The following is a 143,165-nucleotide window of genomic DNA, read 5'->3' as shown; positions in this document are numbered from 1 at the left end:
CTCCTAGGAGCTACTTGAGGCCGAGTTCTACTCTCTTAGGCCTCTACCATACTTCCGCAAAAAAAGCGTATGTGTCTCACGTTCCGTTTTTCGGGTCCGTGTTCCGGTTTTTATGGGCGTTTCTCCGGTACGTGTGACATCCGTGTGATGGCGTATGCTCGCCGTGTGTGCGTGTGGAATATCCGTGTATGTGTGAGATACGTACGTGTAATGTTCGTGTGGTGTCCATTTGAAATGATCCGTGTGTGTGTGGCAAAATGTCGTTGATGCATACCCGCTGACAGCCGACACAGACAGAGACGCGCGATGAGAATGAACTCAAGTGAACCTCACCCGACTTCATTGTCATACCGCGGCTCTGTCTATGTGTGGCGTCCTGATTAGCGGTCACCCGTGAAGGACTCACCGGTGACCGATAATCCCCTGAGTGACTGAAGTTAGCGGCGTGATTATTGCTGCCGTCACTCAGGCTACCCGCGGCCAGCTGGAGTCCTCCACCTGAGACCGCAACTCACCTGTGACTTTTTTGCAGATCGCGCAGCTCACTTCTGTCACTTGGACAACTTGCTGTCACAGTTGGAGGGTCACCTGAGTGACGTCATCGCTGATTGCGCGGCTCACCTTAGTTGCTGCGTGGACCTGACAGAGAGCGGACATGTTATGTGGCCACTCTTGTCAACTTCATGTAGCAGAGCTGAGAGCGTCGTGGGACCTCCGTGGATTACGCCGAACCTGGAGGGGTATTTGTGGCTTAATAAAGTGGTGAAAGAGGGTGTTTGTTTTTGTGTATTATTCCAAATAAAGGATTTTTTGGATGTGTGTGCTTATTTTCTTTAACGTACAGGTTAATCATGGACGGTATCTCGGGGAGACGCCTGTCATGATTAACCCATTATTACCTCGATTGCCACCGCACCAGGGCAATTCAGGATGAGCTGGGTAGAGTCCCAGAAATGTTGCATCTAATGGATGCGGCAATTCTGGGCGGCTGCTAGCTGATATTGTTAGGCTGGGTGGCTCCCTATAACGTGGAGCCCCCCATCCTGAGAATACCAGCCTTCAGCCGTGTGGCTTTACCCTGGCTGGTATCAAATTTGGGGGGGGCGTACGTCGTTTTTGTTTATTTATTTATTTATTTAATTTACTGCATGATATAGACCCACCCGCTGTTGGCTGTGATTGGTTGCAGTGAGACAGCTGTCACACAGCGTGGGGGCGTGTCTGACTACAACCAATCATAGGCGCCGGTGGGCGGAGGAAGCAGTGAATACGAGATTGAATAATAAGCGGCCGGCATTTTCAAAAAAGTAAAAGCCGCCGGAGGTTTTTAACAGCTGTGCAGCGCTGCGCCCGTTATCGGGGATTGGTGAGTATGCGAGAGGGGGAGAGACTGACATGGACAGAGAGAGGGACAGAGAGACAGAGCGACCATCTGACAGCGAAAAATACCGACCGACTGACAGAGGGAGATTGAACGACATCGCATACAGAATTCACCAAAAAAACGCACTTGGACGGTACGGGTAGAACACGGACATGCTATGTGTCACATACGTGCATACCCATTGACTTTAGCGGGTCCATGCCTGCGTGATGCCGGAGAAAAATGGACATGTTGAGCGTGTGGAAAAACGCACACACGTACAAACGACATGGACACACGTTCCGTGTGGCTTCACGTGTGTGTGCCTGTTACCATAGGGTAACATTGGTGTACGTGTCTCCGTACCGCCGGTACATGCAAAAACGTACCAAACATGTATTGGGGGCACGGATGTGTGTCGGAGGCCTTAGGAACAGCTAGAGACAGAGTGCTATACTCTTCTGGGAGGAGCTAAAGGTAGAGTTCCACTCTTCTGGGAGGAGCTTGAGGCAGAGATCCAACCTCCTGTGAGGATCAGGATTCAGAGCTCCACCCTCCTAGGAGCTGCTTGAGGCAGAGCTCAACCCTCTTAGGAACAGCTAGAGGTAGAGCTCTACCTTCCTGGGAGGAGCTAGATTCAGAGCCACATCCTCTTAGGAGGAGCCACCTTCTTAAAAGCAGCTAGAGGCAGTGCTCCACCCTCATGGGAGGAGCTACATTCAGAGCCCCACCTCTTAGGAGCAGCTAGAGGCAGCGCTCCACCTTCCTGGGAGGAGCTAGATTCAGAGCTCCACCTTCTTAAAAGCGCTAGAGGCAGAGCTCCACCTTCTTAAAAGCACTAGAGGCAGAGCTCCACCTTCTTAAAAGCGCTAGAGGCAGAGCTCCACCTTCTTAAAAGCGCTAGAGGCAGAGCTCCATCCTTATGGAAAGAGCAAGAGGCAGAGCTCCACCCTTCTGGGAGGAGCTACATTCATAGTGCCACCTCTTAGGAGCAGCTAAAGGCAGAACTCCACCCTCCTGGAAGGAGCTAGACTCAGAGCCCCACCTCTTAGGAGCAGCTAGAGGGAGAGCTCCACCTTCCTGGGAGGAGCTAGATTCAGAGCCACACCCTCTTAGGAGGAGCTAAATTCAAAGTCACACCTTCTTAGGAGCAGCTAGAGGCAGAGCAGCTCCACCTTCTTAAAAGTAGCTAGAGGCAGAGCTCCACCCTTATGGGAGGAGCAAGAGGCAGAGCTCCACCCTTCTGGGAGCAGCTACATTCAGAGTCCCACCTATTAGGAGCAGCTAAAGGCAGAGCTTCACCCTCCTGGAAGGAACTGGAAGCAGAACTCCACCCTCCTGGGAGGAGATAGATTCATAGTCCCACCCTCCTAGGAGGAGCTAGATTCAGAGCCCCACCTCTTAGGAGCAGCTAGATGCAGAGCTCCCCCTTCTGGGAGATGCTAAAGGCACAGCTCCACCCTCTCCTGTGAGGAGCTAGATTCAGAGCCCCCTCCTGGCAGAACATAGAGGCAGAGCTCCACCCCCTTCTCCTATTGCATAGAATCTCATCAGTAACAACTTCCCTCTCCTCTCTCAGTAATGGGGGAGACTGATGAATTCTGGCAGAGAAAGAAGCAGATCTCTCTGATAAGATATATTACAAAGTTGCTTATTTTCATGGGCACTATTGATTTATGAAATAAAATGTAAAACGACGGTTACACTTTAAGTTCTCATACACTCACCCGTATAATGTCTCCTTACAAATACAAAGCGTACACGCTGTAATAAAGCCCCATAGAGGTCTCTGTGGTCATATTATACCTCCATGTGACTCCACTGCAACCAGACGAGCTCACGGGGCCATCCACAGAGACTCAGCCATGTTTGCCATTTGCAGACGATACTGATCTGATCATTTTAATGTTGGTCTGAACCCGGCCCTATATAGTGGATATTATCTGTTGCATTTATTGTGAATTAAGCAGATGTAAAGCCTCATTCAAACATCCATTTTTGGGGGGTTTTTTGCTTTAAAGGAAAAATTGACCATTATTCATCACTGCGCTGGACCCAATTTTCATCCATTTTAGGCTGTTTTTGTCTTGTATTTCCCCCCAAAATTCTCCTACCCATTTAAGCAGTAAAAAAATGGACACAATCTGAGTATTCACTGCTTTCTTTTTCATTGTTGTGCTTACCTGGGTCATCAGTCATTATTGCTACCAGCTCCTCTGTTTTTTTTTGGTTTCTTACTGAAAATAGGAAATAGCAAAAAATCTTTAATCTCCAGATCATGGAAAGAAGGAAAAAAAGTGCCGAATAATGCAAAGTGATGGCGCATTGTGCAACCCCATTAAGCCCTATGGACGCCAAAGACACGGTCCCCACTCATCGCCTCCTTTGTATTAGGCCCCCTTCACACGTCCGTGAAAATACACGCACGTGTGTTACGTCCATTTTTCGGGTCCATTTTCCGTTTTTGTGTCCTTTTTTTTGGTCCGTGTGGCATCTGTGTGAACTGCGTATGCTAGCCGTGTGTGCGTGTGAAACTTAACTGATGTGTGTGTGTCTTGTCCGTGTGAAATGTCCGTGTGTGTGATGCTAAATGTCATTGATACATAACCGCTGACAGCAGACAGAGTCGCGCGCTGAGAATAAACTCGGCTGAACTTCACCCAACTTCATTGTCATACCGCGGCTCTGTCTGGGTGTTGTATCCTGATTAGCGGTCACCCGTGAAGCACTCACCGGTGACCGCTAATCCCCTGAGTGACTGAATTGAGCAGCGCGATTAGCGCTGCCTTCACTCCGGCTACCCGTGGCTAGCTGGATCCTCCCCACGTGACCGCAACTCACCTGTGACTTCATCGCTGTAATTCGGGAGACTTGCTGTCACAGTTGGAGGATCCAGCGGTGGCCGCGGGTAACCTCAGTGACATCATCGCTGTTCGCGCTACTCACCTCAGTTGCTGCGTGGAGGTGACAGGAGCGGTGGTGTATTCTGCTGCTCCTGTCACCTGCATGTAGCAGAGCTGGATGCGACGCTGGATGTCCATGGATTACGCCGGACATGGAGGGCTTTGTTGGGGTTAATAAATTGGTGACGAGGGAATTGGTTTGTGTTTTTTTTTTCTAATAAAGGATTTTTCTGGTGTGTGTGTTTTTTAACTGTAACCTACAGATTAATCATGGAAGGTATCTCGGGGAGACGCCTAACATGATTAATCTAGGATTTAGTGGCAGCTATGGGCTGCCATTAACTCCTTATTACCCCGATTGCCAACGCACCAGGGCCAATCGGGAAGAGCCGGGTACAGTTCCAGAACAGTCGCATCTAATGGATGCGGCCATTCTGGGCGGCTGCTGGCTGATATTCTTAGGCTGGGGGGCTCCCCATAACGTGGAGCTCCCCATCCTGAGAATACCAGCCTTCAGCCGTATGGCTTTATCTGGCTGATATAAAAATTGGGGGGGACCGCACGCCGGTTTTTTTAATTATTTTTTTTTTACAGCACAGTATAGACACGCCCACCAGCGGCTGTGATTGGCTGCACTGAGACAGCTGTCACTCAGCGTGGGGGCGTGTCTCACTGCAACCAATCATATGTGTCACGCTCCCCGGGTCCCGACGTCGTTCCTCACTCACTGCTCCGGTCCCCGGGTCCCCTGCCTCCAGCCACACATCCTCCTCGGCACCGCTCCCTGCTCTGGCCTCCGGCACCCGGGCGTCGCGCATGTGCATTAGGGCACGCGCGCGGTCACTGACCTCCTCTTAAAGGCCCTGCACTCCCTAACAGGATATTGCATCAGTCAGGGTCAGGTATATTAGGAGCTTCCTGCCTGGAGGGCGTCGCCTGTTCGTCGAGTTCTGCAAGCTAGAAGTCCAGGTCCCTTGTGCCTTACTCGTACTGTGAAGGCCTAGGCTATGAATCGTTTGTCCAGTATGATATTATATTATAATAAGATTAATCTGTATTTTCTATGTTTTATGTATTGCTTTTTACATATACCTGAATGAAATGTTGCAAGGATTGTAAACGTAAACCAACTATGCTTAGGGCTAAGTAATGAGTTTGCAGTCTCATAAATAAGTAAAGTGACATTCTTCAATGTCTTCTTCCAGTCTTGGAAAACCGGTTAGACTCATGATTAAGCAATATTCTTGAATAGACTTTCCTCTCTTCCCAGACACACCTGAATGCCTTAAAGGAATGTTGTTTTACAGGACTGTCCAAAAAGCTGTATAAAATGTTATGCTTTTGAATACACTGGCAGAAGACCCTCACTTCTCCCAAATAGAGACACGTTTCTCTGTGTGGTCATTTTCCTGATTCATATACATCTGCACAGTTCTGATTTGAAATCCAAATCCGTGACCCTGAGAGAGACCCGGAGGTCTCCCCCAACAGTTTGGCGCCCAACGTGGGGCCCCCATAAGGACACCCCGATACCTGGACACCCCGATACCTTGGACGTCACGGACCAGGACCTCCCTTCGCTCCAACAGGCCTGATCAACCTACAACCCCGGTGAGTGTTTGCATATTGTGTATTCACTGCCGATACGGTTGTTCTTGGAGAGGAGGGGGTGACAGGCCTTGTGTTACCATCGGAGTTAAAGGTACCCGATAGTGACTCGGCGGTGGTGCCCGCTGGGGGCCCAGTAGCTCGAATCCTACCCTGTGGTGTGGATTTCAATTGTCACAAGGGATCCGGAGGATGGATTGTAGGGAGTAAGAGGGCAGCAGTTGGATATAGCTGGATAGACTGACCCGATCCGTAGTTTGAGGATACGGGGGGGATACCCGTGATCGAAGATAGGGATTAGGACAATAAATTGGTACAGCTGACCAAGTCCGGAGGGCGGGACATTCTTGTATGTGACATTTTTGTACGTCCTCCTCCTTTCACGGGACACCTTTGTTTTTACTTAGCTGAGGGAGCTAGAGTAAGGGTGGAACGCCCAGTGCCGGCCGGACTGTAGCGTGCACCATATAGTCTTGAATTAGTGTAATCCAACTGCCGCCAAGACAGCAACAATGTTTAGGTGGAGAAAGAAGAAAGTTGAGAAGCCGGAAGGATCACAGAATGTTATAGAATTAGTGACAGACAGAGAGGGAAAGAAAGTTGTGCGCCATGCCTTAGAGATTTTTAAGGTGTTAGGTTTGCCTAGGAGCAGACGGCTACAGCCGTCACAATGGAATGCGGCGCTGAAGGGAAAGAAAGGAAAGTTGAAAAATAAAGGATTATGGGAGGATGCACAGGTGTTTGGTAAAGTAGCGCAGATGTTGCAGTCAGAAGGATATGTTGAAATAGAAGAAGAAGGTGAAGGAGGAGAAGCTGTGTTTTATTATATGTTACCTAAATCCGAGAGCAGGGTAAATGAACATGTGGGGTGTTTTGTTGCCACTGCTGCCCCGCTACGCCAGTCAACCTTAGGGTTGTTATTGGACATGGCTGTGCCCCAAGCAGGTCAAGACCCCATGAAACCTGCCACATCGACACCCCATATCCCAGCTCCTATATCTCCAGTAGCGTCCTCCATAGCTGGCCATGCCTCCCAGTTAGAGTCACTGCCCCATGCCTCCCCACCGGTAAACCCTCCCCCTGTTCCACCTCCCATAATAACCCCAACACCAGCCCCCACATATCCGTCGGTCCCGGTCGGAAAACCGCCCCCATATGACCCGGCTGGTTGGACATGTTTTCAATGTGGCTGTCAGAACCCAGGTTGGAGAGACCTTTGCTATAGTTGTGGGGCACACCGTCCACACCCTGGCCACAAACAGGTTCCTACATTCCCAGTTTTAACAGCAGAAGGCGGATATTATGTGCCCCCCCACAACAGAGGATGGTCGAGCAGACTCAGGAGTTGCGGCCCCTACCTCTGCCCTCGGCCCCTCCCGTCCCTGTAATGCCGTCACTCCCCCCACCAGCCAGTCTCACGCCACGCACCCCGCCCCCGGCTCCTTCCTCCTCGGCCACCATATACATACCTCCCAACTTTTAAAGAAGGAAAAGAGGGACAAAGCTTGCGGCGCGCATAGCGCGCCGCGGCAAATTTTTAGGCCACGCCCCCTAACCACACCCATTTCACAGTCACGCCCATATCCACTCCCCATCCACACCCATTCAGCACAAACACGCAGGCAGCCGGCGGGCCTCCAGCACGGACACGCAGGCAGCCAGCGGGCCTCCAGCACGGACACGCAGGCAGCCGGCGGGCCTCCAGCACGGACACGCAGGCAGCCGGCGGGCCTCCAGCACGGACACGCAGGCAGCCACAGTGAGGCGGCCGGTCGCCTTCACAGACAGGCGGCCGGCCGCCTTCACAGACAGGCGGCGGGCCGCCCGCACAGAGAGGCGGCCAGCCGCCCGCAGAGAGAGGCGGCCGGCCGCCCGCACAATGAGGCGGCGGGCCGCCCGCACAGACAGGCGGCAGGGGGGCGCCCGCACAGACAGGCGGCAGGGGGGCGCCCGCACAGACAGGCGGCAGGGGGGCGCCCGCACAGACAGGCGGCAGGGGGGCGCCCGCACAGACAGGCGGCAGGGGGGCGCCCGCACAGACAGGCGGCAGGGGGGCGCCCGCACAGACAGGCGGCAGGGGGGCGCCCGCACAGACAGGCGGCAGGGGGTGAGGGGGGAGGGAAATCAGCGCTGGGGAGATTAGTTTACTGTACCAGCAGCAGCACAGGCAGCGCTCCTCTCTATGCCACGTCTACTAGGATGGTAGGAGGGAAAAGCAGGGAGGCGGAGAGAGAGTGGGTGGGCGGAGCCCGGGAGCCGGCCGTCCCGCCCGTGGCAACGGGACAAACAACGTAAAGCGTGAAAGTCCCGCTGTATCCGGGACGGTTGGGAGGTATGCAGCATGTTAGAATGTGTACATAAGATCCCGCTGGTGGTGGCCGCAGCTTATAGGCCCCAAATCTGGTGACAGGTTCCCTTTAAAGTGAACCTGTCAGGTGCAATATGCACTCAGAGCCAGGAGCAGTTCTGGGTGTATATTGCTAATCCCTGCCTAACCGTCCCTGTATACACTAGCATAGATAAAGAGATCAAGAACAAATATTTTTAAAGATCTTATATCTTATGCTAATGAGCGCGGGGACTAGTCACAAGGGCGTTACTTCACTTGGCTAGTCGGCTCGCATAGCATGTTAGCATGTTATTACGCCCCTGTGTGAGTACTAACACGCTATATGAGCCGACTAGCCAAGTGAAGTAACGCCCTTGGGACTAGTCCCCGCGCTAATTAGCATAAGATATAAGCTCTTTAAAAATACTTTTTCTATAGATGCCTTTATCTATGCTAGTGTATACAGGGACAGTTAGGGAGGGATTAGCAATATACACCCAGAACTGCTCCTGGCTCTGAGTGCAGATTGCACCTGATAAGTTACCTTTAAAGGGAACCTGTCACCAGAAATTTAGCAAAAAAAATAAAAGATTCCCCTCTGCAGCTCCTGGGCTGCATTCTGGAAAGGTTCCTGTTGCTATTGTGCCCCCTTTGAGACCTAAAATAATACTTTATGAAGTCTTACCTTTTTGTATGCAAATCTGTTTTTATGGTCATGGGGGCGGGCTGCCTGGCGTCCGTTATTCCCCCTCCTGCCGTTGTACGCCGTCCCCCATTGGTCATTTCCATACATGAGGACGCCTTCCTCATGTAACTGTCCTCCTGAAGTTTTGTGCATGCCCAGTGCCACTCTCGCGGGAGTAAGCACTGTGCAAAGTGTGAACGCTTTTGAGGTGATTGCGCAGGCGCGAGATTATGGGCGGCGCTGTGATTGTCATCAGCAGCGTCATCCAAGTACCCACCCATAATCTCGTGCCCGCGCTTCTCACTCTGCCTCCACCGTTATGTGCAAGCACTGGCCATATGAACCACGTTACCTATTATCATGGGCGCGAGATTATGGGCGGCGCTGTGATTGTCATCAGCAAAGTCATCCAAGTACCCGCCCATAATCTCGTGCAAGCAGTAATAGGTAACATGGTTCATATGGCCAGCACTTGCGCATAACGGTGGAGTCAGAGGGAAAAGTGCGGGCAAGAGATTATGGGCGGGTACTTGGTTAACGCTGCTGATGACAATCACAGCGCCGCCCATAATTTCGTGCCTGCGCAATCACCTGAAAAAGCGTTCACATGCGCAAAACTTCGGGAGGACAGTTACATGAGGAAGGCGTCCTTGTGTATGTAAATGAGCAATGGGGGACGGCGTAAAGCGGCAGGAGGGGGAATAACGGACGCCAGACAGCCCGCCCCCGTGACCATAAAAACACATTTGCATACAAAAAGGTAAGACTTCATAAAGTATTTTTGTAGGTCTCAAAGTGGGCACAATAACAACAGGAACCTTTCCAGAATGCAGCCCAGGAGCTGCAGAGGGGAATCTTTTATTTTTATTGTGAAATTTCTGCTGACATGTTCCCTTTAACTGGTAGGGCAGCCAGGATAAAGCAGAGCTGAAGCTGTTGGGAAGCTAGGACCCAGCAGCTCTGCTCTACAGGCAGGAGACCACTGATCGGTAAGCTAATAGAAGCCTGCAGATGTCACTCTGCATAGGTTATTGTCACTGCTATCTGCAGGAGATAAGTGCTGATTGCACGGTCTCCTCAGCGTCCTGACTCCCCGCGTGTCTGCAGCAGTGAGAAGCCGCACACGGGGAATCAGAGAACAGCTGCAGACAAACGCAGGCTCCGGGACTGGGGGGGTCGGCTCTGGTGCAGGGGGGGGGGGGCTCTGCTGCAGGGGGTGATTCATACCTCAGCAGCAGTCACAGGAGTAGGTGCGCGCTCGGCTCTGTAATGAATAGTAGAAGGGAGAAACAGCGAGGCGGGGCTACAGTGGGTGGGTGGAGCCGTGACAAACAGCCTCACGGGCGGGACCCGGGATCAAAGGCTCAGAAGAGGGACTGTCCCGCTGTATCCGGGACGGTTGGGAGGTATGACCATATACCTTCCCCCAGGTGACCCTTCTTCCCCCGGGACACATAGTGAACACTACTCCGAGCGATCCCGGACCCGTCTAGAGGTCTTCAATTCACGATATGCCCAGATACTCACTACGCCCTCGGGGGCTCAGGTTTTGTTCAGGATAGGCACAGGAGATTTGTTGTCACAGGAGACAGGAATGTATGTTAACCCAGCTAATTCAAATTTGCATCATGTTGAGGGACTGGCACGGCAAATGGTTTTACAGGGTGGTCAGACTATTCAGGAAGAATCAGAGGATTATGTCGGACAATATGGTCGTGTTGAGCCTGGTCACATTGGGGTAACTCGAGGAGGTGCCCTCCTGGCAGATTATATTATTCATGCTGTAGGCTCCCGATTTGATCCTTTGCACCCCAAGAATTCTGACAATATTCTCAGGGATTGTATATACCGTTCAATTGTGTATGCCTCTGAGTTGAGTCCGACTATCTTGTTCAGACGAAGTGTCTCCTTCCCTTTGATATCTGATGGTTTGTTTGGGTTTCCTGTGGAAAGAGCTGTGAGGACTATTGTTGACAGTATAATGTTCACGGTCAAAAGCTCAAATGTACACCTTGAAGAAATAAGGTTGGTTTTGGATGGTGAACTTGCGGCACATCATGCAGTGGAAGCTGCCCAGCGTGAGGGCCCTGTATTCTTGCCTGCTGCTCCACAACTCCCGGTTACAACAGAATCAGAAGCTCGCTCTGAGTTTGATTCCGATCATGAATCAGATGATGAGCAGCCCTCCCCACCTCCTAAGTATGTTCCCTTCAACCCCACCCAGTCAGCAGCATTGGTCCATCGTCTGCCCGACCTAGAGACTAATCCAATGCATTTCTATAGGGAAATGCTCCAAATCTTCCAACTATACTCTGCGGCCCAGAAAGATCTAGTCAATCTTACTAAAGTTAAGGCGGGAGACAGCTTCTGGCCATTGATGGAACCCCACCTAGTGTTGCCCACGGGAACTGATGATACTAAATACCAGAGCGGCCAGCAGTACTGCGCCGTGCTTAAAAGGTGGGCCCAGGATCAACTTGCAGATCAGGCCACCAGTTTGAAAGATGTAGTGCAAGAAAAAGGTGAATCTGCAGAAAAATATTATGCTAGACTGCAGCGTGTCTTTCAAGACCTGGGATTCACGGCCACTAATAAGTCCCAGGCCTCCCTTCTCACTAATGCATTTATAGAAGGTCTCCAGTTAGATCTCAGAGACACTGTTATGACCACTAGACCAGAGATAGTGAACCTTCCAGCAAAAGATGCTATATTGGTGGTAAAAAGTTTCCAAAAAAGTCTGGCCAAACAGGCCCCTGCCCCTAAGTCAAAACGGAATGCCCCGGTTTTAGTGTACACGAACCCACCGGCCCAGACCATGCCACCCCATCAATCTCGATACCTTAATCAGCCCTACCCAAATTTTGGGTGGCAACCCGAATATTGTCCGCCAGCTCAGTATCCACACCAACAGCCCTACCTTCAAAACAGCCAGACCCAGTATAACCATAGACTAAATCCACGCCAGAACAGAGGCCAGCAGCGACAGGCCAACCAACAGTTGATCTGCTGGCGTTGTGGTCAGACCGGTCACTTCCAACGGGAATGTCATACCCCGCAGCCACAATGTCCCACGAGACACCCCCAGAATCAGCGCCAACATCCCGGAAATCCCCAATGAAGGCATGGTCAACCAGAGTCCACAGCAATGGTCAATGCAAACCAGGGATACTCTACATCTGTAATTTTAGAAGTAGCAGGGAACCCGGTCAAATTTATGGTGGACACTGGGGTGGCCAACTCTATTGTCAAAATCTCTGATATCCCTGCAGACCATGCCCTACCACTTTCAGGAGACATCCTCACCCTGGTAGGGGTAGATGGGGCTCCCACCGCCCATACCCTCACAATTCCCCTTCCAGTGGGCCCTTTTCCAGAAATATATAATCAGTTTGTCCTTTCAAACACTTGTCCGGTTAATCTCCTGGGGTCAGATCTTCTCAATAAGATGAGAGCCGCCATTAACTATGATGGGGAAGGAGGTATTACCCTTACCCTGAATAAACCAAATTCTCCCGAAGGTTGTGAAGAAGTCTGTTTATTACGGGCACTACCCACACTAATGCTTTCAGCTCCTTGTAACGTTGAAACTGAATACCCTGAACTCTCATCAGTCCCTGACATACTATGGTCAAAACGACCGGATGATGTGGGCAAACTCCCGGTTGATCCAGTTATGGTTTATTTAAAGCGAGGAGTCCCCCTCCCCAGAGTCCCACAATATCCCCTTAAAGGGAACCTGTCATCAGAAATTTCGCCCAAAAGCTAAAAGCTTCCCCCTCTGCAGCTCCTGGGCTGCATTCTAGGAAGGTCCCTGTTATTATTGTGCCCCATGTGAGACCAAAATAAAGCCTTTATAAAGTTCTACCTTTTTGTATGCAGCTTCTGTAAATCTGACACGGGGGCGGGCTCTCTGCCGTCCGTTATTCTGCCTCCTGGTCCTGTATGCCGCCCCCATCGCTCCTTTCCATATCTGATGCACCGCCCACTGCTCCAGCCATCCCCGCGCATGCCCAGTGCCAGTCTCACAGGACAGCAGTGTGACCGCTGGTGACGTGTGCGCAGGCAAGTGATTATGGGCGGGACTGTGACTGTTATCAGCAAGTACCCGCCCATAATCTCGTGAGCGTGCAAACCTCACCAGCGGTCACACTGAGCTCAGTGTAGATGCTAGACTGTATGGGCTGCTTCCAGGGATGACGTCCCTTTGTCATGTGATAGGGGCGTGTTCGAAATACTATCACATGACAAAGGGACGTCATCCCTGGAAGCAGCCCATACAGTCTAGCATCTACACTGAGCTCAGTGTGACCGCTGGAGAGGTTTGCGCGCTCACGAGATTATGGGCGGGTACTTGCTGATAACAGTCACAGTCCCGCCCATAATCACTTGCCTGCGCAGACGTCACCAGCGCTCACACTGCTCAGTCCTGTGAGACTGGCACTGTGATGCGCGGGGATGGCTGGAGCAGTGGGCGGTGCATCAGATATGGAAAGGAGCGATGGGGGCGGCATACAGGACCAGAAGGCAGAATAACGGACGGCAGAGAGCCCGCCCCCGTGACACATTTACAGAAGCTGCATACAAAAAGGTAGAACTTTATAAAGGCTTTTTTTTGGTCTCACATGGGGCACAATAATATCAGGGACCTTCCTAGAATGCAGCCCAGGAGCTGCAGAGGGGGAAGCTTTTAGCTTTTGGGCGAAATTTCTGATGACAGGTTCCCTTTAAATCAGCCCAAGAAGCTGGACTACAGGACCAGATTGTGATGAAAGAGTGTATTTATTGTGCTTGAAGAACCAACTCTCTTTACTCTGTAATCACACTATCACATCCTACACCCCTGATGGTAATACATACATACTACCCACAGGTCTTTTCCTGTTACCATTCTCATTTACTCATATGGACATCTACTATACCTCCTCCTCCCTCTCTCCATTAACCCTGTACAAACCAACGTTCCCCCGCTTTTCTCTTGGTTCTTCCTCCTTTTCTTTTCTTTTCTCTCACTCCTTGTTTTTTCATTTTCATGTCCTATTTTTCTAGTAAATCTCTGGGTCATTATGAAATCTGTTTGTCACAGAATAATGGATAAATTGCTACAGCTGTGAAATCAATATACGTATGAGGCTCTTTCTGTCTGACGGCTATCTACCTCTTCACAGACTATTCTATAAATCATTTCCCTCTCTCTCAAACTACTCTTATCCAATCTTTCACTTTCATTTTCACTATGCTTACAATTTCTATATGAACTTTTCCCACATATAGCGCTTGTGTCCATACTATCTTTCTCTACTCTGTTACCATATTATCACATCCTACACCCCTGATGACTATATACATATGCTATCAATCAGTCTCTCCCTGCCACCACACTCATTCACTGATATAGATATTTATCACACATCCTCTTTCCATTAACTCTATACTAACCAACTTCTTTTCCCTTTGGCTCCTCTTCTCTTTCTTCATCTTTACTAGTGATGAGCGAGTACTAAAATGCTCGGGAGCTCGAGGCTCGGGCCGAGCATCTCAAAATACTCGTGTACTCGGCCCGAGCACCGAGCCCAATGTTATCCTATGGGAGACCCGAGTATTTTTATGAAATGACCCCCGGCAGCATGTAGAAACCATAAAACTGTAAATTAAAAAAAAAAACGTGCGTGTGTGTGTAAGCGTGCATATATATATACACGCGGAGTGGAGTGCGGGAGGGGCCGTAGCCGAGCGGGGAAGTGTCGGGCTAAAGGCACGGTCACGCTGTGCGGGCTGGCCAATCACTGCAATTCCACAACAGGGCTGTGGCATTGCAGTGGTCTGCCAGCCAATCCCTGCATAAGGGATGGCTGTAAAAAGAGCGCCAACATGAAGACCACGAGTACAGCACGAGTATCGCGAAATTACTCGGTCCCCGCCGAGTAGCCCGAGTACAGTGATACTCGTGCGAGTGTGGCGCCCCTGACCTGGTCAGGCACCACTGAGTACTGCACCCATGCTGGGGACAGTACAATACAGGTAATCCAGATGGCTGACAGGGGTGTGGAACACAGGCGCATAGTGACCAGGTCTCACACATGTACCCATGAGAGGACCCCTGGGGATCCCAGGAGGGGGCAAGCCTTCACCTTCACTGGAATAGTGGAGGGGGTAGAGCCTCCATCTCCTCTCAAGGGGTGTGGTGGAGAGTCTGGTTGCTAGGTGGCGTAGGCAAGAACAGGAGAGGAGGAGCAGTGAGCCAGTGCAGTGTAGAGTCCAGGGAGCTCAAGTGAGGAGCAGATCCCTGGAGCTGTGCAATCTGACAGCGTCCGCGCAGTGGCTATTGACGGGGGAGAACGGTCAACTAGGAGTGCTGCCTGAAAGCCAGCTTCAGCTAGGGAGTGCAACGGAGTGGGAAGTAAGGAGACTGCTAGAGAGCACCAGGCCCAACCGGGCGGCAGATCCCGAAGCGGGGATAGATTCAACTTTCTTCTGCTAAACCTGCCGGTGTGGGGCTCTTAAAGCCCACACCACAACACTACAAAAGCCGCAGCCACGTAACCACAAGTTAGGGCCCATAGGTCATAGGAGGCAAGAGGCTGGAGTGGCCTGGTCCGGGGAACAAGCACACGGCAAAACAAGAAGGGGAGAGAGGCTTGGAGCATCTTCCCTGGGTGACCCCCATAGGGACTCAAAGTCGGGGTTACCCCAAACCACCAAGGGCTAAGGAAGGCGAGTCAATAGTCACCCTCATAAAGTCAGCCTGAAGGATACCTGGTTCCACCTGGTTCGTCCCAGCTACGCCCGGGTTACTCACCCTGCCATCAAATGTGAGTAAAAACCCTGAAGGACACTCTGCCTGTGTGGTCATTCTGCGACTTGTAGTACTACGCATCTACACCGGGCCCTGGGGCTTGCCTCACTCTCAGGAGGCTACTACATCTGACTGCACATATCATCAGCCCCAGGCACCCCTAACCTGCAGTGGCGGTCCCCACTGACCGCAATACTGAGAGTGGCGTCACGATCAAAACAAGAAGATTTCCTACCAGTGACGGAGATCCAGCAACGTGGAGTCCCTGAAGGTATGCACCGACACAACACCTGCGGGGCTTCACATCTGGCGTCACGAACAGGATAAGGACTAGACCTGTTCAGACAGGTGACCATGTGCCTGGGCGGTCCGCTTGAAAAATTGGAAGCGCCGCCATATTGCCACCATGAAAAGCGCGCTGAAAAACAACAGCAGCCCGCGCTGGAAGAAGTTACCGCCCACGAAGAGGTGTGGCTACCCAGAGATCCCCTGCAGAGTTCTGACCTTGCCGGCTATGAGAGCGGAAGCGTCCAGAAACGGCGAGAGAGAAGGGAAGCCACAAACCTGCTGCTGCGGATAGCAGAAATGGAATCCAGACGCGGATACCCAGAACCAGGCTCTGCTGCCTGGTGGTGCCGGGAGCTTGCCCTCTTCTGTGATCAGCTGGAGGCCAGGATTATGCGACGGCTCTATGAGAAACGCAAGGAGCTTCTAGAGAAGGCTGCAGCGGTTCGGACCTATGAGGAGAGAGCCGCGCGGAGCCTGCCGGATCGAGCGGCGACGACGATTCAGACCCCGATGGGTGAGTCCGGTGTTGCCCCGGCTAGAACAAGAGCCCCGACCCTAGCTGCTACGACCGCGGTCCCAGAGGAGGCGCCCAGTGCGGCGACGCTGAGTGAGGCCGCAGCCACGCTAGGTGCGGCCCGCCAAGCCCAGGCCGCTGCAGCGATGCCCCGCCTGTCCCGCAGGGCTCCGACCACCACGGCAGTGCTCATCCGTGCTGCAGGTGTGACGCTGACCCAGGCTGCCACCCTGCTGAACCCGGTCCGCCAAGACCCCAACGCAGCAGCGACGCTCGTCCGCGCCGCAAGTGATATGCTGAACCAGGCCGCAGCCCCGCCGGGTGCGGCCCGCCAAGCTCCGATCACTGCAGCGACGCCCGGCTCAGCCTGCACGGACCCCATCGAGGCTGCGACGCCAAGTGAGACCGCGGCTGCAGTGTCCAGTCCGGCCCGCCAGGAACCGGCCGCGACAGAAACGCCAATTCAGGCCGCCGCCATACAGGGCGCGGCTCGCCAAGACCAGGCCGCCGCCATACAAGGCGCGGCCCGCCAAGACAAGACAGACGTACCATTTACCCCGGCCTGCAAGGCCAGAGCTGACGCCGCTCCCCAGTCCACGGAGGTCCCTGACAGGAAGCCCATGATAGGAGAGGAGCCCGACTACTGGCGGCTGAAGGCTGACATGGAGGCCAAGTTCCCCCAGTGGTTGGTGGATCTGTACCTGCGCCCTCCACGCACCTCCAAGGAGATTCAGGCAATCCCTGCAGCCGCGCCAAAGAGTCCCCCACCTGGGCCTGCCGAAGAGCATCCCTCCCCGGCGCTGCCACCGACAGAGTGCCAAGAAGAACTAAGGGGGAGAGGAGGCCAGGAAGCAGAAGGGCTGACTCCGACGCCAACCGCAGCAGACCCCTACCCAGAGCCGGAGATGCTGCCCTATTCCCGCTGGGAGGAGGAAGACTTGACACCGTCAGCAGATGAAGATCAACCCAAAGACCTCACCTGGGAGCCCACAGGCATGAATCCAGCCCGCAAGACACGGCGCAGCAGAACACAGGTTGCTCCAGCACCACAATCCCCAGAGCAGAGAGAAGTCACGGTCAGAGACCTGGAGGAGAAAAGGTGCCTAAGAAGGTCCAAAGCCCAGGCCAGAGGACCCCTGTGTTATGGCGTAGTGGAAGATTTCAATCTGAGAAGTGGTTATGGATTCATTGTAGCCCCTGGCATCAAGGAGGGGATATTTGTTAACAGGAGAGATGTAAGCGCTCATCTGCCTAGAGGACACCCTGGCAGAAATCTAAAGATGGGAGACTCAGTTCAGTTCACCATGCATCAAGGCGAAAGGGGATTGTATGCCCTGGACGTAGCGCTATGTCCCAGCAAACCTTACAGCCATCCCATGCTACAAGAAAGACAAGAAAGAAAAGACAGAGATAAAGAACCAGATGTAGAAACAGACGAAGACCAAGAAAGGAAAGATAAAGAACCTACAGATGAAACAACCACAGACAAAGATCCTACAGATGAAACAACCACGGACGACGACGGAGAGCAAGAAAGTCACAGGTGCCGGTGCCCTACATGCCCACGCCCTGGTGAAATGGAGGAGTAAAGTAAAGAAATACAGCAAGTTATCAGTTGAAGTTTTGACAAGTTTTGTTTGCAACGTTTAAGAAATGCGCCCACAAAAACTATTGTGAGAAATAAACTTTAAGGCTATGAACTTGCTATAGCCACAAACTCTCGCAGTGTAAATAGTTACACCAGTGGCACCACCACCAGGGCCAGCCTGTTTAGGGGCTTGGCTCGTCTGCAACCAGGGGGGCCCGTCCGTAGAAAAGGGCCTTGGCTCACCTGCGACCAGAGAGCACGCCTGTTTATGGGGCCTTGGCTCACCACCACAAAGAGGGTACCTGGTCAGCACCAACTGTGGAGGCCGCCTCTGCATCCTGCCAGAAGAGGCTGAAGGCGCGGATCCACCAGGCCAGGTATACCCTGAAACCACCAGCCCATGAAAGCCGCCTCTACATCCTGCCAGAAGTGGCTGAAGTCGCGGCCAACGGGAGAGGAAGATTGGAGGAAAGGTCTGGGGAAACGGATGGCCCAGACCTGGTTACCAACAGGACCGGTGACCTGCCTCCTGAGAGGGTTTTGGGTGGGTTAACGGACTTGTGGGTGGAGGGTGGTGATGTACGATAACTGGTGATCTTAAAATGTTTTACCATGTTTTAATGTTTTATGCATTTTAAAATGTTGTCTTGCAGCCCGAGGACGTGCTGGTGATAACTAAGGGGGAATGTGGCGCCCCTGACCTGGTCAGGCACCACTGAGTACTGCACCCATGCTGGGGACAGTACAATACAGGTAATCCAGATGGCTGACAGGGGTGTGGAACACAGGCGCATAGTGACCAGGTCTCACACATGTACCCATGAGAGGACCCCTGGGGATCCCAGGAGGGGGCAAGCCTTCACCTTCACTGGAATAGTGGAGGGGGTAGAGCCTCCATCTCCTCTCAAGGGGTGTGGTGGAGAGTCTGGTTGCTAGGTGGCGTAGGCAAGAACAGGAGAGGAGGAGCAGTGAGCCAGTGCAGTGTAGAGTCCAGGGAGCTCAAGTGAGGAGCAGATCCCTGGAGCTGTGCAATCTGACAGCGTCCGCGCAGTGGCTATTGACGGGGGAGAACGGTCAACTAGGAGTGCTGCCTGAAAGCCAGCTTCAGCTAGGGAGTGCAACGGAGTGGGAAGTAAGGAGACTGCTAGAGAGCACCAGGCCCAACCGGGCGGCAGATCCCGAAGCGGGGATAGATTCAACTTTCTTCTGCTAAACCTGCCGGTGTGGGGCTCTTAAAGCCCACACCACAACACTACAAAAGCCGCAGCCACGTAACCACAAGTTAGGGCCCATAGGTCATAGGAGGCAAGAGGCTGGAGTGGCCTGGTCCGGGGAACAAGCACACGGCAAAACAAGAAGGGGAGAGAGGCTTGGAGCATCTTCCCTGGGTGACCCCCATAGGGACTCAAAGTCGGGGTTACCCCAAACCACCAAGGGCTAAGGAAGGCGAGTCAATAGTCACCCTCATAAAGTCAGCCTGAAGGATACCTGGTTCCACCTGGTTCGTCCCAGCTACGCCCGGGTTACTCACCCTGCCATCAAATGTGAGTAAAAACCCTGAAGGACACTCTGCCTGTGTGGTCATTCTGCGACTTGTAGTACTATGCATCTACACCGGGCCCTGGGGCTTGCCTCACTCTCAGGAGGCTACTACATCTGACTGCACATATCATCAGCCCCAGGCACCCCTAACCTGCAGTGGCGGTCCCCACTGACCGCAATACTGAGAGTGGCGTCACGATCAAAACAAGAAGATTTCCTACCAGTGACGGAGATCCAGCAACGTGGAGTCCCTGAAGGTATGCACCGACACAACACCTGCGGGGCTTCACACGAGTACAGAGTAGTAACAAGCATACTCGCTCATCACTAATCTTTACTCCTTTTCTCTTCATTTCATGTTTTATTTTCAAAAAAAGTCTGAGTCAATATGAACTTTATTTATCACAGAATAATGTATAAAATGTCACATATATGAAATGAATATATGTATGAGATTTTTTCTACCAAAAAGATGAATTTGAATATTGCAATGTACACTGTTATGTACATGTAACTATTTTGTTTGTCTTCAGTGTTATATACACCGTTTGTATCTATGTTATTTATTTTTTGTATTTTATTTTTTATGCTTAGTGCTACTGAGGAAGGTCCATTTTGGACCGAAAACGTTCTTCAAGCACAATAAATACACTCTTTCATCACATTTTGGGAGTGCCTTGTTACTTCTTGTTTTATGGCTTTGGAACCTGAAGTGCACCCCAACATCTTTTGAAAAAATATACACGAGGGAAGTGCCGTTTTCTTCTTCATATCTACAGGACCAGATTGACAGTTTATTACAGAGTGGGGCTCTTAAACAGTGTGTTTCCCCTTGTAATTCACCCCTCTACCCGGTTAAAAAGAAAGCGGTCCCAGGTGAACCCCAAAAATATCGGTTAGTACAGGACCTTAGAGCAGTCAATGCGGCCACGGAGCTGGAAACTCCTATTGTTCCAAACCCTCACACTTTGTTGTCAAATATCCCCAGTGATTCTGAATGGTTTACTGTGATTGATCTAGCAAATGCCTTTTTCAGTGTTCCCTTGCACCCAGATTGTCAGTATCTGTTTGCTTTCACGTTCAGGGCGGGGTATGCAGTATGTCTGGACTGTTATGCCCCAAGGTGCCCAGAATAGCCCCAATCAGTTTACTCGTTGTTTGACGCAATGTTTGTTACCTTGGATTGTTGCAAATCCTGAAATTGCTCTGCTTCAATATGTTGATGACCTGTTGTTATGTGCCCCTACTCAGGATTTGTGCCATTCCCACTCCGTGTCGCTCCTCAAGCATCTTGCAGAATTGGACTGCAGAGTTTCACGCTCTAAATTACAATTCTGCCAGTCTCAGGTCATATTTCTTGGCCACTGTATCTCTAAGGGTGCCAAACATCTCACAGAAGACAGGAAGACCACAATACAGCGATTACCGTTCCCCCAGACGTTCACGGATCTCCAGAAGTTTCTTGGATTAATCACTTACTGCAGACAGTGGATTCCAGATGCTTCAAGAACAATGCAGCCTCTTTACGATGGACTCAAGAGCGGTACTTCTTTCTATCATTGTGACAACCCTGACCAGTATAAAACTATGAGACTTTCTTTCCAGATGTTGAAGGATCAGATTGCCTCCGCCCCAGCTCTCGGATTACCAGATTACCAATTACCATTTCATCTATATGTCTCTGAAAACGTCGGACATGCAGCAGGTGTTCTTACTCAACGTCATGGCACCAGACAACGCCCGGTTGGCTATTACTCTGCAAAGCTGGATCCTGTTGCCCGAGCCTCACCCACATGCCTCAGAGCCGTGCATGCCACCCAACTTCTTCTTGACAAGACAGCAGATATTGTCCTGGGACATGAAACCAAGGTCTATGCTCCTCATGATATAGCAGCTATTCTCAAGCTTACCCAACCAAAACACCTGTCACATCAACGCCATCTTCATCTACAGTGCTCCCTATTGATGCCTGACAATGTATCTCTTCATCGCTGTACTACCCTCAATCCAGCCACGCTTCTTCCACTTTCAAGGGGGGATAGTAGTGAGGAAAATGAAGCTGAACCACATGATTGCTTCCAGGAGATGGAGAAGGAAACTGTCACGCCCGACAACGTCTCTGAACATCCAGTTGAAAATCCAGACTACATCCTGTTTACAGACGGCTCAAGATTTGCTGATGAAAAGGGCACCTTTCATACAGGCTATGCTGTAACCACCTCAGTGACAGTGATCAAAGTTGCAGCACTCCCAGCCCGAATGTCCGCCCAGGAAGCAGAACTTGTGGCCCTGGCTGAAGCCTGCACCTATGCTGAGGATGCTACTGCCAATATTTATACAGACTCTCGATATGCTTTCGGCATAGCACATGATTTTGGTGTCATATGGGCAAATAGAGGGTTCATCACCGCAGCAGGAACTCCAGTCAAAAATGCAGAATGTGTCCGTAGACTGATGTTTGCCCTGTCCAGGCCAAGACAAGTTGCCATCTTGAAGGTCCAAGCCCATGGACCCCAGACCACAGAAGTTGCCAGAGGAAATGCCTATGCTGACAAGAAAGCTAAAGAAGCTGCTTTAATGAAAGTGGAAGAATCTGAATGCTATATGGCCATGGTTACGACCAGAGCACAAAAGAAGAGGATTCTACAAGACCTACCTTTAGCTAAACGCAAGTTCTTCTATGCCCCTGGGATATCTACCATGCTTGCTGCCTATAATAAGAGCTGCCATGTTTGTCAAACTTGTAACACCGGAAAGACAGAAGAAGTCCCACCCAAACACCTAGCAAAGCCTATGTACCCGTTCCAGAGGATCCAAGTCGACCACATCCAGTTGCCCAAGTGTGGGAGATATGAATACTGCCTAGTAGTAGTGGATGTTTTCTCCAGTTGGCCTGAAGCCTTCCCAGTGACCAATATGACAGCCAGAACAACAGTAAAGAAATTAATCAGTGAAGTTGTATGCAGATATGGAGTACCTGAAGTAATTGAAAGCGACCAAGGACCTGTCTTTGTAGCAACCGTCTATCAAGAACTATTGACCATGGTTGGATCACAAGTTGCCCTGCATACTCCATATCATCCTCAATCCAATGCGAAGGTGGAAAGAATGAATGGCACCCTTAAGAGAAAACTGACTAAAATGATGCAGGAGTCGGCCGAGGGATGGCCGGATCTACTCCCGGTTGCTCTGTATCATGTCAGAACGACACCATTGGCTAGACACAGGTTGTCCCCTTATGAGATTTTGTTTGGGTCAAATCCCCCGATTGCAGGGTTCAGCCCCCAGGAATTGTCAGAATCAAATGATAAGGTTGTGCAGTTTGTGGTTAATCTTGCTAAAGAACTAACTAACACACATGCTATAGTTTCTTCCTCTCTCCCAGACTCAACAGGAGATGACATTTGCCACCGTTTGAAGCCAGGAGACTCAGTGTTGGACAAGAGACACATCAAGAGACATTGCCTTGAACCATTGTATGACGGTCCATACCAAGTGCTGTTGGTGACCCCCACATCTGTAAAGCTTGAAGGAAGAAACTCTTGGATCCACGCTTCCCATTGCAAACTTGTTCCAGCCCAAGGATGAAGGCCCTTATTTTCATCATGAACTGTGTCCTGCTAACCGAAGGACTGGAGATCAAAAACCCCAGTGGTAAACTCAAGGACGCAGCCACCAAACCTAAAAAGCCTCCAACCAACCCCCTAATTCCTGGAAAACTCTTGGGAGAACCCATCCCGGCAGGAGCAGCCGTCCAATTATCCACCAGTGAATCCTTTGTTGTAGAAACTGGATTCACAGACACAAATATATGGCTTCAATGGACTCAGTATACTGCAAAGTCCAGTAATATTAATTCTCATAAAATTATTAACAATCAATTGTATCAAGCAGAGATCTCAAATTCATCATCACACTGGACGTAGCAACATACCAATATTGTCCCAGTAATATCCATAATGCCGAGAACACACAGTTACTTCTCCAGTACTGAAGGTTTTTTTTAAATGAACTTCAATTTAAAATTCCCACCATACACGGTGGGTGCACTGGTGTAATTGGGGTTCAGATCAAGCCGATCACTCTACTGTTTCCTAGGAACACTGGTCCACAAAAGTTTCTGCCTGGGCTAAACCAACAATTCGGCATTCATATATCATATATCCCAGTGAAGCCTAAATAATTCTGTTACAATTCAGCCAACAAGCAACATGGCAGTATAGTCACCGACCATGAACTCCCCCAATTAAGTGAAGTCACCCCGGCAATGAATAGATACACTGACCTGACAATGATGGTGAATGGTGTGCCCGTCCTCTGTCCCACCATTCACCATCATTGTCAGGTCAGTGAATTGTTGGTTTAGCCCAGGCAGAAACTTTTGTGGACCAGTGTTCCTAGGAAACAGTAGAGTGATCGGCTTGATCTGAACCCCAATTACACCAGTGCACCCACCGTGTATGGTGGGAATTTTAAATTGAAGTTCATTTAAAAAAAAACCTTCAGTACTGGAGAAGTAACTGTGTGTTCTCGGCATTATGGATATTACTGGGACAATATTGGTATGTTGCTACGTCCAGTGTGATGATGAATTTGAGATCTCTGCTTGATACAATTGATTGTTAATAATTTTATGAGAATTAATAAAGTCGAGTTTTTTAGGTCAAACACCGTCCCGTTGAGTTCTTGGTGGTTAGAAATTATTGCTGGTGTAAAACCTAAGTATGAGGTTAATGGTTTTTGGACAAGTGACGTATAAAGTCCAGTAATATGTCTGATTGCTATGTGTGTGCTTCTGCCCGCCCCCATCTTGGATCAGTGCCTCTCCATATTGAAGATGAGGTACTAAATTGTTTCCTCAGTTTGTATTCTAATACCACTGAGGGGGGAGATGAATGCCAGGCATGGAAAAATAAATTTCCCATTGTAACTAAAGCCCCCCAGCCCGGACAAGGAATCACTGTTTATCTTGGTAATTACACTTGTATAACCATAGAGAATAACAGAGCCCAGAGAAAATATGGGTACTTTCCCCCTGGTTATTGTTCCCAAAATATAACCGAAGCTAGTGATGCCAATATAACCATGCTTGTTCAAAATCATACTCAGTCTGTAGCAGATGTTTTTTGGTTGTGTGCTGACCTCAAGATAAGATCTAGACTTGAACTTCCTTGGTCAGGACAATGTGCCCTAATGAAGGCGATAATGCCAATCCTGATAGCCCCTGTAAATCATGGAGTTACCCTTGAGCAGATAAGAACAAGTACTCAAGGTAGAGCCAGAACCCGTAGAGCTGTGTCAAACAATGACCTATTGGAAGACCCCCATGTATATATTGATGTAATTGGAGTCCCAAGGGGGGTCCCAGATGAGTATAAGGCCAGGGAAGAAGTAGCAGCAGGATTTGAGTCCTTACTTCCCATTATTACTGTGAATAAGAATGTTGCATGGATCAATTATCTCTATTATAATCATCAGAGATTTGTTAATTACTCCAGGAACGCCTTAACTGGGTTAGCTACTCAGTTGGGTCAGACTACTCTGCTGGCCAACGAGAACCGGATGGCTTTGGATATGTTATTAGCAGAAAAAGGAGGTGTTTGTGCAATGATAGGAGAGGCCTGTTGTACTTATGTGCCAGACGAAACAGGCCCAAATGGTAAGGTCACCCAGGCCCTGAAACAATTAAATTCCCTATCCAAAGAATTGAAAGAAAATTCAGGGGTAACCAATCCTTGGGGTGACTGGTTTAGTTGGATGACTTCTCTGAAAGGGATACTAATTCAGATAGGGATTATAACCCTTCTAGTGTTGGTTTTTGCTATAATTATTGTTTACTGTATTTTGCCTTGCTGTAAGAAGATTTGTAATAAGGGGACAAACGAGGCTATAGCCATGGCAATCTTCCCTTCAGTATTATATACAACAGCAGCCCCCTCCAAAACTGACACAATGCTTACCATCAAAGTTCAACGACCCAAAGTCAAACTTAGGAGGCTGTTATAGAAGGGCACCACGGGGCTTGGATCCCCTCTGTGGGAACTGAGGTGAAGATGTTAGGAAAGACCCGAGGGCGTGATTAGCACGCACCTATATTCCATAGCTATGGGATACTGTAGTCTCTGGGTAGCCCTCACGGAGTAAGTAGACAGATAATCTTATTAAGGGGGGACTGTGAAGGCCTAGGCTATGAATCGTTTGTCCAGTATGATATTATATTATAATAAGATTAATCTGTATTTTCTATGTTTTATGTATTGCTTTTTACATATACCTGAATGAAATGTTGCAAGGATTGTAAACGTAAACCAACTATGCTTAGGGCTAAGTAATGAGTTTGCAGTCTCATAAATAAGTAAAGTGACATTCTTCAATGTCTTCTTCCAGTCTTGGAAAACCGATTAGACTCATGATTAAGCAATATTCTTGAATAGACTTTCCTCTCTTCCCAGACACACCTGAATGCCTTAAAGGAATGTTGTTTTACAGGACTGTCCAAAAAGCTGTATAAAATGTTATGCTTTTGAATACACTGGCAGAAGACCCTCACTTCTCCCAAATAGAGACACGTTTCTCTGTGTGGTCATTTTCCTGATTCATATACATCTGCGCAGTTCTGATTTGAAATCCAAATCCGTGACCCTGAGAGAGACCCGGAGGTCTCCCCCAACAGTACTAAAACTTTGTATCTTCTGTAGAGCCTGCTCTGCCTCCGTAACCGGTCCCTGAATCCAGTATTGCCAAGAGGTTCTCCGGTGTCCGTCGGCGGGGAATCCAACCACCGTTTCGGCAGCCTGTGCCTTTCTGGTATCTCCGACTTCACCCAGCTGCCTTCCCGTCACACCCAGCTAACCCGGATCCCGCCTGAGCTTCCTAACCGGCTGTCACAAACCACCGGGGGGGTCACTCAGAAATCCCCCGCGCTGGCTACCAGTACGTCACAATCGGGGGGTAACAAGTGGGGGTCACCCCTCCTTTATACCTCCCGACCGACAGACAGAGCACGTGACGCGCTCTCTAGCGCCCCTCTTATAGTCAGGCCAATTATGGAATTGCCCGACAATAAGCAAGGAGGCCGCTATACTACTTATGCCGATTATTGAAGGGTCCCCGGTGAGAGTAGGGTATATATTCCCCCGACCTCCGCGGGCGGAATATATAAAATCTCCCCGAATCTCACTGGCCTCCCCACAATAATCCTTGGCACAACTCGCTGCCACCAACCGCTTCACGGTAACTATTAGCCGAACACACAGACGTGGGATTCAAGATCGAGATAACAGAACAGCCCAAGATTGATTATATAATTTAATCAGCCTAAAGCCACACTAGAAACTACAATATATACAATAGGGAATCTACAGAATATACATATGTCAGAGTACAGTTACAGATAAAGCATGGTTTACAAACAGGTATGCAATTCAATCAGTTACCTTGTGCGTCTGGCCACAGGGGGGCGCTGTAGACCAGGTTTCTAGGAACTCCCACAGATGTTTCCTGCACGTGACCCCCAGCGAAAGAACACTGGAAAATGGCCGAAGTAGGGTTATCAACCTGGGCAAATCCAGGTCCCCTCCTACCTTCGTGACCTCAGAGGGAGCACTGCTCCACCCCTGGCTGGAGTTATGGACAAAATCCACAACATGGAATATGGCCATAACTTGGCCTGGGAGCGTCGTAGGCTGACGCCAATGCTCTCATTGTGACAGTTATGAATTTAGCTACAGAATGAGAGGTTTCATGACTTGTCTACTAGTTCCACATTGGCTGATATCACGCCTGGGGTATTTCCCAAGCTCCCGCTCCCATAAAAAAGGTGTGCCAGCATCGTCCGCATGCGAAAACACCATTTTTATGGTTGCCGTATTTATCGGAAATATGGCTTGCGAGATATGAACCATTTTTTACTGGAGTCGTTCTGTCTGGCTAGTTCCAGAGCCTTATAATGAGATACAACTCTTGTTACAGGGTGACGGCAGGGAGTCATCCTGTGTCCTTTGTTCCCACATCATCTAATCTCCATATCACAGGAGATGGCCATGGGATGGGTTGCTAAACAAGTTGTGTGAAGGAAAGGGGGGGTGACACCAGGAGAGGGCTTCCTGACATAACTTGAATATCATGATTTATCGTCATATCTCCGGATTTACCTCACACCTCCCCCCTTTTGAGGGCGCTAGGGGGCAGCACACTCCGGTGTTCCCCCGTGTGCCCGTCCGCGACCTCTCCTTGTCGGGACAGCCCGTCTGCGTTACCGTGGTCACGGCCCCTTTTGTGGCGAATGGTGAAGTTGTATTGCTGGAGCGCAAGGCTCCATCGCAACAGTCGCCCATTCGTCCCAGAGACGGTGTGCAACCAGCTGAGGGGGTTGTGGTCCGTCTCCACGATGAAGTGGCGCCCGTATAGATAGGGTTGCAGACGCTGCAGGGCCCACACTATGGCCAGGCACTCCTTCTCCATTGTGGAATAGGCCACTTCCCTCGGTAACAGCTTCCTGCTCAGGTACAAGACTGGGTGCTCTTGGCTCGCAGAGTCCACCTGGCTGAGCACCGCACCGAGGCCGAAGTCACTGGCGTCGGTCTGTACTACAAACGGCCGCGTGAAGTCGGCTGCCTGTAGCACGGGCGGGCTGGACAGGGCGTCCTTTAGGGCCCGGAAGGCTGTCTCGCAGTCCATTGTCCAATCGACTGCAGAGGGCAGCTTCTTCTTGGTGAGGTCCGTCAGGGGCTTTGCCAGGCTACTATAGCATGGAACAAACCTCCTATAGTACCCAGCGGTCCCCAAGAAGGACATCACCTGCTTCTTGGTCCTGGGGGTGGGCCAGGATGCGATGGCCTCCACTTTCTCAGGCTCGGGCTTCAGTGTTCCCCCGCCTACCCGGTGACCGAGGTACTGGACCTCGCTCATGGCCAGCTGACACTTGCCCGGCTTGATGGTCAAACCTGCCCGGTGGACCCGCCTGAGCACCTGTGCTAGATGCTCTAGGTGATCTTCCCAGGTGGGACTGAAGACGGCAATGTCATCCAGGTACGCGGCCGCGTACCCTTCAAGTCCCTTGAGCAGGGTGTTGACCATCCGCTGGAAAGTGGCAGGGGCATTCCTCATCCCGAATGGCATCACCGTGGACTCGTACAGTCCAAATGGGGTAATAAAGGCAGAGCGTTCCCTGGCCTTGCGAGTCAGGGGGATCTGCCAATATCCCCGGCTCAGATCCATGATGGTCAGGTACTGAGCCCCGGCCAACTGATCGAGCAGGTCATCGATGCGTGGCATTGGGTACGCATCGGCGACCGTGACAGCATTGAGCCCCCTGTAGTCCACGCAGAACCGAGTGGTTCGGTCCTTCTTAGGGACGAGGACTACAGGCGAGGCCCAAGCGCTGTTGGATGCCTGGATCACCCCCAGCTTCAGCATCTCGTCAATCTCCTGGCGCATGTGTTGCTGCACCTCCAGGGAGACCCGATATGCTGAACGCCGGATCGGGGGATGATCCCCAGTGTCCACGTGATGGACAGCCAAGTCAGTCCTTCCGGGCTGGTTGGTAAACAACCCCCGGAAGGGGAGGAGGGTGGCCCACAGCTGGGACCGTTGGTCCTCCAAGAGCTGGTGGCCAACCTCCACATCCTCAATGGATCCGCCTGCCCTAACCTGGGCTAGCATATCCAAGAGGGTTTCCGCTTCTCCCTCCTCGGGCAGGTTGCACACGGGGAGCGCACATGCCTCCCGCTCATGATGTGCCTTCATCATGTTCACATGGAAGGGCTTCCGCCTTCCACGGGCAGGGTCCAGGGTGACCAGGTACGTCACAGGGTTGAGCTGCTGGTACACGAGGTATGGGCCTTCCCAGGCTGCCTGAAGCTTGTCCTGTGGTACGGGGACCAGTACCCACACCTTTTGACCCACTTGGTAGGTCCTCTCACAAGCGTTCTGGTCGTACCAACGCTTCTGATCGGCCTGGGCTTGAGCCATATTGTCGTGTACCAGTTGCGTCAAGGCCTGCATTTTGTCCCGGAAGCGCATGACATACTCGATAACCGACACTCCAGGGGTGGCCAAATCCCCTTCCCAAGCCTCTTTCACCAGAGCCAGGGGGCCCCGCACACGTCGCCCGTACAGGAGCTCAAACGGTGAGAATCCTGTTGAGGCCTGTGGAACCTCCCGGTAAGCAAATAACAGGTGTGGGAGATACCGCTCCCAGTCACGCCCATGGGAGTCGACCAACATCTTAAGCATCTGCTTTAAGGTGCCATTAAACCGCTCGCACAGGCCATTAGTCTGTGGATGGTACGGGCTGGCCACCAGATGTCGCACCTGGACTTGCTTACAGAGGGCCTCCATCAGCTGGGACATGAATTGGGTCCCCCGGTCAGTGAGCATTTCCTGGGGAAAACCCACTCGGGAGAAAATCTCCAGCAATGCGGTGGCCACCTTGTCAGCCCGAATGGACGACAAGGCCACTGCTTCTGGGTACCGGGTGGCATAGTCCACTACCGTCAGTATGAAGCGTTTCCCGGAGCTGCTGGGGATGGCCAGCGGGCCGACCAGATCCACAGCCACCCTCCTGAAAGGCTCATCGATGATGGGCAGAGATACCAGTGGGGCTTTGGGGCGTGGCCCCGCCTTCCCCACTCTCTGACAGGTTTCATACGAACGGCAGTAGGCAGCCACATCGGCCCCCATTTTTGGCCAGTAGAAATGCTGGTTTAACCTGGCCTTGGTCTTAGCGATCCCTAGGTGTCCGGCCATCGGAATCTCATGTGCGATCCGCAACAACTCCGTCCGGAACGGATAGGGTACCACCAACTGTCGGTCCCTGGGCCACGCCTCCGGTGAACCCTGCTGGACCGTGGCCCGGTACAGCCGTCCTTGGTCCCAGACCACTCGCTCCGGGTCCGAGTCCGAGGGAGGCTGTGCCGCCTGCTCCTTAAGAGCTTTCAGGCTGTCGTCAGCTTCTAACGCTGCCTGAAACCCCTGACTAGATGTGGCCAGAATCGACGAGACTGTCACATCTTCAGTCAGTACCCCGGGACCTGTGTCCTGGCCTCCACCTGACTCGGCTGCCACTTGGTCAGAAGGGGAAGAGCTATCGGACCTCCGGGAGGCCCCTTGGCTTCCAGCACTCCCACTGCGGGTGACAGCGGCCACAGCCGCTGCGACCGTGGGTCGTGCCTGCTCCTCCTCCGTTCCTGACCAAGTCGCCGGTTCAGGCAGACCTACCTGGCTTCCTGACACCCCGGTTGTGGGGGAACCATGCACCGAGATCTTACCTGGGAGCACTTCCGCTCCTGGACCGGCCCCAATCTCACCTGCCTGTTCCCCTCCTGCAGCAACAGAACCCCGCTGTGAAATCTCTGGGGACCCCACATTTGCTGTGGTAGCCCCCACCCCACACACTGGTCCTCCCCCTGCAGCACCCTGCTCTCTGCTTATCCCTGCAGAGGGCAGCAGATCCCAGCTCACAGGCTGATTACTTGTAGAGGCATTGTCACACCTTTCTCTGACCCCCTCCCCTGTCACAGCTGCAGCTGTGTGTGTGTCTATGGTGTCTGTGCAAGCAGAAATATCAGAGTTCACTCCCCCCTCTCTCACATCATTCATAGATAACACATTAACATTGTCAGGAGTCATGTCCGTACTGGCTGAAGGTTCAGCCCTTGGTGGGGGCCCAAACTGGGAGGTTATCTGCCCCAAATCTGTCCCAAGTAGCACATTTGCGGGGATCCGATCAGTTACCCCCACCTCCCTCACCCCTCGCCCTGCGCCCCAGTCCACATAAATGTCAGCAACAGGCAGCGCCGGGTCAATGCCTCCAATCCCGGAGACAGCGAGGGTTTTTCCAGGGATCAAGTCTTGGGGGGACACCATCTCCGGCCGCACCAGAGTCACCTCCGAGGCGCTGTCTCGCAGTCCCATGGTCACAGACCGGCCGACGGTGACAGGTTGGAAGCTGTCCAGGGACCTACCACCACCCCCACCCACACAATACACCTTGGGCGGCCCTTGGGACGGGGACGGAGCCGGGGCCTTGGGACGCTGAGGGCACATGGCCTTGAAGTGTCCAGGTAGGTTGCACTGGTGGCACCGTCTTGGTTCTGCCACGGGCCTGGAGAGGGGAGTTGAGGGGGACACCCCCTGCAGTCTAGGGGCAGGTGGGGCAGTCGCAGAGTTCATCTTACCCCCTCTCCAGGTGCTGCTGGTGGCTGCTCTCCTGGCTTCAGGAGCCCGATTGTTGGTGTAGTCATCGGCCAGGGCAGCTGTAGCCGTGGACCCCTTTGGCTTCTGGTCTCGGATGAACTGGCGGAGATCCTCAGGGCAGTTCCACAAGAGTTGCTCCGTGATGACCAAGTCCAGGATCTCTGGTCCGGTGGAAAGCTGCAGGCCTTGGGTCCAGTGGTCGGCAGCTCGGGCAAGTGCCCGCCGGTGGTCAGCCCAGGAGTCCTTTGGTCCCTTCTGCAGGGTCCGGAACTTCTTGCGGTAGGACTCCGGAGTGAGGTTGTACTGTTGGATCAGGGCCCGCTTGATGGTGTCGTAGCCCTGATCTGCCTCAGCAGGCAAGTCCCCAAGGATTTCCAGGGCCTTACCCCTTAGACGGGGGGTCAGGTATTTGGCCCACTGATCCTTGTCCAGATGGTGCTGCAAGCAAGTCCGTTCAAAAGCAGTCAAGAAAGAGTCCAAGTCTCCATCCTTCTCCAGCACTGGGAAGTCCTCAACACGGACCTTTGGAAGTTTGGTGTCTTGAAGGTCACGTGTGGCTGATGAGGGCTGGAGCTTGGCTAGATGCAGCTGGTAGTCACGGTCTGCCTGTCGCTCCGCAGCCTCACGCTCTGCCTGGCGCTCTTCACGCGCTGCTTGCCGCTCCGCAGCCTCAGCATCACGCGCTGCCTGCCGCTCTGCCCTGCGCTCTGCCAGGAGTTCCTTGTAGCCCTTCTGGTCTCCAGCCTGGAGAAGGGCCATAGCCATTTGAAGAAGGCTATCCGAGCCTCCCAGGCTCGGTGGAATGGCACGTGGTGATCTGCGGCCCGCTGCGGAGCCTGGTGCTTCACTGTCCATTGCAGAGCGGAGGGCTGGCATCTGGCTCGTTGAGGACCCTTGGGTGAGCTGCTCCTCATCTTGTCCAGCAGTGCCAGGTTGTGCAATGTCCTCTGCAGAGCGGTTCTCTGGCGTCGGGCTCTTGGAGGGCTCGTGGACAACCTCCTCATCGTCTCTGGCCTGAGCATCGGCCATTCCTTTGGCTCTGCTCCTGGTGCTCTCAGCCATTGTTGCAGACTTTGGTCACTGACACAGAACTGACACCTGATGCCTCCACACACCTTACAGTATCTGCACTCTGACACTCTAGTGTTGAGCTGGTCTGAAGACCCCAGCAGCCACAGCTGCTGCAGGCAGTCTTTAGTGTCTGGGAGTATGGGTCTCACACTCACACACACTATTATCTCGATCCCACCGCTTGCCACCAATATGTCACAAACCACCGGGGGGGTCACTCAGAAATCCCCCGCGCTGGCTACCAGTACGTCACAATCGGGGGGTAACAAGTGGGGGTCACCCCTCCTTTATACCTCCCGACCGACAGACAGAGCACGTGACGCGCTCTCTAGCGCCCCTCTTATAGTCAGGCCAATTATGGAATTGCCCGACAATAAGCAAGGAGGCCGCTATACTACTTATGCCGATTATTGAAGGGTCCCCGGTGAGAGTAGGGTATATATTCCCCCGACCTCCGCGGGCGGAATATATAAAATCTCCTCGAATCTCACTGGCCTCCCCACAATAATCCTTGGCACAACTCGCTGCCACCAACCGCTTCACGGTAACTATTAGCCGAACACACAGACGTGGGATTCAAGATCGAGATAACAGAACAGCCCAAGATTGATTATATAATTTAATCAGCCTAAAGCCACACTAGAAACTACAATATATACAATAGGGAATCTACAGAATATACATATGTCAGAGTACAGTTACAAGCAAAGCATGGGTTACAAACAGGTATACAATTACATCAGTTACCTTGTGCGTCTGGCCACAGGGGGGCGCTGTAGACCAGGTTTCTAGGAACTCCCACAGATGTTTCCTGCACGTGACCCCCAGCGAAAGAACACTGGAAAATGGCCGAAGTAGGGTTATCAACCTGGGCAAATCCAGGTCCCCTCCTACCTTCGTGACCTCAGAGGGAGCACTGCTCCACCCCTGGCTGGAGTTATGGACAAAATCCACAACATGGAATATGGCCATAACTTGGCCTGGGAGCGTCGTAGGCTGACGCCAATGCTCTCATTGTGACAGTTATGAATTTAGCTACAGAATGAGAGGTTTCATGACTTGTCTACTAGTTCCACATTGGCTGATATCACGCCTGGGGTATTTCCCAAGCTCCCGCTCCCATAAAAAAGGTGTGCCAGCATCGTCCGCATGCGAAAACACCATTTTTATGGTTGCCGTATTTATCGGAAATATGGCTTGCGAGATATGAACCATTTTTTACTGGAGTCGTTCTGTCTGGCTAGTTCCAGAGCCTTATAATGAGATACAACTCTTGTTACAGGGTGACGGCAGGGAGTCATCCTGTGTCCTTTGTTCCCACATCATCTAATCTCCATATCACAGGAGATGGCCATGGGATGGGTTGCTAAACAAGTTGTGTGAAGGAAAGGGGGGGTGACACCAGGAGAGGGCTTCCTGACATAACTTGAATATCATGATTTATCGTCATATCTCCGGATTTACCTCACACCGGCACCCATACTGGACTCCCGTAATTGTCTCCGAGGACTCTGTGGCTCCAAAGACTCCGTTTTACCCTTTCCCTGTGGGACGCTACCCCGGTTCCGCTAGTACTCCGGCTACCGTGTACCTAGGCCCTCTGGTGGGGTGACTGGACAGTCCCTGTATAGGGGTTAGCTCCAGGTTGCTTTACTGGGGGAGTCCGGTACACGGCCCAGAGGATCCACCATCACTCGGACCTAACAGAACGAACAGGCCATGAATCCCGCCGAAGCACTAGCATCCCAACTGGCCGGATTGCAGCAGGAGCTGGTACGTCAGCGAGAGACCTAATCCCGTATGTTGGCCTTCATGACGTCAGTGGACACCCGCCTGAACACACTGCAATCCACAGCCACGTCCCTGTCCACTTCCGCCACATCCACGGCTCCCGTAGGGACATCTTCTGCGACCTCGCAACTGAGACTAGCCTCTCCGCCTCGGTATGCCGGGGACCCCAAGAACTGCCGTGGGTTCTTGAACCAGTGCTCCCTGCACTTCAAACTGCTCCCACATCTCTTCGCTTCCGACCAAGCTAAGGTAGCCTTCGTCATGTCTCATCTGGAGGGTGAAGCACTGGCATGGATGAACCCCTTGTGGGAGAGGGAAGATCCAGTAACCACCAACATCCAGGACTTCCTGAACACCTTCCGCACCGCGTTCGATGAACCCGGGCGTGCCTCTTCGTCCGCCTCATCCCTCCTCAGGCTACGCCAAGGAACTTTGACAGTTGGTCACTATGCCATCCGGTTCCGCACGCTGGCATCTGAGTTGGGGTGGAACAATGAAGCCTTGACTGCCGCCTTCTGGGAGGGGCTTACCGGTCGTATCAAGGACGAGCTGGCCGGCCGAGACGTCCCCTCCACCTTGGATGCCCTGATCGCCCTCGCAACCCGGATAGACCTCCACTTTCAAGAAAGGTCTAAGGAAATGTCCCGCGAGCGGCGCCCTGTAAGGCACTCTGCTTCTCCACAGAAGCCTATCCTCTCCTCATCCGGGCTCTCTGGCTCCTCCATCCATGAGCCCATGGAGCCCATGCAGGTGGACCGGCTACGGTCCTCCGAGCAGCGTCGAGCGGAACGAGCCGCCAAGGGTCTCTGCTTCTATTGTGGAGACGGCGAAGACCAGGTGCGTGCCTGCCCAGAGAAACCGGGAAACTCCAAAGCCTAGGGTTGGTAGGAGAGGCCACACTAGGTACTGGGAAGCTCTCTGACCCAGTGACATGGACTGTACAGGTGACAACAGGAGAAACCCGCTTCACGGCAGAGGCATATCTCGACTCCGGGGCAGCGGGTAACTTCATCCACCAGGCCACAGTGGACAAGTACCAGTTACCTGTCACCCCGCTGCAGACACCGCTTGTGATAGCCTCTGTGGATGGGGAACCCCTCTCTGACCCCGTCCTGTTCGTCACTAAACCTGTGAAACTGCGTATCGGTGCGCTACACACCGAAGAAATCGCCTTCTATGTCCTGCCACGCATGTCTCATCCGCTTCTGCTGGGTTTACCCTGGTTACGGGTACATGAACCTACAGTCAGCTGGCGTACTGGAGAAATCATCCGCTGGGGCCCGTCTTGTCATGAGAACTGCCTCCAGTCAGTCCAGCCCGTCCGTCGTCCTCCGGCCCCGGACTCCTTACCTGGTCTTCCTCCAGCCTATTGGTCCTTCGCAGATATGTTCGATAAAAAGGAGTCGGAGGTATTGCCTCCACATTGACCCTACGACTGTGCCATTGACCTTCTGCCGGGAACCACACCCCCTCGGGGACGGATATACCCTTTGTCCCCTGCTGAGACCCGGGCCATGTCTGACTACATCACCGAGAACCTGGCACGGGGGTTTATTCGAAGGTCCTCGTCCCCGGCTGGTGCGGGCTTCTTCTTCGTCAAGAAAAAAGAAGGCGACCTACGGCCCTGTATCGATTACCGGGGACTGAACCAGATCACAGTGAAAAACAAATACCCCCTGCCTCTCATCCCTGAACTCTTCGATCGGCTCCGGGGAGCCCGTATATTCACCAAATTGGATCTCCGTGGGGCCTACAACCTGGTTCGCATACGCTCCGGGGACGAGTGGAAGACCGCCTTCAACACCCGGGACGGGCACTATGAATATTGCGTGATGCCCTTCGGCCTTTGCAATGCTCCGGCAGTCTTCCAGGAGCTGGTGAACGACGTGTTCAGGGACCTCCTCTATGTCTGTGTAGTCGTATACCTGGACGACATTTTAATCTACTCCCCAGACCTACGTACCCACAGAGAGCACGTGCAGATCGTGCTACAGAGGCTGAGGAAGAATCGCTTATACGCCAAACACGAGAAGTGTGTGTTCGAACAATCATCCCTTCCCTTTTTGGGCTATGTAATATCGGACACCGGACTGCAGATGGATCCCGGGAAGGTCTCTGCTATCCTCGACTGGCCTCCTCCTTCGGGACTAAAAGCCATCCAACGTTTCCTCGGTTTTGCTAACTACTATCGCCAGTTCGTCCCTCACTTTTCGACTCTAACTGCTCCGCTCTCCGCCCTGACCAAGAAGGGGGCCAATCCGAAGGCTTGGACACCCGAGGCCGAAGCCGCCTTCTGCTCTCTGAAGCGGTCCTTTGCTTCTTCTCCCGTCCTTCACCGTCCTGAGTTGAACCGCCAATTCACCCTGGAGGTTGACGCCTCCTCTGCAGGGGCAGGAGCCGTACTTATGCAGACGTCCGCCACCGGGAAGATGTTCACCTGCGGCTTCTTCTCCAAGATCTTCTCAGCCCCAGAACGCAATTATACCATTGGTGATCGAGAGCTCCTGGCCGTAAAGATGGCGTTGGAGGAATGGCGATATCTCTTGGAGGGATCGGTTTACCCGGTGATCATCTATACTGACCACAAAAACCTGGAGTATATACGCTCCGCTCAAAGGCTGAATCCGCGCCAAGCACATTGGTCTCTCTTCTTCGCCAGGTTTGACTTTCAGTTACACTACCGGCCCGCGGACAAGAACGTACGGGCGGATGCCCTGTCTCGGTCCTTCGTTCCGGTAGACCAAGAGGAGGAGCCAAACCAGCCCATCATCTGTCCTAGCAAGGTCATCCCGGTGGCTCCCGTCTCTCTGGCACAGATCCCTCCTGGGAAGACTTACGTCACGGAGACCGACCGACTCAAGGTCCTCCAATGGGGACACTCCTCGAAAGTGGCCGGACACGCCGGCCAGAAGAAAACCTGGGGCGTCATCGCCCGTCACTATTGGTGGCCGTCTCTTCGTACGGATGTCACCGCCTTCGTCTCTGCATGTTCCTCCTGTGCCCGGAACAAGACGCCTAAGCACCTGCCCTTTGGTCCTCTTCTCCCTCTGCCGACTCCTTCCATTCCATGGCAACACATAGCCATGGACTTTGTCACGGACTTGCCCTTGTCCTCCGGACATACGGTCATCTGGGTCGTGGTGGACCGGTTCTCGAAAATGGCTCATTTTGTTCCTATGGCCGGATTGCCCTCTGCTCAAGAGCTCGCGGACGCCTTCATACACCACATCTTCCGGCTGCATGGCTTTCCTGCCCATATCGTGTCCGACAGAGGAACCCAATTCACCTCACGCTTCTGGAGGGCTCTCTGTGAACACCTGGGGGTGTCTCTGGACTTTTCCTCTGCCTACCACCCTCAGTCAAACGGACAAGTGGAACGAGTCAACCAGATCATGACCATCTTCCTTCGTCACTACGTCAACGTCCACCAGGACAACTGGTCCACGCTCCTTCCTTGGGCTGAATTCTCTCATAACCACCAGGTCAGCGAATCCACCTCCAGTTCTCCCTTCCATGTTGTCTATGGTCTCCAGCCTTCTGTGCCGTTACCAGTCTATCCAGCTTCCGATGTACCTGCAGCATATGCCCTAGCCAGAGACTTCTCCGCTATATGGGCCTCAGTCAAGACCTCCCTGGGACATGCTGCTGCACGAATGAAGAAACATGCGGACAAGAGACGTCTTGATCCTCCTCGCTTCTCTCCTGGGGACTTGGTCTGGCTTGCCTCCAAGTACGTCCGACTCAAAATTCCATCGTACAAGCTGGGTCCGCGGTACATCGGTCCCTTCAAGGTCCTCAGGAAGATCAATGAGGTATCCTACAAGTTGCAGCTTCCTCCCTCCATGCGGATACCCAACTCCTTCCATGTGTCCTTGCTGAAACCTGTTGTCCTCGGTCCCTTCTCCTCTGATGCCTGTCCTCCTCCTCCCATAGCCGATGATGACATCTATGCGGTAAGAGATATCATGGCCATGAAGACCGTCAGGGGACGGCAGTACTTCCTGGTCGACTGGGCAGGTTATGGTCCCGAGGATAGGTCCTGGGAACCCCGGGAGAACGTGGGTACTCCTCTGATTCGTGCCTTCATGTCCCGGTTGTGGGGAGGGGGGCCTGGGAGGGGGGGTACTGTCACGCTCCCCGGGTCCCGACGTCGTTCCTCACTCACCGCTCCGGTCCCCAGGTCCCCTGCCTCCAGCCACACGTCCTCCTCGGCACCGCTCCCTGCTCTGGCCTCCGGCACCCGGGCGTCGCGCATGTGCATTAGGGCACGCGCGCGGTCACTGACCTCCTCTTAAAGGCCCTGCACTCCCTAACAGGATATTGCATCAGTCAGGGTCAGGTATATTAGGAGCTTCCTGCCTGGAGGGCGTCGCCTGTTCGTCGAGTTCTGCAAGCTAGAAGTCCAGGTCCCTTGTGCCTTACTCGTACTAAAACTTTGTCTCTTCTGTAGAGCCTGCTCTGCCTCCGTAACCGGTCCCTGAATCCAGTATTGCCAAGAGGTTCTCCGGTGTCCGTCGGCGGGGAATCCAACCACCGTTTCGGCAGCCTGTGCCTTTCTGGTATCTCCGACTTCACCCAGCTGCCTTCCCGTCACACCCAGCTAACCCGGATCCCGCCTGAGCTTCCTAACCGGCACCCATACTGGACTCCCGTAATTGTCTCCGAGGACTCTGTGGCTCCAAAGACTCCGTTTTACCCTTTCCCTATGGGACCCTACCCCGGTTCCGCTAGTACTCCGGCTACCGTGTACCTAGGCCCTTTGGTGGGGGGTGACTGGACAGTCCCTGTATAGGGTTTAGCTCCAGGTTACTTCACTGGGGGAGTCCGGTACACGGCCCAGAGGATCCACCATCACTTGGACCTAACACTATGCACCGGTGGGCGGGGAAAGCAGGGAATACGAGATTGATTAATGAGCTGCCGGCTTTTTCAAAATAGTAAAAGCCGCTGGAGCAGTGTGAATGCCATGCAGCGCCGCGCCGGTGATCGGGGGAACGGTGAATATGAGAGAGGGGGGAGACTGACCGACAGACTGAGAGAGGGACAGACAAGACAGAGAGAGACAGACAGACAGAGAGAGACCGACGGACTGAGGGAGATTGACCAACATAGAAAAAGAAAAAATGGCCGACATCGCTAGAAAAAAACACAAACGCGCTGCTGTCCGTGGTGCTGATCTTCAGTCTCCGGTCCTGCCGTCTCCCCGCTGCTGCTGCTGCTGCCGGCCGCAGTGAAGTGAATATTAAATGAGCATAATGAGTGGCGGTTGGTAGCAAGTGGCAGCAGCGGCAGAGACAGGAGGGCTGGAGAAGGTGAGTAAATGTTTTGGTTTTTTTTCAATGACACGTGTTTTCTCCAGCGCGTGTCACACAGAACCGCATTCACACTACATCCGTGTGGTACGGGTGCGGGCCGTGTGACACCCGTGCTGCCGGAGAAAACACTGACATGTCAGCGTGTAGAAAAACGCACACACGTACAAACGTACACGGACACACGTTCCGTGTGGTTTTACGTGTGTGTGCCTGCTAAAATAGGGTAGCATTGCTGAATGTGTCTCCGTGCCGCTGGTACATGCAAAAAATGGCAAACATGTACCGGAAACACGTGCGTGTGTGTCCTTTTCCCCAGTCCGGAAAACGGGAACTGGCCCAGGCCACCCAAGCGGGAACGGGTACGGTGATACGCACCCGGCAGTCCTTCAGAGGCCCCACGTCCAAGGGGACCCCTGACCCGGAGGATGGTCACCGGTCCTGATGGTGACCGGACCCCAGCTTGCTCTGCTGCGGGTCCTTCCTCCAACCAGCCTCTCTGGGAACTGGCAATTGCGGGAAGGGGCAGTTGGGGACTATTTACAAACCCAATAGTTTTTGGGTGGCTTGCGAGTTCTCTGCCTTGTCTTTTAGGGGGGGGAAAGGGGGCAACATCAGTCCCAACGGGGACGGACACTTCAGCAGCCAACGGGCTACCACAAACAATTTAGGTCCCAACGGGGACTTTGCTTTTTGAATCAGGTGAAAGCCTCGGGTGATTAATGCTCCTTCATTCAGATATTTACACAATACATCGCACCCCTAAATAGCAGTTTCCCTGTACCTAAGCAGGGGCCTACCTAGGTTAGGTCATGTGGACCTTCTGGTCCCAGTGTCATCAGTGGAAGATAGTGAGACAGAGGGGCTAACTGGCACTCTTCCCTTGTGTCAGGTATGGCAAGTAGAGACCTACGGGGGTGTAGTATAGGTGCATCCCTGGGCACTGGTTCGGCTGGCTCGCTGGTGGATGTCTCCGTCTCTCTTTCTTCCACGGGTTGTGGGAACGTTATCACGGGAACAATCACCACACCATTCTGCATAGGCCAGTCCGCTGGAAAGTCGCCCATTACGGTATGAATCACCTCCTTCTTCTTTTCCCCGCTCGGCACAGAAATTGGAGTCCCATCTACCAGCCTTAGGGGATTTGGGCATCTCTTCAGGTGGTCTCTGGAAATGGTAGCTGTGGTCTTCCCCTGGTCGCGACTGATCAAATAAGTCTTCTCATTCTCCCATCCAGTGGGTTGCACGACATATGGGGTCCTCTCTCACTGATCATCGAGCTTATGCGTCCTTCTCTTGCGTATTAGTACCACATCCCCGGGTACAAAGGGGGCAGCCAGGGCCCGCTTGTTAAAGTGCTGCTCTTGTTTTTCTCGACTCTGGCGCAGATTCCTTTCCACATATTCCTGGTTCTGTCGATACTGCATCTGTCGCTTGGCGTCCCAGCGGTTAGTGGAGGAGAGGGCTTCTGGTGCTTCTATGTCCATTTCCAGGTCTACTGTCAGCCGCCCCGATCGGGCTCTCATTAGATATGCCGGTGTGCACTTTGTGGAACTGCAGGGGATGTTATTGTACATATCCACCAGGTCAGGCAACTTCTCAGGCCACAGGTTCCTTTCCTCCAGCGGTAGCGTCTTGAGGAGGTTCAGGACCAGGTGATTCATTTTCTCACACATTCCATTAGTCTGGGCATGGTATGGCGTACTCCGGATCTTCTTACACCCATACAAGTGACAGAAGTCCTGGAACACCTCCGCTTCAAAGGCCGAACCCTGGTCTGTGAGCACCCTTTACGGGTAGCCATGCGGTCGACAGAAGTAGGCCTGGAAGGCTCTAGCTGCGGTACGGCCCGTCAGATCTTTAACTGGGACAACCACCATGAACCTGGAGTAATGGTCCACGATGGTCAGGGCGTATGTGTACCCGCTTCGGCTGGGCGTGAGCTTGACGTGGTCCAGGGCAACCAACTCCAATGGCTGGTGGGTGACGATCGGCTGAAGGGGGGCCTTCTGGCTGGCCTCATCCCGCCACATTCTCGACACCAGGCCTCCACAGACTCCCACATCCCACTCCAGTAGAACCGCTCTAGGCCTTCAGGACCCTGGGTACACTGGCTTGGGGGACCACCACTTGGCGAACCTTCTCATGGGTCTTTGGATTGATCATTTCCCGGCACAGCTTCCCCTGATGCAGGTGCAGCCGGTTTCTCTCCTTCCACAACCGTGGGGCTTCTGAAGGGGCCGCGGGATCCATCCAGGAGGAGCCTTGCGCGATCATGGCTTTAACCAACTGAACCGCAGGTTCCTGATCCTGGGCTTCCTGCCACCCCTGACCGGGCAGCGGGTCAAGGTTCACCTGCTGTTGGTTAACGCAGGGCTTCTCATCTCGGGGCCAATGGAAGGCGGGTAGCTCAATTTCTTCAAGGTCGTCGTTCTCCACCCCATCATCAGGTAGGTGCGGCATTCGGGACAGCGCATCTGCATTGGTGTTCTTGCGGCCGGCCCTGTACTTGATAGTGAAATCGTAGTTGGACAGTCGAGCCATCCACCGCTGCTCCAGGGCACCCAGCTTGGCCGTGCCTAGATTTGTCAACGGATTGTTGTCCGTGTAGGCAGTAAACTTCGCCGCTGCGAGGTAATGCTTGAACCTTTCAGTTATTGCCCACACAAGGGCTAAGAACTCAAGCTTGAAGGAACTGTAATTTTCGGGGTTCCGTTCCGTCGGCCGAAGCTTTCTGCTAGCGTAGGCGATCACCCTTTCCTTCCCATCCTGCACCTGGGACAGGACCGCGCCCAGGTCCACATTACTGGCGTCGGTATAGAGGACGAACGGGAGACCGTAGTCCGGGTAGGCCAGGATTTCTTCGCCCGTTAGGACTGACTTCAACTGGTGGAAGGACTCCTCATGTTTCTCATTCCAGTCAAACGGGGGGCCGGGGGCTCTCCCATTCTTGGTCTGTCCCACGAGGAGGTCTTGCATGGGCGCGGCCATCTTCGTGTACCCAACAGACCTAGGAACTGCCTGACTTCTCTCACCGTGGTTGGTCGTGGCCAGCTCTGGATGTCAGCAACCTTCTCCAGATCCGGGGCTACACCTTCGGCGCTCACCACATGTCCGAGGTATTGCACTTTGGGTTTCAGCAGATGGCACTTTGACGGCTTCAACTTCATCCTGTACTTGGAGAGGGCTGCGAACACTTCTGCCAGGTGCTCCAGGTGGGCCTCATACGTCTTGGAATACACAATCACATCGTCCAGATACAATAGGACAGTCTCGAAGTTGAGATGCCCCAAGCAGCACTCCATGAGCCGTTGGAAGGTCCCCGGGGCATTGCACAGCCCGAACGGCATACTGTTGAACTCGCAGAGTCCGATGGGGGTAGCAAATGCGGTCTTCTCGCGGTCTTCTGGTGCGACCGCCACCTGCCAGTATCCACTGGTAAGGTCAAGGGTAGAGAAATAATTAGCAGTTTTTAGTGCAGCCAGCGACTCTTCAGTGCGAGGGAGAGAGTAGGCATCTTTATGCGTTATCTGATTGATCTTCCGGTAATCCACACACATCCTCATGGTACCGTCTTTCTTCTTTACCAGCACCAATGGAGCTGCCCAGGGACTACAACTATCCCGGATGATCCCTGCCTCCTTCATGTTCCTCAATATGTCTTTGGCGCATTGATAGTGTGCTGGTGGTATTCGCCTATACCTCTCTTTGATAGGTGCATGCGTGCCTGTGGGGATATGATGTTGAACCCCTTTAATCCTCCCGAAATCTAGCGGGTGTTTGCTAAAAACCTGTCCATACTCCTGTACTACCCTGTATACCCCGTCTTTGTGATGTACCGGGGTAGATTCGGTGCCGACATGTAGCTCTCGGCACCACTCCTGTAGTGGCGGAGATGGAGTGTTACTACTTATGTCGGGGGTAGAGGTAGTGGTGGTGGTCTCATGGATGGCTTGGGGGTCGAGGGTAAACAGCTTAGCTATGGTGGCGTAGCGGGGGAGCCTAACTTCCTCCTCCCCGCAATTCAGCACCCTCACAGGCGCTCTCCCCTTTTTGACGTCAATCACCCCTCTGGCTACCATTACCGTGGGTCAGTGCTCGGAAGGCGAAAGTTCCACCAACGCTGGGTAATCCCGTCCCTGGGGGCCTACTGCTGCCCTACACCAAATCATCATTTCGCTTCTTGGCGGAACCACCAAGGGAGCTGCATCCATCACTCGCACCCCACCAATTTCTCCACCTGTCAAGCTCACTTGCTGCTGGTGCAGGAGGGCCTGGATCTCACGCTGTAGGGCCCTCTGTCGACCCCCTCCTGCAGTAGCAGACAGCTGCTGCAGCAAGCTCAACACCTCTCCCATACAGTGCTCAATCACATTGGTCCCGAGGACCACTTTTGGGTTACGGTCACTGGACTCATTCAGCACCACAATCATCCCTTGGCGTTTCAGCTGGGTCCGTCCCACAGTCAGGGTCATTTCCCTGAGTCCAACTTGGGTCATAGGGATCCCATTGGCCGCAATAACGGTCATGCTATCATCGGGAGGGACGAGTTCGCTATCGGCCCAATATCGTTGGTACAATGAATAAGGCATAGTGGATACCTGCGATCCAGTGTCTAGCAGGGCCATAGTCGGGACGCCGTCCACCGCCAGGGGGATGATAGGGCGGCCCCCCACAAACCGGTCTCTCCAGTCAGCCGGGCCATGCGGGTCTACTCCTGAGGATTAGCCCTTGGCCTCAGGGGTTGCTCGTTTAGCGGACATCGCCTAGACTAATGGCCAGGCTTGTTGCACCTGTAGCACATGGGTGGCCCATACTGCAGGTCGGTGTTCTTCCTCCGCTGCATCCACGGGACGTCCTCCGGGCTGTCAGCGAGCTGAATCTTCTCCTGGGGCTTGACTTTCGTCGGGAGCTGGAGTGCGGCGAGGATCCGGGTAAGATCTTCATTCATACGTTGGACCTGCGAGGCCAGAGTTTCTATTGTCCCGACAGGGGTAGCAGGGGCCGGTAAAGCCAAAGCGAGGGGGTGCCACCGAGACGGGAGCGGTTTCAACCGGCCAAGGGGCCACGTCAGGAGCGCCACCAGTTGATGTTTGCAGGGCCTTGATGGCTCGCTTCTTTAGTACTGTAAAGTCTAAGTCGGCGTGCTCCAGAGTCCATAACCGCAGCTGTTTGCGATCTTCAGCAGACCCCAGTCCCTGTAGAAACTGCTCCACCAACATCTTGTTGCTGTTGGCGTCGCTGATGGTGTCCACCCGCCTCAGGGTCCCGAGGGCCGTCTGCAAGCATAGTCTCTGATACTGTCTGCGGGCCGCTGCCGACATTGGTAGAACTGCATCCGCAACTCAGCTTCGGTCCGGGTCTCAAAGGCGGTCTGGAGTTTTTCAAAGATAGTGGCTACCGAGGCCCGGTCCGCGTCGGTCCAGGTCTCCGTCTCCTGCTCGGCTGCGCCGGTCAGCTGCCCGAGTACCACCGTCGCCCGCTGTCTGCCAGTCATGGCATACAGGTCAAGAATTGGGTTTATCTTTTTCCGGAACACCTGTAAGGTGTCAGGCTTCCTATCGTACTGGGGTAGCCAAGTAGCACCGGGCACATACGGCAGGGAGATCGGCATTACCTGGGCGACCGCTGGACCTGCGGCCTCCCCCTCCCACATTCCCATCTTCCGGCGCCGCCGCTCCTGCAGCTGACGCCCCCCCGCCGTCTCTGGTAGGCACAGACATCTTCTTCCTGTCCCCCCTTGGTTTTTCTACAGCACTTCTCTCTTTGGGGGCGGGGCTTCACTTTCGCGCCTCTACTGCTCGGGGAAGACGACTCGAGCGGGAAACTTTCGCGCCCAAGATGGCGGATCTTCAGATTTTTCAGCGGGACGCCGCTGACTGGAACCACAAGGCACACTTCTACCGGTAAGTAGACTGGTTCTATCCTGTTCGTGACGCCAGAAGAGTCAATGGGTACCGCCCCGCGGCCTCGGCTGCGATCGCCGAGCCGCTCGGGTCCAGGCTCGTGTGTGTCGGTGGCTCGAGCGCCTCCGGACCCGGGGGTCACGTCGCTCTTGAAGGGTGTTTGGCGCTACGCGCGAGGGAAAATGCGGGTGTTTGGTTTTGAGATGATTGTTCGTGACGCCACCCACGGGTTGTGGTGACGGTGGACACCACCGCTGCGGTGAAGGTATGGGGACTCCCGGGAGCGGTGTAGTGGCGCAGCTAGATGTTGACCCCTCCGTGGGTAGGGGATGTTGGTCCCGGGGCCCGGTTGTGCGAGAGCCGGGGTGCAGGGCGCAGGGCTGTGGCGCTGTGCCGGATGGCACTGGTGTACTCACGATTAAACCACACAGAGTCACTGCTAAACCAAACAAAGGTATGAACGGGGCCCGCAGCCGGCTGCAGCTTCCTAGTCGGGTTGGCAATATCCGCCTTTCTCCTGCACCTGTGTTTGTAGTGTGACCACTGTGCCTGGGCACTGGTAGTCCGCTCCCCAGCGTGTATGTGTCGTAGGAGCCCCTTTTGCTCGCAGGCGCTGGCCCTTGGATCTCTGGTCTCTGGTGGTGGCTACTATCCGGACGGGTTGGGCTGTTGCCTTCAAACAGGACTTTGGTGGGAATGAACCCCTGAGGTCCAGACCGCAATCAGTTAATTCGACTATGGTGGTGGCGTATAGCCTAGTTCGGGGTCTGAGTACCCTGCCTGGTGCTCCGGTATCCTGTTGGCTCCCCGGTTCAGTACCGGCGGGCCACTACCCTGTCCCGGTCCCTTACGGTTCCACTGGTTGTATTCCCGGTCTCCTGCAGGCGGCCACTGCCGTCTGCCTGACTGATCTGGTGTCCTAGGCTCCAACCCAGGCCCCAAGCAGAACTGTAATCCACTACTCTCCACTCCACTGTACTGAACTGGACTGTCTACTGTTTTCCTGCCTCAGGCCAGCAGACTCCTCGGAGGGTGTGTCTTTCTGCCTGACTCCGCCCACCTGGTGTGCCTGTCTGACTCTGAGGGAGGCAATCAGGTCTTTGTGGTTGACTGGTGGTACCTTTCTAGTGTGGGGGTGCATGTGGTGAGTGTAGTGACCTGTGACCCCTGGGGTCCAGGGCGTCACATAGAGAGCAGACATGTAGTACAGCGGGGGTGAGCTCAGGGGATGAGGGGTATAGCTGTGTGTCATCAGCATAAAGATGGTACTGGAAGCCAAATCTGCTGATGGTCATTGCAATTAGGGCAGTGTAGAGGGAGAAAAGAAGAGTGACAATAACTGAACCTTGAGGGACCCCAACAGTGAGAGGAAGAGGAGAAGATGTGGAGCCAGCAAATGATACACTGAGCGGCCAGAAAGATAGGAAGAGAACCAGGAAATAAAGGATTCCGCTGCTCAAAAAACGTTACATGCTGCGTTCCTTCCACCCGGCGGAAGCAACGCAGCGTCGGCCAGCGGAAGCAACGCAAGTACTTCTGTCACAATCCGTCATCCATACAAGTCTATGGGAAACAGCGGAATCCGTTAACTGTTTTCCAAAAGGGCGGATTGCGACTGAAGGTAATTAACGCAAGTGTGAAACTAGCCTAAGATGTTCCATTTATTTTCCGAGCACACATATTGAGTGAATCGAGCCGAAGTTTGATCTACTATTTCATGAACCTTGGTAGAAGTTGCACGTCTGGTTAGAAAAGAGTTAATCCCGGTGAAATCCTCCTCCCCGCACTGTGACGCCTCCCACCAACCGCAGTTACAATGCACAGGACGATCCCTTTTAGCTGTTTGTGATCTCTGCCTTTAATCAGTCACTGATCAGATCAGAGTCCGGACTCCTCCTGCACTTTCTCCTGGAGAGATTTCTGTGCAAAGTCACAGCTCAAGCAAGCAAGCAAGCAAGCAAGCAAACAAACAAACAAACAAACAAGCAGACAAGCAGACAAGCAGACAGGCCCCAGCACACAATGGCCTGGTGGAAAGTGAGCTCTGCAGGGAGAGACGTCAACCCCGACCTCGCCAGCGAGAGGCAGAGCCCCTCCTTCAATGTGGAGACCCTCACCAACATTCTGGATGAAGGCGCGGAGCAGACCCGGATAAGAAGAGCAGTGGGTAAGAGCTTCTTCAGGACGTCCACTTATTCGGCTCAGTTCACATGAGTATTTAGTGCGGATTTTCCGTGCATTAAATCCGCAGGGTTTTCCAGTATCTGCAAAGTGATTTTTTTTTTGCTTATGGGGAGATTGTGTGAAATCCACTCCATTCTGTTGCAGAGAAAAAACTTTTGTATGCAAATTTTACCCCTACATTTCAACGAAGACCTTAAATCCGAAGGTTCTTCTGTTCCTCTGGAATTGTTTCTGCAACAAAAATAATGCACGGTACATACAAGAGAAAAAAAAAATGGTTTTATACACCCTCCCCAGGTCCAGCACTCAATCCCAGTCAGCGGCTCTGAGCTGCGGGTGCTGTTAACTTGGATAAAGCTGCAGAAGTCACTTATTGACCGTAGTATTATTAATGTGACATCAGAGCTTCAGACAATAAACAGCGCTTGACTCACTCTGCCCAGGTCCAGCGCTAAGTCCTAGTCAGCTGCTCTGAGCTGCATGTGTTGTTAACTTGGATAAAGCTGCAGAAGTCACTTATTGACCGCAGCGCTATTGATGTGACGTTAGCGCTTCAGACAATGAACAGGGCTTGACTCACTCTGCCCTGGTCCAGCGCTGTCTCCGCTGCTCCTGGTATCTGTTATTCTCTGCAGTCAATAAGTGAGTTGAGCAGCTTTGCCCAAGTTGACAGTATGTGCTGCTGAGAACCGCTGACTGAGATTCAGTGCCGGACCTGGGGAGGTTAGGTAAAGCACAGTATGTTTATTTTGAGTGTGGTGTTTTGTTTTTTTTTGCTTTTTTTGTAAAAATAGCAGAACTGATTGTTAGATAAAATAAACATTGATTGGTTTTCTATGGTTTTACATACGCCAGGCTGGCGGGTAACCTGTGGCGTTGCCTCCAGCCATGTAATGACGTACAAGAAAACCAGTGACATAAGAGAAATGCTTATCAGATGGTTCCTGAACTACAGGTTATAAATGAGCTGCAAAGACGAAGCTGCAGACTCAAAACAAGTGCGACGGCGCTGAAGTCCAGAGCGCCGGAGTCACCGATAATAACCACGTGCACCGGATACAACACAAAGGAACGACACCGCATACAACGGATTGTCATCTGCCCAAAGCTTAAAGGGGGTGTAGCTAAGATTAGAATATTTATGACATTAAAACAAATCCCTACTAAAAAAACATTATTTATATTTACAGTATATATTCCTCAAAAAAATAATTTTGCAACATTTCATAACTCTCCCTGCTGGACAATGATATATACACATATCCTCTCATTTCCTTAGTAAGCGTTATTCACAAGGACCCCGTCTTCAGCCGAGAGTTCCTCTACTTCAAGACGCGCTCAGAGAGACATGAAGGAGCCGTCAGGAACAGTTTACACCTGAAGAGGAAGATGAAGGAAATGGGATGGGATGAGAACGGACCAGAACTGCCGTATATATACAGGTAATATCTCCAGATCCTTAAAGGGACGGCGCAAAAGGCGTCTGTCCTCCAATGTACAGAGGAGATGTGCCCACTGGACCGAGCCCAAATGTGTTTAGGCCACTGACATCCAGAAACCCAAAAGTGACTATAGGCCCAGGTCAGACATGACTGAATTTGTCTGATATTCTGTAGATGCACCCTCCCTTTTGAGCTAGTACAGCCATGAGTCTTCTTGGGATCCTGGATTTGGGGATCCTCGGCCATTCCTCCTTGCAGATCCTCTCCAGTTCCATCAGGTTGGATGGTGAACATTGGTGGATACCATTTTCAGGTCTCTGCAGAGATGCTCAATTGTGTTTAGGTCAGGGCTCTGGCTGGGCCGTTCAATAATGGTCACAGAGCTGTTCTGAAGCCGCTCCTTTGTTATTTTAGCTGTGTGCTTAGGGTCGTTGTCTTGTTGGAAGGGGAACCTTCAGCCAAGTCTGAGGTCCAGAGTACTCTAGAAGAGGTATTCTTCCAGGATATCTCTGTACTTGGCCGCATTCATCTTTCCTTCAATTGCAACCAGTCATCCTGTCCCTGCCCCCATAGCATGATGCTACCACCATGTTTCACTGTGGGGATTGTATTGGGCAGGTGATCAGCAGTGCCGGGTTTTCTCCACACATACCACTTAGAATTATCACCAGAAAGTCCTATCTTCGTCTCATCAGACCAGTGACTCTTATTTCTCATAGTCTGGGAGTCCTTCATGTGTTTGTTTGTAAACTCTATGCAGCTTTCATGTCTTGCACTGAGGAGAGGTTTCTGTCGGGCCACTCTGCCATAAAGGCCCGACTGGTGGAGGGCTGCAGTGATTGTTAACTTTGTGCAACTTTCTCTCATCTCCCTACTGCATCTCTGGAGCTCAGCCACAGTGATCTTGGGGTTCTTCTTTCCCTCTCTCACCAATGCTCTTCTCCCACGATTGTTCAGTTTCCTAGACCTGGCCGTCCAGCCAAGAGTTCTGGTCCCAAACGTCTTCCATTTAAGGATTATGGAGGCCACTGTGCTCTTAAGAATCTTGAGTACTGCAGAAATTCATTTGTAACCTTGGCCAGATCTGTGCCTTGCCACAATTCTGTCTCTGAGCTTCTTGGGCAGTTCCTTTGACCTCATGATTTTCATTTGGTCTGACATGCACTGTGAGCTGTGAGGTCTTATATATTTCTCATATTTAAAGGCTTTTTTGTCATGATCCAGGCCAGCTTTTCCTTTCTGTACTTACACCCAACATTGGCCTGGGCATGTCAGGGGTTAACTTCCCTTGCATCGTTCTGGATCCCAGGATGCTATATATTGCCTCTCTACCTATGGCTCAGTGCCAGTGATATTTCTGCCATGCAGCTTGTGTACTGGTCCTGGTGAATGTTCCCGATCTGTTCTGCGTCCCTGCTACTGTGTCCTCACTTTGACCCTCCCCCGTTCGTCTCCCTGTCCCGGTCCCTGACTTCCCTCTGCATACCTGATCTCCCGGCTTCCGACTCGGTTCTGTTTTCTGACTTTGATATTGACTTTCCTGGCAAGACCCTGACTGTTTGACTACTCTATTGCCCCCTGGTGGTTCGCCTGTTAACTGCCTGCTGAAGTTACTCTGCTGTACTTCAGCTGCCTTTCCGCTAGTGATTCCTTGTCTCTCCTTCACTACTCTGCTGCCACCTAGTGGGGATTATGCTGTACTAAGTCTTACTAGCCTTTGTACAGCGTGACTGTCTGAATACATTCCGTACCCACTGTATACTCACATTTTTTTGCAGTGATATATATATATATATATATATGCACACACTTATTTTTTTGCAATTTTAATCAATCGGCAGGGCCCTGTTCCAACGGTCACATCAGTATCCAGTTAACACCCTGCAGCCCACCTCAGACTCCTTTTCTGATTAGCCAGCGTGGCATGACTTTTTTTGTTGCTGCGTGACCTGCTTATGATGTTGTGCCTAGCCGGCTAATCAAGAGGAGTCGAGGGAGAAAGCAGAGACGGTTTATTACTGTCTCTGTCTTCTTGATTGCTGTATACACAGCAAATAAAAAACACTAACTGCACTTCCTACTTCTGACTGCTGGTTGCAAAGAGGTAACAGCATCTGCTTGGTCCTCAGAGACTCGGTCATCTCTTCTATGCAAGCAGAAGGCTGCAATTCCACTGTAACTGGGTTTAATATACCAGTTCCAGTTACAGGGGAAATTAGATTTAAAAAAAAAAAAAAAGTGTTGAAATTTACTCATCCCAGCCCAAGGTCTTCTATGACCGCATCATGGGGGCACAATGTGTGAAATTAAATTAAAACTAATTACTAACCCCATCCCTGTCGACAGGAGAAGCCTGTAATATAACTTTCCACTGGTGACACTGTGTTGGTGCAAGGTGACTCTTGATCCTCAAAATTCCATCCTTGTGAAACACTATTGTTTTGATGATTTTAGAGCTCTGGGAGGAGAAACTGGTTTTAATATCCACAATGTGTTCATTAAGACGATCAGCGCCCTGGGCACAGATGAGCAAATCTCTAAATGGCTGCCTCTTGCAAGTAATTATAAAATCATTGGCACCTATGCACAAACTGAACTGGGACATGGTAAGTTCATGAATGTCTATAACTTTAAAGTATATTTACGCATACATTATAATATATATATTTTGGACCTTAGGAGGCTGATGTACTTATTATGAAAATCTGTCAGAATGGCTGTAAAATCCTCATATGAAACTTGCTGAAAAGTGAGAGCGCTCATAAGTTTACTTTTATTCATTCTCTGCCCACCCAACCTAACTGACAGCTGCAGTTTGTACTGAGCAGTGTGAGATCTCAGCAGCCGCAGGGAGGAGGAACACTGAGGAGCTGTCTGTTATCATGCATGGGCACATATTGCATTTGAGCTTCGAATAGGTCCTTGGTACATAGATTTACAATGTAAGTACACCAGCTTCATCAGGTCTATTTATTAATGTATGCCGTTTTAAATGTAAAATCTGGAGAAACATAATGCACACCTTAGAAAAAAAGATGCCCACAGGAGATTACTAATCCTATTTTCTGCAGATTTCTGTAAATCTAGACTAAAAAGTTTGAAAATAGGACAACTGTATCACCGTGGCTCATGATGGACAATGCATTTGGTGGATCTTTAAGTAATGGGTTGTACTTTTTGTACTTAAATCTTGGTGCTTATTGACACATTGAAGCCACACGTTGATTATCTGTCTGGAACACTAGGATCTAAATCCAGAAAAATGCTGCAAATTCTTTTTTTTTTTTTTAAAGGCTACAATATAAGTGGGGATATTGGATAATGTCTAAAAAAAGGAGGGTTTTCAAATATAAAAATAGGCATTGACCCTTTTTTTCCCTCCTGTTCAAAAATAAAGAAATGTAACAAAATAAACATATTTGGTGTATTTCCATAAAAGTCTGATCTATAAAAAAAAAACAACTAATCCGTATTGTAAAGACTGCGAAGAAGAAAAAAATGGAAAGCCAGAATTGCTTTATAGGGGGGAGCCTGAGCCTTCCCAAAAAATGCAATTAAATGTGATCAAAACAGGACATGTATATAGGTGGACAGTATGTGCAAAAGGGTTATCACACATGGTGTAAAGTGAAACTGACTCAGTTGCCCTTAGCAACCAATCAGATTCCACCTTTCATTTTCCAAAGAGTCTGTGAAGAATGAAAAGTGGAATCTGATTGGTTGCTAAGGGCAACTGAGTAAGTTTCACTTTACACCATGTTAGATAACCCTATTACACATACTGTCCACCTACTTTTGGACCACCCTGTGTGTGTATTTATTTATATATAAATTTATTCTGCACACAAAAACCACAGAACAAATAGAAATATAATTATTAAAAGTCAAAAACTAAGCTAATAGAAGCATTTCACAACATATATTTCAACACCACAGATATTCCACACAGATTTAACTAAATTGGCCAAGTAATGTGCTCTGTCTGTCTCTTTGCCCCTTCTGTCTCTTTGCCCCTTCTGTCTCTTTGCCCCTTCTGTCTCTTTGCCCCTTCTGTCTCTTTGCCCCTTCTGTCTCTTTGCCCCTTCTGTCTCTTTGCCCCTTCTGTCTCTTTGCCCCTTCTGTCTCTTTGCCCCTTCTGTCTGTCTCTTTGCCCCTTCTGTCTGTCTCTTTGCCCCTTCTGTCTGTCTCTTTGCCCCTTCTGTCTGTCTCTTTGCCCCTTCTGTCTGTCTCTTTGCCCCTTCTGTCTGTCTCTTTGCCCCTTCTGTCTGTCTCTTTGCCCCTTCTGTCTGTCTCTTTGCCCCTTCTGTCTGTCTCTTTGCCCCTTCTGTCTGTCTCTTTGCCCCTTCTGTCTGTCTCTTTGCCCCTTCTGTCTGTCTCTTTGCCCCTTCTGTCTATCTCTTTGCCCCTTCTGTCTGTGTCTCTTTGCCCCTTCTGTCTCTTTGCCCCTTCTGTCTCTTTGCCCCTTCTGTCTCTTTGCCCCTTCTGTCTCTTTGCCCCTTCTGTCTCTTTGCCCCTTCTGTCTCTTTGCCCCTTCTGTCTCTTTGCCCCTTCTGTCTGTCTCTTTGCCCCTTCTGTCTGTCTCTTTGCCCCTTCTGTCTGTGTCTCTTTGCCCCTTCTGTCTGTGTCTCTTTGCCCCTTCTGTCTGTGTCTCTTTGCCCCGTCTGTCTCTTTGCCCCTTCTGTCTCTTTGCCCCTTCTGTCTCTTTGCCCCTTCTGTCTCTTTGCCCCTTCTGTCTCTTTGCCCCTTCTGTCTCTTTGCCCCTTCTGTCTCTTTGCCCCTTCTGTCTGTGTCTCTTTGCCCCTTCTGTCTGTCTTTCTCCCCACCGACATCTTATTACCTCACATATAAGCTTCTTATACTAACAATGTCTTTTGTTCCTATAGCAACCAATCACAGCTCCTACTAATAACCTGTAGTTCCAGGCTCCATTTACTTTAAAGGCCCTGGAGGAGAAAGAAGCAGGTTTCTCTGATAAGATACATTATAAAAGTTTCTTCTTTTCACTATTGATTAATGAGTATGACATAAAACTAAAACAATAGCTACTTTTTAAAAGTTAAACACAGATACATCATTATTGTCAGAGAAGACAATGGCTGCGGTAAATAAATCCCGATCCTGTGACGTGTCATGTGTTCTCGGCTGGGTCACAATATTTGTTCTTTTTTTTCCTGTGAATTTTTTTTTACATAATAAATCTGTATAGCGCTGACACCTCTGATTAAAGTAAATGTTTAACCCTATCAGTGCTGTATTTGCAGGCACATATCTGCGGGGTTTAGAAACCACGGCCACATACGACCCCGGCACCCAGGAATTTATAATAGACACTCCGCAGATAACAGCCACCAAGTGGTGGCCCGGAGATTGTAAGTAATATTTACATTTTAGTAATTGCTATATTCATTTATTTTTGTTTTTTAAAGTATTAAAAAAATGTTTTTTCTGTATTTTTGATATGTACAGTAGGAAAAACCTGCACTCATGCGGTGGTGCTCGCCCAGCTATACAGCAACGGGAAGAAGCACGGCATGCATCCGTTCATAGTCCAGGTCCGAAGTCTGAAGGATCACGCTCCACTGCCAGGTAACATCACAAATCAATGAGATGTGGAATATATCTATATCTAGATCGTTTTTTCCCTCTGCTCTCTATACAGACACATCTGCAGGTTTTTCCTCACTATTTGCCAAGTGCCAGAATAATGACAAAGATTGTTTTCAGGTATTTTTATTACTTTCTGCAAAGTAAAAAGTTCCCATACGCTAAGGCGGGCTTTGCACACTACGACATCGCAGGTGTGATGTCGGTGGGGTCAAATTGAAAGTGACGCACTTCCGGCATCGCATGCGACATCGTACTGTGTAAAGCCTAGATGATACGATTAACGAGCGCAAAATCGTCGTAATCGTATCATCGGTGCAGCGTCGGCGTAATCCATGATTACGCTGACGCGACGGTCCGATGTTGTTCCTCGCTTCTGCGGCAGCACACATCGCTGTGTGTGAAGCCGCAGGAGCGAGGAACATCTCCTACCGGCCTCACTGCGGCTTCCGTAGGATATGCGGAAGGAGGTGGGCGGGATGTTTACATCCTGCCTATCTCCGCCGCTATTGGCCGCCTGCCGTGTGACGTCGCTATGACGCCGCCGACCCGCCCCCTTAGGAAGGAGGCGGGTCGCCAGCCACAGCAACGGTCGCAGGGCAGGTGAGTGCGTGTGAAGCTGGCGTAGCGATAATTTTCGCTACGCCAGCTATCACACGATATCGTACCTGCGACGGGGGCGGGGACTATCGCGTGCGACATCGCAGCATCGGTTTGCGATGTCGCAACGTGCAAAGCCCGCCTTAGAGTACTATGCCTTTAAACAATATGGGACAGCCCATATGATGATGTCATGTCTTTGGAAGCTTCTGATAGGTTTATTGGCAACATCTGGGTTAATTAGAGACACACCTGTGGATGTATTTTAATGCACACCTGAAACACACGGCTTCTTTGTGCAGCATCATGGGGAAAGTCCAAGGAAATCAGATAAGATCTCAGGAAGAGAATTGTGGACTTGCACATGTCTAGTTCCATCATTGGATGCAATTTCCAGATACCTGAAGGTGCCTCGTTCATCTGTACAAACAATTATACAAAAGTACAAACAAGATGAGAATGTCCAGCCATCATACCGCTTAGGAAGGAGACGGGTTCTGTGTACCAGAGATGGACGTGCTTTGGTCAGACATTGCATATCAACCCAAGAACAAAAGCAAAAGACCATGTGAAGATGCTGGCGGAAGCTGGTAAGATTGTGTCATTATCCACAGTGAAATGAGTACTGTATCAACATGAGCTAAAAGACCACTCTGCCAGGAAGAAGCCATTACTCCAAAAGAAACAGAAAAAAGCCAGATTAATGTTTGCAAAGGAACAAAGACCTTAATTTTTGGAGATGTTCTGTGATCTGCCAAAAGTAAAATTTAACTATTTGGCCATAATGACCATCGTTATGTTTGAAGGAAAAAGGGAGGAACTTTGAAGCCTAAGAACATGATCCCAACTGTGAAAGACGGGGGCAGCAGCATGATGTTGTGGGGTTGTTTTGTTGCAGGAGGGACTGGTGCACTTCACAAAATAGATGAGGAAAGAAGATTGTGGCAATACTGAAGAACATCTCAAGACATCAACCAGGAACTTAACCCTAGAACGCATACCTGGGGCCTCGCAGGCCTGCTAGGTCACTTGTTTTCTATGGTAGATTTCTATGGTTGTGCGTTCTAGGGTTAAAGCTTGGGTGGAAATGAGTCTTCCAGATGGACAATGACCAGAAGCTACTGCCAAACTGGTTACACAATCAAGAGTCAATGTTTTGGAGTGGCCATCACAAAGCCCTGATCTCAATTCTATTGAAAATTCCACAAACTATGGTGAGAAGCTTGCGGAAAGATCCAAAATGTTTCCTCCAAGTAACACAGTGGAAGAGCAATGCCACCAAATACTAGTGACATGGATGTAAAGACACGCCCCCAAGGATCCTGAGAGCCGCACCCCTTTGAGGTTAAAAATATTTTAATTCGTCTAAAAAGAAAAAAAAAACCACTTGAACCGTAGGGGAGATTAAAAAAAAAAAATCCCCAGGGAGCAAAATCTGGTCACTGTTGACCCGCTGACAGGTGTTTTTTTTTTTTTTTCCCCCTCAAATTGCTGCTGCAAGGCTGAACCCGGAGCTGCCAAAGGCCATTACCTGTATGGAGCTACAGTGAAGCTGGCCGTACAGATCACGTCCGTTCGTTTTACAGGTGCTTCCTCCACGGTGCATGTGGAAGAGCTTTTTTTTTTTTGAGGAGCTAAGAAGGAAGGGATATAAACTTGCTCGTCAGAACGAGCTCACTAACAGGTCCTCAGTTGACTCACTCTGCAGCCAGCAATAGTTAATGCAACAATGAGATTGTAGAAGTTTAACTGTGCAAAATTAAAGAGATCTAATTGAGAAAAAAAAAACATTTAAAGTTGCAGAATAGTCAATTTTGTTGTGTTTTTTTTTTTTTTTTTTTTTTTTTTAAATTTCATTAAGCACGAGGACAGATCATGTTACATCACCTGTTTTGCTTTTTTTTCCAGGAATATCTGTTGGGGACATTGGGCCTAAGATGTCCTTTGACCACATTGACAATGGCTACCTCATCATGAGGAATATTCGAATCCCAAGAGAAAACATGTTGTGCCGATACTCGCAGGTGAGACGCGGGGGCGGAATATCCCTCCCCACATTCTCCGCCCGTCCTGAGCCCTCTATTCTGCTTTTCACCCCATCCATTGTGTCTTTATATGACGATGCATCAACTGGAAATTATCTAATGTTTACATCAAGGTTTTATGTTAATTATACATTAAAAAAATTCAGATTTTCCTATTGTTAATATGAATATTACAAACAATAGACTCTGACCTCTCTGAATTATATCAAAGTATTTAGTGAGCATGCACTAATACCCCGATGTGAAGCAAGGAGAAGGCAAGCTGTGATATCTCCTATTGTGAATGGTGGATGCGGTGTTATGTACTGTATATAGAGGTATTAGTCGTTGTATGGGAGGGGGAGGAGGTGAGCTGTGATATCACCTATTGTGAATGGTGGATCCTGTTATCTACTGTATATAGAGGTGTTACCCGACATTGTACAGGAGAAGGTGAGCTGTGACATTTACTTATTGCGAATGGTGGATTCAGTGTTATGTACTGTATAGAGGTGTTAGTCATCGTACAGGAGGGGGAAGGTGAGCTGTGACATTGCCTATTGTGAATGGTGGATCCTAGGTTATGTACTGTAAAGAGTTGTAATCCTGTCTGTGATGATAATGAGACAGCTAAAAAGTCATCTACATGGAAAAGGAAGTGTGGGCCTAGTGGGCAGTGTGAAAATTGCAAGGTTTGTTTGCTTAAAATATTTATTATTATTAGTTTACAATCTATGAAGAAAAACAAAATTGTTTTTTTATTTTATATATATATATATATATATATATATATATATATATATATATATATGTATATGTATATATATATATATATAATTTACTTTTTTTTATATTTATACACTCCCTTTTAATTGCACTAGTTCTTGTATGTGAAAACATCTAAGATTAAACCGCTCATGTGTTTCTTGCTGTCTAAACTATGGTGTGGGGGAGAGGGGGGGGGGGGTAAACTGGGTAATTGCTCAGGGCCTATATCCCAAAAGGGTCACTCCATAGCCTGAACCAGCCTGCAGTAATAACGCGAGTGCTGCGTTATCGGGGCAGGTTACAAGGACCTTTGGTGATATCATGGTCATGTGACCAAAGGTCCTTCCCCCGGTATTTCACCTGCTGTACGCATGGGATAAGAGGTTCTTTGCTTCTACCCCATCATTTATTGTAAACCTGCAGCAGATGTGACTGAGATGGGGCAATATTTTAGCATTCGGAGCCCCTCTATTTTTAATATTTGCTGAGTGCCTCATTTTTCCTAAACCTGCCCCTGCCGGCAGTATAAGGCGTTCCAGATTGTGCAGGACGCTGCATTTCCAGGTCTGGAGCTTCCGAGCTGCTCGCTGGATTCATTTATATGTCCCTCTGTCGTATTGGAGCTACTGGTGATCTGACAATTACCATGCTTGCTGACTGTTTCCAGGAGCAGCCGGTGCAGACCAGTATAACGATTCATGTAGAATGTTGTGTGATTCGTAATGAAGAGCAAACGTTGTATTGTAAGATAAATATTTGAGTGCAAACTAAATTCTCGTTTCCTCGGGTGTCACGAGGAAGCCACCTGTCAGTTCCCCTCCTTGCTGACAGTTTCTATCACTGTAGTGTCACATTGTGAGGCTAATGAAGATCACATGGACGTCCTGTGCTTACATGACACCATTCTCAATTATGTTCTCCCTTTGGGTGTCACACGGAGATTTTCACAAACTTCGCCGACTGTCATGGTGGCGTCGGGTTCTGCTCAGACTACAGATTCTGACACTCCGCCCGATAACTTCTCTGGTGTCTGTAATCCGCACAGCCTGACTTGGGCATTGATCATCAAATTGGTAGTTCATAGGCAGGCAAACAAGAGTTAATCTCTGCTAGTCTGCTTGTTAGTCTCCTTTGATCACATGTTGTGGGGGAACCAATCTGCTCCTCTCCTATTTATGCTGGCTGGACACTTCCACCTATGCAAGCTATAGTTTATCTTAATTGGTCTGGGGAGGTGTGGGAATCCAGAATATCTGGTGTGATACCTGTTGCTGTGTGCAGTTGTGATCCCCCTCCTGCTCTTGCTTTTCTCTTGAGTTTTTGTCTATTCCTGGGTGTATGTGGTGTGTGAGTTTTGATTTTTCCCTTGTCTGTCCTTATCGGTTTACCATCTCACGCCTGCTCTGTCCCTCCCTGGGGGAGGGGGGTATTAGCATAGTATTTCTCAGCAGTTAGAAAGGCACAGGACTCCAGCGTCTCCACCATTAGGAGTAATCTGGAGGTCATAGATAGCATAAGGGACAACATAAGAGCTCCCTGTCCCTTGTTACCCCAAAGTGATATTGGGAGAGAAGGGGTACAGACTGAAAATCCTCCATGTGTGAAATAATACCCTAAAACACCTTCTTGTTGATTTTCCTCCTTGACACCAGGTTCTGCCCGATGGCTCCTACATTAAAAGTGGATCTGACAAGATAAACTATTTTACCATGGTTTCGGTGCGGGTCACCATGCTCCGGGAAGAGGTGCTGGAGGCGCTGATGAAGGCCTGCACCATCTCCGTCCGATACTCGGCCGTCAGACGCCAGTCAGAGTTAAAGCCGGGGTAAGTTTACCAACACTAGAAGAGTCCGTCAGCGATCAGCCGTAATCTGTGGAGGGTACAATCTCCCTGCAGCGCCTCCGCAGGAGGGAAGAAGTAATTACATGACGGGAGGTCTGTGTAATTCATGGACGTTTTGTGTCTTCTGCAAAGCAAAATTAAATCTAATGGGACGAGTTTTACTAAATCATTACTCTATAAAATGCTCAGACAATTCCTTTAAGCTTAAAGGCAATGTGTCGTCAGGAAATGTTCTATTCTTTATTTTGTTAAATGCAATAAAAAAAGGCTTTTTTCCCCTCACCCATGACAGCACCACATGAGAGAGAGGGATCTGCCCAGCGAGGACCGGAAACCATTCTGAATAAAAGGGCGGTACCTCTCCCCTTCGTCAGTTGGTTTCCTGTCCTTGATGCCCAAAAGTTGCATCTCATTTTCTTAGGGCGCAAGAGATAGTCCTGCCCTCCTTCTGCAGCCATCCCACTAGTGAAGGGGAACGTAGATTTCACACCCTAGATGTGCGCAGGGCCCTCCTACACTATCTTTCAGTGACGCGGGCAGTGAGGAAGACGCAGTCGTTATTCATCTCCTTTCAGGGTAGTACAAAGGGTCAGGGGGTGTCAGGTGGATTAGGGAGGCCATTGCTTTAGCCTACTCCTCCAGTGGAGCGCCCGTTCCGGAGAACATTCGGGCCCATTCCACCAGAGCGGTGTCTACCTCCTGGGCTGAACGTGCGCAGGTATCTATTGAACAAATTTTTAGGGCCGCTACCTGGTCCTCACAGTCTACTTTTTGCCGGCACTATCGGTTGGACCTATCCTCCTCGGCTGCTCTTTCGTTTGGTAGACTGGTGCTTAAGGCAGTGGTCCCTCCCTAACTAGGTTTCTCTGGAAATCTCTCACATGGTGCTGTCATGGGTGAGGGGAAAACACCACGGTTACTTACCGGTAGCCGGTTTTTCCGGAACCCATGACAGCACCCATATAATCCCTCCCTTTCTCATCCTTGGTGTGCACTTCTGGGTGTGCTTGTGTGTGTTTAGTGGTGATGGAGTAAGTTCTAACATTTGTTGGAGGTCCTCTCGTTCTCGGTAATCAACTGACGAAGGGGAGAGGTACCGCCCTTTTATTCAGGATGGTTTCCTGTCCTCGCTGGGCGGATCCCTCTCTCTCACGTGGTGCTGTCATGGGTTCTGGAAAAAACGGCTACCGGTAAGTAACCGTGGTGTTTTTTATCACAATCTGTAGTTTAAAAATAAAAGTTAGAAATCTTGATTTTTGAGGCTTCACACAGGCTTTAATCTCCGGTTTCAGTAACTTCACATGTACATGAGCAGCAATGAGTAGACTCAGACACTATCTTGTTTTGTATTGAAGCATCTAATGCGTGTGTGCAAACATAACTGAAGAGAGGGGGAGCAGGTGAGCTGTGATGTTGACGGAATGGACACCGGCGCTCACAGGCGAAGGCTAGTGGGGTGGGTGGATGAACTGGCTGATAAACCGGAGTAGGTAGTGTATCCTCAGGGAATTAGATTAGGGTTGGACTCTGGTGACAGAAGGGTAACTAATTGTAAGCCGCATGTAGTAGACAGGTTCCGCGTGTATCCTATCACATTGCTGTGTGAGACTAAAGGGTGCTTTACACGCTGCGACAACGCTAGCGATCTCATTAGCAAGGTGACACGCCAGATGGCAGATAAGATTTGCTGAGATCGCACATATGTCTTTTTTTTTTTTTGTGTTTAGCGCCGGACACATGTGCGATCTCGGCAAATCATATGTGCGATCTGGCGTGTTACATCGCTAACGAGATCGCTAGCAATGTCGCAGCGTGTAAAGCACCCTTAAGGTCCACGTTGGGCCAGAAACGCGTCATTTGTACCTGTCTTATATCAGTTTATATTTTTTATTCACCTACCTTATTGTTTTTATGCCTCTTTGCATTGAATAAATTGAAACATAATTTTTTTTAATTTTTTTTTACGGATTTGTGCTGTACTAGTTCTACTTTTGAGCTGTGACATTGCACAGGATCCACCAATCACAGGAGGCAATCAGTGACGTACCTGTCATTATTGCTGCCTCTGATAACGAAACTGCTGAAAAATCTTCCTGAAGCAACAAAGTTTTAGATTCAAATACATTTCTAACTTTTTTTTTTTAAGTTCCTCATTAAAAAACATATTCTTGATTTTTAATATGTTGGCATTAAAACATCAAATCTTTTTTCACTTTTTGTGATATATATATATATATATATATATATATATATATATATATATATATATATATATATATATATATATATATATATATATATAAAAAAATAATATTAGATAACACATATATATATATATATATAATGTGTTATCTAATATTATTTTTTTTTATATATATATATATATATATATATATGTATATATGTATGTGTATATGTGTGTGTTTATTATATATACATATATATATATATATTATAATAATATATATATATGTGTAATATATATATGTATATATTAAATATTATATATGTTATATATTATATATTACATGTTATATTAAATATTATACATGTTATATATTATATATTACATATATTACATATTATTTATTAAATATATATTATATATATATATATATATATATATATATATATATATATATATATATATATATATATAAAATATAGATTGAATATATAAAATATAGATTAAATATATAAAATATATTATAGATATTATATTTTTTTTATTTCCCCCCCCCCCCAGGGACAAAGAACCAAAAATCCTTGATTACCAAACTCAGCAACAAAAGCTCTTACCGCTGGTGGCAACTTGTTATTCCATCAATTTTACATCCAAATACGTGGCTAAATTTTACAATGACGTGTACGGCGAGATTCGGAAGGGGAACTTCAGCTCCCTGCCTGAGGTACCATGATGGCTTCTTGTATTTTCGGGAATATATATGCAAGAGAATAGGAATAAAGATCTGGTATTTACTGATGAACCACAACCCAAAACTTGCATGACTTAAGGTTTTAAAACCCTGTATCCACACTACATGGAGCATATACCTCGCTGCTGGTCCCTCGTGGGCTGCAGAAGGGGATGATTTCTCCGCCCCTGCAGAACGAAAGGACACAATCAATAAATATATATCCTGGAATGTGCGGACCTCTGTATTCTTAGCCATCAGCTGAGGTCTCGGCTGATATAATAACAAACCACAACCCATATCTCCGCTTCCGAGCTCCATGTGGGGAGGTATAAGCAGATGGGGAAGATTTGGAGTAGAATTGAGCAACAAAGATTTGCATTTCCGTGTCTGGCGCACTTCGTGGCAGCCGTTCCAGGGCGGTGGTCACTTTGGCACAGACATGGAGACTGTCCTGGTCCGGCTGCCATGAAGGACAGTGCAAATATAGTTGCTCAACTCCAGTTTTGCGTAAATTGACATGTTTGATGCTAGGACTTGCAAAAACCAAATAGGAAGAGGTCCTTGGCTTTAAATTTTGGAGTTCCTATTGCAGACGCCGCCTTATGATTGTGCATAATTCGGGACCTGTGGGGTCCTGGTCCCCGGTTGAAGGCGTTTTATGTTCTTTCTATACTTTTAGCTCCACGCTCTCACAGCCGGAATGAAGGCTTTTGCGACAGAGATCTGTTCGAACGGCGTGGAGGTGTGCCGCAAAGCGTGTGGGGGCCACGGCTACTCCCTGTACAGCGGACTACCCTCGCTCTACACCAAGGTTACCGCCTCATGTACTTATGAAGGGGAGAATACCGTCCTGCACTTGCAGGTGGCAAGGTAATGATATCTGATATTAAGTTACTTTTCTGGTTTTCATTTTCACATTTCTTTATATTTTTCTTCTAGATTTTTGATGAAATGTTTTGCTGGCGCTCAGTCGGGGACGTCATTACCAAGCAGTACAGCTTACCTCTCCTCACCTCCTGCTGGTGGCTGCCAGGCGAGGACGCCCGCTGACTTCCTGAACCCAGAGGTGTACTTGAAGGCATACGAGTACAGGGCGTACAGGTAAATGTCACAGAACTATACAAACTTTTTTTTTTTTATTTCTTTGGGGGGTAATGTTATCCTGGTTTAACTATAAAAAAAAAAATTACAGGAAGGTCTTATTGTTGTTATATAAAACATACAAAGGAACCCAAAATATTCAGGATAATCAGTTAGGCAATAAGTGGAGGGGGACAGAACAAATATTCCCTCCATATGGTGAATTGGAGCAATGCTTATGTAAAAAAGTTACCCCCCCCAAAAAAAAATACCCCAAAATACATCACCGACACAATCGCTGGGTCCCCACCAATCACAAACAGGAGGGGGTGTGCCAATGCCAAGTACTTGAGTGGAGCGGTACTGAGCATGTGCGACTTCTGCTCCTTTGCACATGCTCAGTTTTTATTCTATTCACTTAGCAAATTTTGCCCCCTCATTCTCGGGGATCAGGGGGGTCTTTGCTGTACAGTTATCCTTCATCCCATAAATGGGAGATTATTGTTTATGGGTTGAGTTTTCTAAAAACAAACAGTCCTCCAAAAAAACATAATGTGCAGCCAAATCGCTTTCAAGTCCCATCAGTCATCGCTCGCCAGTAACATTGGTGCCGCGCTCTTCTGCGGCAGGGGGGCTGTTGTGCCATCAGAGGTGCGACCCCCCCCCCCCCTTCCTTTCCCAGTCTCCAGGAGGGTACAGGACCTCCATACAATGCTGGGGGTTGTCCTACCCAGAGATGATCCTTAAGGCTCCTGTGTCCCAATGCACAATGTGTACAGGGTCCTACGGTTACCATGTGCCATGCTGATGCCTGTGGCGCAGAAGTGCAGTACCGATTGCTGAGTCTATGGCAGATCACATGTTATGCACCGGCCATTATAGTTCTTTCTCCCACAATATCTTCTACTGTAGAAATACTTTAAATTCACCTGTATTTTAATATTTTCATTATGTGGCTTTTTTCTTTTTTTTTTGTTTTTTTCCAGCCTCGTCACATCTGCAGCAAAGAAAATGCAGAATCTAATGCAGTCTGGGTCTGAGCAATATCTGGCGTGGAACAGCACCGCGGTGGAGCTTGTAAAAACCTCAATAGTAAGAGTTTACATCGGGAGGGAGGACAAAAATCCCCACAGGGGGCGCCACTGTGCACTCACAGGGAACATTCCCCGGTGGCACAGATGCATCAGATATTCTAACCGGATTTTACCTGCAGGGAGAATCCGATGTCTTCCAGTATTAGTGCCGTGTATCACTTTTTAGAAATCCAATGCATGAACTGCGGAGAATATTCACATTGTAAATCGACTTTTGCAGCATGTTAATATAGATGCATTGAAATCTGCAGTTAAGCGGGCTTTACACGGTAGCGATATCGCTAGCAATTTGTAGCGATAGCGAGCGTGTAAGTACCCGCCCCCGTCGCGCATGCGATTGTTTGTGATCGCTGCCGTAGCGAACATTATCCCTACGGTAGCGTCACACATACTTACCTGGTCGTCGTCGTCGCTGTGACTGCCGAACAATCCCTCCTTCAAGGGGGAGGGACGTTCGGCATCACAGCGACGTCACCGCAACGTCACACAGCGGCCGGCTAATCAAAGCGGAGGGGCGGAGCTGAGCGTGATGTAAACATCCCGCCCACCTCTTCCTTCCGCATTGGGGCCAGCGGCAGGTAAGGAGACGTTCCTCGCTCCTGCGGTGTCACACATAGCGATGTATGCTGCCGCATGAGCGATTAATCACAACGCTAAACAACCCTTACCGATTATTGAGTTTGGGACGACCTCTCCATGGTGAACGATTTTCACCATTTTTGAGGTCGCTTAAGGTCGCTGGTCAGTGTCACACGCTGCGATATTGTTAATGATGCCGGATGTGCGTCACTAACAATGTGACCCCGACGATCAAACATTAACGATATCGTAGCGTGTAAAGCCCCCTTTAGTGTGACCGGAGTGGTTTACCTTTGTCACGATGTGGATTTGCTGCAGCAGAAGTGTCCAGCGGCATCGGGAAACAAATATCACCTCCTGCAGAATAGGCGATCACTTATAGATTAATCGTGCACTTTTATCCCTTACAATGCAGCGGTAGTCACATGGTTCATGCTCTATGGGGCGGCTGAGCTCTGCTTTTCCAGGCAGTTCCATGGAGAATGAATGATGCGGTGGTCGGGCATCTGACCTTTGTCCACTTTGGGATGTTTCCCCGTTCTGCTGATCAGTACCAGTCCCAGGGGTCGGACCCCCCCACTAATCAAAAAGTGACCTATACTGTGTATAGGTGATAATTTGATCTCAATGGAGACCCCCCCCCCCTTATTGTGCCCCCCACAATCTCCGGTGACGTTTGTCCCATTCTTCCTATACGTGTACTTACAAGATGACTGTAAGAATGGCGGGGTCTCTGATACGATAGTCTTGTCTTCTAGGCGCACTCACATCTATGGACCGTGAAGATTTTCGTCTCCGCTGTGCACTCTGTCTCCAGTGATCCGGAGATTACGGCCGTCCTGAAGCGGCTGTGTGACCTGTATGCGCTGCACGGGATATTCACCAGCGCTGGGGACTTCCTCCAACATGGCTACCTCTCAGGGAAACAGCTGGACATGGCCACCACTGCTTACCTGGGGCTATTGGCCCAGCTGCGGTGAGGGGGATATCTGGTGTAGAGTTGTACGTTCCACACAGGAACTATGAAACTTCAAGGTGAATCTTTTCCCTTTTATCTGCAGGAAAGATGCCGTTCTGCTCGTCGATGCGTTTGATTACACAGATGAACAGTTGTTATCGGCCATCGGGACTTATGATGGGAACGTGTACCACAACCTGCTGGAGTGGGCGCAGAAAAACCCTGAGAACAAGGTGAGGCCTAAACACCAAGGCTAAATGGGCCAGGTCATGAGGGCCCATCAACCACGACAAGGTGACCTCTGTCTCCTAATATCCGGTCTACAAATATATGGGCAGGGAATCATAGTCCAAGTATATGAACGTAAACTAATATCTTGCATAAATATAAAAACTTTTATTCCAAAATTACGTTACAACAAGATATAGATCATATCAAACTATTAAATAGATGAATAACATACAGGTTTTGACACACAGGAGGGAATCCTGACAAAATACACTAAGGTCCAACACCAAACATGGGGGGTGAGATTAGAGGTCCAAAAAACCTTATCCATTAAACAGGATGCACCACAGAGTGTTTATCTATGTTAGTGACAGCCATCAAGGGACATGTAATTCACTAGAAAAAACATCAATGATCTGTGGGCTACCATATATTTGTTAATAAAGGGGTGGCCCACGTTACTACCAAGAGGCTAGGGACATATTACAATTCAGACGACTGTCATAGTCAATAATTAGAAAAGTGTCCCAAAGTCAGAAGTACAGCCATTAGCTGGTAAGACTCCCTTACCCATGTTAGAGTGGATGCCAGAGTAGAGAACGTGTCCCGACGCGCACGTTTCGTTAGCTTCCTCGGGGGGCCGTGGTGCCCCACAATCATGATCTCGGGGTGCCAATGTGGTTAGAGGAGCCTCTACACTCAGTTAACAGCGTGCAGGGAGCATCTAAATGGTTAACAATCTAGATGTTGTAGTTACTATTGACAACAGCATCTATGAACCCCGAAACGGTCAAAAGTTGGATATTGACTAAAAGGGCCACTTAATATGGTGTTATGATGGTCTCCTAAAAAGAATCACCCCTTGGCTGGGTCCTTCCCGGAGGGATATCTGGCTGGTTTCTGTGTTGAGACTCCTAACGGAGGCTCCATGGAACTTTTTGATTAGCATCTATGAAGTTAAACAGCTGACACCGATCGTGACTGATGCAGCCGGGTGTCAGCTGTAGTGTACAGCCGAAAGCGGTTGCATTTTCATCTGTGGGGGACACTATTCTCCTTATATCACAGGACAGCTTTAAGTTGTATTGGTGGTCACAAGTTGAGGGTGCTGTCCTCATATTCCCCGCGACCGTGGGGGAAAAAAGCCTCATGAGAGCGCAGCCTTACTGATTGAGCAATGCTCCTGATGGAAAAAGGTGTGGGAATTGAGAGGAAGAAAACCATCTCGCGGCACCATTTTTACCTAGAAGTCTATGTCTAACCCTTTAATTAGTCGCCATGTGACTTGTGCCACAAGATATTTATCCACAATAGTCTCCTCCCAAAAAAGTAGAGGCATCGGACTGCTGCTTTATCAGATGGTGGTCCCGCAGACCCGCAGGGGTCCGGACGTTCTCCCGGCCGCCTGAATGGTGCCGGTTTTGTTTTGCTATGTGTGAACCCCTAGTCTGACCCCTTTTTTTTTTTTTCTTTCCTTCTCGCAGGCGAATACAATTTTTGAGACTTACCTGAAGCCGTACATTCACGGCAATCCCTCCAAACTATGAAGCGGACGGCCGGACGCCCCCACCGGACCCAGATGCTGCATAAAGTGATTTTCCAAGTTTTGAACTTCTTACCAGCCTTGGGTACTGACGGCTTGGATACACCTCAGGGATACCTTATACACTGTAATACAGGAAGGCGGAGGGGACACAGAGACCTGCTGCCATCGGCAAATGTCTGGAAAGCGAAAATTAATCCACATGGACTTGATTAGAAGATAAAGATGTGATATATAGCGACCATTGGTGGGAGATGTGCCGAAAAAAAAAAGGCGAAAATGGAGCCTCATAGTGCGAGGTGAAGAAACCCGACCGGCCCCACTTTACACCAGCGTGATTAAACCTCAAGGTAACATATTAATCGTTCTATGTACGGCGGATGATTCCGGGGTCTTTCGAGCCTCAGGATGACCCTCTTCGTGACAAACTGCACAAATGTCCCCCAGTGTCATGTGCAGAAGGAAAATATAATGTGAAAACTAAATACATAATGTGTCCTGAATGTCTACTGTGATCTAATCTTGATTATATAAAAATAAATTACCAAAAAAAACCTAAAAGATGACAGGTTTCTTTCTTTCTTGCACTTTTGCAATTTACTGCTTTTTAAAATTTGCTGATTTCCTGTCGTTCTTGAGATTAATAAAGGGAATTTGTCAGCTTTTTTTCCCATGTAATCTGAGGGCAGCGTGATGTATGGGCTGGGATCCCGATTCACGATGTGTCACTTACTGAGCTGTGTGTTTGTAGATTTCTTACAATGAGTGTTTTATCAGCAGGAGATTATCACTGCCGGACTAGCTGTCCATGTCCTGCTTGGTCCAACCGCCGCCCCCACCACTGAAGAGCTAGCAAAAACCTGGTGACAATTCCCATTTTTGTTTACAGCTTGTTGCCTAGGAGACCGACCACCACTGCTGTGCTGCCGTGAAGCGTGCCGGGATTAGGCAGTAAGCAGTCATCCTGGCGAGCTCCACACCATTGATTACAAATTCAATAGAAAATGAGCTTGACCACTTTTCAGCCTGGCTGCCGCACGTAATGTCCTCAGAATTACCAACCCTTATCCTAGGAGACTTTAACATCCCCATGAACAGCCCGAGATCCCCATCTGCATCCCAGCTTCTATTTCTCACCACCTCCCTTGGCCTCTCACAGCTCTCATCCTCTGAGACACATGAAGATGGTAACACCCTTGACCTGGTCTTTTTCCGCCTCTGCTCAATGTCTCACTGTGACAACTCACCTCTTCCCCTCTCTGACCACAACATCCTCTCCTTCAAGCTCACCCCCCCCCCACAGCACACTCCCACCTATCACACATTCAGAAACCTACAGGCCATTGACCCTCAGACACTTACAGTCTACACTCATCACTGTCCCCCATCTTCTCACTTTCCTGTCCTGATCTGGCTGTAAACCACTACACTGACACTCAAAAGAATCCTGGACCAAGTAGCGCCCATCACTCTCCAAACAGAGTAAAAGAGCCTTGGCTCACATCGCAACCCTTTTCTCCAGCGATGCTCTAAGAGTGCTGAACGCCTATGGAGGAAAACCCGCACACCAGAAAACTTCATCCACTACAAATTCATGTTAAGAGCCTAAAACACTGCCCTTCACCTCGCCAAACAGACCTACTTCACCACCCTTATCTCCTCACTAGCCAACAATCCAAAAAAGCTTTGACGCCTTTCATTCCCTCCTTAGCCCCAAAGCACAGACCCCTATCACAGACCTTCATGCTGATGACCTGGCCCTGTATTTCACAGAGAAAATAGAAAACATCCGGCACAAGAGAGCATTGGGATTCCCATCCCTCCCCATATCCGGTCCAGCTCACTTTCCATATTTGACCCAGTCACAGAGGAGGAAGTCTCCAGGCTCCTCTCCTCTTCTCGTCCTACCACTTGCCCTACTGATCCCTTTCCCTCACACCTACTCCAGTCCCTTTCTCCGATTGTTACCACTCGCCTAACTAAAATCTTCAATCTTCCCCTCCTCCCTCAAATACTCCATTATTAAAAAAAACCTTCTCTTGATCTGTCCTGTACAAGCAACTACAGACCAGTCTCCAATCTCCCCTTCATCTCCAAACTCTTGGAGCGCCTGGTCTACTCTCGTCTCACCCGCTACCTCTCCTCTCACTCTCTTCTAGATCCTTTACAGTCTGGCTTCCGCCCTTTACACTCAACAGAAACTGCCCTTGTCAATGTGACCAATGACCTATTGACAGCAAAACGTAACGGTGACCACTCTCTGCTTATCCTTCTTGATTTCTCCGCCGCCTTCGACACTGTTGACCATCATCTCCTTCTCTCGATGCTCCATTCTATCAGCCTATAGGACACTGTTCTTTCCTGGTTTTCTTCCTATCTTTCTGGCCGCTCATTCAGCGTATCATTTGCTGGCTCCACATCTTCTCCTCTTCCTCTCACTGTTGGGGTCCCTCAGGGGTCAGTCCTTGGCCCTCTTCTTTTCTCCCTCTACACTGCCCCAATTGGAATGACCATCAGCAGATTTGGCTTTCAGTACCATCTTTATGCTGATGACACACAGCTATACACCTCATCCCCGGAGCTCACCCCCGCTGTACTACAGAACACCAGTGACTCCTGACTGCAGTTTGCAACGTCATGTCTGCTCTCTATCTGAAACTTAACCTTTCCAAAACTGAACTTCTCCTTTTTCCTCTGTCTTCTAACCTTCCTAAACCTGACATCTCCCTCTCTGTGTGGCACAACGATAAGTCCTAGGCTGCAGGCCGCTGCCTGGGGGTTATACTTGACACTGATCACTCCTTCACCTCCCACATACAATCTCTTGCCCGCTCCTGCCGCTTGCACCTCAAGAACATCTCTAGAATTCGCCCCTTTCTCACAATGGAAACGACAAAAAACCCTCACCGTGGCCCTGATCCACTCCCGCCTTGACTACTGTAACTCTCTATTAATTGGTCTCCCCTAACTAGACTCTCTCCTCTACAGTCCATCCTTAATGCAGCAGCCAGGGTCACCTATCTGGCCAACCGCTACTCGGATGCCTCTGCTCTGTGCCAGTCATTGCACTGGCTGCCCATATATCACAGGATCCAATTCAAACTGCTTGTTCTCACCCACAAAGCTCTCCACAGTGCGGCACCCCCCTACATCTCCACCCTCCTCTCTATCACCACAAAGCTCTCCACAGTGCAGCACCTCCTACATCTCCACCCTCCTCTCTATCACCACAAAGCTCTCCACAGTGCGGCACCCCCTACATCTCCACCCTCCTCTCTATCACCATAAAGCTCTCCACAGTGCGGCACCCCCCTACATCTCCACCCTCCTCTCTATCACCACAAAGCTCTCCACAGTGCGGCACCCCCTACATCTCCACCCTCCTCTCTGTATATCACCACAAAGCTCTCCACAGTGCGGCACCCCCTACATCTCCACTCTCCTCTCTATCACCACAAAGCTCTCCACAGTGCAGCACCCCCTACATCTCCACCCTCCTCTCTATCACCCACAATGCTCTCCACAGTGCAGCACCCCCTACATCTCCACTCTCCTCTCTATCACCACAAAGCTCTCCACAGTGCAGCACCCCCTACATCTCCACCCTCCTCTCTATCACCACAAAGCTCTCCATAGTGCGGCACCCCCTACATCTCCACCCTCCTCTCTATCACCCACAATGCTCTCCACAGTGCGGCACCCCCTACATCTCCACCCTCCTCTCTATCACCACAAAGCTCTCCACAGTGCGGCACCCCCTACATCTCCACCCTCCTCTCTGTCACCCACAAAGCTCTCTATAGTGCGGCACCCCCTACATCTCCACCCTCCTCTCTATCACCACAAAGCTCTCCACAGTGCAGCACCCCCTACATCTCCACCCTCCTCTCGGTCTATCACCACAAAGCTCTCCACAGTGCAGCACCCCCTACATCTCCACCCACATCTCTGTCTATCACCACAAGGCTCTCCACAGTGCGGCACCCCCTACATCTTCACCCTCCTCTCTATCACCATAAAGCTCTCCACAGTGCAGCACCCCCCTACATCTCCACCCTCCTCTCTATCACCACAAAGCTCTCCACAGTGCGGCACCCCCCTAAATCTCCACCCTCCTCTCGGTCTATCACCACAAAGCTCTCCACAGTGCAGCACCCCCTACATCTCCACCCACATCTCTGTCTATCACCACAAAGCTCTCCACAGTGCGGCACCCCCTACATCTCCACCCTCCTCTCTATCACCATAAAGCTCTCCACAGTGCAGCACCCCCTACATCTCCACCCTCCTCTCTATCACCACAAAGCTCTCCACAGTGCGGCACCCCCCTACATCTCCACCCTCCTCTCTATCACCACAAAGCTCTCCACAGTGCGGCACCCCGTACATCTCCACCCTCCTCTCTATCACCATAAAGCTCTCCACAGTGCGGCACCCCCTACATCTCCACCCTCCTCTCTGTCACCCACAAAGCTCTCCATAGTGCGGCACCCCCTACATCTCCACCCTCCTCTCTATCACCCACAATGCTCTCCACAGTGCGGCACCCCCTACATCTCCACCCTCCTCTCTATCACCACAAAGCTCTCCACAGTGCGGCACCCCCTACATCTCCACCCTCCTCTCTATCACCACAAAGCTCTCCACAGTGCAGGACCCCCTACATCTCCACCCTCCTCTCTATCACCACAAAGCTCTCCACAGTGCGGCACCCCCTACATCTCCACCCTCCTCTCTATCACCACAAAGCTCTCCACAGTGCAGGACCCCCTACATCTCCACCCTCCTCTCTATCACCACAAAGCTCTCCACAGTGCGGCACCCCCTACATCTCCACCCTCTTCTCTGTATATCACCACAAAGCTCTCCACAGTGCGGCACCCCCTACATCTCCACCCTCTTCTCTGTATATCACCATAAAGCTCTCCACAGTGCGGCACCCCCTACATCTCCACCCTCCTCTCTATCACCCACAATGCTCTCCACAGTGCGGCACCCCCTACATCTCCACCCTCCTCTCTATCACCACAAAGCTCTCCACAGTGCGGCACCCCCTACATCTCCACCCTCCTCTCTATCACCACAAAGCTCTCCACAGTGCAGGACCCCCTACATCTCCACCCTCCTCTCTATCACCACAAAGCTCTCCACAGTGCAGCACCCCCTACATCTCCACCCTCTTCTCTGTATATCACCACAAAGCTCTCCACAGTGCGGCACCCCCTACATCTCCACCCTCTTCTCTGTATATCACCATAAAGCTCTCCACAGTGCGGCACCCCCTACATCTCCACCCTCCTCTCTATCACCATAAAGCTCTCCACAGTGCAGCACCCCCTACATCTCCACCCTCCTCTCTCTCTATCACCACAAAGCTCTCCACAGTGCAGCACCCCCTACATCTCCACCCTCCTCTCTATCACCACAAAGCTCTCCACAGTGCGGCACCCCCCTACATCTCCACCCTCCTCTCTATCACCACAAAGCTCTCCACAGTGCGGCACCCCCCTACATCTCCACCCTCCTCTCTCTCTATCACCACAAAGCTCTCCACAGTGCGGCACCCCCTACATCTCCACCCTCCTCTCTGTCACCACAAAGCTCTCCACAGTGCGGCACCCCCTACATCTCCATCCTCCTCTCTATCACCACAAAGCTCTCCACAGTGCAGCACCCCCTACATCTCCACCCTCCTCTCTATCACCACAAAGCTCTCCACAGTGCGGCACCCCCTACATCTCCATCCTCCTCTCTATCACCATAAAGCTCTCCACAGTGCGGAACCGCCCTACATCTCCACTCTCCTCTCTATCACCACAAAGCTCTCCACAATGCAGCACCCCCTACATCTCCACCCTCCTCTCTATCACCATAAAGCTCTCCACAGTGTGGCACCCCCTACATCTCCACCCTCCTCTCTATCACCATAAAGCTCTCCACAGTGCGGCACCCCCTACATCTCCACCCTCCTCTCTATCACCACAAAGCTCTCCACAGTGCAGCACCCCCTACATCTCCACCCTCCTCTCTGTCTATCACCACAAAGCCCTCCACAGTGCAGCACCCCCTACATCTCCACCCTCCTCTCTGTCTATCACCACAAAGCTCTCCACAGTGCAGCACCCCCTACATCTCCACCCTCCTCTCTATCACCACAAAGCTCTCCATAGTGCGGCACCCCCCTACATCTCCACCCTCATCCCTGTCTATCACCACAAAGCTCTCCACAGTGCGGCACCCCCCTACATCTCCACCCTCCTCTCTCTCTATCACCACAAAGCTCTCCACAGTGCAGCACCCCCTACATCTTCACCCTCATCCCTGTCTATCACCACAAAGCTCTCCACAGTGCGGCACCCCCCTACATCTCCACCCTCCTCTCTATCACCACAAAGCTCTCCACAGTGCAGCACCCCCCTACATCTCCACCCTCCTCTCTATCACCACAAAGCTCTCCACAGTGCAGCACCCCCTACATCTCCACCCTCCTCTCTATCCCCACAAAGCTCTCCACAGTGCGGCACCCCCCTACATCTCCACCCTCCTCTCTGTCTATCACCACAAAGCTCTCTACAGTGCAGCACCCCCTACATCTCCACCCTCCTCTCTATCACCACAAAGCTCTCCACAGTGCGGCACCCCCTACATCTCCACCCTCCTCTCTATCACCATAAAGCTCTCCACAGTGCGGAACCGCCCTACATCTCCACTCTCCTCTCTATCACCACAAAGCTCTCCACAATGCAGCACCCCCTACATCTCCACCCTCCTCTCTATCACCATAAAGCTCTCCACAGTGCGGCACCCCCTACATCTCCACCCTCCTCTCTATCACCACAAAGCTCTCCACAGTGCAGCACCCCCCTACATCTCCACCCTCCTCTCTATCACCACAAATCTCTCCACAGTGCTGCACCCCCTACATCTCCACCCTCCTCTCTGTCTATCACCACAAAGCTCTCCACAGTGCAGCACCCCCTACATCTCCACCCTCCTCTCTATCACCACAAAGCTCTCCATAGTGCGGCACCCCCCTACATCTCCACCCTCATCCCTGTCTATCACCACAAAGCTCTCCACAGTGCGGCACCCCCCTACATCTCCACCCTTTTCTCTCTCTATCACCACAAAGCTCTCCACAGTGCAGCACCCCCTACATCTTCACCCTCATCCCTGTCTATCACCACAAAGCTCTCCACAGTGCGGCACCCCCCTACATCTCCACCCTCCTCTCTGTCTATCACCACAAAGCTCTCTACAGTGCAGCACCCCCTACATCTCCACCCTCCTCTCTATCACCACAAAGCTCTCCACAGTGCGGCACCCCCTACATCTCCACCCTCCTCTCTATCACCACAAAGCTCTCCACAGTGCGGCACCCCCTACATCTCCACCCTCCTCTCTATCACCATAAAGCTCTCCACAGTGCGGCACCCCCTACATCTCCACCCTCCTCTCTATCACCACAAAGCTCTCCACAGTGCGGCACCCCCTACATCTCCACCCTCCTCTCTATCACCACAAAGCTCTCCACAGTGCGGCTCCCCCCCTACATCTCTGCTGTTGTCTCGGTCTATCACTCTACCCGTCCTCTCCACAGTGCTGCACCCTCCCTACATCTTCACCCTCCTCTCTATCACCCCATCCGTTCTCCACGCTCTGCAAATTACTTTCGACTAACATCCACACTAATCCGAACCTCCCACTCCCGGATCCAAGACTTCTCCCGAGCTGCACCAATCCTCTGGAACGCTCTACCCCAAGAAGTTAGGATGAATCACATCTTACTCAGCATCAGATGCTCCCTAAAAACACATCTTTTTAGGGCGGCCTATCACACTCCCTAGCCGAACTAAATTCACATAGTCCATCCACAACGTCTCAGAACATAACCACACGTCAAACTCCATGGCACCCAAATGCATGTCAAGGTTCTGGCCAACTGGTCCAGGAAGCCATTATCTATCCCCCATTTCCTTGAGATGGCTGGATTGTCATTGTAAATAAGCACTTGTACCTTATCCCCCCCCCCACCCCCATATCTCATTGTAGATTGTAAGCTCTCACGAGCAGGGTTGTCTCTTTTTATCCTCTAATTATTGTATTTTCTATAACTTATTTGTATGTGATCCTCCTAAATTGTAAAGCGCTGCGGAATATGTTGGTGCTATAGAAATAGAGATTTATTATTATTTATTAGCTGGTAAACATTCTGCTGACTAGCAGCAGCGGTCGGTCTCCAAGGCAACGAGCTGTGTACAAGTACCCTTAACCAGACAAGGCTGGGCACTGGTGGAGATAGGACAGATGTGACAAAATATGGTGGAAATTTGGGAAACTGGGGCCATAACCCCAGCCATGTGTACTGGTGCCAACAACGCCGCTGCCTGTGAACCCACCAGAATAAGCAAATATTACGCAGAAATACAGATTATCACCGGAACAGGTGAGTCTTTTATTAGAATATCTTAGGCAGGCAATACATTATTATAATTAACCAGATTTACAAATTATTAATTCCACCATTTATAATCTATCTAGGAAAAGAAAAGGTCTAATGGGAGGATAACGTGGGGTTTGATCACTTGTATCTGCATAGATATATGAGACCTGAACACTAATACTGACGGATGTGCGGACAGACGGACCGCGCCCAATAGAACCCCCCGATCTTCAGGATGAGAATTGGTGATTACAGCCGGGGTGGTGACCGCGGCCATGATGGTCCATACCTCCATCATCTACTATGTACTGAAATAACAAGAATCCACTGACGGGTAAAAGTGCACCACGTAGGAGATCGTATGGCGCGGCGGTGGAACGTGTGACCTACCGGATCCACTATGGCACTATCCGATACCGACGAGCGCTGCTCCTGCTCAGTCAGCGCCACTGACGCCACCCAGAGTCCTACTGATTTTGCACTCAAACCCATTTAGAGGAAAAGTGATTAATGCTTAGAATATGGGTTTTTTTTCTTTTCTTTCCCAGCGGCACGGAACTCTCCTGCCTCCAAAGCTCCTGCACTTTCAATTATTGATGGAGTGTGCATAGCGGCAGAAACTAAGGCTGCAAGCATCTGGATCCTTCAAATCCAGCAGCCTTGGAGTAGCGATAAAGAGCTTGTAAGTGCTGAGGAAACCGGCCACTTCTGATAGACTGCAGAGGTAGCCGATAACCTAAGCAATGAGCAGTAACTACATAACACGACATCTCCCTCCATTCCTGAGAGGAGAGAGGGTTTTAAATCATAAGTAAAGAGCAAAAGTTACCTTATTTTTTGGATTACAAGATGCACTTTTCCTTCCCATAATTTGGGAGGAAACTGAGCGGTGCGTCTTATAATCTGAATGTAGCTTACCAGTGGTAGTGGAGAGGGGTCACAGGAGGCCGGGGGAATGCTGCGGCGGCTGGGCTGGCGCTGTGGGGCGGGCGGTGATGACTTCAAATAATGGCACCCGGAGTCGGCGAGTGCACAGATGCACCTCTTGGCTCAAGATCTCATCTGCGCATGCGCCGCCTCCAACCCGTTAATTTCCCAGCAGCGGACTTAAGGAAAATGGCGCCCGGAGGTGGCGCATGCGCAGATGAGATCTAGGTTAGTCATTGAGCCAATAGCTGAATCTGCACACGCCGACTCAGGCCACCATTTCTTTGAAGCCTTCTCCCACCGTTGCCCAGCCACGCCCCAGCTCCAGTAGAACCAGCACAGCCGCCCCGGCCCCAGCAGTCGTCCCAGCCCCAGTACAGCCAGCCCAGTCACCCCGGCCCCAGTACAGTCGTCCTGGCCCCAGTACAGTCACCCCGGCCCCAGTACAGTCACCCCGGCCCCAGTACAGCCAGCCCAGTCGCCCCAGCCCAGTCGCCCCGGCCCCAGTACAGTCGTCCCAGTCGCCCCGGCCCCAGTACAGTCGTCCCAGTCACCCCGGCCCCAGTACAGTCGTCCCAGTCACCCCGGCCCCAGTACAGTCGTCCCAGTCACCCCGGCCCCAGTACAGTCGTCCCAGTCACCCCGGCCCCAGTACAGTCGTCCCAGTCACCCCGGCCCCAGTACAGTCGTCCCAGTCACCCCGGCCCCAGTACAGTCGTCCCAGTCACCCCGGCCCCAGTAGTCGTCCCAGCCCTAGTACAGTCGTCCCAGCCCCAGTACAGCCAGCCCAGTCGCCCCGGCCCCAGCCCAGTTGCCCCAGCCCCAGTACAGCCAGCCCAGTCGCCCCGGCCCCAGCACAGCCGCCCCAGCCCCAGCACAGCCGCCCCAGCCCCAGCTCAGCCGCCAGTTTCTGGAACAGCATCTGGGACACCACTGCCCGCAGCATCGCCCCGGTCCAGAAAGACACCACCAGATTATAATACGGACCCCATTTTTTTTTTCCTCTGAATTTGGGGTGTGTCTTATAATCCGATGCATCTTATAAACCGAAAAATACTGTACTTATTTTTATAAGAACTTTGCAATTTTTACCCCTTTTTAAAGTATCTCAGAACAAAGAGGCACCACAGACACCGGTCATCACTTCTCCATTTCTGGACTATTTGTGGTTGTCCCAATATCTTATTACATGGGAAGACCTGGAGATGACGAAGTTCTGAGGTCAGTCCTAATGTCTAAGGCCATAAGGTCTGCGCCCCATCATGGACACACCAGAGAAATCGTCTGTACAGGTTCCTTTCAGGATACAATTCCAATTTTGATCCTAAATCTACAGCTCCATTTTGGTCCAAGATTTTGATATGAGGGGCTTAGTTCACCTCTGCGCTGGAGACGGACCATGAAGGAACGCAACCAATCTTATGAGTCAGTGGGGTCCATTAGGGGTCACCAATGTCCGTCACCTGATGTCAATGAAATGGGTTCTCTTCCCAATTCAAAGCCAAGTTCAATGTTTTGGCCACGTAAATGTAAACTTTCCAATGTTTTAACTTGTTCCTCCAATAAAATACATCATAACTGGTCCCAACCATCCAAGATGGCCCAAGAAACACTGGTTGGATGGGCTTACACATCCGGAGACAACAGAAAGCCATCGGGGAATTTCTTGACACCTTTATCCAGTTGGACGTAATCCTAAAATAATGATACCAATATGGCGGATGTGATTGGCAGATGATGCGAATGTCACATTGGTGTGAACGGGGTCAGCGCTTGTAGAAGGTTTCTAACCACGTCTTATAAGTCTCTGCCCACCCGGAGCGCTACCGATGGCTTCTGCTCAAAGTCTCCCACACAATTTGTTCTTTACTCCAGGTCCAATTTCAGACCTGCCATGATAGTTGATCAGATTCCGCCTGAAGTTCCAGCACTAATCATGGGCCGCGAGTGTTCACATGTCCATACCGGGGGGAAGGCGGAGGGTAATGAGCAATGCGGGTCGAAAGCCTATGATGTGGAAGCACGGAAGATGCTCCAGGTCTAGGCACATGCATACGTGCTGGGGAACAGGACAATGGAGGAGTCACATTAGCGGAAAGATCCGGATGTTAATAAATAACGATGCCCATAGGGTCATCAGGACGCTCGTGGTCATCAGTCGTCCGTCTTCCTGGCTAATCTGCAAAAAGTCCAGTTGTGCTCCACCGTGTTCTCGTTGGCCCGCTCGCTCATGTGGTGCACCCGGGTGTTCCGGATTGTGAAGCCTTGCTTTGTGATATACTCCATCAGGTGGACCCTAAGGGAGACCTCCTGGTGGTAGTCGCACGGCCCAAAAGTAAAGGAGACTTGGCAGTCGCGAGTGTCCATCATGTGCTTATTCCACTTAGTGAAGTGGTTGGCGATGCCCTCCAGTAAGGCGTGCACCTTGGTGGTGATCGTCAGCTGAGTGATGATGACGGCCACCGGGTTGGAATACTTGGAGAGTTTCCTCGTACTGGACAGTTCCACCACTTCTTCAAAAGTGTCCGTGGGATACAAAGGTTTGGGGTCATTGAGGCATTGGATTAAAGGCTCGATCTGGAAGAAGTCGGCTTCTTTCCGCAGCAGATCGAACTCCTTGAAGTCTACGGGCAGAGTGAGCTCTGACGTCCGGAGGAAGTTCAGCACGTACCGGAAAAGGGATCCATCGCGGTCAATAAAGTAATTGCCCTGAGAGTCTCTGGCCGTGGGGAAGTCGCCCCGGAACATGGCACCCAGCATGGAGTCCGGGTAGCGGGTCAGCGTGGAGAGCGAGGTCGTGTACACGTGGCCCCCGACATTCAGTGTCACCGGATCCGTCATCTAAGAGAAAGACTGACATTAATAATGGACGCACGCAATAAAGAGGTATTTCAGTCTTAAAGGGGGTTTCTAGGACTTTGTTACAGATGACTGGAGTTGGTGCGAATCAATTCACGAGACAAGGTTTATAATCAACCACCGCACCTGGAGAGAAGGGCCTACTCTTCTATTGATTAGCCGGCCTGGCACAACATCATGATGTACATGTGATACCTGCCAGGCCGACTAATCAAAAGAAGAGCCGCGGAGGAGGCGGTCATGATGTACATGTGACACCTGCCAGGCCGGCTAATCAAAACAAGAGCCGCGGAGGAGGCGGTCAAGATGTACATGTCACACCTGCCAGGCCGGCTAATCAATAGAAGAGCCGCGGAGGAGGCGATCATGATGTACATGTGACATCCTGCCAGGCTGGCTAATCAAAACAAGAGCCGCAGAGGAGGCGGTCATGATGTACATGTGACATCCTGCCAGGCCGGCTAATCAATAGAAAAACTGCGGAGGAGGCGGTCATGATGTACATGTGACATCCTGCCAGGCCAGTTAATCAATAGAAAAGCCACGGAGGAGGTGATCATGATGTACATGTGACACCTGCCAGGCCGGCTAATCAATAGAAAAGCCACGGAGGAGGCGATCATGATGTACACGTGACATCCTGCCAGGCTGGCTAATCAAAAGAAGAGCCGCTGCAGCTCCATACACCGCATAGTGGACGCTTTCAGGTACTGCAGCTCAGATCCTATTGGAGTCAATGGGAGCTGAACGGCAGTCACCGGCAATTGCAGCTGCGCGGTGTACTGAGCTGTGGAAGCTGCAAACATCTGATCACAGGGGCGGCCTCATCGTATGCAACGTTCATCAAAGTCCAGAGAAACCCTTAAAATAGTGACGGTCTCTGACCCACTCCCTCTGCTCAACCACGAGTTCTCAGTAAGAAGTGTCTGAAGGGGAGAAAAAGAACCAGGCATATCAACATCCAACATGCTCAATCCCTTTTTTGCCCCCAAGACACCAATACACATATTATAGGGTCAGTGGCCAAAATCAAGGTGTTTGTCTGACTTTCTTCTAATGCGCCCATAAACCATCCCCCATACAAGACAATCCGGAGAGGTCGGCTTACTTCCTTCCGTACCATGTATCCCCAGTCTCCATTATCCATCTGATCGAGTGACTGATGCTTGGAGTGAACCCGACGCTTGAATGCGGAGGAATGCATACACCGATCCAGTCCTGCGCCTGCAAAACACGTAAGATAAAAGTGACCAAAACCTACAATCTTAAATCGATAAAGACGCCTTTGAGCGGGGGAGGTTAGGATATTTCATTTTTTGCATGTATTTTTTTTAGATCTAACAATTTTTTTCCCGCGATATTGCACTAACTGAGTTAACTAAGAATCCTTCAGTGAGCTCTGCTAACTAGTCTCTAATCAACTGATTGATGACCACGTAGTTCAGCTCAACTTTCCTGTGGACACAGATCTGCTCAGAGTCGCTCAGAAGAAGGAAGACAAAAGTTATAAACTCTAGAATCAGATGAAGCTCGCTGAAGGATTCTTCATTGACTCATCCTGTAACTAGAAATATCGACCCCCAAGAAAATGATATTTAACATTATGTCACATACGGAAGCGGCCTCCAAGCTCTGCTGCTTCAGCGTTTGCAGAACTACAACTCCCAGCATGCTAATAGTTGTAATGGGTGGCATGGTGGCTCAGTGGTTAGCACTGCAGTCTTGCGGTGGCTCAGTGGTTAGCACTGCAGTCTTGCGGTGGCCCAGTGGTTAGCACTGCAGTCTTGCGGTGGCCCAGTGGTTAGCACTGCAGTCTTGCGGTGGCCCAGTGGTTAGCACTGCAGTCTTGCGGTGGCCCAGTAGTTAGCACTGCAGTCTTGCGGTGGCCCAGTAGTTAGCACTGCAGTCTTGCGGTGGCCCAGTGGTTAGCACTGCAGTCTTGCGGTGGCCCAGTGGTTAGCACTGCAGTCTTGCGGTGGCCCAGTGGTTAGCACTGCAGTCTTGCGGTGGCCCAGTGGTTAGCACTGCAGTCTTGCGGTGGCCCAGTGGTTAGCACTGCAGTCTTGCGGTGGCTCAGTGGTTAGCACTGTAGTCTTGTGGTGGCTCAGTGGTGAGCACTGCAGTCTTGCAGCGCTGGGGTCCTGTGTTCAAATCCCACCAACACACCATCTGCAGGGAGTTTGTATGTGCTCCCTGTGTTTGCGTGGGTTTCCTCCGGGTTCTCCGGTTTCTTCCCACACTCCAAAGACATACAGATAGGGACTCTAGATTGTGAGCCCCAATGGGGACAGAGTTGCCAATGTATGTAAAGCGCTGCGGAATTAATAGCGCTATATAAATGAATAAAATTATTATTATATAGTTTCCAATCATTTTGAGACATAAAACACAAAAGATAAAAGAAGTAAAATAAATAAAAGATAATATAATATAATGTGTCGCTGACCTCGGTAATTACTTGTTGGGTCGTCTCTCGATGTTCAGCGCATCCGTCCTCCTCTGAAATAACGCGAAGATCCAGATATCACAGAGGGATCCAAACCTGGAAGAAGAGACGGACGCGATGGAGCGGGGGCTGCAGACCTCGGACATCCCCCGCCATCAGGAGCTGAACTCTTCTAGCTCAGCAATCATCCATTTCATGCTCTGAAAACCCGACAGGTGCAGTCTCCTCACATCACATCATCGCGAAGAGAAGCAGTCACTTACCCGCTGTACCCGCCGCTCTCCTCCTGAATCCGGAGAGGGTTTCCTTTTATCTCTGCGCTGTTCTATTCCTGAGATACGGCCCCTTCTGCATGTTATATAAATTAAGTCTTTTTAGCCAAGTGGGCGTTGTCCTCATCTCTTCTCTGTGGGTGTGTTCTTGAGGACCACCCCCATTTGGCTAAACAGAGCAGATTTACATGCAAGGAACAAAAGAGCGTATCTCAGGATTGGAGAGCAGCGGGATCAAAAGAAAAACATCGCCGGATTTAGGAAAACAGAAGAATAGTGAGGGCAGCTCTGGAGTATAATGCAGGATGTAACTCAGTATCAGTAATGTAATATATATACTCAGTGACTGCACCAGCAGAATAGCGAGTGCAGCTCTGGAGCATAATGCAGGATGTAACTCAGGTTCAGTAATGTAATGTATGTACACAGTGACTGCACCAGCAGAATAGTGAGGGCAGCTCTGGAGTATAATACAGGAGGTAACTCAGGATCAGTAATGTATGTACACAGTGACTGCTCCAGCAGAATAGTGAGTGCAGCTCTGGAGTATAATACAGGAGGTAAATCAGGATCAGTAATGTAATGTATGTACACAGTGACTGCACCAGCAGAATTGTGAGTGCAGCTCTGGAGTATAATACAGGAGGTAAATCAGGATCAGTAATGTAATGTATGTACACAGTGACTGCACCAGCAGAATAGCGAGTGCAGCTCTGGAGTATAATACAGGAGGTAAATCAGGATCAGTAATGTAATGTATGTACACAGTGACTGCACTAGCAGAATAGCGAGTGCAGCTCTGGAGTATAATACAGGAGGTAAATCAGGATCAGTAATGTAATGTATGTACACAGTGACTGCACTAGCAGAATAGCGAGTGCAGCTCTGGAGTATAATACAGGAGGTAAATCAGGATCAGTAATGTAATGTATGTACACAGTGACGCCACCAGCAGAATAGTGAGTGCAGCTCTGGGAACATAACTCTATAAATCAGACCTCTACCTATTCCAGGAGGACAGCCATGGACTTCCATAGCCCCCACAGTCCCCTCCCTGGATGTGCCCCCACAGTCCCCTCCCTGGATGTGCCCCCACAGTCCCCTCCCTGGATGTGCCCCCACAGTCCCCTCCCTGGATGTGCCCCCACAGTCCCCACCCTGGATGTGCCCCATCCATCCTTCCCACAGTCCCAGTCCCTATTGTACACTTGCTTTGGCAAAACTAATTTGTATTTGTCCCTGCCAATAAAGCTTATTTGTTTTGACAGATCAGCTATGCACAGCAGATATAGACAGGGTGGTATAATAATGTTGCAGATTGATAAGGATTGGTCGCCTGATGCCATTTATCGTGCGATTTCTAATAGGCAGATGTGAGCACACCAGGAGGCGGCAGTCTGCAGCGCGATCATACAGCCCCGCCCCGGCCTCCCGTCCCCGGCCTCCCGTCCCCGGCCTCACCTTATCGCTCCGTGCCCGGCGTGATGTGATCCCAGCGGGGAGACCCTCAGCTCTGCGATCCCCGGTCTGTACAGCACAAATCCGAGGCCTGCAGCGCCAGCCTGTGACTCCTCCTACTCACCGTGAGAATAGTATAAATGGTCCTCTTTGCTTTCCGTACACATTTTTTTTCTCAGTTCTGCGTTGTGATTGGAGGTTGCCTGGCAACCCCTTCCTCTTTCCACGCCCCCATAAGTGAAGCGAAAGCACGAAAGAGGCGTTGTATCGTATCTCGCTTGTGATTGGTCCAATCTGGTCACCTGATGAGGAGGCGGTTACTGCCAGGCTCTGATTGGAGGAGGCCTTAGGCGAAGGGCGACGTCTTGTCAGAGGACAGAGGAAAGATGGCGGCGCTTAGGAGACTGCTGTGCTGGGGGAAGGTGAGAGGGGCGCCGGGCGCTGCGGGGCTGAGGGTGGCGGAGCGCCGGTAATAACCCTCTCCGTGTCTCCACAGAGCCAGGGGTCCGTGCTGCTCCGGAGAGAATTCCACAGGAGCTCCCCCGCCGCCCTCCAGGTAAGGAGCTGTGCTCTGTCCGTGTGCGGTACCGTGCGTCTGAGGGCCACGTCCGTATGCGGTACCGTGCGTCTGAGGGCCACGTCCGTATGCGGTAGCGCGCGCCTGAGGGCCACGTCCGTGTGCGGTAGCGCGCGCCTGAGGGCCACGTCCGTGTGCGGTACCGTGCGTCTGAGGGCCACGTCCGTGTGCGGTACCGTGCGTCTGAGGGCCACGTCCGTATGCGGTAGCGCGCGCCTGAGGGCCACGTCCGTGTGCGGTAGCGCGCGCCTGAGGGCCACGTCCGTGTGCGGTAGCGCGCGCCTGAGGGCCACGTCCGTGTGCGGTAGCGCGCGCCTGAGGGCCACGTCCGTGTGCGGTAGCGCGCGCCTGAGGGCCACGTCCGTGTGCGGTAGCGCGCGCCTGAGGGCCACGTCCGTGTGCGGTAGCGCGCGCCTGAGGGCCACGTCCGTGTGCGGTACCGTGCGTCTGAGGGCCACGTCCGTATGCGGTAGCGCGCGCCTGAGGGCCACGTCCGTGTGCGGTAGCGCGCGCCTGAGGGCCACGTCCGTGTGCGGTAGCGCGCGCCTGAGGGCCACGTCCGTGTGCGGTAGCGCGCGCCTGAGGGCCACGTCCGTGTGCGGTAGCGCGCGCCTGAGGGCCACGTCCGTGTGCGGTAGCGCGCGCCTGAGGGCCACGTCCGTGTGCGGTACCGTGCGTCTGAGGGCCACGTCCGTATGCGGTAGCGCGCGCCTGAGGGCCACGTCCGTGTGCGGTAGCGCGCGCCTGAGGGCCACGTCCGTGTGCGGTAGCGCGCGCCTGAGGGCCACGTCCGTGTGCGGTAGCGCGCGCCTGAGGGCCACGTCCGTGTGCGGTAGCGCGCGCCTGAGGGCCACGTCCGTGTGCGGTAGCGCGCGCCTGAGGGCCACGTCCGTGTGCGGTAGCGCGCGCCTGAGGGCCACGTCCGTGTGCGGTACCGTGCGTCTGAGGGCCACGTCCGTGTGCGGTAGCGCGCGCCTGAGGGCCACGTCCGTGTGCGGTAGCGCGCGCCTGAGGGCCACGTCCGTGTGCGGTAGCGCGCGCCTGAGGGCCACGTCCGTGTGCGGTAGCGCGCGCCTGAGGGCCACGTCCGTGTGCGGTAGCGCGCGCCTGAGGGCCACGTCCGTGTGCGGTAGCGCGCGCCTGAGGGCCACGTCCGTGTGTGCTCCGTGCGCACAAATACAGCAAAAAAACCTTTTGGTACTTTTCAGTGGTAAAAAAAGTTGAAAAAACACTGGAAGAATTGACTGCTGAAAAAATGCAGCAGTTTTCCAATTTAGCCATGAAAAAAAAGCCAAATGCAGGATTTTATTGTTTTAGGCCCCTTTACACGGTCTGTGGTGTAGGTGCGTATGACCCATCTGTGTGCCGTGATTTTAGCACATGTGTGCTGTCCCTGTGCAATCCGTGTGACATCCAAATAGCCCACGGACAGCATGTACTTGTATACTCACCTGTCCCCAGCGCTGCTGTTACTTCCGGGTCCGCAGTACACTAAATATTCATGAGCATAATGAGTGGGCCCGGAAGCAAGTGACAGCGTCGGGGAGAGTTGAGTATAGAAAATCATTTTTTCTTTGTCGCTCCTAATTGGGAGACCCAGACAATTGGGTGTATAGCTACTGCCTCCGGAGGCCACACAAAGCATTACACTTAAAAGTGTAAGGCCCCTCCCCTTCTGCCTATACACCCCCCGTGGGATCACGGGCTCCTCAGTTTTCAAGCTTTGTGCGAAGGAGGTCAGACATCCACGCATAGCTCCACTGTTTAGTCAGCAGCAGCTGCTGACTATGTCGGATGGAAGAAAAGAGGACCCATACTAGGGTCCCCAGCATGCTCCCTTCTCACCCCACTTGTCGGCGGTGTTTGTTAAGGTTGAGGTGCCCATTGCGGGTACGGAGGCTGGAGCCCACATGCTGCATCCTTCCCCATCCCCCTTAGGGCTCTGGGTGAAGTGGGATTTTACCGGTCTCCAGGCACATGGGACCGTGCTCCATCCACAGCCCCTGGGGAATCTGCTGGATATGGAGCGGAGTATCGTCAGGGACAGGCCCTGCTACGTCAAGGTACTCTGTGTCCCCGTACAGACCGCGCGCACACTGCAGCATTGCTGGGTGTGTTAGTGCGCCGGGGACAACAGCGCTGCGCGCTTGTGCCACACTACCACAGCTTGCTGAGGGAGTTATTGTATTGGGAACTGCCGCGCCGGCCGCTGCTGTCAGTTTTACACTGCGGCGCGGCTGGGACTTGTGGTGCGCCGGGGACTTCCGCGCTGGCCGTGCATATTTGACGGCCGCGCTTATTACTAGAGTCCCCGGCTTTTGCGGCCTAGTTTCGTTTCGTTCCCGCCCCCAGGCCTGCCAGTCAGGGGAAGGGCGGGACGCTGTACAGAACGTCAGCGCCGAGGGCTGGAGTCTACTTTACATACTCCAGCCCTCACATTGAGCACAGTGGGACGCCAGTTTCCCGCACTTTGTCTGAGGCACGCCCACGGTCCGCCCCTCTTCACAGAACGCCGGCGGCCATTCCTGTGTGCAGTCTGAGCTGGAGAGGGGAGACAAGTTCTGGGAGACCCAGGCACGGGATTCTGGCGACCACACACCCGCTTTGAGCGGGCGGTAAGCGGCACCTCCGGTGCTGACCCCACTAGTGCCGAAGTGTACAATTGTATTTTTATGCTTGCATGCTATACATTGCACTAAACGGTCGCTGGTGATTCTTGGCTATATACCCTCCTAAAGGAGTGGTGATCCCTGTTCCTCTTCAGGAGCAAGGTCACGGTTTTTACTCCAATTTGTTTGTGGTACCAAAAAAGGACGGGTCTTTCCGTCCCGTTCTGGACCTAAAACTTCTCAACAAGCACGTGAAAACCAGACGGTTCCGGATGGAATCCCTCCGCTCCGTTATCGCCGCTATGTCTCAAGGAGATTTCCTAGCATCAATAGACATCAAGGATGCTTATCTCCACGTACCGATTGCTCCAGAGCACCAGCGTTTTCTACGCTTCGTTATAGGAGACGAACACCTTCAGTTCGTAGCCCTGCCATTTGGTCTGGCGACAGCCCCACGGGTCTTCACCAAGGTCATGGCAGCAGTAGTAGCAGTCCTGCACTCTCAGGGACACTCTGTGATCCCTTACTTAGACGATCTGCTTGTCAAGGCGCCTTCTCAAGAGGCATGCCAACACAGCCTGAACGTTGCGCTGGAGACTCTCCAGGCTTTCGGGTGGATCATCAACTTTTCCAAGTCAAATCTAACCCCGACCCAGTCGCTAACTTATCTTGGCATGGAGTTTCATACTCTCTCAGCGATAGTGAAGCTTCCGCTGGACAAACAGCATTCACTACAGACAGGGGTGCAATCTCTCCTTCAAGGCCAGTCACACCCCTTGAGACGCCTCATGCACTTCCTAGGGAAGATGGTTGCAGCAATGGAGGCAGTCCCTTTCGCGCAGTTTCATCTGCGTCCACTGCAATGGGACATTCTCCGCCAATGGGACGGGAAGTCGAAGTCCCTCGACAGGAACGTCTCCCTTTCTCAGGCGGCCAAGGATTCTCTTCAGTGGTGGCTTCTTCCCACCTCATTGTCGAAAGGGAGTCTGTCAGGGTGGGGAGCAGTCTTTCTCCACCACAGGGCTCAAGGTACGTGGACTCAGCAAGAGTCCACCCTTCAGATCAATGTTCTGGATACCAGGGCAGTGTATCTTGCCCTACAAGCCTTCCAGCAGTGGCTGGAAGGCAAGCAGATCCGAATTCAGTCGGACAACTCCACAGCGGTGGCATACATCAACCACCAAGGAGGAACACGCAGTCGGCAAGCCTTCCAGGAAGTCCGGCGGATTCTGACGTGGGTGGAAGACACGGCTTCCACCATATCCGCAGTTCACATCCCAGGCGTGGACAACTGGGAAGCAGACTTCCTCAGTCGCCAGGGTATGGACGCAGGGGAATGGTCTCTTCACCCGGACGTGTTTCAGGAGATCTGTCTCCGCTGGGGGATGCCGGACGTCGACCTAATGGCGTCTCGGCACAACAACAAGGTCCCGGTTTTCATGGCATGGTCTCACGATCACCGAGCTCTGGCGGCAGACGCCTTAGTTCAAGATTGGTCGCAGTTCCGGCTTCCTTATGTGTTCCCACCTCTGGCACTGTTGCCCAGAGTGCTGCGCAAGATCAGGTCCGACTGCCGCCGCGCCATCCTCGTCGCTCCAGACTGGCCAAGGAGGTCGTGGTACCCGGATCTGTGGCATCTCACGGTAGGACAACCGTGGGCACTACCAGACCGACCAGACTTGCTGTCTCAAGGGCCGTTTTTCCATCAGAATTCTGCGGCCCTGAACCTGACTGTGTGGCCATTGAGTCCTGGATCCTAGCGTGTTCAGGATTATCTCAAGAGGTCATTGCCACCATGAGACAGGCTAGAAAACCAACCTCCGCCAAGATATACCACAGGACGTGGAAAATATTCTTATCTTGGTGCTCTGCTCAGGGAGTTTCTCCCTGGCCATTTGCATTGCCTATTTTTCTTTCTTTCCTGCAATCCGGTTTGGAAAAAGGTTTGTCGCTCGGCTCCCTCAAGGGACAAGTCTCAGCGCTATCTGTATTTTTTCAGAAGCGCCTAGCACGACTTCCTCAGGTACGCACGTTCCTGCAAGGAGTTGGTCATATCGTCCCTCCTTACAAGCGGCCGTTAGAGCCCTGGGATCTGAACAGGGTTCTAATTGCTCTTCAGAAGCCGCCTTTCGAGCCTATGAGGGATGTTTCCCTTTCTCGCCTTTCACAGAAAGTGGCTTTTCTAGTAGCGGTCACGTCTCTTCGGAGAGTGTCCGAGCTAGCAGCGCTGTCATGCAAATCTCCCTTCCTGGTGATTCACCAGGACAAGGTGGTTCTGCGCCCGATTCCGGAGTTTCTCCCTAAAGTGGTATCCCCGTTTCATCTCAATCAGGATATCTCCTTGCCTTCTTTGTGTCCTCATCCAGTTCATCAATGTGAAAAGGATTTGCATTTGTTGGATCTGGTGAGAGCACTCAGAATCTACATTTCCCGCACGGCGCCCCTGCGCCGCTCGGATGCACTCTTTGTCCTTGTCGCTGGTCAGCGCAAAGGGTCGCAAGCTTCCAAATCCACCCTGGCTCGGTGGATCAAGGAACCAATTCTTGAAACCTACCGTTCTGCTGGGCTTCCGGTTCCCTCAGGGCTGAAGGCCCATTCTACCAGAGCCGTGGGTGCGTCCTGGGCATTACGGCACCAGGCTTCGGCTCAGCAGGTGTGCCAGGCGGCTACCTGGTCGAGTCTGCACACTTTTACCAAACACTATCAGGTGCATACCTACGCTTCGGCGGACGCCAGCCTAGGTAGACAAGTCCTTCAGGCGGCAGTTGCCCACCTGTAGGAAAGGGCTGTTGTTACGGTCCTATCACGAAGGGTTATTATACCCACCCAGGGACTGCTTTTGGACGTCCCAATTGTCTGGGTCTCCCAATTAGGAGCGACAAAGAAGAAGGGAATTTTGTTTACTTACCGTAAATTCCTTTTCTTCTAGCTCCAATTGGGAGACCCAGCACCCGCCCTGTTTTCTTAGGGATTTTTGTTTTTTCGGGTACACATGTTGTTCATGTTGAATGGTTTCGGTTCTCCGATGTTTCTTCGGATTGAATTTGTTCTTAAACCAGTTATTGGCTTTCCTCCTTCTTGCTTTTGCACTAAAACTGAGGAGCCCGTGATCCCACGGGGGGTGTATAGGCAGAAGGGGAGGGGCCTTACACTTTTAAGTGTAATGCTTTGTGTGGCCTCCGGAGGCAGTAGCTATACACCTAATTGTCTGGGTCTCCCAATTGGAGCTAGAAGAAAAGGAATTTACGGTAAGTAAACAAAATTCCCTTCTTTTCAAAGACATGTGTTTTGTCCCATACGTGTCACATGGAGCACATCAGTGTGCGGTCCGTGTGACATCAGTGCTGCCGGAGAAAAACTGACTTGTCTCCGTGCGGATCACACAGACGCGTGTGCTCCATATGGACACATGGTCCTTGTGAAAACACTGATTTGTGTGCAGACCCATTGATTTTAATGGGTCTGCTTATATCTGTGTCTCCGGTACGTGTGGAAACAGATGTTATACGCATCACTGGTGTGTGAAGGAGGCCTAACTCAAAAGCAGGTTCTAATTTGCAGAAGTCATGACAAAATGCTAATCTTGAGGCTGTGACCGCACGCTGCATCTTTGTGGTGACCACAAATAGTGATGGGCGAACCCGGACTGTAAAGCACCCGAGTGCTGGGCCCGACAGTAGAGAGGTGGGGGGAGACGAGCAAAAGAAAAAAAAAGCACATGCTATACTTATGGAGTCACTGACGCGGTTGTAAGGCCCTGTGCCCACGATGCATATTTTGATGCAGATTTTGACGCAAATTTTTAGAAATCTGGAGCAAAATCTGCATGTCCATTGTGAAAACAGCAAGGTCTATGAGAATTCAGAAGTGCTGTGCCCATGTTTCGTATTTTTCCCTTATTTGGTGCAGATTTCTTTTTTTCTGCACCAAATACACAAGGAAAAAATAAACGTGGGCACAGCACTTCTGAATTCTCATAGACTTTGCTGGCTTCACAATGGACATGCAGATTTCTGAAAATATGCGTCAAAATCTGCATCAAATTACACAGCGTGGGCACAGGGCCTTACAACCGCGTCAGTGACCCGGTTTGTAGGTCTACATCGTGGCATGGTGTAAAAATAAATTAAACAAAAAATTGGTGTGAGGTCCCCCCATATTGATGCCCAGCACAGATAAAGCCCACAGCTACAGGCTGCAGTTGCCAGACGTGCGCTTTTCTTGGCTGGGTATCAAATTAAGAGGAATGTCATTCAGCTTTTTTTTTTTTTTTTTTTTTTTTTTTTTTTAAATTAAATAAGTTAAAAAAAAATTGACGTGTGGAATTCCCCCCTTCCCCCCCTAATTTTGATACCCATCCAAGATAAAGCTAGCAAACTGAGGGCTGGTATTATCAGGCTGGGGAGACCCATGTTTTTTTGCGCCCCTCTGCCCCTAAAAATAGAAAATAGCATCCTGCAGCTGCACAGGACTATTGCATCCATTAGATACAACAATCCCAGAACTTTATCCGGCTTCTTACGATTGCCCTGGTGCAGGGGTAATAAGGGGTTAATGTCAGCTCACAGCTTCCACTAAGCCCTAGATTAGTAGTGGAGGCAGGCAACTATGAGACACCTCCCCCCATTAATAATCTGTAAGTGAAAAGAAATAAACACAAACACCCAAAAAATCCTATATTTGAAATTAAATACAAAAAAACACCCTTTCACCACTTTATTAACCTCCAAAACACCCCTGCAGGTCCAACGTAATCCACACGAGGTCCCATGACGATTCCAGCTCTACTACGTCTGAATTTACACCGAGGGGCCATAGAACATGACTGCCTGCATGTGTCAAATTCCACTGTCAGAGATTGACAGCAGCTTTTAACATTAGCCGCAGTGGTCTGAGCTCACTCCACCCACAGCTGTGACAGGCAGATGATGGCTGAATAATCCTGCCATCATCAGCTGAGAAAGATGCGGCCTTGACGTGTGATCCCGCATCAGTCAGAGACACGATACGTGACACAAGTGTACGGCAGATGTCCAAGTTCAGTTAAAATTTTATATTTTGATTGGACTCTTTTGGATATGACCTAAGATAAAAAGAATATTAGCAAATCCCCTGCAGTAAGTAAATGAAACAAGGGGGACTTCGTGGACACTGTTTTTGATCAAAAAAGCGTTAAAGCCATCCCACTGCAACAAGGTGTACCCAATCAGGATGGACCCTCGTTCACCTCTCCATGTACCAGCGGGTCTCAAAATAGACTGGGGCAGGACCCAGACCCGGCTGTTCAGACACCTATTAATTGTGGGAAATATGATGAGACCAATGTGGTTCCCTGGGATAGATCACAAGTCCGGAGACGCTGCTGCCACGTTTAGGGGCCCAAAAAACGTGTTACCTGGAGATGTGTGTAGTCCACTACTTTTACATTTTTGGCCCATCAATGTGTGATCAGTCGGGGTCCGGCACCCCGCACCCTGCTGATCAGCTGTTCCCAGTGCCAGCAGCTTGTTGCCGGAAATGCTCAGCGCTCTGATAGCGGCCGGAACTGCACATCTGTCTCCTATTGATTTGAATGGGAAGCGGATGTGCAGTAACCGGCTGCTGCCGCTATCGGAAGAGATCTCTTGTTGCTTGCTGGCACCGGAAACAGCTAATCGGTGGGGTGCCAGACCCCGGCCGGTCAGACATTGCTGGCCTATCAGGACAGTTCATCGAAGTAAAAGTAGTGGATAAAGCTCCCCCAAAAAAACGCTGCATGGCATCACCTGTAGAGGATTTCTGCAACTGCTCCAATCATTTGAATGTCTTCACAGGTTTTGGTGTAATTTTGGAGCACAGTTTTGAATCTTCTGCCTTCGCTCGTCCAGACCATGTATAATGTCACACAGGGCACAAAGTGTGTAAAGTGCACGGCGCGGTGCGAGGCTCATGTGAGAGGTTTCATGCACATTCAGCTGTTGTTTCTTGTTGCAGGTCACCGTGCGAGATGCCATAAACCAGGCGTTAGATGAAGAGCTGGAACGAGATGAGAAGGTGTTTCTGCTGGGGGAGGAAGTGGCTCAGTATGATGGAGCGTACAAGGTGCGTGGGTATTTATGCTGTTTCATAAATGTGGAGTGAAGCCACTTTGACCCGGTCCAGTGGCCACGTCACGTGATCTCTGGCTGCAGGATACGAGGCCTGAGAATTGTCTTTTACCTGGCATCTTATCATTGCGGGGTGACGCATGTGTGATCAGCCATAGATTACCAATGTGGCAATGGACCGGGTCACGTGAATCGATTTATACTATATTACATAGGGATACAACTGACCCATGATGTTGTTCACAAATGGTGCCAAGAAGCAGCTTCAGAGTCCACTGCTTTGTGTACAGGCTCCACTTCTGTAGTGCCATGAAGCTTGGCAATCTTTCATCGCATGAGGGAGTCTCTAGGTCACAAAACTCCATGAATTGGACTTTCATGAGTCACTCTGGAGTCCAAACTTTGCAACTTGTAGGAAAGTCTGCTCAAACCAAGCTCAGGCATTTGATGCAGTGATTAGCAAAACTGCAAGTTCACGTTCACACCTACTTTCTTTTCCATCTCCATCTTTCATCCTCTGGTTATTGCAAAGCCAGAGCTGTCAATCGAGGAAGAGGGGACAGAAATGGCTGGAGAACATGTAGTTGGGAAGGTGCCGTAGATGCACTCAGTGCTTGTTTTGAACAGTCATTTTTTGCTGGTATCCTTTGTCAAGGATCTGCGGCTGACCTCTTCATGACAGATACCACAGGAGACCGCTCTAAAGGTGCCGAGTCCTTGTCTCAATTGGTCATCGCTGCACAAGCAGGTCCTCATAATATAAGACCGAGCTGCTGGGGCCAGACCTGATGGGAGGACATGACGAACCCTCCTGTGACCTCCCCAGGAGGCTCGGGGTCCGCTCTCGTCCTGCCATATTGCTTCTTTGTCTGGATCTATTTCTGACTGAATTTCTCCCGTAATTGTTTTTCAGATCAGCAGAGGTCTTTGGAAAAAGTACGGTGATAAAAGGATTATGGACACCCCTATATCAGAGGTATGAGGCTTCTAGGACGACAGGAGTGAGGTCATCAGACACTGCTTGTCTCCAAACCCTACACAATCTAATATATAAAGCTGAGTGTATGTATGTCCGCTAAAGGAATCCGCACCATCACATTTACAATTACGAAATTTTGCACAGACGCCTCATGTGACTCAGGGAACGTCATAGACTGTTTTGGCGGGAAAATTTAACCCCGCTCTTTAGTTACGCTCTAAAAAAATCTGCCTCCATTAAAGTCAATGGAGCTGAGAGCTATAGGTTATTAATAGGAGCTGTGTTTGCTATAGGAACAAAATAAATAGTATAAGAAGCTTATGTGTGAGGTAATAAGATGTCGGTGGAGAGACGGATAGAGAGATACAGACAGACATAGGCAGAGTAAGAGGCAGACAGGGAAAGAGACAGACAGATGGACAGGGAAAGACAGACTGGGATCGTTATAGAGAGACACACACAGTCAAGGAGGCAGAGAGACGGGGAAGGAGGCAGAGAGACGGGGAAGGAGGCAGAGAGACGGGGAAGGAGGCAGAGAGACGGGGAAGGAGGCAGAGAGACGGGGAAGGAGGCAGAGAGACTGGGGAAGGAGGCAGAGAGACTGGGGAAGGAGGCAGAGAGACTGGGGAAGGAGGCAGAGAGACTGGGGAAGGAGGCAGAGAGACTGGGGAAGGAGGCAGAGAGACTGGGGAAGGAGGCAGAGAGACTGGGGAAGGAGGCAGAGAGACTGGGGAAGGAGGCAGAGAGACTGGGGAAGGAGGCAGAGAGACTGGGGAAGGAGGCAGAGAGACTGGGGAAGGAGGCAGAGAGACTGGGGAAGGAGGCAGAGAGACTGGGGAAGGAGGCAGAGAGACTGGGGAAGGAGGCAGAGAGACTGGGGAAGGAGGCAGAGAGACTGGGGAAGGAGGCAGAGAGACTGGGGAAGGAGGCAGAGAGACTGGGGAAGGAGGCAGAGAGACGGTTACTATCCCGGGCAATGCCGGGTACTACAGCTAGTTATAAATAAATGCTCATTGAATTGTTTTAATTGAAAATGTCTCAATTTATAGGAAACTTCTGATTTGATGAGAAAATGTCAGAAGTTTTCTCAGAGGATAAAACTGAAATTGCTGCTAAAAAATAAAAATGTCCAGTGTGTGTGTGAATATACCCAAATATTTGGGCATGTGCTCCCAGCCTAGATTAAGACTTTACTTTTACATCTGGCAGGTTTGTTGAAGATATTTTTGCCAAGAATTTGCCACATTTTACTGAAAACTATATGGGCTAACACTTTTTAGTATGTACGATTGTGTGTGGTCTCCAGAGACTCGATCATCTCCGACATTTCAATAAACCTGCCCCAAATCACGATATACTTAACTTACCTGAAATTACATTTTTCATTTTCAGCAAATCGCATCTTTCTTGTCTCTGGGCCTCACTTTTTGGCTAAGTTGCTGTCCACTGCCTGTTGTAAAGTGTCATCCACAAAGACACTGGCAGATTACAGGAAGGGCCAGGGCCGGGGCTTTCACTTCTACTCTCCTGTCTGTCAAACTGCACAACGGCAGCGGAGGGGAGAGCTCTGAGTTTAGGGCAAGCAAGATAATGCCAAATGCAATGGATGCTGGGAAGTGAGGGGGAAGTTCCAGCACATATAGTGCTGATGGAAGGGACCAGCCCACTGAATGACTAGTTAGAGAAAATTGGGGAAGTTTTTGGACATGTTGGACCTCTGTGCACTGAAGCAGTTTTAATTTGGGTGGCATAAGGGGGAGCGTGCTTGTCCTGTGGTATTGAGTGAGAGGACAGTATGCGCTAAACACAGACCCCATTTTGCGCTGTAGATGAACATGATGATGATACAATTTTAATGGTTTCTCTTGATATAAATTATTTTTTTTCTCAGTGTTTTACTGCACTGTTGCTGGAAAAGCGTTGATACATTCTTCTTTTTCCTCCATGTCTAGATGGGATTTGCGGGGATCGCTGTTGGTGCTGCTATGGTGAGTGCATGAGCTTAGTGGTATCAGAAACATGCTGGAAATGATCATGTGTATGTAAAAATAAAATACACATATACGGTATATACATTTAATTTTCCTGTGTATAACAGGCCGGGTTGAGGCCAATCTGCGAGTTCATGACTTTCAACTTCTCCATGCAAGCCATCGATCAAGTCATTAACTCTGCTGCTAAAACCTATTACATGTCGGCGGGGCTCGTGCCTGTCCCCATTGTATTCCGGGGGCCAAATGGCGCGTCCGCTGGCGTCGCTGCCCAGCACTCCCAATGCTTCGCGGCCTGGTACGGACACTGTCCTGGACTGAAGGTGGTGAGCCCCTGGAACGCTGAAGATGCTCGAGGTCTAATGAAAGCTGCGATCCGGGATGATAACCCAGGCGAGTTCTCTATTCCTAATCTGCCATTGCTCTGCTGATATTCTGCCTCCACGCTGACCTGTCCCTGTAACTTCCAGTGGTCGTACTAGAGAACGAGCTGATGTACGGGGTCCCCTTTGAATTATCTGATGACGTCCTATCTAAAGACTTTGTTATTCCCATTGGAAAGGCAAAGATAGAGCGACCAGGTAAGTGACAGCTCACAGTCAAGCCAGTCATTCCTGTGTATGGGGGTCATGGCCGAGATAGCTGAGGGTTTGTGTTCCCTGTAAGAGTCGCTGCCAAGTTCCTCTGGCGGTGGCTTATGTCCCTGATGAATGAAAAGAGCTAATGTTGCAAATCAAATGGTTTGTATTCTTCTAAGGTCGGACGATCCCGCTGAAAACACTGGATTTGGATGACTTTTATGAGAACCCAAAGGGTATGTGCCCATGATCAGTGTTCATAGCATTTTGGATACAGCATGTTTCTAATGCATCCAAAACGCTGTGTTGTACAGTACAAGCACGGTGGATGGGATTTCTAGAAATCCCGTGCCCACTGTGTGTGTGCGCGGCCTGCAGCGAAAATGACCTGCAGTGCGGCTTTCCAAGTCGCAAACATCCTCTGTAGGGAGAACACAGCGAGGAGACCACAACGCCCCGAACCCTGATTGTGGGCACAGGCAGCCGCGGTCTCCTGTGGAGGAGACTCGCGACCCCGCAGGTCAGGACCCGCCATGTCCAGGACGCAGTGTTCCTGATCGTGTGCACGTACCCTTACACATGCCGTGTGTGAGTGCAGTCCTGTGTTTCTTTATCGTTCCTATGGGAGACCCAGACCATGGGTGTTTAGCTTCTGCCTCCGGAGGACACACAAAGTACTACACTTAAAAGTGTAGCTCCTCCCTCTGAGCTTATATGGAGAACCAGATGTAGCCAGTTTATCGCTTTGTGTTCAGGAGGCACACATCCACACATGCACTCTCATCTGATTTCTTTGATTTTTGGAAAGCGTTTGAAGAAAAGCGGGTCCATGTCTGGACTCCCGGCATGTCCCTTCTCACCCCACTGTGTCGGCGGTGTTGTAAGGTTGATTCCTAGGCTGGAGCCTTACATGCCGTGCTCCTTCACCATCCCTCCTGGGCTCTGGCTTGAAGTGGGAGCCAGCACGGTCTCCATGCTTGGCAGGAGACCGGTCTCCATCTGCAGCCCTTCAGGACCCTGCTGGACTCATCCCCAGGGACTTGGAACCCTGCGTCTCAGCAAGCTAAGTACCTGTGACGTTTACTTTTCGGGGTCCCTGTGCTTTATTGTTGTGGGAGAGTGTGCTGAGTGTGTTTTCTGACATTTCTGGCGGGTTCTCTATCTGTCGCCTGAGAACCGCGCCGATGGTGCCTGCGCGCCGGCCGCGCCGCTCAAATTTAGGCCCCGGCTTCGCCGGTAGCCTAGTTTCGGTTTCACTGCCCTCGCATGTCACTCATGCAGAGGGACAGGCTCGGCTCCGCCCGGCGGCCGTTCTGCACAGGGGAGGGACACTCCCCACTGCAGTGTGTGTCCCCTCCCCTGTAGCTCTCTATGGCCCTCCAGATCCCGCTCCTCAAGCAAGTCCCGCCCCCTCTCTTCGCTCCTGCGGCCATTTTCTCAGCGTTCTTTCTGCGATCAGTCATTGCAGCGCTGGTCTGCAGCATCCCTGCTGAGGTGCTGTGCTTGGAGGTCCGGGCTTTGGGATCTGGAGGGCACACAACACCGCTCCAGCGGTCTGGTAAGCCACAACCGGTCTCCGGTTGTGGACCTTCTGTATATACTCTCTGGGGGTCATTCTCTGGCAGAGCCCCCACTCCAGCAGCATGTCTCACACGAGGAGCAAGGCCCCAAAGCTTTATTCAGTATGCACTGCATGTAAGCTCCTGCTGCCTGAACCGAGCATATTCCCACATTGTGATGCCTGCTCTAACCTGGCGGTGCCTCAGCCTGGAGTCTCACCCCCAGTGGTTTCTCAGGCTGCTCCGGTCCCTGTGGCTGAACCCCTGGCTTGGGTAGAATCCTTTTCTAGGTCTATCTCCCAGTCTTTTGCTGACTCCATGGGACATCTGTCCAGGACTTTGCTGAACATGCATCAGCCCCCTTCACAGGGTGCCTCTGCTGCTAGGGCTCTCTCAGCGGAGCTCACAGAGGATTCATCATCTGGTCCCAGACCCCGTCCTCCTAAGAAGAGACGCAGGGTTCCCTCCCCTTCCTCGTCCCGCGGCTCTGTTTCAGAGGCTGACTCGCAGGATGAGGAGGATGCCTTACGGGGGGCTCGGAGGCTACCTCCATGTGCCCCATTGATCTGTCCGAAAGTGACTCAGATGTTAGTGATTTGGTTGCGTCCATTAATTCAGTACTGGATCTCAATCCGCCAGTATCAGAGGAACAAGCCTCTCTGGCAGAAAAGCACCAGTTTACCTCGCCTAAGAGCGCAAAGAGTGTGTTCTTAACCACTCCAGTTTTCAGGCCGCTGTGACCAAGCCCAGGGCCTGTCCTGACAAACGCTTCCCAAAGCGTAGCTCTGATGACCGTTTTCCTTTTCCACCTGAGGTGGTCAAAGAGTGGGCTCATTCCCCAAAGGTAGACCCTCCGGTGTCTAGACTCTCAGCCCGGACAGTTGTATCTGTGGCTGATGGCACCTCTCTTAAGGATTCCACTGACCGCCAGATTGACCTTCTGGCCAAATCCGTATATGAAGCAGCGGGGGCCTCGTTTTCCCCGACTTTTGCAGCAGTGTGGGCTCTCAAAGCCATCTCTGCTTCTTTAGAGGAGATGCATTCCCTCGCCAGGGAATCTATGCCCGAAATGGTTGCCTTAACTTCCCAAGCTTCAGCTTTTCATCCTACGCCATGTCTGCCATGCTGGAGGCTTCTCACCGCACTGCGGTGGCTTCGGCTAATTCCCTCGCTATCCGCAGGATCTTGTGGCTTCGAGAGTGGAAGGCAGATGCTTCTTCAAAGAAGTACCTTGCTGGGCTCCCTTTTGCTGGGTCCCGACTGTTCGGGGAACAGCTGGATGAAATTATTAAGGAAGCTACTGGCGGGAAGAGTACTTCCATGCCACAAACCAAAACCAGGAAACCTGTCCAGGGTAGGAATCAGTCGAGGTTTCGTTCCTTTCGTTCCTCCAACTGGTCATCCTCTAAGCCCTCGGCCTCGTCCACTAACTCAGCCAAGGATCAGAAATCCAACTGGCGCCCAAAAGCGCGTCCACAGAAGACCGCAGGAGCTGCTGCCACTAAGGCAGCCTCCTCTTGACTATCTGTCCGCGCCAGCAACGTCCTTAGTCGGTGGCAGGCTCTCCCACTTTGGCGACGCGTGGTTTCAACACGTCTCCGATCAGTGGGTAAGGGATATCATCTCCCACGGCTACAGGATAGAATTCTCTTCCAGCCCACCAAACAGATTTTTTCTCTCAACTCCCCCCTGCTCCAAGGCCGCCGCCTTCTCACAGGCTGTGGCATCCTTGCAGGCCAACGGAGTAATTGTACCGGTTCCCGCACGGGAACTGTTCAGAGGTTTCTACTCAAATCTCTTCCTAGTCCCCAAAAAGGACTGTTCCTTCCGGCCCATCCTGGATCTCAAGCTTCTCAACAAGCATGTTCAGGTGCGGCATTTTCTCTGCGATCGGTCATTGCCTCAATGACCCAAGGAGATTTCCTGGCGTCCATCGACATCAGAGATGCCTATCTGCATGTGCCAATCGCAGTTTCACACCAGCGTTGGCTACGTTTTGCAATCTGAGAAGATCATTTCCAATTCGTGGCTCTTCCTTTCGGGTTGGCCACAGCTCCTCGGGTATTCACCAAGGTCATGGCAGCAGTGATTGATTGCGGTCCTGCACCTACAAGGGTTGGCAGTGATTCCTTACCTGGACGACCACCTGGTCAAGGCGTCGTCCAGCGTGGACTGTCAGCGGAGTGTCTCGCTCACTCTCGCCACTCTAGCCCAGTTCGGGTGGCTTGTCAATCTTCCCAAATCCACTCTGACTCCGACCCAGAGTCTCACATACCTAGGGATGCAGTTCGAGACTTTGCCGGCACTTGTGAAGTTGCCATTAGTCAAACAGCAGTAACTCCAACTGGCGGTGCGCTCTCTGCGGAGACCCCGCCGTTATTCCCTCAGGCGCCTGATGCAGGTGCTGGGTCAAATGGTGGCGTCAATGGAGGCTGTTCCCTTTGCCCAGTTCCATCTGCGTCCTCTGCAGCTGGACATTCTCCGCTGTTGGGACAAGCGGCCTTCCTCCTTGCACAGGTTAGTGGCTCTGTCACCACAGACCAGGAGCTCTCTTCAGTGGTGGCTTCGGCCCCTCTCTCTGTCTCAGGGACGCTCCTTCCTGGCCCCGTCCTGGGTGATTCTCACCACGGAAGCCAGCCTATCCAGCTGGGGAGCGGTGTATCTCCACCACCGAGCACAGGGCACTTGGACTCCGTCCGAGTCAGCCTTCTCGATCAATGTGCTGGAAACCAGAGCTGTGCTTCTAGCTCTCCTAGCCTTTCACCACCTGTTGGCGGCCAGGCACATTCGAGTCCAGTCAGACAACGCGACAGCGGTTGCCTACATCAATCACCAAGGCGGGACACGCAGCCGCCTAGCAATGTTGGAGGTCCAACGCATCCTTCAATGGGCGGAGGACTCCAAGTCCACCATATCCGTAGTCCACATCCCAGGCGTAGAAAACTGGGAGGCAGATTATCTCAGCCGTCAAACCGTGGACGGTGGCGAGTGGTCCCTGCACCCGGCAGTGTTTCAGTCAATCTGCCGCAAGTGGGGCACTCCGGACGTGGATCTAATGGCATCCTGTCACAACAACAAGGTTCCGGTTTACGTGGCTCGCTCCCACGATCCTCAGGCCTTCGCAGCGGACGCTCTGGTTCAAGACTGGTCCCAGTTTCGTCTGTCCTACGTGTTTCCCCCTCTAGCTCTCTTGCCCAGAGTCCTGCGCAAGATCAGAATGGAGGGTCGTCGAGTCATCCTCATTGCACCGGACTGGCCCAGGCGAGCTTGGTACCCAGACCTGCTCCATCTGTCCGTAGAGATGCCGTGGCATCTCCCGGACCGTCCAGACCTTCTCTCGCAAGGTACGTTTTTCCACCTGAATTCTGCGGCTCTCAAATTGACGGCGTGGCTCTTGAGTCCTGGATCTTGACGGCTTCTGCTATTCCTCCTGAAGTCATCTCCACTATGACTCGGGCCCGTAAGTCTTCCTCCGCCAAGATCTATCACAGGACTTGGAAAATTTTCCTGTCCTGGTGTCGCTCTTCCGGCCATTCTCCTTGGCCATTCTCCTTGCCGACCCTTCTGTCCTTTCTACAGTCCGGTCTGCAGCTGGGACTGTCCCTCAACCCTCTCAAGGGACAGGTCTCGGCTCTGTCAGTGCTGTTCCAGCGGCGTCTCGCTCGGCTGGCTCAGGTGCGCACCTTTATGCAGGGCGCGTCTCACATCATTCCGCCTTTCCGGCGGCCCTTGGATCCCTGGGACCTCAATTTGGTTCTCACGGTTTTGCAGAAACCCCCCTTTGAGCCTCTTAGGGAGGTTTCTTTGTCTCGTGTTTCACAGAAAGTGGTCTTTCTAGTGGCCATAACTTCCCTCAGGGGAGTCTCTGATTTGTTTGCGCTCTCTTTGGAGTCACCTTTTTTGGTTTTTCATCAAGACAAGGTGGTTCTCCGTCCGACTCCGGACTTTCTTCCTAAGGTGGTTTCTCCTTTCCACCTTAACCAGGACATTACCCTACCTTCCTTTTGTCCGGCTCCTGTTCATCGCTTTGAAAAAGCGTTGCATACTCTGGATCTGGTGCGTGCTCTCCGGATCTATGTGTCTCGCACCGCTGCTCTTAGGCGCTGCACTTCTCTTTTTGTGCTAACCACAGGCCGGCGCAAGGGCCTCTCTGCTTCTAAGCCGACCTTAGCCCGTTGGATTAGGTTGACCATTTCGGACGCCTACCAGTGCACTCAGGTGCCTCCCCCGCCGGGGATCAAGGCACACTCGACCAGAGCTGTCGGTGCCTCTTGGGCTTTCAGGCACCAGGCTACGGCTCAACAAGTCTGTCAGGCTGCCACTTGGGCTAGCCTGCATACCTTCTCGAAGCACTACCAAGTGCATGCTCATGCTTCGGCAGATGCGAGCTTGGGCAGACGCATTCTTCAGGTGGCTGTCGCCCATTTGTGAAGTTAGGCTCCGCCTACTTCTTAGTTTTTTCTGTTTATTCCCACCCATGGACTGCTTTGAGACGTCCCAATGTCTGGGTCTCCCATAGGAACGATAAAGAAAAAGAGAATTTTGTTTACTTACCGTAAATTCTTTTTCTTATAGTTCCGTATTGGGAGACCCAGCTCCCTCCCTGTTGCCTGTTGGCAATTTCTTGCTCCGCGTGTTATCACCGGCTGTTGTCGTGGACAGAGGCTCCGGTTGTTCCGGTTCTTGCTCTGTTTTTACTTGTGGGTGGCTATTCTCCTTCAGCTTTTGCACTAAACTGGCTAGGACTGGCTCACCAGGGGGTGTATAAGCTCAGAGGGAGGGGCTACACTTTTAAGTGTAGTATTTTGTGTGTCCGGAGGCAGAAGCTAAACATCCATGGTCTGGGTCTCCCAATACGGAACTATAAGAAAAAGAATTTACGGTAAGTAACAAAATTCTCTTTTTTTTTATCAGATTGCACTTGTCTGTGCAAAATGCAAGTGGAACCGTACCCTTAAGGAAATTCTTTGTTCTGACCCTAGCGCGGCTCGGACATCTCGGCTGCGGAGGGGACGGACGTGGTACATGTGGGGTTCAGTCTTTACAGCTGCACCTTCTCTTTTTGGTCTATTAGATTGCAGATAGTATTTTGATTCTCCCAACATAAACTGATATTTCTGACTCCCATCATCAGACTCCTCTGTAGTGATCAGACGGGCTCCGTGTGCTGGTACGGTGTGTAATTTATCCCCGCTCTCCCCATACAGGCAGTCAGATCACTGTGGTCTCCCATTCACGATCCGTGGGACATTGCTTAGAGGCTGCAAACGTGCTGTCCAAGGAGGGCATTGATTGTGAGGTAAGTGGTATATATTTATACAGGCACCTTAATAGCTTGTGTTCAGGTGAATTCAAGAACCTCATAAGATCATCTGTGTTAAAGCATTTTTTTTGTACATTCCTGTATCAAAACATGCATTCTTAAAGGGACCCATCAAGACCATTTTACCAATCAAACTACTGTTATAAACTATTACAATAATTAATGATACCCGTGTTTTATAAAAAATCAGATCTGCCAGCGCTGAGAAATCAAGCTTCATGCATATTAGCTTGGAAGTGCATTGGGGGTGTGTTAATGCATTCTAAGTACATTGACACGCCCCTGATGCATATCTAGGCTAATTTGCATTTAGCTTTAAAATTGCATTTTCCAACGCTGGTGCCTCAGATTACTACAAAGGATATCTATTTCATTGTGGCTCTGAGCCATGCTGCCAGACCACAAGTCTCATTGGTAGAATCGTCCTGACAGGTTCCTATAATTGCCAATGCATTAAAGCAGGGGTGGGGAACCTCCGGCCCGCGGGCCGCATGCGGCCCGCCATGACCTTTTATGTGGCCCCCGGGCAGATTCCCGGGGGAGGCAGTGCTGGTGCTGTCACTGCGGTCTTGCTGCCGCCGGCCCTTTAAATCCACACATTGCTGTTTGTGCTGCAATGTGTTCTCCCGTCGGCCAGTGCAAATTGTGGGCGGGTCCACAGCAGCCTCACAGCTTCTAGCCTTGTGTGTCCGCCCCCTGCCCTCCGGAGATCAGTGCCTGCCTTCTCCTTCTGATGCAGTGTGTCCGGCTCCTGCACTCCGGTGATGTGAGTGCAATGCTGCTGTGAGTCCAGCGCCGACCCTCTGCTGCTATGTGCCCTGCCCAATGCTTTGTGCCTCCCCACACCAGTTCTGTAAACCCTCTCCCCCAGAGTTGCATGAAACTCTCAGCGCAGTGTGGCCCCCAATGTCCTGTGTGCACCCCTCCCCCAGTCCTGTGTGCAGCCCCCCAATGTCCTGTGTGCAGCCCATCACCCAGTAGTCCTGTTTGCACCCCCCCAATCCTGTGTGCACCCCTCCCCCAGTCCTGTGTGCAGCCCCCCAATGTCCTATGTGCACTCCCACACAATCCTATGTGCAGCCCATCACCCAGTCCTGTGTGCACCCCCCAGTCCTGTGTGCACCCCCCCAGTCCTGTGTGCACCCCCCCCAGTCCTGTGTGCAGCCCCCCCAGTCGTGTGTGCAGCCCCCCAGTCGTGTGTGCAGCCCCCCCAGTCGTGTGTGCAGCCCCCCCAGTCGTGTGTGCAGCCCCCCCAGTCGTGTGTGCAGCCCCCCCCAGTCGTGTGTGCAGCCCCCCCCAGTCGTGTGTGCAGCCCCCCCCAGTCGTGTGTGCAGCCCCCCCAGTCGTGTGTGCAGCCCCCCCAGTCGTGTGTGCAGCCCCCCCCAGTCGTGTGTGCAGCCCCCCCCAGTCGTGTGTGCAGCCCCCCCCAGTCGTGTGTGCAGCCCCCCCCAGTCGTGTGTGCAGCCCCCCCCAGTCGTGTGTGCAGCCCCCCCCAGTCGTGTGTGCAGCCCCCCCCAGTCGTGTGTGCAGCCCCCCCCAGTCGTGTGTGCAGCCCCCCCCAGTCGTGTGTGCAGCCCCCCCCAGTCGTGTGTGCAGCCCCCCCCAGTCGTGTGTGCAGCCCCCCCCAGTCGTGTGTGCAGCCCCCCCAGTCGTGTGTGCAGCCCCCCCCAGTCGTGTGTGCAGCCCCCCCCCAGTCGTGTGTGCAGCCCCCCCCAGTCGTGTGTGCAGCCCCCCCCAGTCGTGTGTGCAGCCCCCCCCAGTCGTGTGTGCAGCCCCCCCCAGTCGTGTGTGCAGCCCCCCCCAGTCGTGTGTGCAGCCCCCCCCAGTCGTGTGTGCAGCCCCCCCCAGTCGTGTGTGCAGCCCCCCCCAGTCGTGTGTGCAGGCCCCCCCAGTCGTGTGTGCAGGCCCCCCCAGTCGTGTGTGCAGGCCCCCCCAGTCGTGTGTGCAGGCCCCCCCAGTCGTGTGTGCAGGCCCCCCCAGTCGTGTGTGCAGGCCCCCCCCAGTCGTGTGTGCAGCCCCCCCCAGTCGTGTGTGCAGCCCCCCCAGTGATGTCTGTGCCTCCCCCCCAGTGATGTCTGTGCCTCCCCCCCCAGTGATGTCTGTGCCTCCCCCCCCAGTGATGTCTGTGCCTCCCCCCCCAGTGATGTCTGTGCCTCCCCCCCCAGTGATGTCTGTGCCTCCCCCCCCAGTGATGTCTGTGCCTCCCCCCCCAGTGATGTCTGTGCCTCCCCCCCCAGTGATGTCTGTGCCTCCCCCCCCCAGTGATGTCTGTGCCTCCCCCCCCCCAGTGATGTCTGTGCCTCCCCCCCCCAGTGATGTCTGTGCCTCCCCCCCCCAGTGATGTCTGTGCCTCCCCCCCCCAGTGATGTCTGTGCCTCCCCCCCCCAGTGATGTCTGTGCCTCCCCCCCCCAGTGATGTCTGTGCCTCCCCCCCCCAGTGATGTCTGTGCCTCCCCCCCCCAGTGATGTCTGTGCCTTCCCCACAGTGGTGTCTGTGCCCCCAGCCCCGCGTGTGGTGTCTGTGCCCCCAGCCCCGCGTGTGGTGTCTGTGCCCCCAGCCCCATGCCCCCAGTTAATTAATTGCTTCACCCAATATAGCAGGGTCATTTAAACATTGATAATTTTGTGCGGCCCCCGAAGGTTGGTAGAAATTTCCAAATGGCCCCCGACAGAAAAAAGGTTCCCCACCCCTGCATTAAAGGGAACCAAACATCAGCATTTCCCTATATAAGGTGCAGTGCTGGCACTATCAGGCACATTGTGTACATACCATCCGGGTGCAGCTCGGCTGTTTAGTCAGTGAAATCCAACTTTATAAAGTTTGAAAATTCATGTACTTTTTGATTGACGTGTGCACCTCTCTCCTAATGTCCGGGCGGGTTATGCACATGTATCCCCGTCCCCCCCATCCCCCGCAGCCTGTTCCTCCCTCTCACTGGCCGTATGAACAGCTGATGAGAGGACGCGATTGCAGCTAATCGCGTCCTCTCATCACCTGTTCTCCAGTCCTGTTGTGACCACGTGCGCTCCCGCGGTCACAACGGGATCTGAAGAAGCGACGGCGCATGCGCCGCCCTCTCCTGCAAAATACGAAGTACAGTGGGCTTCAGAAACATGGCGCCGGAGATAAGCGCTATGCGCAGGTACCAACGCCGACGCCATGTTTCTGAAGAGAGAAATTTACATACGGCCAGTGAGAGGGAGGAACAGGCGGCGCGGGGATAAACGTCCGTAACCCGCCCGGACATTAGGAGAGGGGTGCACACGCCAATCAAAAAGTGCACGAATTTTCAAACTTTATAAAGTTGGATTTCACTGACTAAACACCCGAGATACCCCTGATGGTATGTACACAATGTGCATGATAGTGATGCATTGGCTGCACCTTATACACGAAAATCCTGATGTTTTGGTTCCCTATAAACTGATGTTTTCTAAAAAGGTGATCAATCTCCGCACCATCCGGCCAATGGACACCGAAACCGTTGAAGCCAGTGTTGTGAAGACAAACCATCTAGTGACTGTAGAAGGCGGGTGGCCACAATTCGGGGTTGGAGCTGAAATCTGCGCTAAGATCATGGAAGGTAACTTGTGATATTATTAATTCAGAAACCCATATTGTTGTTAGAGATGAGTTATTACTGGTCTAGAAGAAAACTGCACCTACAAAGCCTATCTATGGATTAGACAAGTTGTCCATTGACTTTAATGGGAACTATGTAATGCTTATTTTATTTTCCCTGGGGTGGCATTACAGGAAAAATAATCTGACAAGCTTATTGCTGGTGACTAGACAGAAGTTTCTGAGTAGTTGCCCAAATGCAGATTTCTACCCACCATCTTTTAAATAAAATCTGTCACTTATTGAGTTAAATGTGTTTTAAAAATCCCGCTGAGCTCCCCTGATTCTGACTTTTTTTTTTTTTTTTTTTTGTCGCTACATTGCATTTATTCATGTTTGTTACTGTTGGAGCGCAGTATGTGAAATCTCCGCTTACAAATCAACTTTGTGTTTCTTCATTCCTCTCTGGGTCGTGCGCTTTCACCCCCTTCCTCCCCAGACGCCGCTGATCCATCAGTCTCAGACACTTCTGAGCTGTGATTGGGAGGGAAGGGTGGAAGCGCACAACCCCAGAGAAGACTGAGGAAACGCCCTGTTGGTCTACAAGCAAAGATTTCAAATACTGAGCTCTAAAGGTAATAAACGTGAATATCTCTGCAATGGAGAAACTCAGCGCAAAATGGGGGGGAAAAAAGGTGACAGAATCAGGAGCACCCAGGGATGTTTATAAGGTGTGTGTGTGTGTGTGTGTGTGTGTGTGTGTTTTTAAAAAAAAAAAAAAAAAAAGGAACCAGTCACCTAGAATATGCGTTCTGACCTATCAGCAGACGCATGTGTGCCCTAATTACACCTCCCTACCCATCCTTGTTGCAAAATTGTATAATATGAAAGTAATAAAAATGTTATTACCTTCATATTTCCTATGTAAATTAGAGAGCTTCTGACCACATGGGCGGCACCTTGCCCTATGGATGTCTGCATGCTTTCTGTGTTTATCACCACCCTGTGGGCGTGATACCATGGAGTCATATGAGCGACGTCCCCGTCGCTCATTCTATGCTGCACGCATTGTGGCAGGCTTCTTTTCTGGGTGTTCACTCGCTGGCTTCGGACGCGCACATTGAGTCTTGGCAACCTCTTATAGCACAATGGCTTGCACTGTTGCTAGAAAGGTAGCTGAGTGGTTAGGCCAGTGTCACACGTCTGGCATTTCGCCGCTTTGCCTGATCCGTCACACTTCAGTACAGTGCAATACAGTACAATGGCATTGCGGCAAGCTCCAGTCACATGACAGCATCCGGCAAAGTGGCGAAATGCCGGATGTGTGACACTGGCCATAGTGGCTCAGTGGTTAGCTATGTTGCTATACAAGTAGCTCAGTGGTTAGCAATGTTGCTTTGCAACATTGGGGTCCTGGGTTCAAATCCTTCCAAGGATTCCTCTGCCAGTAGTTTGTATGTTCTTCCCGTGTTTCATGGGTTCCTCCTGGTTCTCTGCTTTCCTGTTCCACCCCGGACTGTCTATCCAAGCAACATCTACTTTTCTTTGTCGCTCCATTGGGAGACCCAGATAATTGGGTGTATAGCTTCTGCCTCCGGAGGCCACACAAAGTATTACACTTTAAAAAGTGTAACCCCTCCCCTCTGCTATACACCCTCCCGTGCATCACGGGCTCCTCAGTTTTATGCTTTGTGTGGAAGGAGGCACACATTCACGCAAGCTCCACGTTTTAGTCAGCAGCAGCTGCTGACTATATCGGATGGAAGAAAAGAGGGCCCATAACAAGGCCCCCAGCATGCTCCCTTCTCACCCCACTCTGAGTCGGCGGTGCTGTTAAGGTTGAGGTACCCATTGCGGGTACAAAGGCTGGAGCCACATGCTGTTTTCCTTCCCCATCCCTTAGGGGCTCTGGGAGAAGTGGGATCCTATCCGGTCATCCAGACACTGGGACCGGTCTCCCTCCGCAGCCCCTGGGGGAATCTGCCGGACAGGAGACGGAGTATCATCAGGGACATGGCCCTGCATCCACAGGTACTCTGTGTCCCCGTTGGGACGGCGCATAAAGCACCTTAGGCCCAGACGCTGCAGCGACTGCGGCGTGGGTATGGGTCCGGGACTACCGCGCCGACCGTGCACTGCCGGCCGCCCGCGGTTTTAACTTTAGTCCCCGGCTTTTGCGGCCTAGTATGGGATTCTCCCGCCCCCAGGCCTGCCAGTCAGGGAAAAGGGCGGGACGGTCGGTGTGACGCCGACAGTGAAGGCTGGAGTACACTGAGCTGTCCTCCGCCCCCCTCACTACTCACGCTGGGGCACCAGATTCCCGCACTTTTTGTGACTACGCCCACGCCTCCCTCCTCCTCAGAGAACGCAGTCAGCCATGTTTTCAGCAACTTCTGGCTGCAGCTGAGGGAGACCCGGGGCAGGGAATCTGGTGGCCACAAGCCACATCCGCAGCCCCTGGGGGAATCTGCCGGACAGGAGACGGAGTATCGTCAGGGACATGGCCCTGCATCTACAGGTACTCTGTGTCCCCGTTGGGATGGTGCATGAAGCACCTTGGCCTCAGACGCAGCTGTGACTGCGGTCTGGATTTTTTTTTTGTCTGGGACTACCGCGCCGACCGTGCCTGTTTGCCGGCCGCGGTTTTTACTTTAGTCCCCGGCTTTTGCGGCCTAGTGTGTTAAACTCCCGCCCCTGAGCCTGCCAGTCAGGGAGAAAGGCGGGACGGTCGGTATGATGCCGACAGTGAGGGCTGGAGCGCACCTCGCTGTCCTCCGCCCCCCCTCACTGATCACTATAGGCCACCAGAATCCCGCACTTTTGTGACTACAGGGACAGAGCCCTGCATCATAAGGTACTGTGTCCCCTGAGGGACGGTGCATGCAGCATCTGTGTTACAAACGCCGCAGCGGTTGCTGACTGGTTTGTGAGACTGGGACTACCGCGCCGACCGCGCCATGTTTGCCGGCCGCGTTTTTAAGTTTAGTCCCCGGCTCTTACGGCCTAGTGCCATATACTCCCGTTCTCGGGCCTGCCAGTCAGGGGTAACGACGGGACGGCCGACTGGACGTCGGCAGGGAGGGCTGGAGCATACGTTGGTATCCTCCTTCCCCCTCACTGAGCACTGGGGGGCACCAGTTTTTCAGGTGCTGTCCCCCCCTTGGTGCCGCAGTGTATATATATCTATATGTTTATTTATATGGTATATGATCTCACTGTTCGGCAGCATTATTTGTTGTTGGCTGTATACCCTCACTGATTACTCTGCGGACGACATGCTGTTGTCTGCTCTTAAAGAGTAAGGGTGCCAAGGCACTGGCTTATTTTACAACCGGTACCTCTTGTGCGGTTATATTACAGGCACTGAACAGATGACAGCGACAGAGTTTGCATGATGGAATCAGCAAATCTCTGAATAGCTTTCACATCACAGGACTCTGTCTATGGACAGGGGGTCTGCTAAGATACTGGAAGCCTTGCAGTCCAGACCGATACCACAGGGCCAGGGAGCTGTGAGTTCATCGCTCCCGGGTCCCTCTGGGTCGGTACAACATCCTGGGGTAACACCCAGATCCCACGGTGAGAACTCCGTCACGGACCGCGGCCTATGATAGGCTAAGCGGGCCCGCTGGGAACCTTCCCCGAATTCATCAGGAGTGCGTGTTTTCGATCACTCTAACTCCAGAGGGGCCGTCCAGTAGCACAGAACTTGACGGACAAGCGCTTACTAAGCGCCTTATTGACACGCGTTACCCTTTTCCCCCCTGACGGGCTTAAGGGTTGGGCTCAGTGTCACAGGGTGGATCCTCCAGTCTCTAGGCTGGCGGCTAGATCCGTAGTATTAGGGGCAGATGTCCATCTCTCACGAATGCCACTGACAGGCAAATAACGCTTATGATGAAATCCATCTATGAAGCCATAGTCGCATCTTTTGCTCCAGCCTTCGCAGCCGTGAGGGCACTCCAAGCTATCTCAGCTTCTCTGGCTGAGATTATTTCGGTTGCACATACATCTGCCACGCAGGTTGTGTCCTTCACTTCTCAGGCGTAGGTTTTTTCGTTCTACGCCATGAACGCCGTTCCTGGACTCTGCGAGCCGTACAGCGGTAGCATCAACCAATTCAGTGGCAGTCTGCAGGGCCATGTGGCTACGTGAATGGAAGGCAGGCTCTGCTTCCAAGAAGTTCTTAACTGGTTTGCCATTTTCTGGCGACCGTTTGTTTGGCGAGCAATTGGATGAAGTTACTAGACAGTCTCGTCCTTGCCCCAGTCCAAGACCGATGGGTGAGAGACATTCTGTCTCACGGTTACAGGATACAGCTCTGCTCTCGTCCTCAGACTCGTTTCTTCAGAACATCTCCGCCCCCCGAGTGAGCCGATGCACTTTTTCAGGCGGTGGACACTCTGAAGCCTCGATGTCACAAGGAGACTTCCTAGCATCAATTGACATCAAGGATGCTTATCTCCATGTGCCGATCGCACCCGAGCTTCAACGCTTTCTGCGTTTCGCCATCAGGGATGAACACTTTCAGTTCGTGGCACTGCCATTCGGCCTGGCGACAGCCCCACGGGTCTTCACCAAGGTCATGGCAGCAGTGGTGGTGGTCCTACAGGGCCACTCGGTGTTCACTTACCTAGACGATCCTCTAGTCAAGACACCCTCCTGGGTGGCATGTCAACACAGCCTGACCATTGCTCTGGAGACTCTCCAGGGGTTCGGGTGGATCATTAATATTCCAAGGTCAAAACTGACACCGAACCAATCACTGACTTATCTCGGGATGGAGTATTATACTCTCTCAGCGATAGTGAAGCTTCCGCTGCATAGTCAGCGTTCACTACAGACAGGGGTGCAATCTCTCCTTCGGGCCCAGTCACCCCTTGAGGCGCCTCATGCACTGTCCCAGGAAGATGGTGGCAGCAAGGGAGGCAGTTCCCTTGCGCAGTTTCGTCTGCGTCCGATTCTATCGGACACCGCAAATGGGACAGGAGGTCGACGTCCCTAGACAAGAACGTCTCTCTTTCCCTTGCAGCAAAACCTCTCTTCAGTGGTGTCTTCTTTCCACTTCCTGGGCGAAGGAACAATCCTTCCGGCCCCCAGCCGGGGCTGGGGTCACGACGGACGCGAGTCTGTCAGGGTGGGGAACGGTCTTCCTCCACCACTCGGCTCAGGGAACCTGGACTCCAACAGAGTCCTCCCCTCGGTTCAATGTTCTGGAGATAATGGCAGTGGATCTAGCCCTAAGGGTGTTCCAGCGGTAGCTGGACGGCAGGCAGATCCAAATTCAGTCGGACAACGCCAAGGCAGTTGCGTACATCAACCACCAGGGCGGCACACGCAGTCATCAAGCCTTCCGAGCAGTTCGGCGGATTCGGCTGTGGGCGGAAGCCACAGCCTCCAACATCTCCGCAGTTCACATCCCGGGCGTAGAAAACTGGGAAGCAGATTTTTCTCAGTCGCCAGGGCATGGACGCAGGGGAATGGTCTTCACCCGCACGTGTTTCTAGAGATCTGTTGCCGTTAGGGAACGCCGGACGTCGATCTAATGGCGTCTCAGCACTACAACAAAGTCCCGGCATTCATGGCTCGGTCCAAGGATCACAGAGCTCTGGCGGCAGACGCGCTAGTTCACGACTGGTCGCAGTTTCGACTGCCTTATGTATGTCCTCCTCTGGCACTACTGCCCAGAGTGTTACGCAAGATCAGGTCAGACTGTCGCCGCGCCATCCTCGTTGCTCCAGACTGGCCGAGGTGATCGTGGTACCCGGATCTGTGGCACCTCACGGTGGGTCAACCGTGGACTCTCCCAGACCGACCAGACTTGCTGCCTTAAGGGCCATATTTCCTTCTGAATTCTACGGCTCTAATCCTCACTGTGTGGTGGCTCCTAGCGTCATCAGGGATATCTCCAGATGTCATTGCCACCATGAGACAGGCCAGGAAACCAACGTCCTCCAAGATCTATCACAGGACTTGGAGGATCTTCTTATCCTGGTGCTCTGATCAGGGTTTTACTCCCTGGCCATTTGCCTTGCAAAGGGTGGCCTTCCTAGTGGCAGTCACATCACTCAGAAGAGTATCTCAGCTGGCAGCGCTGTCATGCGAAGCCCCTTCCTGGTGTTTCACCAGGATAGGGTGGTTCTACGTCCGGTCCCGGACTTTCTCCCTAAGGTATTCCCGTTTCGTCTTACCCTCTTGGGGTCCGCAACCAGTTCACCAATGTGAAAAGGATTTGCATTTATTAGATCTGGTGAGAGCACTCCGGCTCTACATTTCTCGCACGGCGCCCCTGCGCCGGTCTGATGCGCTCTTGTCCTTATCGCGGACCAGAGTAAGGGATTTCAGGTTTTCAAGTCAACCTTGGCTCGGTGAATCAAGGAACCGATTCTTGAAGCTTACCGTTCTTTTGGGCTTCCGATTCCTGCAGGGCTGAAGGCCCATTCTACCAGAGCCGTCGGTGTCCTGGGCATTGTGACACCAGGCTACGGCTCGGCAGGTGTGTCAGGAGGCTACATGGTCGAGTCTGCACACTTTCACGAAACACTATCAGGTGCATACCGATGATTCGGCAGATGCCAGCCTAGGTAGGCGAGTCCTTCAGGCGGCAGTTGCCCACCTGTAAGAGGGGGCCGTTTTTCGGCTCTTTTATCGAGGTATTCTTTTACCCACCCAGGGACTGCTTTTGGACGTCCCAATTGTCTGGGTCTCCCAATGGAGCGACAAAGAAGAAGGGAATTTTGTTTACTTACCGTAAATTCCTTTTCTTTGTCGCTCTATTGGGAGACCCAGACAATTGGGTGTATAGCTACTGCCTCCGGAGGCCACACAAAGTATTACACTGAAAAGTGTAAGGCCCCTCCCCTACTGCCTATACACCCCCCGTGGGATCACGGGCTCCTCAGTTTTCATGCTTTGTGCGAAGGAGGCACACATACACGCATAGCTCCACTGTTTAGTCAGCAGCAGCTGCTGACTATGTCGGATGGAAGAAAAGAGGGCCCATATGGGGCCCCCAGCATGCTCCCTTCTCACCCCACTTTTGTCGGCGGTGTCTGTTAAGGTTGAGGTACCCATTGCGGGTACAGAGGCTGGAGCCCACATGCTGCATCCTTCCCCATCCCCCTTAGGGCTCTGGGTGAAGTGGGATTTACCGGTCTCCAGGCACAGAGACCGTGCTCCGTCCACAGCCCCTGGGGAATCGGCTGGATATGGAGCGGAGTATCGTCAGGGACAGGGCCCTGCTACGACAAGGTACTCTGTGTCCCCGTACAGTCCGCGCGCACACTGCAGCATTGCTGGGTGTGTTAGTGCGCCGGGGACAACAGCGCTGCGCGCTGGTGCCATTCCTATCTACAGCTTTGCTGAGAGGGGACATGTATTGAAACTGCCGCGCGGCCACTGTTGTCAGCGCTGCGGCGCGGCTGGGACTTGTGGTGCGCCGGGGACTTCCGCGCTGGCCGTGCATATATCACGGCCGCGCTTATTACTCGAGTCCCCGGCTTTCTGCGGCCTAGTTTCGTTTCGTTCCCGCCCCCAGGCCTGCCAGTCAGGGGAAGGGCGGGACGCTGTATAGAATGTCAGCGCAGAGGGCTGGAGTCTGCTTTGCATACTCCAGCCCTCACACTGGGCACAGTGGGACGCCAGTTTCCCGCACTTTGTTTGAGGCACGCCCACGATCCCTCTCTTCACAGGACGCCGGCAGCCATTCCTGTGTGCAGTCTGAGCTGGAGAGAGGAGACTGGGAGACCCAGACACGGGATTCTGGTGCCCACACACCCGCTTTTCAGCGGGCGGTAAGCTGCCCTCAAGGGCTGACCCCACTGGTGCCGAAGTGTATATTGTATTTTATGCTTGCAGCTTTACATTGCACTGTACGGTGCTGGGGATCCCCTAGATATTCTCAGAGGACACAACAGCATGTCGACCGCAAAAAGCAAAGGTGCCAAGGCACAGGCTTTCTATGCTGCTTGTACCGCTTGTGGGGCTGTTCTACCGGCAGGTTTCACTGACCCCCACTGTGTGCAGTGCTCAGCCCCTGTGGCACTTGCTCGGCCGGGGCCTCTGCTGGAGGTGACCCAGGCAGAACCTCCTGTAAATACTGTCCAGGTGACAGGGACGGAGTTTGCAGTCTTTGCTGACAGATTGTCTGTGACTATGACTAAAATTCTTGAAACTTTGCAGTCTAGACCAGTACCTCAGGCCATGGACACTGTTAACTCATTGCTCCCTGGTCCCCCTCAGTCGGAACAGCTCCGGGATCCGGGGGTGTCTCTTGCATCCCAGGGTGAAGGCTCTGACACGGACGACAGTCCCAGACAGCCTAAACGAGCTCGCTATGAGCGGCCCTCGACTTCATCACACTGGTCAGGGTCCCAGCAGGAGGACTCTCTGTATGATGAGGCGGAGATGGCTGATCAGGATTCTGATCCTGAGACCGCTCTCAATTTGGATACACCAGATGGTGACGCCATAGTGAATGATCTTATAGCGTCCATCAATAAAATGTTGGACATTTCTCCCCCTGCTCCTCCTGCGGAGGAGTCAGCTTCACAGCAGGAGAAATTCCATTTCAGGTATCCCAAGCGTAAATTAAGTGTTTTTCTGGACCACTCTGACTTTAGAGAAGCAATCCAGAAACACCACGCTTATCCGGATAAGCGTTTTTCCTAGCGGCTTAAGGATACACGTTATCCTTTTCCCCCAGACGTGGTCAAGGGCTGGACCCAGTGTCCCAAGGTGGATCCTCCAATCTCCAGGCTCGCAGCTAGATCCTTAGTTGCAGTGGAAGATGGGGCGGCACTTAAAGATGCCACTGACAGGCAGATGTAGCTCTGGTTGAAATCCATCTATGAAGCTATCGGCGCGTCGTTTGCTCCAGCATTCGCAGCCGTATGGGCACTCCAAGCTATTTCAGCTGGTCTTACACAGATTGACACGGTCACACGTACATCTGCTCCGCAGGTGGCACCCTTAACCTCTCAAATGTCTGCATTTGCGTCTTACGCAATTAATGCTGTCCTAGACTCTACGAGCCGTACGGCAGTGGCGTCCGCCAACTCCGTAGTTTTACGCAGAGCCTTGTGGTTAAGAGAATGGAAGGCAGATTCTGCTTCCAAAAAGTGTTTAACCAGTTTGCCATTTTCTCGTGACCGACTGTTTGGGGAGCGCTTAGATGAAATCATTAAACACTCCAAGGGTAAAGATTCATCTTTACCTCAGCCCAGACAAAATAAACCCCAACAGAGGAGAGGACAGTCGGGGTTTCGGTCCTTTCGAGGCTCAGGCAGGTCCCAATTCTCCTCGTCCAAAAGGACTCAAAAGGATCAGAGGAGCTCAGATTCTTGGCGAACTCAGTCACGGCCAAAAAAGACAGCCGGAAGACCCGCTACCAAGGCGGCTTCCACATGACTTTCGGCCTCCTCTCTCCGCATCCTCGGTCGGTGGCAGGCTCTCCCGCTTTGGCGACATTTGGCTGCCACAGGTCAAAGACCGTTGGGTGAGAGACATTCTGTCTCACGGGTACAGGATAGAGTTCAGCTCTCGTCCTCCAACTCGCTTCTTCAGAACTTCTCCACCTCCCGACCGAGCCGATGCTCTGCGGCTAGCGGTGTCCACTCTAAAAGCGGAAGGAGTGGTGACCCCCGTTCCTCTTCTGGAACAAGGTCACGGTTTTTACTCCAATTTGTTTGTGGTGCCAAAAAAGGACGGGTCTTTCCGTCCTGTTCTGGACCTAAAGCTGCTCAACAAGCATGTGAAAACCAGGCGGTTCCGGATGGAATCCCTCCGTTCCGTCATCGCCTCAATGTCTCAAGGAGATTTCCTAGCATCAATAGACATCAAAGATGCTTATCTCCACGTGCCGATTGCTCCAGAGCACCAGCGTTTTCTACGCTTCGTTATAGGAGACGAACACCTTCAGTTCGTAGCCCTGCCTTTCGGTTTGGCGACAGCTCCAAGGGTCTTCACCAAGGTCATGGCAGCAGTAGTAGCAGTCCTGCACTCTCAGGGTCACTCGGTGATCCCTTACTTGGACGATCTACTTGTCAAGGCACCCTCTCAAGAGGCATGCCAAAACAGCCTGAACGTTGCGCTGGAGACTCTCCAAAGTTTCGGGTGGATCATCAACTTTTCAAAGTCAAATCTCACCCCGACCCAATCGATAACATACCTTGGCATGGAGTTTCATACTCTCTCAGCGACAGTGATGCTTCCGCTGGACAAACAGCGTTCACTACAGACAGGGGTGCAATCTCTCCTTCAAGGCCAGTCACACCCCTTGAGACGCCTCATGCACTTCCTAGGGAAGATGGTTGCAGCAATGGAGGCAGTCCCTTTCGCGCAGTTTCATCTGCGTCCACTACAATGGGACATTCTCCGTCAATGGGACGGGAAGTCGACGTCCCTCGACAGGAACGTCTCCCTTTCTCAGGCGGCCAAGGAATCTCTTCAGTGGTGGCTTCTTCCCACCTCATTGTCAAAGGGAAAGTCCTTCCTACCCCCATCCTGGGCGGTGGTCACGACGGACGCGAGCCTGTCAGGGTGGGGAGCGGTTTTTCTCCACCACAGGGCTCAGGGTACGTGGACTCAGCAAGAGTCCACCCTCCAGATCAATGTTCTAGAAATCAGAGCAGTGGCTGGAAGGCAAGCGGATCCGAATTCAGTCGGACAACTCCACAGCGGTGGCATACATCAACCACCAAGGAGGAACACGCAGTCGGCAAGCCTTCCGGGAAGTCCGGCGGATTCTGACGTGGGTGGAAGACACGGCTTCCACCATTTCCGCAGTTCACATCCCAGGCGTGGAAAACTGGGAAGCAGACTTCCTCAGTCGCCAGGGTATGGACGCAGGGGAATGGTCCCTTCACCCGGACGTGTTTCAGGAGATCTGTCGCCGCTGGGGGATGCCGGACGTCGACCTGATGGCGTCACGGTACAACAACAAGGTCCCGGTTTTCATGGCACGGTCTCACGATCACCGAGCTCTGGCGGCAGACGCCTTAGTTCAAGATTGGTCGCAATTCCGACTACCTTATGTGTTCCCACCTCTGGCATTGTTACCCAGAGTGCTGCGCAAGATCAGGGTCGACTGCCGTCGCGCCATCCTCGTCGCTCCAGACTGGCCGAGGAGATCGTGGTACCCAGATCTGTGGCACCTCACGGTAGGCCAACCATGGGCACTACCAGAACGACCAGACTTGCTATCTCAAGGGCCGTTTTTCCACCTGAATTCTGCGGCCCTGAACCTGACTGTGTGGCCATTGAGTCCTGGATTCTAGCGTCTTCAGGATTATCTGAAAATGTTATTACCACCATGAGGCAGGCTAGAAAACCATCCTCCGCCAAGATCTACCACAGGACGTGGAAGATATTTTTATCTTGGTGCGCGGCTCAGGGAGTTCCTCCCTGGCCTTTTGCATTGCCTACTTTTCTTTCCTTCCTGCAATCCGGGTTGGAAAAAGGTTTGTCGCTCAGCTCACTTAAAGGAAAAGTCTCAGCGCTATCTGTATTTTTTCAGAAACGCCTAGCACGACTTACTCAGGTGCGCACGTTCCTGCAAGGAGTTGGTCATATCGTCCCTCCTTACAAGCGGCCGTTAGAGCCCTGGGATCTGAACAAGGTTCTAATTGCTCTCCAGAAGCCGCCTTTCGAGCCTATGAAGGATGTTTCCCTTTCTCGTCTTTCACAGAAAGTGGCTTTTCTAGTAGCGGTCACGTCTTTTCGGAGAGTGTCCGAGCTAGCGGCGCTCTCATGCAAATCTCCCTTCCTGGTGTTTCACCAGGACAAGGTGGTTCTACGCCCGGTTCCTGAGTTTCTCCCTAAGGTGGTATCCCCCTTTCATCTCAATCAGGATGTCACCTTGCCTTCCTTGTGTCCTCATCCAGTTCATCAATTTGAGAAAGGTTTGCATTTGTTGGATCTGGTCAGAGCACTCAGGATCTACATTTCCCGCACGGCGCCCTTACGCCGCTCGGATGCACTCTTTGTCCTTGTCGCTGGTCAGCGTAAAGGGTCGCAAGCTTCCAAATCCACCCTGGCTCGGTGGATCAAGGAACCAATTCTTGAAACCTACCGTTCTGCGGGGCTTCCGGTTCCTTCAGGGCTGAAGGCCCATTCTACCAGAGCCGTGGGTGCGTCCTGGGCATTACGGCACCAGGCTACGGCTCAGCAGGTGTGCCAGGCGGCTACCTGGTCGAGTCTGCACACCTTTACCAAGCATTATCAGGTGCATACCTACGCTTCGGCGGACGCCAGCCTAGGTAGACAAGTCCTTCAGGCGGCGGTTGCCCACCTGTAGGACAGGGCTGTTTGACGAGGTATTATTTTACCCACCCAGGGATTGCTTTTGGACATCCCAATTGTCTGGGTCTCCCAATAGAGCGACAAAGAAGAAGGGAATTTCTTTTTCGCCCTAATTGGGAGACCCAGACAATTGGGTGTATAGCTACTGCCTCCGGAGGCCGCACAAAGTACTACACTCAAAAGTGTAAGGCCCCTCCCCCTCTGGCTATACACCCCCCCGTGGGAGCACGGGTTCCTCAGTTTTTTGCTTTGTGCGAAGGAGGTCAGACACGCACGCATAGCTCCACTGTTTAGTCAGCAGCAGCTGCTGACTATTTCGGATGGAAGAAAAGAGAGCCCACACAGGGCCCCCAGCATGCTCCCTTTTCACCCCACTTTCTGTCGGAGGTGTTTGTTAAGGTTGAGGTACCCATTGCGGGTACGGAGGCTGGAGCCCACATGCTGATTCCTTCCCCATCCCTATTCAGGGCTCTGGGTGAAGTGGGATTTTACCGGTCTCCAGGCACTGAGACCGTGCTCCATCCGCAGCCCCTGGAGAAGCCGCTGGATATGGAGCTGAGTATCGTCAGGGACAGGGCCCTGCTCCGTCAAGGTACTCTGTGTCCCCGTGCATACGCGCGCACACCGCAGCATTGCTGGGTGTGTTAGTGCGCCGGGGACATCAGCGCTGCTGCGCTTGTGCCATTTGCCTCACTACAGCTCAGGCTGAGTGGGTAGACTTAGGGCGAACGGTCGCGCCGGCCGCTGGGGTCAGTCACACTGCGACGCGGCTGGGACTTGTGGTGCGCCGGGGACTTCCACGCTGGCCGTGCATATATCACGGCCGCGCTTATTACTACAGTCCCCGGTTTTTGCGGCCTAGTTCGTCTCGTTCCCGCCTCCGCACCTGCCAGTCAGGAGGAGGACGGGACGCTGTACAGGGCATCAGCACTGAGGGTGGGAGTCTCTTTTACATACTCCAGCCCTCACACTAGGCACAGTAGGACGCAGTTTCCCGCACTTTTGTTTGTGGCACGCCCACGGTCCGCCCCTCTTTACAGAACGCCGGCAGCCATTCCTGACTGCACGCTGAGCTGCAGAGGGGAGACGGGGAGACCCAGACACGGGATTGTACGGCCTCATACCCGCTTTTCAGCGGGCGGTAAGCAGCCTCAAGGGCTCACCCCCACTTGTGCCGTTTGTGTACTCGGTATTTTGTGTTTGCAAATACTTTGCACTGTACGGTCGCTGGTGATTCTCGGCTATATACCCTCCTAGATTACAAGGAGACAACAGCATGTCGTCCGCAAAACGCAAGGGTGCCAAGGCACAGACATTATATGCTGCCTGTACCGCTTGTGGGGCTGCTCTACCGGCAGGTTCCACTGACCCCCATTGTGTGCAGTGCTCGGCCCCTGTGGCTCCTGCACAGCCGGGGCCTCTGCTGGACGTGACCCAGGGTGTACCACCTGTGAATGCTGCCCAGGTGACAGGGACGGAGTTTGCAGCTTTTGCTGACAGATTGTCTATGACTATGTCAAAGATTCTTGAAACATTGCAGTCTAGACCTGTAACTCAGACCATGGACACTGGTGCATCATTGTTCCCTAGTCCCCCTCAGCTGGCACACTCCCAAGCTCCGGGGGTGTCACATGCACCCCAGGGTGACGACTCTGACTCGGACGACAGTCCCAGACAACCTAAGCGGGCTCGCTATGAGGGGCCCTCAACTTCGTCTCAATGGTCAGGGTCCCAGCGAGATGAATCTATGGGTGATGAGGCGGATGTAACTGATCAGGATTCTGATCATGGGACCGCTCTCAATCTGGATACACCGGACGGTGACGCCATAGTGAATGATCTTATAGCGTCCATCAATAAGATGTTAGATATTTCTCCGCCAGCTCCTCCTGCGGAGGAGGCAGCTTCACAGCAGGAGAAATTCCATTTCAGATATCCCAAGCGTAAATTAAGCACTTTTCTGGACCACGCTGACTTTAGAGACGCAATCCAGAAACACCACGCTTATCCTGAGAAGCGTTTTTCTAAACGGCTTAAAGATACACGCTATCCTTTTCCCCCTGACGTGGTCAAGGGCTGGACCCAGTGTCCCAAGGTGGATCCTCCAATCTCCAGGCTTGCAGCTAGATCCTTAGTTGCAGTAGAGGATGGAGCGGCACTTAAAGATGCCACTGACAGACAGATGGAGCTCTGGTTGAAATCCATCTATGAAGCGATTGGAGCGTCCTTGGCGCCAGCTTTCGCAGCCGTATGGGCACTCCAAGCTATTTCAGCTGGGCTTACACAAGTCGACATGGTCACACGTACATCTGCTCCGCAGGTGGCACCATTGACCTCTCAAATGTCGGCATTCGCGTCTTACGCGATTAATGCTGTCCTAGACTCTACGAGCCGTACGGCGGTGGCGTCAGCCAACTCCGTGGTTTTGCGCAGAGCCCTGTGGTTGAGAGAATGGAAGGCAGATTCTGCTTCCAAGAAGTGCTTAACCAGTTTGCCTTTTTCTCGTGACCGATTGTTTGGTTTGGTGAGCGTTTGGATGAAATCATTAAACACTCCAAGGGTAAGGATTCATCCTTACCTCAACACAGACAAAACAAGCCCCAACAAAGGAGGGGTCAGTCTGGATTTCGGTCCTTTCGAGGCTCAGGCAGGTCCCAATTCTCCTCGTCCAAAAGGACTCAAAAGGATCAGAGACGCTCAGATTCCTGGCGGACTCAGTCACGCCCAAAAAAGACAGCAGGAAGAACCGTTACCAAGACGGCTTCCTCATGACTCTCAGCCTCCTCTCTCCGCATCCTCGGTCGGTGGCAGGCTCTCCCGCTTTGGCGACATTTGGCTGTCACAGGTCAAAGACCGTTGGGTGAGGGACATTCTGTCTCACGGGTACAGGATAGAGTTCAGCTCTCGTCCTCCAACTCGTTTCTTCAGAACTTCCCCACCGCCCGACCGTGCCGATGCTCTGCTGCAGGCGGTGGCCGCTCTAAAAGCGGAAGGAGTGGTGACTTCCGTTCCTCTTCAGGAACAAGGTCACGGTTTTTACTCCAATCTGTTTGTGGTGCCAAAGAAGGACGGGTCCTTTCGGCCCGTCCTGGATCTAAAGTTGCTCAACAAACACGTAAAAACCAGGAGGTTCCGGATGGAATCCCTACGCTCCGTCATAGCCTCAATGTCTCAAGGAGATTTCTTAGCATCAATAGACATCAAAGATGCTTATCTTCACGTGCCGATTGCGCCAGAGCATCAGCGTTTTCTACGCTTCGTTATAGAAAGCGAACACCTGCAGTTCGTAGCGCTTCCTTTCGGGCTGGCGACAGCCCCTCGGGTCTTCACCAAGGTCATGGCAGCAGTAGTAGCAGTCCTGCATTCGCAGGGTCACTCTGTGATCCCGTATCTGGACGATCTACTTATCAAGGCACCCTCTCAAGAGGCATGCCAGCACAGTCTGAACGTGGCACTGAAGACTCTCCAGAGTTTCGGGTGGATTATCAACTTTTCAAAGTCAAATCTAACCCCGACCCAATCACTAACATATCTTGGCATGGAGTTTCATACTCTCTCAGCGATAGTGAAACTTCCACTGGACAAGCAGCGTTCGCTGCAGACAGGGGTGCAATCTCTCATTCAGGGCCAGTCGCACTCCTTGAGGCGCCTCATGCATTTCCTGGGGAAGATGGTGGCAGCAATGGAAGCAGTCCCTTTCGCGCAGTTTCATCTGCGCCCTCTACAATGGGACATTCTTCGCCAATGGGACGGGAAGTCGACGTCCCTCGACAGGGATGTCTCCCTCTCTGACAGCCAAAGATTCTCTCCGGTGGTGGCTTCTTCCCACTTCTCTGTCAAAAGGAAGGTCGTTCCTACCCCCATCCTGGGCGGTGGTCACGACAGATGCGAGCCTATCAGGGTGGGGAGCAGTGTTTCTTCACCACAGGGCTCAGGGTACGTGGACTCGGAAGGAGTCCACTCTCCAGATCAATGTTCTGGAAATCAGAGCAGTCTATCTTGCCCTGCAGGCCTTCCAACAATGGCTGGAAGGCAAGCAGATCCGAATTCAGTCGGACAACTCCACAGCGGTGGCGTACATCAACCACCAGGGAGGAACACGCAGTCGGCAAGCTTTCCAGGAAGTCCGGCGGATTCTGACGTGGGTGGAGGACACAGCATCCACCATATCAGCAGTTCACATCCCAGGCGTGGAAAACTGGGAAGCAGACTTTCTCAGTCGCCAGGGCATGGACGCAGGGGAATGGTCCCTTCACCCGGACGTGTTTCAGGAGATCTGTCGCCGCTGGGGGACGCCGGACGTCGACCTGATGGCGTCACGACACAACAACAAGGTCCCGGTTTTCATGGCACGATCTCACGATCACCGAGCTATGGCGGCAGACGCCTTAGTTCAAGATTGGTCGCAGTTCCGGCTGCCTTATGTGTTCCCGCCTCTGGCATTGTTGCCCAGAGTGCTCCGGAAAATCAGGTCCGACTGCCGCCGTGCCATTCTCGTCGCTCCAGACTGGCCAAGGAGGTCGTGGTACCCGGATCTGTGGCATCTCACGGTAGGCCAACCATGGGCGCTACCAGACCGTCCCGACTTGCTGTCTCAAGGGCCGTTTTTCCATCTGAATTCTGCGGCCCTGAACCTGACTGTGTGGCCATTGAGTCCTGGATCCTAGGGACCTCAGGTTTATCTCATGCAGTTGTTGCCACCATGAGACAGGCTAGGAAACCATCCTCAGCCAAGATCTACCACCGGACGTGGAAGATATTCCTATCTTGGTGCTCTGTCCAGGGAGTTTCTCCCTGGCCCTTTGCATTGCCTATTTTTCTTTCCTTCCTGCAGTCTGGGTTGGAAAAAGGTTTGTCGCTTAGCTCCCTTAAGGGTCAAGTCTCCGCGCTATCTGTATTTTTTCAGAAACGCCTAGCGCGACTTCCTAAGGTACGCACATTCCTGCAAGGGGTTTGTCATATCGTTCCCCCTTACAAGCGACCATTGGAGCCCTGGGATCTGAACAAGGTTCTGATTGCTCTCCAGAAGCCGCCTTTCGAGCCTATGAAGGAGATTTCCTTTTCTCGGCTTTCACAGAAAGTGACTTTTCTAGTGGCGGTCACGTCTCTTCGGAGAGTGTCAGAGCTGGCGGCGTTCTCTTGCAAATCTCCTTTCCTGGTGTTTCACCAAGACAAGGTAGTTCTGCGTCCAATTCCAGAGTTTCTTCCCAAGGTGGTATCTTCCTTTCATCTCAATCAGGATATCACTTTACCGTCTTTGTGTCCGCATCCAGTTCACCAATTTGAAAAGGGTTTGCATCTGTTGGATCTAGTGAGAGCACTCAGGATCTACATTTCCCGCACGGCGCCTCTGCGCCGTTCGGATGCACTCTTTATCCTGGTCACTGGTCAGCATAAAGGGTCGCAAGCTTCCAAATCCACCCTTGCGCGGTGGATCAAGGAACCAATTCTTCACGCCTACCGGTCTGCCGGGCTTCCGATTCCTTCTGGACTGAAGGCCCATTCTACCAGAGCCGTAGGTGCGTCCTGGGCATTACGGCATCAAGCTACGGCTCAGCAGGTGTGCCAGGCGGCTACCTGGTCGAGTCTGCACACTTTTACCAAGCATTATCAGGTGCATACCTATGCTTCGGCGGATGCCAGCCTAGGTAGACAAGTCCTTCAGGCGGCGGTGGCCCACCTGTAAGAAGGGGCTGCTTGACAGCCCTATCACGAGGTATTCTTTTACCCACCCAGGGACTGCTTTTGGACGTCCCAATTGTCTGGGTCTCCCAATTAGGAGCGAAAAAGAAGGGAATTTTGTTTACTTACCGTAAATTCCTTTTCTTCTAGCTCCAATTGGGAGACCCAGCACCCGCCCTAGTTTTCTTAGGGAATTTGTTTTTTGGGTGCACATGTTGTTCATGTTGATAAGTTCAGTTCTCCGATTTTGTTATCGGATTGAATTTGTTTTTTGTAACAGTTATTGGCTTTCCTCCTTCTTGCTTTTGCACTAAAACTGAGGAACCCGTGCTCCCACGGGGGGGTGTATAGCCAGAGGGGGAGGGGCCTTACACTTTTGAGTGTAGTACTTTGTGTGGCCTCCGGAGGCAGTAGCTATACACCCAATTGTCTGGGTCTCCCAATTGGAGCTAGAAGAAAAGGAATTTACGGTAAGTAAACAAAATTCCCTTCTTTTGTTTACTTACCGTAAATTCCTTTTCTTCTAGCTCTAATTGGGAGACCCAGCACCCGCTCCTGTTTTTCTTTATCGCTCCTAATTGGGAGACCCAGACGATTGGGTGTATAGCTACTGCCTCCGGAGGCCACACAAAGCACTACACTTAAAAGTGTAAGGCCCCTCCCCTTCTGCCTATACACCCCCCGTGGGATCACGGGCTCCTCAGTTTTCATGCTTTGTGCGAAGGAGGTCAGACATCCACGCATAGCTCCACTGTTTAGTCAGCAGCAGCTGCTGACTTTGTCGGATGGAAGAAAAGAGGGCCCATAACAGGGCCCCCAGCATGCTCCCTTCTCACCCCACTTTTGTCGGCGGTGTTTGTTAAGGTTGAGGTACCCATTGCGGGTACGGAGGCTGGAGCCCACATGCTGCATCCTTCCCCATCCCCCTTAGGGCTCTGGGTGAAGTGGGATTTTACCGGTCTCCAGGCACTGAGACCGTGCTCCATCCACAGCCCCTGAAAGGAACTGCTGCATATGGAGCTGAGTATCGTCAGGGACAGGACCCTGCTTCATCAAGGTACTCTGTGTCCCCACACAGACGCAGACACACTGCAGCATTGCTGGGTGTGTTAGTGCGCCGGGGACAACAGCGCGCACGCTTGTGCCACTGCTCACTACAGCTCTGCTGAAGGAGTATATGTATTTGGAACTGCCGCGCCGGCCGCTGCTGTCAGTTTGCTGCGGCGCGGCTGGGACTTGTGGTGCGCCGGGGACTTCCGCGCTGGCCGTGCATGTATGACGGCCGCGCTTATTACTCGAGTCCCCGGCTTTTGCGGCCTAGTTTCGCTTCGTTCCCGCCCCCAGGCCTGCCAGTCAGGGGAAGGGCGGGACGCTGTGCAGAATGTCAGCGCCGAGGGCTGGAGTCTACTTTACATACTCCAGCCCTCACACTGGGCACAGTGGGACGCCAGTTTCCCGCACTTTGTCTCCGGCACGCCCACGGTCCGCCCCTCTTCACAGAACGCCGGCAGCCATTCCTGTGGTGCAGTCTGAGCTGGAGAGGGGAGACAAGTTTTGGGAGACCCAGACACGGGATTCTGGCGACCACACACCCGCGTTTGAGCGGGCGGTAAGCGGCGCCTCTGGTGCTGAACCCACTAGTGCCGAAGTGTACATTTTGTATTTTTATGCTTGTACGCTATACATTGCACTGTACGGTCGCTGGTGCTTCCTGGCTATATACCCTCCTAGATTGCTCAGAGGAGACAACAGCATGTCATCCGCAAAAAGCAAGGGTGCCAAGGCACAGGCTTTCTATGCTGCTTGTACCGCATGTGAGGCTTCTTTACCGGCAGGTTCCACTGACCCCCATTGTGTGCAGTGCTCGGCCCCTGTGGCAACTGCTCAGCCGGGGCCTCTGCTAGAGGTGACCCAGGGAGAACCACCTGTGAATACTGTCCAGGTGACGGGGACAGAGTTTGCAGCTTTCGCTGATAGATTGTCTGTGACTATGACTAAAATTCTAGAAACGTTGCAGTCTAGACCAGTAACTCAGACCATGGGCACTGTTCAATCATTGCTCCCTGGTCCCCCTCTGTTGGAACAGCCCCGGGCTCCGGGGGTGTCCCATGCATCCCAGTGGGATGGTTCGGACACGGACGACAGTCCCAGACAGCCTAAGCGAGCTCGCTATGAGCGGCCCTCGACTTCATCACACTGGTCAGGGTCTCAGCAGGAAGGCTCTCTGTGTGATGAGGCGGAGGTAGCTGATCAGGATTCTGATCCTGAGACCGCTCTCAATCTGGATACACCTGATGGGGACGCAATAGTGAATGATCTCATAGCGTCCATTAATAAAATGTTGGATATTTCTCCCCCAGCTCCTCCAGTGGAGGAATCAGCTTCACAGCAGGAGAAATTCCATTTCAGATATCCCAAGCGTAAATTGAGTTCTTTTCTGGACCACTCTGACTTTAGAGAGTCAGTCCAGAAACATCACGCTTATCCAGATAAACGTTTCTCCAAACGGCTTAAGGACACACGTTATCCCTTTCCTCCTGACGTGGTCAAAGGCTGGACCCAGTGTCCCAAGGTGGATCCCCCTATCTCCAGGCTTGCGGCTAGATCCATAGTTGCAGTGGAGGATGGGGCTGCACTTAAAGATGCCACTGACAGACAGATGGAGCTCTGGTTGAAATCCATCTATGAAGCTATCGGCGCGTCGTTTGCTCCAGCATTCGCTGCCGTATGGGCACTCCAAGCTATTTCAGCTGGTCTTACACAGGTTGACACTGTCACACGGGCATCTGTGCCGCAGGTGGCATCCTTAACCTCTCAAATGTCTGCATTTGCGTCTTACGCGATTAATGCGGTTCTGGACTCTACGAGCCGTACGGCAGTGGCGTCCGCCAACTCGGTGGTTTTACGCAGAGCCTTGTGGTTAAGGGAATGGAAGGCAGATTCTGCTTCCAAAAAGTGCTTAACCAGTTTGCCATTCTCTGGTGACCGACTGTTTGGTGAGCGGTTGGATGAGATCATTAAACAGTCCAAGGGTAAGGATTCATCCTTACCTCAGCCCAGACAAACCAAACCCCAGCAGAGGAGGGGACAGTCGGGGTTTCGGTCCTTTCGAGGCTCGGGCAGGTCCCGATTCTCCTCGTCCAAAAGGACTCAAAAGGATCAGAGGAACTCAGATTCTTGGCGGGCTCAGTCACGCCCAAAAAAGACAGCCGGAAGACCCGCTACCAAGGCGGCTTCCTCATGACTTTCGGCCTCCTCTCTCCGCATCCTCGGTCGGTGGCAGGCTCTCCCGCTTTGGCGACATTTGGCTGCCACAGGTCCAAGACCGTTGGGTGAGAGACATTCTGTCCCACGGGTACAGGATAGAGTTCAGTTCTCGTCCTCCAACTCGATTCTTCAGAACGTCTCCGCCTCCCGACCGAGCCGATGCTCTTCTGCAGGCGGTGTGCACTCTAAAGGCAGAAGGTGTGGTGATCCCTGTTCCTCTTCAGGAGCAAGGTCACGGTTTTTACTCCAATTTGTTTGTGGTGCCAAAAAAGGACGGATCCTTCCGTCCCGTTCTGGACCTAAAACTTCTCAACAAGTACGTAAAAACCAGACGGTTCCGGATGGAATCCCTCCGATCCGTCATCGCCTCAATGTCTCAAGGAGATTTCCTAGCATCAATAGACATCAAGGATGCTTATCTCCACGTGCCGATTGCCCCAGAGCATCAGCGCTTTCTACGGTTCGTTATAGGAGACGAACACCTTCAGTTCGTAGCTCTGCCTTTCGGTCTGGCGACAGCCCCACGGGCCTTCACCAAGGTCATGGCAGCAGTAGTAGCAGTCCTGCACTCTCAGGGACACTCTGTGATCCCTTACTTGGACGATCTGCTTGTCAAGGCACCCTCTCAAGAGGCATGCCAACACAGCCTGGACGTTGCACTGGAGACTCTCCAGAGTTTCGGATGGGTCATCAACTTTTCCAAGTCAAATCTGACCCCGACCCAATCGCTAACATATCTTGGCATGGAGTTTCATACTCTCTCAGCGATAGTGAAGCTTCCGCTGGACAAACAGCGTTCACTACAGACAGGGGTGCGATCCCTCCTTCAAGACCAGTCGCACCCCTTGAGACGCCTCATGCACTTCCTAGGGAAGATGGTAGCAGCAATGGAGGCAGTCCCTTTCGCGCAGTTTCATCTGCGTCCACTACAGTGGGACATTCTACGCCAATGGGACGGGAAGTCGACGTCCCTCGACAGGAACGTCTCCCTTTCTCAGGCGGCAAAGGAATCTCTTCAGTGGTGGCTTCTTCCCACCTCATTGTCAAAGGGAAAGTCCTTCCTACCCCCATCCTGGGCGGTGGTCACGACGGACGCGAGTCTGTCAGGGTGGGGAGCGGTTTTTCTCCACCACAGGGCTCAGGGTACGTGGACTCAGCAAGAGTCCACCCTTCAGATCAATGTTCTGGAAATCAGAGCAGTGTATCTTGCCCTACAAGCCTTCCAGCAGTGGCTGGAAGGGAAGCAGATCCGAATTCAGTCGGACAACTCCACAGCGGTGGCATACATCAACCACCAAGGAGGAACACGCAGTCGGCAAGCCTTCCAGGAAGTCCGGCGAATTCTGACGTGGGTGGAAGACACGGCATCCACCATATCAGCAGTTCACATCCCAGGCGTGGACAACTGGGAAGCAGATTTTCTCAGTCGCCAGGGTATGGACGCAGGGGAATGGTCTCTTCACCCGGACGTGTTTCAAGAGATCTGTCGCCGCTGGGGGATGCCGGACGTCGATCTAATGGCGTCCCGACACAACAACAAGGTCCCAGTCTTCATGGCGCGGTCTCACGATCACCGAGCTCTGACGGCAGACGCCTTAGTTCAAAATTGGTCGCAGTTTCGGCTCCCTTATGTGTTCCCACCTCTGGCACTGTTGCCCAGAGTGCTGCGCAAGATCAGGTCCGACTGCCGCCGCGCCATCCTCGTCGCTCCAGACTGGCCGAGGAGGTCGTGGTACCCGGATCTGTGGCATCTCACGGTAGGCCAACCGTGGGCGCTACCAGACCGACCAGACTTGCTGTCTCAAGGGCCGTTTTTCCATCGGAATTCTGCTGCCCTGAACCTGACTGTGTGGCCATTGAGTCCTGGATCCTAGCGTATTCAGGTTTATCTCAAGACGTCATTGCCACCATGAGACAAGCTAGAAAACCAACCTCCGCCAAGATCTACCACAGGACGTGGAAGATATTCTTATCTTGGTGTTCTGCTCAGGGAGTTTCTCCCTGGCCATTTGCATTGCCTACTTTTCTTTCCTTTCTACAATCCGGTTTGGAAAAAGGTTTGTCGCTCAGCTCCCTTAAAGGACAAGTCTCAGCGCTATCTGTATTTTTTCAGAAGCGACTAGCACGGCTTCCTCAGGTACGCACGTTCCTACAAGGGGTTTGTCATATCATCCCTCCTTACAAGCGGCCGTTAGAGCCCTGGGATCTGAACAGGGTTCTAGTTGCTCTCCAGAAGCCGCCTTTCGAGCCTATGAGGGATGTTTCCCTTTCTCGACTTTCACAGAAAGTGACTTTTCTAGTAGCGGTCACCTCGCTTCGGAGAGTGTCCGAGCTAGCAGCGCTCTCATGCAAATCTCCCTTCCTGGTGATTCACCAGGACAAGGTGGTTCTGCGCCCGATTCCGGAGTTTCTCCCTAAGGTGGTATCCCCCTTTCATCTCAATCAGGATATCTCCTTACCCTCTTTGTGTCCTCATCCAGTTCATCAATGTGAGAAGGATTTGCATTTGTTGGATCTGGTGAGAGCACTCAGAATCTACATTTCCCGCACGGCACCTCTGCGCCGCTCGGATGCACTCTTTGTCCTTGTCGCTGGTCAGCGTAAAGGGTTGCAAGCTTCCAAATCCACCTTGGCTCGGTGGATCAAGGAACCAATTCTTGATGCCTACCGTTCTGCTGGGCTTCCGGTTCCCTCAGGGCTGAAAGCCCATTCTACCAGAGCCGTGAGTGCGTCCTGGGCATTATGGCACCAGGCTACGGCTCAGCAGGTGTGCCAGGCGGCTACCTGGTCGAGTCTGCACACTTTCACCAAGCATTATCAGGTGCATACCTACGCTTCGGCGGACGCCAGCCTAGGTAGACAAGTCCTTCAGGCGGCGGTTGCCCACCTGTAGGAAAGGACTGTTTTTACGGTCCTGTCACGAGGTGTTATTTTACCCACCCAGGGACTGCTTTTGGACGTCCCAATCGTCTGGGTCTCCCAATTAGGAGCGATAAAGAAGAAGGGAATTTTGTTACTTACCGTAAATTCCTTTTCTTCTAGCTCCAATTGGGAGACCCAGCACCCGCCCTGTTGTCTTAGGGATTTTTGTTTTTCCGGGTACACATGTTGGTCATGTTAAATGGTTCAGTTCTCCGATGTTCTTCGGATTGAATTTGTTTTTAAACCAGTTATTGGCCTTCCTCCTTCTTGCTTTTGCACTAAAACTGAGGAGCCCGTGATCCCACGGGGGGTGTATAGGCAGAAGGGGAGGGGCCTTACACTTTTAAGTGTAATACTTTGTGTGGCCTCCGGAGGCAGTAGCTATACACCCAATTGTCTGGGTCTCCCAATTAGAGCTAGAAGAAGGGAATTTTGTTACTTACCGTAAATTCCTTTTCTTCTAGCTCCAATTGGGAGACCCAGACGATTGGGTGTATAGCTACTGCCTCCGGAGGCCATACAAAGCATTACACTAAAAAGTGTAAGGCCCCTCCCCTTCTGGCTATACACCCCCCGTGGGATCACGGGCTGCTCAGTTTTAGTGCTAAAGCAAGAAGGAGGAAAGCCAATAACTGGTTTAAACAAATTCAATCCGAAGTAACATCGGAGAACTGAAACCGTTCAACATGAACAACATGTGTACCCGAAAAAAACAAAAATCCCGAAGGAAACAGGGGCGGGTGCTGGGTCTCCCAATTGGAGCTAGAAGAAAAGGAATTTACGGTAAGTAAACAAAATTCCCTTCTTCTTCGGCGCTCCATTGGGAGACCCAGACGATTGGGACGTCCAAAAGCAGTCCCTGGGTGGGTAAAATAATACCTCAAGTTAGAGCTGCAAAACAGCCCTCCCCTACGAGGAGGCAACTGCCGCCTGCAGGACTCTTCTACCTAGGCTGGCGTCCGCCGAAGCGTAGGTATGCACCTGATAATGTTTGGTGAAAGTGTGCAGGCTCGACCAGGTAGCCGCCTGGCACACCTGTTGAGCCGTAGCCTGGTGACGTAATGCCCAGGACGCACCCACGGCTCTGGTAGAATGGGCCTTCAGCCCTGATGGAACCGGAAGCCCAGCAGAACGGTAGGCTTCAAGAATTGGTTCCTTGATCCATCGAGCCAGGGTGGATTTGGAAGCCTGCGACCCTTTGCGCTTACCAGCGACAAGGACAAAGAGTGCATCCGAGCGGCGCAGGGGCGCCGTGCGGGAGATGTAGATTCTGAGTGCTCTCACCAGATCTAACAAATGCAAATCCTTCTCATACCGATGAACTGGATGAGGACAAAAGGAAGGTAAGGAGATATCCTGATTGAGATGAAAAGAGGATACCACCTTAGGGAGAAATTCCTGAATCGGGCGCAGCACTACCTTGTCCTGGTGAAACACCAGGAAGGGAGCTTTGGATGACAGCGCTGCTAGCTCAGACACTCTCCGAAGAGACGTGACCGCTACCAGAAAGGCCACTTTCTGTGAGAGTCGAGAAAGTGACACCTCCTTCAGAGGCTCGAAGGGCGGCTTCTGGAGAGCAACCAGTACCCTGTTCAGATCCCATGGATCTAACGGCCGTTTGTACGGAGGGACGATGTGACAAACCCCCTGCAGGAACGTGCGTACCTGAGGAAGTCGTGCTAGACGCTTCTGAAAAAATACTGATAGCGCTGAGACTTGTCCTTTAAGGGAGCCGAGCGCTAAGCCTTTTTCCAAACCAGATTGCAGGAAGGAAAGAAAAGTAGGCAATGCAAATGGCCAGGGGGACACTCCCTGTGCAGAGCACCAGGATAAGAAAATCTTCCACGTTCTGTGATAGATCTTAGCAGACGTGGGCTTCCTAGCCTGTCTCATGGTGGCCACGACCCCTTGAGATAATCCTGAAGACGCTAGGATCCAGGACTCAATGGCCACACAGTCAGGTTCAGGGCCGCAGAATTCAGATGGAAAAACGGCCCTTGTGACAGTAAGTCTGGCCGGTCTGGTAGCGCCCACGGTTGGCCGACCGTGAGATGCCACAGATCCGGGTACCACGATCTCCTCGGCCAGTCTGGGGCGACGAGTAAGACGCGGCGGCAATCGGACCTGATCTTGCGTAGCACTCTGGGCAAGAGTGCCAGAGGGGGAAACACATAGGGAAGCTGGAACTGCGACCAATCTTGCACCAAGGCGTCTGCCGCCAGAGCTCTTTGATCGCGAGACCTTGCCATGAAGGTCGGGACCTTGTTGTTGTGCCGAGACGCCATTAGGTCGACGTCCGGCACTCCCCAGCGGCGGCAGATTTCCTGAAACACGTCCGGGTGAAGGGACCATTCCCCTGCGTCCATACCCTGGCGACTGAGGAAGTCTGCTTCCCAGTTTTCTACGCCGGGGATGTGAACTGCGGATATGGTGGAGGCCGTGGCTTCCACCCACATCAGAATCCGCCGGACTTCCTGGAAGGCTTGCCGACTGCGTGTCCCACCTTGGTGGTTGATGTATGCCACCGCTGTGGAGTTGTCCGACTGAATTCGGATCTGCTTCCCTTCCAGCCAGTGCTGGAAGGCTTGTAGGGCAAGATACACTGCCCTGATTTCCAGAACATTGATCTGAAGGGTGGACTCCTGCTGAGTCCACGTACCTTGAGCCCTGTGGTGGAGAAAAACTGCTCCCCACCCTGACAGGCTCGCGTCTGTCGTGACCACCGCCCAGGATGGGGGTAGGAAGGACCTTCCTTGTGATAATGAGGTGGGAAGAAGCCACCACTGAAGAGAGTCCTTGGCCGTCTGGGAAAGGGAGACTTTCCTGTCCAAGGACGTCGACTTCCTGTCCCATTGGCGGAGAATGTCCCATTGAAGTGGGCGCAGATGAAACTGCGCAAACGGAACTGCCTCCATTGCTGCCACCATCTTCCCTAGGAAGTGCATGAGGCGTCTTAAGGGGTGCGACTGGCCTTGAAGGAGAGACTGCACCCCTGTCTGTAGTGACCGCTGCTTGTCCAGCGGAAGCTTCACTACCGCTGAGAGAGTATGAAACTCCATGCCAAGATATGTTAGTGATTGGGTTGGAGACAGGTTTGACTTTGAAAAGTTGATGATCCACCCGAAGGTCTGGAGAGTCTCCAGCGCAACGTTCAGGCTGTGTTGGCATGCTCCTTGAGAGGGTGCCTTGACAAGTAGATCGTCCAAGTAAGGGATCACCGAGTGTCCCTGAGAGTGCAAGACTGCTACCACTGCTGCCATGACCTTGGTGAAAACCCGTGGGGCTGTCGCCAGACCAAATGGCAGGGCTACGAACTGAAGATGGTCGTCCCCTATCACGAAGCGTAGAAAACGCTGGTGCTCTGGAGCAATCGGCACGTGGAGATAAGCATCTTTGATGTCTATTGATGCTAGAAAATCTCCTTGAGACATCGAGGAAATGACGGAGCGGAGGGATTCCATCCGGAACCGCCTGATTTTCACGTGCTTGTTGAGCAGTTTTAGGTCCAGAACAGGACGGAAAGAGCCGTCCTTTTTTGGTACCACAAACAGATTGGAGTAAAAACCTTGACCTTGTTCCTGAGGAGGAACAGGGATCACCACTCCTTCTGCCCTTAGGGAGCACACCGCCTGCAGAAGAGCATCGGCTCGGTCGGGAGGTGGGGAGGTTCTGAAGAATCGAGGCGGAGGACGAGAACTGAACTCTATCCGGTACCCGTGAGACAAAATGTCTGTTACCCACCGGTCTTTGACCTGTGGCAGCCAAATGCCGCAAAAGCGGGAGAGCCTGCCACCGACCGAGGATGCGGAGAGAGGAGGCCGAAAGTCATGAGGCAGCCGGCTTGGAAGCGGTTCCTCCGGCTGCTTTCTTTGGGCGTGAGTGAGTCCGCCAGGAATCTGAGCTCCTCTGCTCCTTCTGAGTCTTTTTGGACGAGGAGAATTGGGCCCTGCCCGAACCTCGAAAGGACCGAAACCTCGACTGTCCCTTCCACTGTTGAGGTTTGCTTGATCTGGGCTGGGGTAAGGAAGAGTCCTTACCCTTGGACTGTTTAATGATTTCCGCCAATTGCTCACCAAACAGTCTGTCTTGAGATAATGGCAAACTGGTTAAGCATTTTTTGGAAGCAGAATCTGCTTTCCATTCCTTTAACCATAAGGCTCTGCGTAAAACCACAGAGTTGGCGGACGCCATTGACGTACGGCTGCTAGAGTCCAAGACCGCATTGATAGCGTAAGTCGCAAACGCAGACATTTGCGAGGTCAAGGACGCCACTTGCGGCACTGATGGACGTATGACAGAGTCCACCTGCGCCAGACCAGCTGAAATAGCTTGGAGTGCCCACACGGCTGCGAATGCTGGAGCAAACGACGCGCCGATAGCTTCATAGACAGATTTCAACCAAAGGTCCATCTGTCTGTCATTGGCATCTTTAAGTGAAGCCCCATCTTCCACTGCAACTATGGATCTAGCCGCAAGCCTGGAGATTGGGGGGTCCACCTTTGGACACTGGGTCCAGCGTTTGACCACGTCAGGGGGAAAGGGATAACGTGTATCCTTAAGACGTTTGGAGAAACGCTTATCTGGATAAGCATGGTGTTTCTGGACTGCTTCTCTGAAGTCAGCGTGGTCCAGAAAAGAGCTCAATTTACGTTTGGGATACCTGAAATGGAATTTCTCCTGCTGTGCTGCTGCCTCCTCCGCTGGAGGAGAAATATCCAGCAGTCTATTGATGGCCGCTATAAGATCATTCACCATGGCGTCACCATCAGGGGTATCCAGGTTGAGAGCAGTCTCAGGATTAGACTCCTGATCACCTAGCTCTGTCTCATCATACAGAGAATCCTCTCGCTGAGACCCTGACCAGCGTGATGACGCCGAGGGTCTCTCCCAGCGAGCTCGCTTAGGCTGCCTGGGACTGTCGTCCGAGTCAGAGCCTTCAGCCTGTGATGCCTGGGACCCCCTTGGAGCACGGATTAGTTCCAACTGAGGGGGACCGGGGAACATTGAATCAGCAGTGCCCATGGTCTGAGTGACCGGCCTGGACTGCAAAGTTTCTAGAATTTTTGTCATAGTCACAGACATCTTATCAGCAAAAACTGCAAACTCTGTCCCCGTCACCGGGGCAGGGTTCACAGGCGTCTCTGCCTGGGCCACTACTAGCATAGACTCCGGCTGACGAAGTGGCACAGAGATGGAACATTGCACACAATGGGGGTCAGGGGAACCTGCCGGTAGAGTAGCCTCACATGCGGTACAGGCAGCATAGAAAGCCTGTGCCTTGGCACCCTTGCTTTTTGCGGATGACATGCTGTTGTCTCCTCAGAGCAATATAGGGGTATAAGGCAAGAAGCGACCGTACAGTGCAATATATAGGTACAGACAAAAGTACACAAAACAACACTGTGGCACTAGTGGGATCAGCACCTAGGTGCTGCTTACCGCCCGCTTAACAGCGGGTGTGTGGTCGCCAGAATCCCCTGTCTGGGTCTCCCAGGGCTATGTCCGTTCCCCAGCTCAGACTGCGTGCAGGAATGGCTGCCGGCGTCCTGTGAAGAGGGGCGGGCCGTGGGCGTGCTGCAGACAAAGAGCGGGAAACTCGCGTCCCACTGTGCCCAGTGAGAGGGCTGGAGTATGTAAATAAGACTCCAGCCCTCGGCGCTGACTATTGTACAGCGTCTCTCCCCTTCCCTGACTGACAGGGCTGGGGGCGGGAACGAAACGTAACTAGGCCGCAGAAGCCGGGGACTAGATTTATAAGCGCTGCCGTCGTAAAAGCACGGTCGGCGCGAAGTCCCCGGCGCACCACAAGTCGCAGCCGCGCCGCAGTCTCCGTGGCGGCCGGCGCGGTAGTTCCCCACACATAAACTCACTCAGCTAAGCTGCAGTGAGTATAACCCAAGCGCGCAGCGCTACTGTCCCCGGCGCACTAGCACACCCAGCAACGCTGGAGTGTGTCTGTGCCTGTCTGCACGGGGACACAGAGTACCTGAATGTTGCAGGGCCTTGTCCCTGACGGTACCCAGCTCCGTATCCAGCAGGTTCTCCGGGTCTGTGGATGGAGCCCGGCCTCAGAGCCTGGAGGCCGGTAAGATCCCACTTCACCAGAGCCCTTCAGGGGGATGGGGAAGGAAAACAGCATGTGGGCTCCAGCCTCCGTACCCGCAATGGGTACCTCAACCTTAACAAACACCGCCGACAAAAGTGGGGTGAGAAGGGAGCATGCTGGGGGCCCTAGTATGGGCCCTCTTTTCTTCCATCCGACATAGTCAGCAGCTACTGCTGACTAAACAGTGGAGCTATGCGTGGATGTCTGACCTCCTTCGCACAAAGCTTGAAAACTGAGCAGCCCGTGATCCCACGGGGGGTGTATAGCCAGAAGGGGAGGGGCCTTACACTTTTTAGTGTAATGCTTTGTGTGGCCTCCGGAGGCAGTAGCTATACACCCAATCGTCTGGGTCTCCCAATGGAGCGCCGAAGAAAAGGAATTTACGGTAAGTAAACAAAATTCCCTTCTTCTAGCTCCTATTGGGAGACCCAGCGCCCGCCCCTGTTCCCTTCGGGCTGTTGTTCTTTTGTGTACACATGTTGTTCATGTTCAATTGTTCTTTTGGTTCATGGTTTCAGTTCTCCGAACATCCTTCGGATTGCATTTACCCTAGACCAATTTATAAGTTTCCTCCTTCCTGCTTTTGCACCAAACTGAGGAGCCCGTGATGCACGGGGGGTGTATAGGCAGAGGGGAGGGGTTACACTTTTAGTGTAATACTTTGTGTGGCCTCCGGAGGCAGAAGCTATACACCCAATTGTCTGGGTCTCCCAATAGGCGCTAGAAGAAAAGGAATTTACGGTAAGTAAACAAAATTCCCTTCATTTCATCCATATAATTCTATTTTTGTGTCTCCCAGGACCTGCATTCAATTACCTGGACGCCCCTGTGTACCGTGTGACTGGTGCGGACGTTCCCATGCCTTACGCCAAGATATTAGAAGATAACTGCATACCACAAGTGAAGGACATCATATTTGCCGTTAAAAAGACCCTTAATGTCATCTAGGTATCTGAGTATTGTACAGTGAAGAGGTAACATGTCTCTCCTTGGGTCTAGATCAGCGCCCCACTGTCTTCTGGATAACTTTTTTTTAATGTGCACTTATTTTATGTTGGGGAAACTGACTTAAAGGGGTTGTCCAGCGCCGCTCACTTTTGCATCAGGAGGCGAGCTGTGCCGATGGATGACGTCTGCACATCGGGCCGGTATCAAGCGCCCGTCCTGATCACTAGCCTGAGCTTGATACCTGGCGGTCCCAGCTAGTGAGGGGGGGGGGGATGTGATGTCATCAATGAACGGCACTGAACGACCCCTTCATGGCACAGGGGGTAATCTGTACTAGAGGTCATCTTATATGCAGTAACTTTTAAGACACTCCGCCAAGTTCATCAGTCACATATTGGAGACATGTTACAGGGCAGACAATATTTATTAATAACCCATACGTCTGTATAATCTCTGTATAGGCCCATACATTTCTCACTGAGGACATGTACAATGTTGCTTTGTATAAAAATAAAATCTGGAATTTATTTAGTTTTGGGGTTGGTTTCCTATTTTATCTTTTATTCCCTCCACTTTCCGGTATGGCCATTTCTATTGTGAATACCAGACAGTCATTCATTTCCCAAAAAATTGCACGATACCCGATTTTAGATGATTGGTGCGGCATTCACATCATTACATCGGAGCTGCAATATCACCCATGATTTGAAGACTGGAGCGGCGGTGGTTTAGTAATAGCCTGGTCATGAACTGGTTAATAAATTGGGGCCTTGGGTTATTTTATTTATAATATTATATTATGACATACAGATAGGAAATTTAGATTGTGAGCCCCAATGGGGACAGTGTTGCACACATTATATATATATATATATATATATATATATATATATATATATATATAGCAAAACACTGTCCCCATTGGGCTTCAATCTAGATTCCCTATCTGTATGTCATAATAAAATAACCCAAGGCCCCAATTTATTAATTTATAATATTTTACGACTTTCAGATTGGGGTTCAATCTAAATACCCTATGGGGACAGTGTTGCTATATAGCTATATATATATATATATATATATATATATATAATATATATATATAGATATATATATAGATATATAGATATATATATAGATATATATATATATATAGATATATATATAGATATATAGATATATATATATATAGATATATAGATATATATATATATAGATATATATATAGATATTTTATACATACATTTATTAATTAGCGCAACACTGTCCCCATTAGGGCTCACAAAGGAAATTTAGATTTTGAGCCCCAATGGGGACAGTGTTGCGCTAATTAATAAAAATTCTATAATATATATTATATATATATATATATATATATATATATATATATATATATTATAATATATATTATAGAATTTTTATTAATTAGCGCAACACTGTCCCCATTGGGGCTCACAATCTAAATTTCCTATCTGTATGTCATTGGAGTCTGGGAGGAAACCGGAGAACCCGGATCAAAAACACGGGGAGAACATACAAACTCCTTACAGATGGTGTCATTGGTGAGATTGAAAGCCAGGACCTCAGAGCTGCAAGACTGCAATGCTAACCACTGAGCCACAACGCCGCCAGATTTTTGCAGTGAGAAGGGTAAAATATACAGATAATGATGGCGTGCAGTCAGCGGGGTAATTCACAATAAGATACTTTCTTAGGACAAACTCGTGAGACCAGAATCTGGATTTATTATTTTTAATAAAAATATGACTGAATATACATTGTATCACTGAGCCCCATAATCAACTAGATCCCTCTGAAAACAGATTTAAAGTGCAAAAAGAAAAGAAATGATTCTTCAGCCGCTGTACCTTCCATCGTCTCCTCTGCCCAGATCATATAACGGATTTTGGTAATATAATGAACAATGTAAACACGTGCGACTCCTAATGAATATTACAATTGCTAAACTCCTCCCACCGCCGGCCGCCATCTTGGAATGTTATGGTCTAGGTTCAGATGATCCTCTGTATTGGGTAAGTTTAGGGCTAAAAGATAAGTGGCCTCCCAACAAATATCCCAGGGCTAGAAGTATAATAAATGGGGTGCTTTCTGAGGTGAGTGATGCCTGATAACCACCGAGCACTTGGCTGTTCTTGCCCTACGATGTTGTGTGGTACAAAGCCTAGGAAAAAAAATGAAGTAGGAGGATGGTACAGAAAATGGATAATTCACGATTTAACATGATCACTTATTTAAAATCAGTTTTTGTTTTTTTTTTTAATTAAAAAACCTTTTTTGCATTGGCGGTTTAATATTATAGACTGTTTTAAAGTACTGACTGTTCCTGCTCTGGAGGAGGTGAGCTGTGACATTTATTATCTGCTGTAGATAGAGGTGTTATCAGTCATTGTACAAGAGGAGAAGGTGAGCTGTGACATCTAATGGAGAGCCTGTGTTATCTGCTGTTTATGAAGATCATTCATTAAAATCCTGACTCTGATGATACTGAGACTGCTGAAATTTTCTGAACAAAAACTAAAGCCCTGATTCATCAAAATGTTTACGCTGGAACACTGTAAGGGCTGTGTGCGCACGTTGTGTAAATGCATGCATCCCCTGCACAAGCTATAAAGATTGTGCATGAGACGTGCGCACGTTGCTTTTATGAACGCAGCAATTTGGGTGCTAAAATTTTGATCCAAATCTGTGCGTTCATAAAATGAGCATGTCTATTATTCCATGTGCATTCTGGATGCAGCTCCCGCTCTGTCTATGGTGGGGGCAGCAGCCATAGCGCAGGAAATTGGCTTTTCTTTGTCGCTCCATTGGGAGACCCAGACAATTGGGTGTATAGCTATTGCCTCTGGAGGCCACACAAAGTATTACACTTAAAAGTGTAAGGCCCCTCCCCTTCTGGCTATACACCCCCAGTGGGATCACTGGCTCACCAGTTTTGTGCTTTGTGCGAAGGAGGCACAACCACCAAGGAAGAACGCGCAACCGGCAAGCCTTCCAGGAAGTCCGGCAGGTTCTGATGTGGGTGGAAGACGCGGCATCCACCATATCCACAATTCACATCCCAAGTGTGGAAACTAGGAAGCTGACTTCCTAAGTCGCTGAGGTGTGGCCGAAAGAGTATGGTCTCCTCACCCGGACGGGTTTCAGGAGATCTGGCGCCGCTGACAGAGGCCGGACGTCGATCTAATGGCGTCACGGCACAACAACAATGTGCCAGCTTCATGGCACGGTTTCACAATCATCGAGCTCTGGCGGCAAACGCCTTAGTTCAGCATTGGTCGCAGTTCCAGCTACCTTAGGTGCCACCTCTGGCATTGTTGCCCAGAGTACTGCGCTAGATCAAGACCGACTGCGGCCGCGCCATCCTCGTCGCTACAAATTGGCCGAGGATGTTGTGGTACTCGGTTCTGTGGTGCCTCACGGTAGGCTAACCGGGGGCACTACCAGACCAATCAGACTGGCTGTCTCAAGGGCCATTCTTCCATTTGAATTCTACG

At 51.6% G+C, this 143,165-nt stretch overlaps 3 protein-coding genes across 4 annotated transcripts; 2 read left to right on the top strand and 1 right to left on the bottom strand.

The window, feature by feature from the left end:
* The first annotated feature begins 47,827 nt into the window (after window positions 1–47,827).
* Window positions 47,828–69,317, top strand: ACOX2 (acyl-CoA oxidase 2). The gene is made up of 14 exons (XM_075321345.1): window positions 47,828–48,058; window positions 49,355–49,517; window positions 51,972–52,123; window positions 54,779–54,886; window positions 54,984–55,103; window positions 57,630–57,745; window positions 60,166–60,338; window positions 63,103–63,265; window positions 63,954–64,144; window positions 64,214–64,375; window positions 65,341–65,446; window positions 66,786–67,003; window positions 67,089–67,218; window positions 68,698–69,317. The coding sequence occupies exons 1-14, from the start codon at window positions 47,914–47,916 to the stop codon at window positions 68,758–68,760; spliced, it is 2,010 nt and encodes a 669-aa protein (XP_075177460.1). The 5' UTR covers window positions 47,828–47,913; the 3' UTR covers window positions 68,761–69,317.
* Window positions 69,318–78,992: 9,675 nt separating this feature from the next.
* KCTD6 (potassium channel tetramerization domain containing 6) lies at window positions 78,993–85,281 on the bottom strand. Of its 2 annotated transcripts, none has more exons than XM_075320670.1 (4): window positions 85,165–85,281; window positions 83,432–83,527; window positions 82,094–82,209; window positions 78,993–80,967 (listed from the first exon to the last, which is right to left on the bottom strand). In XM_075320670.1, the coding sequence occupies exons 3-4, from the start codon at window positions 82,187–82,189 to the stop codon at window positions 80,281–80,283; spliced, it is 783 nt and encodes a 260-aa protein (XP_075176785.1). In that variant the 5' UTR covers window positions 82,190–82,209; window positions 83,432–83,527; window positions 85,165–85,281; the 3' UTR covers window positions 78,993–80,280. The 2 variants fall into 2 exon arrangements, with proteins under 2 accessions (XP_075176785.1, XP_075176786.1); XM_075320671.1 differs by having other exon boundaries at window positions 82,106–82,209.
* Window positions 85,282–85,479: 198 nt separating this feature from the next.
* Window positions 85,480–140,181, top strand: PDHB (pyruvate dehydrogenase E1 subunit beta). The gene is made up of 10 exons (XM_075320669.1): window positions 85,480–85,583; window positions 85,658–85,717; window positions 94,321–94,428; window positions 95,347–95,409; window positions 97,365–97,400; window positions 97,511–97,796; window positions 97,874–97,984; window positions 104,748–104,839; window positions 108,306–108,447; window positions 139,502–140,181. The coding sequence occupies exons 1-10, from the start codon at window positions 85,548–85,550 to the stop codon at window positions 139,648–139,650; spliced, it is 1,083 nt and encodes a 360-aa protein (XP_075176784.1). The 5' UTR covers window positions 85,480–85,547; the 3' UTR covers window positions 139,651–140,181.
* Window positions 140,182–143,165: the final 2,984 nt, after the last annotated feature.

Source organism: Anomaloglossus baeobatrachus, chromosome 8 (assembly GCF_048569485.1).
Source record: "Anomaloglossus baeobatrachus isolate aAnoBae1 chromosome 8, aAnoBae1.hap1, whole genome shotgun sequence".
Lineage (NCBI taxonomy): Eukaryota > Metazoa > Chordata > Amphibia > Anura > Aromobatidae > Anomaloglossus > Anomaloglossus baeobatrachus.
The sequence above is the reverse complement of the archived record's forward strand: the minus strand, read 5'-3'. Positions and strand labels throughout refer to the sequence as shown.

What these genes read in the sequence shown, in the direction of transcription:
- ACOX2 (XM_075321345.1), top strand. Translation starts at nt 47,914, where the DNA reads ATGGCCTGGTGGAAAGTGAGCTCTGCAGGGAGAGACGTCAACCCCGAC. An exon ending in GGATCACGCTCCACTGCCAG is followed by an intron (nt 55,104 to 57,629) that starts GTAACATCACAA and finishes TTTTTTTTCCAG; the next exon opens with GAATATCTGTTGGGGACATT. An exon ending in AGCTTGTAAAAACCTCAATA is followed by an intron (nt 65,447 to 66,785) that starts GTAAGAGTTTAC and finishes CTTGTCTTCTAG; the next exon opens with GCGCACTCACATCTATGGAC.
- PDHB (XM_075320669.1), top strand. Translation starts at nt 85,548, where the DNA reads ATGGCGGCGCTTAGGAGACTGCTGTGCTGGGGGAAG. An exon ending in GCTCCCCCGCCGCCCTCCAG is followed by an intron (nt 85,718 to 94,320) that starts GTAAGGAGCTGT and finishes TTCTTGTTGCAG; the next exon opens with GTCACCGTGCGAGATGCCAT. An exon ending in TCGCTGTTGGTGCTGCTATG is followed by an intron (nt 97,401 to 97,510) that starts GTGAGTGCATGA and finishes TGTGTATAACAG; the next exon opens with GCCGGGTTGAGGCCAATCTG.
- KCTD6 (XM_075320670.1), bottom strand. Translation starts at nt 82,189, where the DNA reads ATGCATTCCTCCGCATTCAAGCGTCGGGTTCACTCCAAGCATCAGTCA. An exon ending in GATACATGGTACGGAAGGAA is followed by an intron (nt 80,968 to 82,093) that starts GTAAGCCGACCT and finishes TCTTTCTCTTAG; the next exon opens with ATGACGGATCCGGTGACACT.